General features: G+C 41.7%; 2 protein-coding genes across 4 annotated transcripts; both read right to left on the bottom strand.

The window, feature by feature from the left end:
• Positions 1 to 29,194: 29,194 nt before the first annotated feature.
• On the bottom strand, positions 29,195 to 69,683 carry TRUB1 (TruB pseudouridine synthase family member 1). Of its 2 annotated transcripts, XR_010025734.1 has the most exons (9): positions 69,415 to 69,683; positions 67,310 to 67,405; positions 62,080 to 62,135; positions 46,302 to 46,383; positions 37,483 to 37,555; positions 35,166 to 35,305; positions 33,348 to 33,404; positions 29,685 to 31,297; positions 29,195 to 29,619 (listed from the first exon to the last, which is right to left on the bottom strand). XR_010025734.1 is itself a non-coding variant. In XM_063132701.1 (8 exons), the coding sequence occupies exons 1-8, from the start codon at positions 69,530 to 69,532 to the stop codon at positions 31,083 to 31,085; spliced, it is 837 nt and encodes a 278-aa protein (XP_062988771.1). In that variant the 5' UTR covers positions 69,533 to 69,683; the 3' UTR covers positions 29,195 to 31,082. The 2 variants fall into 2 exon arrangements, 1 of the variants encoding a protein (XP_062988771.1); XM_063132701.1 differs by having other exon boundaries at positions 29,195 to 31,297.
• A 20,571-nt stretch (positions 69,684 to 90,254) lies between these two features.
• On the bottom strand, positions 90,255 to 128,601 carry FHIP2A (FHF complex subunit HOOK interacting protein 2A). 2 transcript variants are annotated; one of them, XM_063132698.1, is made up of 18 exons: positions 128,363 to 128,601; positions 119,027 to 119,105; positions 117,625 to 117,794; positions 116,286 to 116,390; positions 115,964 to 116,086; positions 112,616 to 112,654; positions 109,794 to 110,081; positions 107,261 to 107,457; positions 106,870 to 106,984; positions 106,685 to 106,761; positions 106,387 to 106,579; positions 103,879 to 104,048; positions 102,811 to 102,954; positions 99,815 to 99,905; positions 96,731 to 96,874; positions 92,395 to 92,535; positions 91,690 to 91,793; positions 90,255 to 91,593 (listed from the first exon to the last, which is right to left on the bottom strand). In XM_063132698.1, the coding sequence occupies exons 1-18, from the start codon at positions 128,405 to 128,407 to the stop codon at positions 91,488 to 91,490; spliced, it is 2,331 nt and encodes a 776-aa protein (XP_062988768.1). In that variant the 5' UTR covers positions 128,408 to 128,601; the 3' UTR covers positions 90,255 to 91,487. The 2 variants fall into 2 exon arrangements, with proteins under 2 accessions (XP_062988768.1, XP_062988767.1); XM_063132697.1 differs by lacking the exon at positions 112,616 to 112,654 and having other exon boundaries at positions 128,363 to 128,493.
• Positions 128,602 to 144,179: the final 15,578 nt, after the last annotated feature.

The following is a 144,179-nucleotide window of genomic DNA, read 5'->3' as shown; positions in this document are numbered from 1 at the left end:
GTGCAATCCAGCCTCCTACCATAAGCCAGTTCTGCACTCTCTGCTGTAGCTCCTAAGATATGGGATACAGAAAGATTGTCTTCTTACCAAAGACCACATGAATTTTCCAGCTCCACTTCATCCCAGTAATGCATCTGCCTCCCGCTATGTTGCAGAGTATAGGTTCCAGAGAGAAGACTGGTGTCATTTCACCACCTGGGTTAGCAGAGATTGAGGAAATCTCTATAGAAGCAAGTGTCAGATTTTAAAACTGTCCAGTGATGACTTCAATTACTGGATGTCCTGTTGCAGAGCAGCAGTTGAGGATTTGGGCACTCACGCTCCACTGCCTCCCTTTTAAACTTTTTAATCTTTTACTTTTATCAGCATTTTAATGGTTTATTTTATCATTTGTTGTTCATTATGTTTTCATGTTTTATCAGTCTCTCTTGAATAAGGGGAAAGTGTATCCTGAAATCCATAGCCTCTGTCCTAGAAGGTCTAGTAGTATGGAATTTTTAATTTTTAAAAAAACTCACCCTCTGTCCTAAAGCCAAAATGAATTGGCATGGGCTGAAAAAGAATATGGGGATAGGCCATCGCTCAGTGGTAGAATACATGAGTTGCACACACAAAGTCTCAAGTTAAATCCCTGGCATTTCCAAGGGCCCATCTACACAAAGACAGATTCTGAGGCGATTCCATTTAAATCTGTTTTTTCATAAAATCAAGTTTCTCCTCCCATGGCAAACATAGCCAGTAAGCCACTTTCATGAGGCAAATGGCACTTGGTTGGCGGTGGGGTGGGCAGAATCTCGTGAGTAGAACTAAACATCAATGACTGCATATGTATGGGGCAGCAAATGAGGAGAGGCCTGCTTTATGCCCCCCCCCCACGTTTGGTGAAGTGCATTGGAGGAGTTACTTCAGAGTAGACATGCTTTGCATACCTTCTGAGTACCTTCTGTCTACTTTTTAGTAGACACGTTCTGCATACCTTTGCACTTCCATAAGAGCGAATTTTAGAATTGCTCCCCCATCCCATGCACTCAGTGTAGCGCAATGAAGGATGGGTTACTTCCCGGTCCTCACCTCCATGTCCACCCTTTCTCGATGGGAGTAAGGATCACTTTTAAAATCATTCCAGGGGTTGTAAAGAGCAGACAAAGAAATTCTCCTAATCCCGCTCTCTGTTCATACTCAGTAACGTGCAATTGAAAGCAATGAGCTCCTTCGCAGTAGACGTATTAGCCCACTCCACCCTTTCATGACAGAACGTTCTCTTCAACCAAACAGGCTTCTCCCCCCAGTCTTCACCGAAGGCAGTTGAAGTCACACAAACTTTGCTGCTCCCAAACTGCACTAAAGCTGCCACAGTGGAAAAATCCATCACAAAACAAGTTTGCAATAAAGTGGGTTTAAAAGCATGAAGAATTGTGCTTGCCATGGAGAGGGGCGTCCATCATGTGCCACAATTATCTTGGGGGTGCAACAGGACCGGAGTAAATGCCCCATGTAGATGGGCCCCAAGCAGGGCTGTAAAAATTCCTGCCTGAAACCCTGGGGAGCTGCTGCCACTCAGTATCTACTATACTGGGCTAGATGGACCGATGGACTGACTCAGTGCAAGGCACGTGCTAAATCCCCTATCCCTGTTCCCAACTCTGAAGAACCATCAAAGGGAAGTGCAGACATAGCTTAAGGATGAATTCATACAGTCAGATTAAATGATAGTGTGAACGTCAATTCACATTTATTTACAGCAATGTGGGAGTCACTTCTCCCCATTGTGTGGTCTCACAATGCTCAGAAAAGGCTTACGAAGGAACCACTGGGTGAGACCAATGACATGCTTCACTCCCAGGATTAGTGTGGCAAGGAAAAGGCTATGCTTTTCTCGAGCATATTATTTTTCTGTGTGCAGGAAGGTATGTTTTACATAGATATGGAAGCATTTAACTGAGGTCCTATATGTACCTACTTGGACCTATATGTGCCTACTTGGATCTATTGAGGCCCTTCCCTAGGTGCTCCTGCCAAATAGGTGTGACCGGTGGCTTCTGGAGAGAGGGGCTTTCTGCAGGATATCTGGAACTGCAGAAAACCTGATGTTTCCCGTGGTCCTGGGACCATCCCACAGACCATGGGGAGTGTGGCTGCCGCTCCTGCCTCTTTGTTTCCTCCCCATGAGTAGTGGGGCTCTGAAAAAGAGCACGGAGCTGTATGGGGAGGCTCTGTGCCCGTGGGGGGGGGGGAGCGGGTTCGAGTTTGTTTGTTTTAAAACTTACTTTTGCAGTGGAGCACAATTGTGCTCCGTCTCCCCTGTTAAAAAAAAAAAGGTGGTCGCGATGTTCCTCTTTCCTTCCGGGACATCGCACGGCCATCAAGATACTGGGGGGCGGACCGTGGAAGCAGGTAAGTCCACAATCCTCCCCCTCTGCCATTTGGGTGATAGATAAATCCAACAAAAGATTTCACTTTTTAATTATGAAATACAATCTCTCACTTTTATTGCATCTCTGTGTGTATGTTATTCTTGAAAGCAATACAGTATTTTATGTCTGATCCATGCAAGTAGAGAATTACATTCTGGCTTTATAATAAAAAGTTAATGAAGATGGCTCTTAGAATTGCAAACCATTATAAATTAAGGGGGGAAGTGCACATGTCATCAAATTCTCAAACATGCATGGATTTTGCAGGGATATTAGGACATCATTCCATTTTGTGCTCTCGTAACTCATTCATGTGTAAGTACAACTTTGCCACTGCTCTAGAGTTCTTTATACTTGTTAAAAGGTATGCAGAGCCAATCTTGGTTGCAGTAGCAGTGTTGAGTTTTTAGAAATCTCTGTGCTTCTTTTGTTTATTTTACAGTGGAAATTAATTTAACAAATGGTTTGGGTTACATGCATGGCATACAGAAACACCAAATAGCAGACATTAACAAGAAGATCTGTTTATGTAGAACTAGCACTGAGTTCCACAAATTCTAACAAGAGGATATTGAGATAATTAGAATGCATTGCAAATAATATGGGTTCAGCTGCGCTACTATATGGCAAAGCCTAACAAGAAAAATGCACATGCCAGCAAATGTTCAAACATCCTGATGCTTGGAGTCTGCAGGGTTATTAATAAGTAATTACATTTCTTGCCTTCAGTTCATTCATCTGAATGTATAACCTTGCTAGTCATAATTGCAATCAAAGCAATCATTGGTGCCAGCCAGAGTAGCTGGCTGGCCCTATTTCAACTGCTCTTTCTAGAGACAAAAAGCTGCCACATCAATCAACGACAGCTTGCTGAGATATTCTGATATATGTCTAACAGGTAGATGTTCATCATTTGTTTGTTCTTTCTTTTCTTCTGTCGCAGGGCATGTGTACACATGTCAATTTTTTGAGGATTGGGCAACGTGAATTGTACACCTAATCACTGGATTCTATTTTCACCTATAATTTCACACTAAGCTTGTACCCCAGCGTTGGCCATGACTGATGAAGGCACAGTCTGGGCTGTCTGCATGGCAGACTTCACAGTGTTGTTTTAGAGGTGTCCAGCAAAATAAAGTATATCTTTTCTAGCTACATGTCCCACTCTGGACTACAAGTGAGCAACAAGTGAGGAGGGCTTTCTCCGCTGTGGCACCCCGGTTGTGGAACGAGCTCCCCAGAGAGGTCCGCCTGGCGCCTACACTGTACTGCTTTCGTCACCAGCTGAAGACCTTTTTATTCACTCAGTATTTTAACACTTAATTTTAACTTAAATTTAAATTATACTGTTTTAACTCTGTATTTTAATCTTATAATCAACTTTGCTGTGTGGTTTTATCCTGGTTGTGCTTTTTATACTGTATTTCGTAATTGTGTTTTTAACCTGTTGGATGTTTTCTGTGGTTTTAATTTTTGTGAACCAGAGAGCTTCGGCTATTGGGCGGTATAAAAATGTAATAAATAAATAAATAAAATAAATAAACTGCCACATGGATGCTCCGTTATCAGACTTTCTTGTGTGTTTGTAATGGGCCTTGGCCATGGTTAACGTGGGGTGTGTGTGTGAGCCTTCTCAACTTGCAGTCCAATCCTATGCTCTGCTATCAAGGCAATACACTTCAGGCTCAGGAACTCTCAGAAGACCATTCCTTATTATTCCATACAAGAAGGAAGGAGCCACACATCGAAGTGCCATAGTACCAAGAGAGGGAAAGCAAGGCCTTTTCTTGCATAAGAACATAGGAACAGCCATGCTACCTTAGACTAAGGGTCCATCTAGTCCAGCATTCTGTTCACACAATGGCCAACCAGCTGCCCATGGGGGGAAAAACCCAGTAGGATATGGGTGCAACAGCACCTGTTTCCCAGCAACTGATGTACATAGGCATAATATTGGAGGGAGCATATAGCAATTAGGACTAATGGATGGAGATATAGATATAGATATAGATAGATAGATAGATAGATAGATAGATAGATAGATAGATAGATATAGATATAGATATAGATATATATATATATATCACAGTTTAATAATAATAGTAATAATTGTATTGAAATTGTATATATTTCTTTGTGCATCATCATTATGTTCTTCTATGCACAGGCTAGGGTTTTGATCTCTCTCTCTCTCTCTCTCCCTCTCCATTGAATAGAAGACTCATCATCTTTTTCTTCTCTTTTTTAAATTACAGCCCAATTTTGAATGTTTGGCATTCAAAATAAATTCAAGAAACAACTCTACTGGGCATGCAGACCTATATGTATAGTTCCTTGGATCTTGGTGGCAGACACAAGGGCAATATAGACCCAGCACAGTACTGTTATATGACATGATTTTACTGTCACTTGTAAGTCACATGAACACCACAAGTTACAGGGAAGATAGGCATAACTAAGTTGTTTTCGTTCAGTTGACTTTGCTACTTTTTTAGCCATCCCTGTAGAATTCTACATCTTCCTACTACAGCACTAAATAATGGCATCTTTGTCCTTTGGAGGGTAAAAAAGCCGCATTGTTACAGAATACAGTGTCCGCATTGTATTACTGCATAAGCAGCAGCAGGACACATGATTATGAAGAAGCAAATACAATAAAATGTACCAAGGATCATGGAAGAAAATTAGCTTCTACATGACCTAGAAAGGAACTGTGTCAGATTGGTTATTTTTAGGACATAATGGGCGCATGCACAAATGTGGATCAACTTTGGTTTTTAATGTTTTCATAGCATGTACCCAAATTCCTCTTTCACTCTGCTTCTTCTGTTGGGGTTCTGATAAATTTCTGAATTGTTAAGCAATGGCTACTAAAGCATTTGTATTTCACTAGAACATTGCCAGTCAGCAACATGGTGCTAAGCAGGAATATGGGATGCCCAATCTTCATTGTGGCTATAGTCACCCTAGACAGTATCATGTATGGGGCTGAGCCTGGATCCACCCAAGGGGAAATGCATGTGGATTACAATGGCAGGAACAGGCTGCACTGCAAATATTTTTACATTTTATTGAAGAAAATGAATGATGGAGTAAATCAATCTTCCAGTATTTACAGACCAGTTTGATTCATTCTACAAAATCACCCTTCATCACATAGATTTAAACATACCCTACAAGAGTTCCCTTTAAGGACTTCCTTGAGACCGCTAGCATGGCAAGGGGTTGGTTAGAGCGGCAACTTACCAGTGTTTCCTGGCATATGTACCCAAGTGTTTAGAGACCCTGCACCTGCTCTTCTACTTCCCATATTTTCCAGGAAAAGTTGCAACTGGTACACTAGCGGAAGTTGTGCAAAAGAGGCTTCTGGTCATAGCTGATACCTATGCATGGGCAAGCTGGATTCAGAACAACCCCCAGACAAAAACCTGCTCTTTCAATAGGAGTATTACTCCATGCAGAAAAGACTATGGGCAGTATTCCATTCATACGTTTATTGCTTTTAGCCATATGCTATTGCAAAACAAAGCACCAAAACATCCATCAGGACAGAAAGAAATACAAACAAGATGGGAGAAATTCCATATAAAAGCATTCACATTTAAGAATATACCTTAACACATAAATGTCTAAAATACACCTTAAATCTTAATAAATTCACTGAATCTGACATTGAAATCACTGCCAGTAGCTATATTCTAAATAATTCTTATTATTCTTAATAAGAATATACATTCAATTTTAAAATGCTCAAGTTTAAAAACCCTTTCAAATCATTGAATCCCCCCTTACAGACTATGGGCAGAATCAAACTGTGTCATTCCATTAATGCAAATGATGTCACACTCGCAGATACTAGGCTCTGAACTACGTGCAAGCAAAATGCAAGTGGTTGTGCATTATGCTTGTGCATCCTGTTGTGCAACTGGTTGCGTGTAACTCTGGTGCAACTGGTTGCACAATGGGTTGCACAAGCATAATGCAGAAGTGTGCGTGTGCAAACATAGTTGTTAGATAACTGGTTGCACAAGCGAAATGGGCAACCACTTGCACAACAGAGAGATTCAGCAGTGCTCTGCTAGTGGTATTTGAGTTTGCAGAATGAGACCATTGGATAATGTCCTATGTATCCAGTAGCATTTGGATAGAGGTCAAACTATATGAAGTACTTCACTTACAGCAGCCTTCCCAAACCTGGTGCCCTGAAGATGTGTTGGACTGTAACTTTCATCATCCACAGCCATGCTGGCTAGAGATGATGGGAGTTGGAATCTAACACATTCAAAAGCCACCAGATTGGGTGAGGATGACTTAAAGCTCCATCCGATGAGCATTTTATTGCACGCTCATTTGGGCACTCACTGAGTTTGCTCAGGTCCCTCACATGATATCGTCTGCCTTCCGCACCCCTTCTGCCCCTCCTTGCGCAACAAAAGAACACCTCATTAAGTCTGATGTATTTTTAAACACGGAATGGCTGATCTCCTGTGTGCAGGAGAAGCAGTGCCATTAGAACAGCGGACTCAATGGGCCTTGTAATAAATAAATAAATAAATAAATAAATAAATAAATAAATAATTGTGTGCTTCCTCTATTGAAAGAGGAAGCACACTGAGGAAGGAAAACTCAGGCGGAGAAGCAAGGTAGGAAGCATGTGTGATGGAGCTTTTAGAGTATACTATAATCCTTGCAAAAGCCTGTAAATTGCCCAGGTCTATTGTTCTTACGTTGCTGCAGTCCCAGGGCAACTGCCCCTTGGAGCTGAGTGTTCTTTCCAGCAGAGAGGGGGAAGCAAACTCCTGCATCTGCCTATGGGTGGGCCAGACTGGTCTCCCCCTTGGACTGATGTTATTCCTTCTGTTGGCCATAGGGCCCTCCTGGCTGATGGCAGGCAGAAGGTAGAGAGTGCTTCCCTTCAGCACACTTTTCCTTTCATGACAGAGTTAAGGTTTAAATTGGTGATTTACTGATTCACATTAACTAGTATGCAACACCAGCTCGCTTGCTCTTATTCTTTGCTTACTGAGCAATATAGATGATCATTCATACTCATACAAAAGCTTTGGATTAGGAAATGTGTTAAGCCACATTTTCATGGGATCCTAGTTAAATATCCCATTTGGCTCCCTTTTTAAAAAAATAAAATAACATGAATCAGTTCAACCACACTGGTTCCAGAACAAGCAACAATAACGTGCAAAACTAAGGAATTTCTCTCCACTGATTCCTTTAAAGAGACAGTTCAAAGTAAACAACAAAGAAGCACATGTAATTCTATTTTATCTCTCGCTGTCTTCTAATCTTCCCCCATTATTAATGGATTTTTGTCAGCAGCCTTTCTGTGATCGGAATTTCCTCTTTATTCACTTAAAGGAAATCAATACTGTTTTAGGAAGTCCGATTTTTAATTCTCTACATATACAGGAGGGAAAGTGGTCTTTTTCTCTTTTGTGTCAATGCAGATCATCAAGTCATATGTTAAAATGTATTTCACTGCAACATTATTGGTATTTCATCTGCACAGTATTGACAGGTTTGAGCCAGAACTTTTGCATTCTGAGGGATTTCTCAGAATAATAATAATTTTAAAAAGCCCTGAAATGGCAAATTGCAAACCAGAGTGATCAAATAGTGCATTAACCTTATTTAACCATCATGCTGTCCCACCATTTACAGGAACAGAGCTCACAGTTGTTGGAGGTATATGAAATTCTCATATTTTCTCACTGTTACTACTTGAGCAAAAAAAATAATCCAGACAGTCCTAGGAAATAACGAATTATTGATATTAAGCTTCATTAACATTCGCTTCACAATCGTGTCCCAGCAATGCAGACTCTTAATACACGTTTCTGCCCCTCGTATTTTTGATATAGCTAACACCAATAGTGCAAATTATATTTGTTGTATATAATAGCTAGAGATTGCACAATAGAATTGTAATTCTCTTCCCCAAAAGACACATCCCAAGTAATTCCAGAGAAAGTCACAGTTAGTCTTGATTGACTGTAATATATATATATATATATATATATATATATATATATATATATATATGTCAATCAAGACTAATTAATATAAAGGCACACCACTAATTTACCAGAAATAACTGGTCCTTGGACTGCCTTAGTGGATATGCTCAATGTGTACAAAATTCTGATGCATAGAATGAAAATCCAGAATCTATGGTTGCAGTCAGGCAGGAAAAAAATGAGTCCAAAACATCTTGGTTTAGGAAACTGAAAATCCAAATTAAGCCCCTCCACCACCATTACCACCTCACAGTAATAAAATAACAAATGGAAGACTTGACTTTTCATACCCTTTAATACAGGGTTATTTTTTTTTCTGTCAGGAGTTGTATGTCAGAAGTGCACAGGGCTGGGGCCTACAGTGGGCAGCGCCAGAGCCAAAGAGAGGGTAGTCACCACCTTTCTCTTTTTTGCCTCTGCCCTCTTTTCGCCATTCCCTCTTCCTTACTTCCAGGCGGTAGCCAGGTAAGGGACAGGCACCTCTTGCCAAAGTTCTGGACTGATCAAATGTGGAGGAGTTTTGAAATCAGGCTGCTGACAGCCCAACCCTGCTTTAATGGTACATCTGTCAGTGTGTGTGTGTGTGTGTGTGTGTGTGTGGATGGATGGGCATGGGTGGGTGAGGTTTACTTGCTCTGCCCAATAATATAGTAGACATTATGGGTGGGTATGTAGTGGTATCTACAGACACACACCATGCAGATGGCTCATATGCTCACCAGAACCTCTGGGAGCCCCCTCTCAGCCAAGAAGTTCACTTGAGAGTGACTTCGGGCCAGTAAGTGACTCTCAGCCTAACCTACCACACAAGGTTGTTGTGAGGATAATGTTCACTGCCTTGGGTTCCTTGAAAGGAATGCAGGATGTAAATTTAACAAAAAAAAATCAGTCTGCTGAGGGAAGGCAAGAACTAGATTTAGCCCATCCCGTTTTGTGCCCCTCATTTGGTGGTGAGCATTTGACCACCTCATTCGTTCAACAGATAAGGAGTTTCCTGCATTGCCAAGTCTGCCTGCTGCTTTGCCCAAGGACAGATTGCACCATGTGATGACAATCAAGACCAAAATGTGTTTTTCCACACATACTCATTAACAACGAGCAGCTAATTGAAATTTTGCTGAGGAGACTTTTTTGAATTTATTTTGCAGTTTGGAATGCTTCTGCTAACTAGGGAAGAAACAAACAGATGGTATGTTAAGACTGGGTTTTACACTCACTGCTACTACTACTACGAGAGCAGGTATCATTGCAGGATTTTCTGCAGATTCCTGTGAATTATGTCAAGTCTGCTTTCAGCCATAAAACAAACGAAGCGTGTCCACACAGGAGTTTGCATCTGTTTACCTAAACAGATCTCAACAGGGAGTACCACTGAGGGCCAACTCTGATTACTCAGAGTTCAACATTTATGTCAGGAAAAGTGCATAAAATCTACAGGAGGTTTTATTTCACACGCACCAGACACATGCCAGATAGTAGGACACTTGGTACATTTCTATATGGGATAGTTGGAGGGCCAGGTGTCTGGGTTTGGCAAATGTATCCATGTCTCATTTTTTTTATTTAGCCTAATAGTGAAGTCATTCTCTGAGTATCGATCTTTATGTAGACAAAGTGATAGCGTGCACATACACATGAGGGACGGGTCAGCAAACTCAGGGAAACCCCAATATTTGAAGTGCAGAAGTCTTTAAGGGGGGAAGAGCCTAATGGGGGTGGGGGGGAACCCCAAAGAGAAGACAGAGTATAGTCAGCAGGCACAGAAAGTTAGCTGACTGTTGAACAAGGATGAATGGAAAACTGGAGCAGAAACAGAATAGCGTATCCTGGAAAAAGGGCTGGCTGGCTGGGGCCCTGAACAGAACTCTGCACTGCAACATTTTTTTTCCTGCAATCCCACTTGTAACCCACCATTGACAATTTTAGAACATACTGATCCCGAAAATCCTTTATGAGAGAAATTGTTCCATTCTTCATTGTGCAGCTGTACTGGAACTGCTAAAACAAATGTATCCAATTAACTGCAAAAGGAAGTTCTATTGGTTCTCAGTAGCATATTTCTTGCATTTTATGTTTCTTCAGCAGGTGGGAGCAGAAACCAGATGCCCATGAGTTAATGCATAGCTTAGTGTGCACACTATAAATTTGGCCTTCTGCAATAAATTTGCTTAAAGAACGTCACTCTATAGCACTGCATTTGCTCAAGACAAGGTTACGTTATGGGTAGGGTTGCTTTTTATGCTTCAGAGCCAATTTATATTGTAGATCATTTGTACATAATTGCATGGACACATCTAATAAGCTGCAGACCTGAATGAGACTGCATTTTTATTTATTTTATTATAATGTATTTCTATCCCGCATAATAGCCAAAGCTCTCTGGGCAGTTCACAACAATTAAACATATGGCTCTTCTTTCCATACACTCATTTCGTGAAAACCCCAAGGACAACTTAATATACAGAATCCTTCCAAATACTCAACAAACAATGAAAAAACCTTTTCATACAAGAACTGAAAACCAAGACATCCTGGACACTTGGAGCCAGGTGGCTGGAGCAGCTACGTACAGACATGGAGAGCCCAATAAAACCCACCAAGACTTCATCACTATCGCCACTCCCACACCATAATAAGATTATGGACCTTCCGTAAGTATGCAGATATATCTGGCTCTACCACTTGTTTCCTGCTACACATCCCAGGGATGCTGTCATACTCATGAACCAGTTTCTGGAGACTGGGCACAGATGAGGATAAACAAGAAGAAACTTAAACCAGATAAGAACAGAGGTATTGTGGGTTGGGAAACCAACTACTCTGGATGGAGTTTTACAACTGGTCTTAGATGGGATTGCATAGTCGGGGAGTCCTCCTGGACTCTGCACTAACTGGGAAAGCCTAGGTGGCTGTGGTGTTTGGGAGAGCATTTTAGTAGCTTAGCTGGTAATCTGGTGAGAACGGACCTTGCCTCACTTATCCATGCACTAGTGCCGTTCAGGCTGAACTATTGTGTTACATGGGGCTGCCTTTGAAGATAGTCTCAAAACTTCAACTGCCTTAATGTTGGTGGGGGCGAGGCGATCCAATCATTGCATATAGGCAGGATTTAAATTGAATAAATAAATAAAATATTACACCTTTACTGAGCCAGCTGCACTGATTACCAATGTTTCCAAGCCCAATTTAAAGTGCTGTTTTTGATCTTTAAAGCCTTAAACAGTTTGGGACCAAATTACTTGAAGGGCCACCTTCACCAATATCAGCCTGCCGGCACAATTAGATTAGCAAGAGAGGACCTTCTCATTTGCCCACCTTTGAGGGTTGATAGTCAGGCAGCTATGTGAGAAGGGACCTTTTCCGCAGTGGCCCACACCTGTGCTATCCGGGTATGCCAGGTCCTGTTATTGCAGGCTTTTAGGAAGGACGTGGCAACCTACTATTTTACTCTGGCCTTCCCTTAACTATGTTTCAGTCAACCTGGTGGTAGCTTCAGTTGTATGTGGTAGGCTTTGTTTTTATGCTGGTGTTTGTGGTTTTGTAGGATGTTTTGCTGCTGCTTTTGTTGTTTTTACAATTTTTATTATCATATTGGCTTTTATTATGTGGGCTTTATTGTTGTATGCCACCTTGGGAGGGCTCTTGCTCTGAAAGGCAGCCAAGAAAGGTTTTAAATAAAACAAATAATAAAAAGCGAGGGAAGGGAGTGTCAGATGAAATCCCCAGCTGGTCCCTGGGACATTGGAGAGGGTTGGAGGAATCCCTCATGCACTCAAAGCATTTTTGAGGTTGCAGAGTTATGTTGGCTAGCCTTGCGGGCAGGGGGGGGCGCACAACACCCACCAGCCACACATTCATCAACATTCATCTCTAGAGCTCATCCTGATTGGCCCAAGTTACCACCCCCACATGCAAGGAGTCCTATGAGTGGACAGCCTCTTCACACAGACACCATATACATATTTGGCAGATAAATGTTGAATCTGGATTTACACTTAATGTCCATTTCTTCCACTGAAAAGGGAGAAATTATTATTTGTCTTATAGAAACAACATAAGGCCCAAGTGGACAAACCTCTTCAAAACAGTTAAACGGCGGGCGTTGGGGGGAGAAAGGGAAGGTTAAAGGAAAGGAACAGGATAAGACACCAAAACATTTTGCCATTTACTTGGAATTATTCCTACGTTCTTTCCCTGAACAAGGCCTCAGTGTTATTGTACAAATGTTAAATATTTCTTAAAGATAAATGTACCAGTGAACACCATTAGAACTCTTCATTCTTCCTGAAAAAGAAACCATTATCATATTCATTCCTCCAGGGCCAGGAAGGCATGGATACATCTGCAGCAATTTGACTTTTCAAATTACTATTTCAAATTCCTTTAATGAAGGAGTGGGCCACATTGGTGGCAGGCCTTACATTCCCTCCCACCCACTCCTCTGGGCCATTCACATGTTAGCCTTTAAGCTCTTGTTAGAATCTTCAGGCTCTTTCTTTTTCTTTTAAAAAAAGGCACAATTTTAAACTCTCATTGAGCTGCAAAGACTGCAAATTCCAATAGGCTGACAATTCCAAAAACTAGATAGCAGATCTACTCCCAAACAGACTATTTCCCAAGCTTCATATTTTAGAATCATAGAATCATAGAATAGCATTGTTGGAAGGGGCCTACAAGGCCATCGAGTCCAAGTCTTAAAAAAAAATTATGAGACTGGCTCATAGTTTTGATTTTAATATCTCGAGACAGCAAAACCCAAAGGTGATAAGGCTAATAACAGCAAGTCTACGGTGCTGTTTTCACACACACACACACACACACACACACACCCTCAACCTGTTGCTTCAGGTGCTTTACAGGGGTAGGGAATCTTTTGGGCCTGTGGGGACATTTGGAAATGTGAGGAACTGTCCTGGGCACAGCCATGAAATGGCTGCCATGAGCGAGCATGGCTTCTCACAAAGGACAAGGAATCTTCCCAGAGGCATTCAAGGGAAATGAAGATGGCACCAGCTAGATGCTCCCACTTCACTTGGAAGCAATCCCAGCTGCCACCAAGTAAATATAAAAAATATTTTTAAAATAAAAATTGGGAGGAGTAGAGTGTCTTCCTGGGCATTAAGGAATGTGTCCGGAGGCACATTGGTGCCTATGTACATCATGTTGCCTACCTCTGCTTTACATAGGGTGACCATATTTGGGAAACCAAAAAAGAGGACACCTAGTGTGTGTGTGGGGGGGGAAGCAGCTTTCTGAGTCCTGCAGAAAGTATGTTATTCCCCCGCCACCTTAAAGAACTCGATTGGAGTGGAGGAGGGGAAAGGATTTCATTCTGCACCACCACCATCCACTCCAGTTGGGGCCTTTTCTATAATGTCCACGAATGACCCACTTTCCCCTTTAAGACCTCAATTGGAGCTCGGGGTGGGGGAATGATGTGCCTCAAGAAAGCATGTCATTCCCTCCTGCCATGCTAACGGCAGCCTTAAAGAGGAAGGTGTGTCATTCCAGGACATTATTGAAAATTATAGAAAATCCCCCCTGACACCATGGAAAGAACAAAAACCAGGACAAATCCGGGGAAATCCTGACAGTTGGTCACCCTACTTTACATAGTACTATAACATCAATTTAAAGCAGTTTTTAAAGGGGGAGATCAGAGGGGGAAGGGGGGGAATCATTAGGAGTCCAAACCTATACCTGTCTACTCAGAAGTAAGCCCTATTAAGACCAATGGGACTTTTCCCCAGGTAAGTGTGTATAGAATTGAAGCTAAGGTATTTGCCAGTATTTTAAAAAAAAACACACAGAGATGGAAGACGTTTTCAGGTTCTTTGGAAATAAAAAAGAGTAAGATTCCAGATTTAGGACAGTTATTAACCCAAGATTCAGTTCCAGTCCAGTGCCTCTTTCTAGCATATAAGCAAGTTATGAACCAGATCTTTTAACATGTTAACGTATTTGAAAGTACAGTAGGTACTGCACAGAAGACCCAGTGATACAGCTGCCATTTGGATGACTTGCAGCTAAGTGATAGCAAAGGGAATAAATCATCCTCTCCCACAAGTATCCACTAAATTTCAGATTACTTTTGGAGCTGTTGAGGACCTCCCAATTGGATCTTTCTTCTCTTGACACCATATCCTCCTACCATTTTATACCCTAAATCTGAGCTAGTGACAATTCCTACCATCCTAAACAGAGGAGATAATCAATAAAATGTGGAGAAGGCAAAGGGGAGAGTTTGGAGGTAGCGGAAGTCACAAAGAAAGCTAATTCTTGGTGACCCAGAAAATGTTTTGCTGAGTGCAAATTTTAAGGGAGATTTCAGTAGAAGGTCAGAAAAAAAGAGTCAGGTTCAGGCATAGCCAACATGGCACAAACTTCAAAATTGGAAGAGACCATAAGGTGGTTGTTAGCAAGTGAGCTTGTATGAAGTAGTAGCCAGAGTAAGAAAGGGGGGGGAGAATCTCCACTATGCATAAAGTTCTATGGACATAAACTACATAATCTCTGTATGCAAAACACTGTCCGTTTAATTTATTAGTATTTAGGATGGCCATCTTGCCCATTTACGTATGCATCACTCAAGGCAGGTTACAACAACTAAAATTTCAATATAATATTGAAACCACAATATCAAGCAAATCATCCAACTTCATGGAGCAAGGTACTCTACGGTTTGGGTGCGACTACTGAGAAAGCCTAAACTTTTGTCAAAGTCAACTGTGCTTCCACGATTGGCAGAACACAGAGAAGAGCCTCTCCACCGGGTCTTAGGCAGTGAGCAAGTTGGCAGGGCAGGAGATGGCTCTTATGTCCATATTCCCCCCTCTTTGTGAAAAAAATTATTTATTTATTTATTTATTTATTGCATTTCTATATTGCCCAATAGCCGAAGCTCTCTGGGCAGTTCACGAAAAAACAAAGAGAAGGGTGAAATCCACAATTATTCAGCAAACTGTTTCAGCTAGACAATTTGTACCCTATAATCCAAAGTAACAGCACCTTCCCAAAGCCCTCATCTCACTGGAAGAAATATGTTGTGTTGATCGAACTAAGAGCAAAGCTGGGCTCCTCCTAAAATGGCAAGTCATATGAACATTTAAAGCCACAATTAAAAGATGCCAAATGCAATCTGGTACATTTCAAAATTCAAAGTTAGTTTTGCAAGCATATGCAATAGCAATTTATCAATGCTTTGGTCCCAGCTGGAGAATCCCCAGCTCAAGGAATACAAACAATAAACCCCTTAATGAGACAAGCACAACAAATAGAGCTGTGGTTTCAGATTCACCCTGAATGTCCACACTTACCCAATTAGCTGTTGGCAAAAGTCTAAGCTGCTTTGTCGACTTTGCTCATCAAAAGAAAATGAAACGTTTAGCACAGGACACACACACACCAGCTAGCATTCATTGTCCTAAATCCTATCTGAGACACATACTATATAATACATACCCTCCCCCAACACACAAATACATTGGCCGTCTCTTTTTCTCTTTTCAAGATTAAGCAGCAGATGTTCGAGCAAGAGCTCGTGTTAAAGCTCCCACCACTTTTACCAAATACAATGCTGTCTGTTTGGTGAGCTTGCTACAGCACTGCAAATAATCAGACCCAAACAACCACTATTCCATGGAGCAAAGTAGAGCCGAGTGCATTTAGAAATTATATTCTTGCCCAACATGGCTGGGGTGACCATATGAAAAGGAGGACAGGGCTCCTGTATCTTTAACAGTTGCATAGAAAAGGAAATTTCAGCAGGTGTCATTTGTAAATATGGGGAACCTGGTGAAATTCCCTCTTCATCACAACTGTTAAAGCTGCAGGTGCCCTGCCCTCTTTTAAATCTGGTCACTCTAGTATAGCTCCTGCAGCTTTAACTGTGGTGATGAAGAAAGAATTTCACCAGGTTCCCCATATATACAAATGACACCTGCTGAAATTCCCTTTTCTATGCAACTGTTAAAGATACAGTAGCCCTGTCCTCCTTTTCATATGGTCACCCTAAACATGGCTCACCTAACAAGATGCATGTTTACACCATTTGAATATTTTTTGGAGTTGAATAGAAGCTCTCACAAACACAAACACAAATTCAAACAGTCATCTTGGGTTCTATTTCTTGATTATGCCCTAAGAGTAGCTCTGTTCTCACCTTTTGTTCCATGTGTTGAGTGAATAAGGGGAGGGGAAATGGGGTCACCACCCCAAACTCAACAGCAACCTCTATGCATTTGCTCAAAAATAAGGAAGGACTATGTATATGCAACGTTGTCTGTGCAGGAAACTCTGATCAAGGATTCCTGATCATACATGGAGCCTTATTCTCAGTTTCTGCTCAATGTGAGGTCAAGGGCAGGGGGCATGTATTCACTCAACATGTGAAGAAGAAGGCAAGATGACATCCAATGATGGAATTCCTAAATGGGTTTACATGAATAGTAAAATATTGGCTGTTATGACTGATAGGGTGTGTTGAATCCCTGTTTATATAAACATAGGGCTCTGGAGCGGGTGGGGAATAAAATTACCTGCAGCCCTTCTCAACCTGATACCCATCAGATATTTTGGACTACACTGTCCATCAGTCCATCCAGCACGGTCAATGGCCAGGAATGCTGGGAACTGTGATCCAAAACATCTAAAGAGCACCAGGTTGAACAGGGCTGCTATAATGCATAAAAATGGAATGATTTCTCAGATCATTTCTGAACTTGTGATTATTAGAGAGTTCAATAGATGCTGAAATCCTTCAGGAATGCAGAAAAGTAGCACAGAATACAATCTTCTGTTCAGCTTCTTGAGAATTTCAGCTCTCCTTTCCAGCAAGTTTCTAGAGCTGCATGAAGATATACTTAAAAATATATGCATCTCAGAATCTAGAGGGATGTATGGATAATGTCAATATATAGTTTAGTCACTAGGTGGCACTCTATTTAGTTGTGCTTGGATGGAGTTAGGAGTTTCAAATTCTGTACTTAAGAGACCATAATGTCCTTGTCTAGCTTCCTGATTTGTGTGTCTTCTGAAACGTCCATTTCAAGGGGCTGAAAACTGAATACAATTTCCTGTGGCCTGCAAAACCCATTGCCCTTCCTCATGACTAAATCATACCAAATAAGTTATGCAAAACAGTTAACATTTCACAAATATAGAAAATAAATAGTTACATGGTTTATATCTGCTTGATGCAGAATTGCATTGGTGTGGGATTCTATTTTTATGTTTTATTTTTGCACAGCACACACACAATTCTGATTATTGCATTTTAAAATTGCCTTACTATACATTTCTTTCCCCTTTCAGAGATAACACACATTTATCATCATTTTGCAAGTTCTGGGCTTAAGCCCCGCAATTAAACACAGTTTCAAGGACTAAACCATGGGAAAATGTATAGTCTGAAAGACACATCAGTTGCTTCTTAGTGGGCCTCTGCAGAAGTATCAATGAAGCACTTGGTTGGAACTAGGGAATCCACAATAAGGGCTGCATGAAAATTTCTAAAACACAAACCACCATTTCCAAGCCCCAGATAGTATTTCGCCTGGTACTTACCTACAGGGAATTCCCACACACACACACCCAAAGGCTCAACAAAGAAAAATTGCTACTGTCATTTCTTTTCCCATCCAATTCACTCCTGTTCTTTCACGCTACTTTAGCACACTAGCAATAAAAGCAACACTTTAAAAAAACACATGAGTATAAGGCACACCACAGCCTTTAGTAAAACCAAATTTGAATTTCAGTGTTGGTATCTTGCAGGTAATTGCTCTATAGAAGTAGGGCAAGCTATTACTATTCCCAGCCCAAAAGAGATAATTCATAGAAAAGCTACCATCAGAAACCAACAACCTCACCATAGGATTCCTGGTTAAATACGAGCAACAATTGTCTAATGGCTACAGTTCAGTTTTGATCCAAATAATAGCCATGGATTCTTGACAAGCCCTAGATGTAGCTGCTTCTTTCCAACATTATAACACAAAAGTCTTTGAGCTCCTGCTAGCTGATGTAGAGGTTAAAAGAAATGTGCTAAGACTGAAGCCCCACCCCACCCCTACGCACACACCTTAAAGCAGGGATGAGGAAACTGTTGTGGAGATATAACTCTGTCATCCCTGACCAGTGGCCATACTGGCTGGAGCTGATGGGAGTTGGAATCCAACAACATCAGGAGGGACAGAGGTTTCCCATCCCCTGCCCGATATCATATCATAATCATCATTATAATTTTAATTTTATCTTGTCTTTCCAAATAGTTCTTTGGAAATAGCTGTTACACTATGGTTTGAAAACAACCCACAGTTCCATAGCAGACTATATGCTTTGTCTGTCAAAGAGTTAAATGCCAGACATTTCCAGTTTAAAGGACTCAGGATCAGGGGGTCGGCATGGGCAGGCGGGTAGGCAAACAGCTGCCGAGGCTCAAAAGGGCTCATCTTGTAGCCCTGTGCCTGTTCCACCACTGCCTGTCCTTCTCCCCAACCTGGGAAGTGCTATGGCTGTCCTATAGGCCCTACAGTGTTCCATTTTATAAGACATTTTTTAAAACTTACACTCTGAGAAGTGAACTGAATCAATCAGGCGCTGCCTTTAGGGGGACAAGGCCAATAAGGGCACAGGGCAGTCATTACATCATTCCTGTGCCCTCATTTGCTGAGGCACTCTCCCCAGGCAACCTCTGACTGGTTTAGATGCTGCCACTCAAAAGTTAAGTTTTAAAAAATGTTTTAAAATCCAAATCATACAAGGTACTGTTCCCCTCTATTCAGCCCTGGTTAGGCCTCATCTTGAGTATTGCGTCCAGTTCTGGGCACCACATTTCAAGGAGGATGTAGACAAGCTGGAGCGTGTTCAGAGGAGGGCAATGAGGATGATCGGGGGTCTGGAAACAAAGCTCTATGAGGAGAGACTGGAATAACTGGGCTTGTTTAGCCTTGAGAAGAGAAGATTGAGGGAAGACATGATAGCACTCTTCAAATACTTGAAAGGTTGTCACACAGAGGAGGGCGAGGATCTCTTCCTGATCATCCCAGAGTGCAGGACACAGAATAACGGGCTCAAATTACAAGAAGCCAGATTCTGGCTGGACATCAGGAAAAACCTGGCTGTAGAGCAGTACGACAATGGAACCAGTTACCTAGGGACGTCGTGGGCTCTCCCACACTAGAGGCATTCAAGAGGCAGCTGGACAGCCCTCTGTCAGGGATGCTTTAAGGTGGATTCCTGCATTGAGCAGGGGGTTGGACTCGATGATCTTATAGGCCCCTTCCAACTCTACGATTCTATGATTCTAAGATAAAACTGTACACAGGGCTTGGGCTTGGCTGACCGGGGCCAGCTAGGTAGGGGGCAGGAGCCATTGTCACTGTGGCACCACTGTGACAGGTAAAAAAAAATACTGGTGAAGAGGGAGGGGCCTTTGCTGGCTGCTGCAGGCCTTCAGCAGTGACAGGAGGCTTCAGTGGCAGCAGCAGCAGGAGGGGGCCAGTCAGCAGCACTATGTCAAGGGCACATTGGAATCTGGCACTAGCTGTGTTTAGTCCGACCTCCTATATATGTAAATACCATTTATGCATGTAGGCTACGAACCTCTACTGGGCACTGAATTGGTCATGCCCCCAATGGAGGAATGCTTCTCAGAGGAAGTTATGGTTCCCAGAAACTGAAGGCACCCCAGAACAGTCACTGTCACCAGACCAGGAGGAGCCTGGGCCCTCGGGGGAGATGGCTGCAGGTCTGTCCCTGTTAGGCGGAGGGACTCTGCCTCTGAGAGGCAGAGGTTGAGCAACCCCCTCAGCTCCAGGAGCGTTGGTACCTCAACTTACAAGCCAGTGGGGCTCCCATGAGAAGTGCTCGCTTGCAAGGAAGGACTCCTAAGGAGAAAGTGACTCCTCAGGAGTAGGCCTCTGGGTAGAGTTGTAAATAATACAGCTGAGCTCTGGGTGGGGCAGCAGGCTCTGGTGTTAAAAACCTTCAGTGTCTGCCTAGACAGTGTTGTATTGATGCTCATGCTGTTGGCCCTTGGACTCTGCTTCTGGACCTTGTAATATATCTGACTGCCTCTGTATTGACCTCTGACTGCTATCTTGATCGCTCTTGCTTTAGCCTGACCCCACTTATCTGACGGCCTTGCCTGCTTTCTTGACCACTTCTGCCCAGCCTGAACCCAAATGGATTTAAACCTGTGTGCTTGAACATTTCCTGGCTTCATTACCTTGCTTCTTGGTTAGCCCTGCAGTCAGACTCCACTACAATCAACACAGGAAAGTATTCCTTCAAGCAAAGGCACAATAATATCGACCACTCTTGAGTTGATATACAATGAATGAAACTTGAAGCATCTCTTACATTTCAGACCATTAGGACTAAGTCAATGAGTAATTGATTTTTTTAAAAAAAGAGTAAGAATAAATAAAGGAATCTGTTACATACCTTATACATCCAATCTTTTACTAGACCATAAACTTCTCCTTCAGCTGTTTTACTCTAGCTTTCTCATGCACGTTTCCATGACATATTAAGAATTGTAATGAGTGAGTTTCTTTACTTCCTGATTGGTGTGTGTATGTGTTGCTTCTATGTTTAACTTTTTCTCAAAATAAAATTGCATGGGGTGAAAAAGGAAGAGTGATTGAAACATTCACACAGAATTCTATTAGCCAATACACCTGAGTAGAAAAAGTCAAAGCATGAATGATGGTAGGAAAACACTCTCTTCACTGAGTTTTGAAGATCCCAAGAGGTTGCTTCAAGACCGCTGCACAATTCCTACTAATCACATTAATCTTTAGTAGCAGCAAAGTGTCTTGGATTTTGCTTTCCTTTTGCACATTTCTACCCAACAGATGCACACTTTCAAATAAACCCCTGAAACAGCTATAAAAAAAATCACAGGCACCATTGACTATTTAACAATTATCTGGATTTTATTTATAGCCAAACCTTAATTCCAAGCCACTGATCTCGTCTCACTTGCTTAGCATCTTCTTTTCCCTGGAGTTATCATGCCTTGAATATAGAAGTACAATATTTTCTACCTGTCAGAAGTAGTACAATATTTTCTTCTTGCCAGAAGAATCTTATCAGCACTTTATAGATATTTTCCCATGCCTACGATTAAAAAGTACACCGTTCCCTGACAAGTGAGTGTCGTTAGAACTGTCCTATCAGAACTTAACCTTTCAAACAATTTGACTTCAATCATCCACTCTACCAAAACAGCAGCAGAGAGGCCTGGCTTAAGCACCGCAACTCTACCTTCAGGAAAGGTCACAATTGAAGTCCACCAACAGGGGCCAATTACCTGTTACAAGGCATAGAAACAGCATAGTGCTAAACGGGTGCCCCCTGGTAACCACTGTATTTTTATAAAGTACAGGGTAAGTAAAAATAAATGGCTTTTATGTAAATCAGATGTAAAAAAAAGATGAAATCTCATACAAAGCTAGTCTATACCATGGATATTTATCAACCATTGTTGATAAACAAATGGTCAAAGAACACCTAATTTCCTTGAATGAGTTCAAATCTCCAGGGCCCGATGAACTGCATCCAAGAGTAATGAAGGAGCTAGCGGAAGAACTCTCAGAACCTTTGTCTATTATCTTTGCAAAATCATGGAAGACGGGTGAGGTGCCGGATGACTGGAGGAGGGCTAACGTTGTCCCTATCTTCAAAAAAGGGCAAAAAGGAGGAACCTGGGAACTACAGACCAGTCAGTCTGACATCCATCCCTGGGAAAATTCTGGAGCAGATTATAAAGAAGTCAATCTGTAAACACCTTGAAATCAATGCAGTGATTACTAGAAGCCAACATGGATTTGTCAGGAACAAATCCTGTCAGACTAATTTGATCTCATTTTTTGATAGGATAACCTCCCTTGTGGACTGTGGGAATGCTGTGGATGTCATATGTCTTGACTTCAGCAAAGCTTTTGACAAAGTACCACATGACATTCTGATTAACAAACTAGCTAAAAGTGGGCTAGATGGAACAACTATTAGGTGGATCCACAGTTGGCTACAGAATCAGACTCAAAGAGTACTTATCAATGGAACCTTCTCAAACTTGGGAGAGGCAACGAGTGGGGTGCCCAGTGCTCTTCAACATTTTTATTAATGATTTGGATGAGGAGGTGCAGGGAACGCTGATCAAATTTGCAGATGACACAAAATTGGGTGGGATAGCTAATACCCTGGAAGACAGAAACAAACTTCAAAGTGATCTTGATAGGCTGGAGTGCTGGGCTGAAAACAACAGAATGAAATTTAATAGGGATAAATGCTAAGTTCTACATTTAGGGAATAGAAACCAAATGCACAGTTACAAGATGGGGGACACTTGGCTCAGCAATACTACAAACAAGAAAGATCTTGGAATTGTTGTAGATCACAAGTTGAATATGAGCCAACAGTGCGATATGGCTGCAAGAAAGGCAAATGCTATTTGGGGCTGCATTAATAGAAGTATAGCTTCCAAATCACGTGAAGTACTGGTTCCTCTCTATTCAGCCCTGGTTAGGCCTCATCTAGAGTATTGCGTCCAGTTCTGGGCTCCACAATTCAAGAAGGACGCAGACAAGCTGGAGCGTGTTCAGAAGAGGGCAACCAGGATGATGAGAGGTCTAGAAACAAAGCCCTATGAAGAGAGACTGAAAGAACTGGGCATTTTTAGCCTGGAGAAGAGAAGATTGAGGGGAGACATGATAGCACTCTTCAAATACTTAAAAGGTTGTCACACAGAGGAGGGCCAAGATCTCTTCTCAATCCTCCCAGACTGCAGGACACAGAATAACGGGCTCAAGTTAAAGGAAGCCAGATTCCGGCAGGACATCAGGAAAAACTTCCTGACTTTTAGAGCAGTGCGATGGTGGAATCAGCTACCTAGGGAGGTTGTGGGCTCTCCCACACTAGAGGCATTCAAGAGGCAGGTGGACAACCATCTGTCAGGGATGCTTTAGGGTGGATTCCTGCATTGAGCAGGGGGTTGGACTCGATGGCCTTGTAGGCCCCTTCCAACTCTGCTATTCTATGATTCTATGAATTTATGATACTAACAGATTGAATTAAAGACTGCTTTTATCTGTTTTTTCCTTCTTCTTTTTTTAAAAAAGGACCACCGGGGGGGGGGATATCTGACTTCTGAGTTTAAGCAGTAAGCAGTATGTTTAGACAGAAAAAAACTTGTACTTTATTACTGCAGTCACTAGAAGTTTGAAACACCCAACGGAACTGATTGGCACTAGATTCAAGCAGAAGATTCAGGAATAACAAAAGGAACTTTTGTTCCAGGCCAAATTTAAAGTGCTGTTTCAAAGCCCTAAATGGGCTGGATCCAGATTATTTTGACCTGTATGACTCTGTCCATGTTTTAGGATCATCTTCAGAGCCTTATTCATTGGCTCACTATTAAGATAAGTAAGTTTGGCAGGCACCACAGATAGAGCCTTCTCAATAGTGGCTCTCGCCTTATGGAATTATCTCCAGAGAAATATATAGTGGGCTCCATCCAAGGTCACTATCCCCCACATAATGTCAGGCCATCTTTGCAGTGCATAGCAGTGATTTTGGATTTCACATGAAGTAGTAAACTATAATTTCTACTACCAAATAGTAAAGTATCATAAACTATCATGTGCTAAATACATTAGAAGCTACTTTGTTGTGACTCATCTGACTTGGCGTCATGACCCACTTCTGTGGTGTGATCCATGAGTTGAAGACCTCTGGTCTAAACCAGCCTGTAGTGATGGCCACTATTCATAGGCCCCTTCCAACTCTACTATTCTGATTCAATGATTCTACTTTAGATAGCTTTTAAAGTGGATTTTTAAAATTAGCAATAATAACTAACCAGATCCTTCAGATACAAAGGCAGTATGCCACTGCATACCAGTTGATGAAGGTGGAGTAGGGACAACAGCCGTTGCTTTCACGGCCTGCTTGTGGGCTTCCCAAGGGTGTCTGGTTGGCCACTGTGGGAAAGAAGAAGCTAGACTAAATGGACCGTTGGTCTGATCTAGCTTGGCTCTTATGTTCCTAACCAGTTTAAATGCATGTACATTTGGGGCATGAATTACATGTTTCCAGTATTTATATACCACCTTTCATGTTACCATTTCCAAGGTGGTGTACAAGAATAAGACTAAAAATGTATATACAAATTCTAATACGATATAAAACTATAATAAAATTACAGACTGTCCAACATACTTAGAATTTAAAACATTACAAGCCACCAAATTCCAAGGTAAACAAAAGAGTCTTCAGCATGTGGCAAAATTATAGGAGTGCTGGTGCATGCACGTCTTATATCTGGGGGGAAAGCTATTCCACAGTATGGGCACCACTACAGAGAATGCTCTCCTCCTGGTTGTTGCCGGATGGCTTTAAAAATAAGCTTAAGTTCTCCATTGTTCAAATCAGTCCTCCACAATAATAATGCCTAATGAGGGTGTTATTGGGTGGCAATGACAAGCTGAAGGTCAAGCTAGCTGTTGTCATTGCAATTTTTAAGTAAGCGATTGTCATTCCACAACATCTTCAATGGCGCTCGCTCAGCAAAAATCATATTAGCCTGAACCAGTTCTGGCATTTTTTTGCCCAATATAAAAAGCTTTTATTGCAGTGAATAGAGCAGTCAGGTCATTGGTCCATGTCATTTACTTTGCTAGCAGCAGCATTTCATGGCTTCCAGCAGAGGCCCTTTTCTGCAGCGCTATTTTAACTAGAGATGTCATAGATTGATGTTATGCATGCAAAGAACGTACTCTAGCACTGAGCTATCCACTCTGCCATAGCAGGGCAGGGGTGAACAGCCTTGCAGAGTATAAGATAGTGATCTAGCTGGCCTCAGCACAAACCACAGGTTCTGCCACATCATCCATGGCAGCTCTAAAGGTTCATGTGGTAGGTTATTCCAAGTGTTTATTGGGATTTTATATCTTGGTTGAAGCAGAGCCTTCAAATCAGAAAGACCCCAAGGCATAATATTTCAGAAGGGCTGGACTCTCTTGAACTGAGTATTTCAAATGAAGAGAGCATGATCTAGGTGCAATTTGTCGGGTTGAGCAGGCTCTGCAAGCCCCTCCCCTTCCAAGCCCCGCCTCCTACCTGGGGAGAAAGAGAAGTCCCCATGGTATTTCTGATCTCTGAGATGTCTCTTCCCCCCAACAACCCAGTGTTCCGCGTACAGATTTCATGAAAAAATAATGCAGTCAGAGCATTATTGTTTAGCTCCTTTCGTTTGCCGCTGGAGGGATCAGGTGACTGGGAGCCAGTGCGCTGACTCGCTCTCACTTATTCACAATTACCCAGGGCTTAAAAAATCCCTTGGTCACTGTGACATGTGCAGAGTTCACAAGTTTAAGCACCACCATCTTTTGGCTCAGTTAATTATCAAGGGAATATAGTTCTGCTTGTGCCTAGAAGCCCAACATTGGCATAACAATTCAGGATTTAGGTGGTTTATGTGGGCAGGTTTATCACAGTAAGATTTAAAACATGCAGAAGTTTTGTGTGACGATAAAGCTAACCAGTGAACCAAAGGAACAACTATTTGCATACCTATATATCTATGTAATGCACATTCACATTTACCCCTGAGTAGGAATTTCAGAGAATGGAATCAAATGAGTTCAGATTTCTATGAATCTGACCCGCAGATTCCACATCAGACTGGCTTTTCCCAGGTCGCATGGCTTCCAAGAATTTGTGGACTCTCTCTCTCTCTCTCTCTCTCTGTGTGTGTGTGTGTGTGTACTTTCTGGAATTCCATGCAAATTTAGTTGGAGAAAAATAAGTAAAATAACAAAACAAAAAACAGCCAACATTTTGCATTTCCTTCACAGGTTAAAGCAGGAAAATGCACATTTGGGTGGGTGGGGATTTGCACATTTCTGGGAAATTAGAAAAAAAAAAAACCCAATTCGTTCCATGAGTGGATGATGTAACAAAAGGTACCAGGCAATCCATAAAACACAAATGTAATGGAGTTCCATACATCCGTACCCTTGAGTGTATTTAAATAATTATGCAAGCGAGTTATTAGTTAAATAGTTATTCAAAATGATATCCCCAGTATTACAATACTTCTACTTAAAATATTTTTATGGCTTAAACACAAAATAGCATCATGCATCTTTTTCCTGAGCCTACTCAGTGGAATGTCCTCCCAAGGGAAACTTGGCAAGTACTGACACTTCACCCTTTAGATGTCTGGCCCAAACAGCTGGCTCAAAGCCTTTAGCCAATACATTTTCTGTATTCAGAGAATTTTATTTTTGTGTTGCTACACTCTTATTTTTTGTTATATTATTGTTTGTTTCGGTTTTGATACTTTTCTATTGGATGCATTTTACAAGTTGATTGCGTGATGTTTTTATTTTGTAAGCTGCTTTAAGTTTATTTTTTATAAAGAAAAGCAGGATACTAATTGTTAAAATAATAAAAAGAAAAACCTATCAGTTAATTTTAAGACAATCCAAGGACAGCCCATTACTATAAAGTATGCTACTTCTAGCAACAATGTAGCCACATATAGTTTCTCCAAAACATTGTGTTGTTAGTCTCCATAACCAGTTCAGACAACACGCTAAGACATCGTTAGACCACTAACCCTTTTGCAGCAAATGGTTAGTGCAGACGAACACAAAACGACCTATGAATAAGTCACTGTAAGTTCCCCGACTAGTTAGAATTAAAGCGTTGTGCTTCATTTTTTGCTTCAAAGCTTTAATTTTAACTAGTTGGGGAACTTACAGTGACTTACTCATAGGTCCTTTTCTGTTTATCTGCTTCAACCCATTTGTAAAGGCTCCTCTTTTTCTCAAATGGTTAGTGGGCATGTTTAAACATGGTTATGTAGCCACAATGGTTAGGAATGGTTCACATGATGCACTAAGCCGTAATGTTTTGCTTAAAGTGCTTAGCCACTGTGGCTTAGTGTGTCATGTGAACAGTTATAGACTTCTTTGAAATATACTCCTGGTTTGCTCAACAATAACTTTAAGGCGAAGCGTTCTTCTTCCCCAAGAAAAGAGTTCATCTCCCACCAGATAATTAGTATTCATATGATGTGCCCTGGATAATATTTCTTTGGAAAAATATACACTTACTCTTTCACTGCAGCACTCATTTTTATTCATATCTTCAATTAAAGGTAATCGCATGGAGGGAAAAGGTACTCAAGGCCATTTCACATGTTACAGCTGAAGCAGCTATATGTAAAAGGTATCCGCCCCCATCCCATAACAAGTGAGACAACTGTGTAAAGAAGTGCTTATTGGACATGATTGTGTTAATCTGAACATCTTTTCTCTTTCATCCTGTATGCACTGAGGAAACATGTGGAGAGGCTGTATATAATGCTTTAAAGTATTATTGCAAACCTACAGTTGATTCTGAAGAAGTGTCAACTGGATGGAAAATAGTTGCTAGCCCTGTTTCAAAAATGCTGGCCCAAGCGTTTGTATATTTTTATAACTGGTAGATGCTATAGTTCTTCTGCTTCCACCTAAGTAAGAAGTAAAAAGAAAAAAGCTCTAATGCCAGTGGATGGACATCTTTGGATTTCAGTTCATTTTTCTGGCACAATACCCTATAGCCCACCGTATGAAACACCCGGCCTTGAGAGGAAGATGCCTTTCTGCATGTGGAAGCGCAATTTTTGGAACCAACCCACAGTTACTTGAAATGTTTTCAGATGATATGCACAACTGGATTCCAATATAAACTTTTAGAGACAAGTAAGAATATAATGGCTTATTATAGAAATTTCCCTTAAGTATTTCCAGGGCAGTTCAAACACAGTTTTAAAACTAAAACAATAATATCAAACTAAAATCTCATGCAATAATAAGAATATAGCAGAAAAGTAGACTGCAGCAGATAAAACAACTCAGTAATTATTTAAAGGGTCTGGAAGAAGAAAAAGGGGTCTTTGCCTGGAACCAGAAAGACATCAAAGTAGGCTCCAGGGAGTGAGAGCATTCCATATATGAAAAGGTGCTCTCCACAGCTGCCACATATCTTACCTCAGAAAGAGGGAGCATCTGGAGGAGGGTTCCACACTTGATCTGAGGAAGGTAGAGTTGATTGTCCTTGATGGGATTATATTCCCTGGAGGATCAAGTATGAAGTTTAGGTATGCCCCACTACCAGCTTTGTTGTTGATTTTCAGGTATTGACTGCTGCCTAGAGTCCTTTTTAGTCACCTTAGTTTGATATGCCAACAGCATTTTCACCTGGAGGATACAGACTTTGCCAATGTTATCCATGTCAAGAATCTCTCAACTTGAGCAGCTTTACAGAAATCTGGAAACATTGATCCAGAGAAGATACACAATGCATTAATACCTATTTTTAGAAAAGACTAAAACACAGAGGACAGCTAATATATCTGGTAGGATTCTCTTGGGAGCATTTATGATAATTAGAGGCATGATGTGTTGAGAATTTGAAATGGATTTGGCCCAGGGAAGAAGGAAAGGTTCACTATAGAACTAGCAATGTACACGCCAATTCTTTGAAAAGGAAACACACTGTAAAGCACATCTATGGATCTTTATCAGATAAATAGAGGCACATCTGATTAGTACTAATGGGATACTTTTAGTGTCCTATTAGCTCTACGTAGCCATGGTCTTCTAGGCCATTGGTCTTCAACTGGTCTGTCAAGATGCACTACAGGGTTGCATGGTTGGGTTAAAGATAGGTCCTAGGTCTGAAATCTAGGCAAAAAGTGACCCAACAATTAAACACTAGCTCTAAATCTTATTGGCATTCTAAGGCTGTGGCTATGGAAGGATCAATACAGCCACTCTATCAAGATTGCTAACAGAAGCATGTCAAAATAAAAACACACATGAAATACCATATCTTTATATTCCACACAGGCTGCCACTTTTTAATGGGGAAACAACTGTTAATATTGCATTTGATTTTTCTTTTTATACATAAGTAGACTTCATAGTACATTGTGTTCCTTTTTTCTTACATATGTGGGTATAGATCTGTGTAAATTTTCTTTCTAAAAATGTATTTGTATGAACAGCTGCAATCAGTAATCTAAATGTGTGACATGGGATAATGGATTTCCAATATGTTACAGTAGGATATTCTTTGACTAAGACTGAAAGACATTAATACATACTTACCACCTTCCATTCATTGTTTATTTGTTGTTTCAACCGTCATGGTCATATCAACTTTACAAATTTATCACCTTCTTGAACCAGGCCATGGTCTGAAGGCACAGAATGCAGCAGATTTGGATTTGACCAGCACCTCGATAGGAGACCACCTGGGATCCTTATGTATGCCACCTTGAATTCCATATAAGGAAGGTGGGATATAAATCTAATAAAAGGGTATACATTTATTGATTGTAATTAATCCAACAAGGCTACCTCAACATTTTGGGGTACTCAATTCCTTATATTAACTGGACGTAGCATGAAGTTTGCTCTGAACCTTCTGCCAAAAAAGGGTGATGCTACTCATCCACTTTAAGACACACAGAAGTGATTGTTAAGAAAGGGTCAGAGTTTCACTTCCAAGTATTTTAAAGGGACCCTTGCTGTAAAAATATATACTAAATTAAGATCTTTGGCATTTATTCCATCGCATATACAGGAATATTTGTCAGACTCTAAACTAGGAGATTTGGGAAGTGATGGTGGTGGGGTTGAAAGGAAGAAAAAGTGAACCAGTATCTCAGGTAATTTTGTTATGTGTAGAAACATAATTCCATGCCCTCCTCTCAAATCAACTGGGATAGTTATAAATAAAAACTTACCATTTCTCAGTACATTAAGCAAGGCTCTTACATATCGTATCATAAACTGCAGTTCACAAAAGCTCATGCCATAATAATTGTGTTAGTCTTTAATGGGGCAAAGACTCTATAGGCTAATGTTACATTGGGCCTGTTCAGACAACACATTAAGCCATTTTTAGGCCGATAACACTTTTGCAGCAAATGGTTAGTGAGGGTGTTTAAACCATAGGAATGGTTCACATGACACACTAAGTCATGGTTCACACAACACGCTAAGCTATAATGTTTAGCTCAAAATGTTTAACCACCATGGCTTAGCATGTCATCTGAACAAGGTCATAGGCTGATAGACTGGAAACAGCATTATTGGATGCATATTTTCAAGTGGCTATTTTTATTGTATTGTTTGCTATATTAAATTGTTGTTTTAAATGATTTTTTATACCTGTATAATATTGTAAACTGCTTTGTAAAGTTTTTTTTTACTTTGATAACTGAGCAATGATTGCCTAAGTAACATAAAACTAACATGGAACTAAAATCAAATAATAACAATAGTAATTAAAAGAAGTGCTCTGCAAACTCCTTTCTAGGGTTTACCGATGAGTCTGCTCCCATGACAAATATATTTACAATGCAACATGGATATTATGAGAGGAAATAAACACTGGACATCTTGTGTGTCTCAGCATGAGCAGAAACGATAGAAAGGTAACATTTTCATTGCATTGCAATTTGTCATCCTCCACGCACAGGACTGTAAATTTACAGGTTAAGACAAGACAATCCCAGAGCAATCTTAAAACGTCTCAGTCATTCAGTCTTTTTCCTTGGCCTGACTTATCACTTATCTTCACAGCTCACGGCATGCTCTTCAGACAGCTCTGTCTTTAATTTTTTACGAGATGGCTCTGCCTGGAGAAGAGACATGCAACACTCCAGGGCCTGGGCAATTCCATCAATCGTCCATTTGTCTTCATAAAGAGCATGCTCTTCCAGTGTAAACAGTCCCTGTTTGGTTCGGGTGAGCTCCTGCACCGTGGCACAGGAAGAAAGCTCTATAGCATCAAAAGAGAGGAAACAAAAAAACCAAACTGAAAAAAGGCACACCAACATTTTATATTATTTAAATCAGGATCCCAGTGGGAAAAGATAGTTAAATGATACTATGTTCAGCGTAATCACTATGGCAGTGCATACTATTTTTAAAACACTTAAATGTACATTTCTGATAATGTATTCTTAAAATATCAAGCCGACAGCTTGTGTAGAATAGTGGCTAAAAGAATGAGCTATGAATCATAAGTCCCTGGTTTGAATCTTGCCTTTGCCATGAACTAGCTTGCTTTAGGCAAGCCTCTCTCTCTCTCTCTCTCTCTGTCTCTCTCTCTCTCTCTCTGTCTCTGTCTCAGCCTCCTCACCCTCTTCTGCAAGGAGGAGGATAATGATACTGATATACTTTACAACAGGGTTAGGGGTCTACAATTTCCATGGGTTCTCTTTCTGGGTTGTTGTTGATTAACAAACCATGCATTGTTTGCTTATCAGACACAGCGATAAACCACCCTCTGGCTTAACATGTGAACAAGGCCTTTATTTCCCTATATTGTGCAGACACGTTTTGTGATAAGATTTCTAATTTAACTACAAGTTATAAGTTGCATGTAACTTTCTCCTGATTTTATGTATATAATTCAAAGTCAAGGGTTAGTTGCTCATCCTTTCTTGACTTCTTTCCCGTTCACTGATTCTCATGAAACACACTTCATTGGAAAGCTCTTGGCATGCAGATTACACGAACAACAACAGTTTCCACTATAATTCAAAGATTATGTCCATATAGTTTTTTATTTTAAGAATTATGCAATCTTCTATAACAATGTACTGTAAAGTTTTTTCTATTAATATCAAAAAATGTCAAGTATAATTAAATGTAAATTGGAACAAAATCAAATTATGAACATAAAAAAGTCTCAGTGCATCTTTATAAACACAGGTGCAGGCCAAAGTGCAATGATATGCCAGTAACATACAGCCTGTAAACAAATCAGAGACAGGCCATGGACCAAGTTGGCATCTATCTGCCTACATCTGTCTTCTGCCATGGACAACTCTACGTCGCCATGAGTCGTGTGCGCTCATTGGCAAACCTCAAGATTCAAGTGGCTGATGGACCAGAACAAGGACGTTACAGTGGCTGCCCTGGAATTTACACAAAGAACATTGTATTTAAGGGAGTTCAGATAGAAGATACAACACTTTGACTGTTGCAATAAATACAGTCGGTTAAGTTAAACCTTTTTAGATTTGTTTTTTCTCCACAAACAGTGTTCATGGGTAACAAACTGGTTTCTTTAAAAATGAAATGCACACACAGGAGACTTCCCACCCTGCTCACATAGCTGCCACTAACAGAGCTACTGTTAATATTACATGGTTGCCCCTCCAAGCCTATTATAGGCAGATGAGTTGGGCAATAAACTTATTGAATTAGGTATCGCCCACAAGCAAGTATAGCATCAGCTATTCTAAGTGGACAGCTATTGGTATATGTTCTGTACATGCTGAACAGAAGCTAAAGTAGCTTAGATTTCTAAAAATGGTTGAACTTGGGCAACTTGCCTAATTATCAATGAACATGTTACTCTCTGGATGAAGTATAGCTACATAAAAATTCCTCAAACGGATCACACTTTAGGTCCGAGGCAAAGGTGATTAAGTGATCACAAAGATGGGAGGGAAATTCTAGACAAGATGGTTATCTCATGTTCTGGAGTAGTCTCTGCAAATTCTGGTTTCAAAGAATTACTATCACCTTTAGAGGTAAGAACTTCCTTCTGTTACCTTCCTAATCTATTTATCTTGCAGGAAAAAAAGAGATTTTATTCTCTGCCACTAATTTCATTGCCTTTTTACCATTTTATTTCTTCCCTCATCAGACTCCCTTATAGTCAAGTTCACTTAGTGTTAACAAAGTCAAAGCCACAGCAAACGGAGTAGCAGACCCCGCACATACATCTGGCAGCCAGAGATACCGCAAGCATAAATAGTCTGCTCTATTAACGGGAACATTTGCTCCCCAGGTGATTGCACTTTGTCTGTGCCTACCTTTCCCAATGTCGTTGACCAAGCTTCTGACATAAAAGCCACCGCCACATTCAACATCTGGAATGTTAACAGTGACATGGTAAATTGCCGGTGTAATACAAAAATCTACTTTACATAGAAATGTAAAAATGCACTAAGCAAACAAGAGAGTGATTAAAATATTTATGGGTTCTAATATAAATTATTCATCCTGTAACATATGTGTGGATGAGATTGTGAAGGCGGTGAAGAGAGAAAAGCAAACAGAAATAAAATGCACCAGTTCCATCATCATTCACCTTATAACCACTAGCTGCAAGATTTCAGTAAGGACTTCAGGCTCTTTGTTCGGGGGAAAAAGAAGGAAAAGATGCCACATGAGGTCATATTTACCTACAGGTGATGAAAAACAGTTATTTTAAAGCGCTAGCAAAAAACAACTACGAATGTTTTTAAAGCACTGGGAGAACTTTAAAAGTCTGGGCACAACACACACACGCAGCAAGACTAAAAACGTTTCAAAATTTCCCTCTCGTTCGCCACCCTGTCCACAGTAAACTGTTGCAAATCATCCAATCGATAAAAGCGGCCACTGAAATTATGCCGTACATTGAAACATGGCTTGTGCAAAAGGGGTGCAAGCCAAACACAACCTCAAAATGTTAGCCTTACTAACCAGCATAACATACTGCCTCCGTCTATACTACCCTTTCATCAGACTTGATATAAAAGAGAGCATAGTTGTTATTTCTGTCTAACTATCAGGAACAAGGCTCAGCAGTAATACCACTAATGCCCTTAATAGGCTCTTTATGGAACACAGGACCATTGAATCACAGGGTAAGGTCCAGAGAAATGTCTTCAGAGATTCTGAATTGGGACCCATTGATATTCTATTGCTACAGAATGGACGGCCATGCACATAGCCACCGTTTCTTCTACAGCCTCTACACATGGTCAACAGGACTCTTACAATTGCCTATGTTCCAGAGGTGAGCTTTAGCATTGAGGACTGCCTCTGGAAGTCTGTTCCATAACCAGGGTGCCTTATCTCATTTCATTTGGTCAGGAAATTTGAATCAGGGCTCCTGAAGAAGATCTCCACATGGAAGAAGGCAATCTGCTTCCAAACCGTTTATCAGTTTAAAGGTTAAGACCAGCACTTTTAACCCCATTAAGATAATAGCCATATCACTGATTCTAGTTCTTTAACTGAGAAAAGGTCATTTGTATTTTACTGATATTGGAGGTGACAGGACAGTTCTTTGATTTACCCTTGGCAATTTGCATTTTTAATTATTCTTTATACAGTGTTATAAATAGACATTGCACCTTACAGAGGTAGACGGGGGGAAATAGACAGGTCCCCGCTCCATCCCAGGAACTAACATCATGACAGGGAGTTCCACAAAGACATGGATAGAGGCGATAGAAAGAACTCAGATGTGAAAGAGAAAAGCCAAAGAGACAGAGATTGTAGTAGTGGGAAATGAGTAAAGCATGAACTAGAGATTTAGCTGAAAAGAGAGAAGGGTTGTTTTTTTGCAATTTGGAAGAGGGGAGAAGAGTCATTGGGTTCTATGCTTCTTTTAAAGCACAGATCTATATGGTAAGTTGTCTTCTTTTTTCTAAAGGGTCATTAATATATTACGATGTAGAAATAGAGGAGTGTGCTGTGCACATATGTAGATATGTATTGTGTGCTCACATATGTGTGTTTGTGTGTGTGCGTACATGTATATATGTATATATACTATATCTATATCTATATATGAATACATATGGACAGACAGACTGATCAAACAAGCAAGACTAACGTCCAGTGCTTTTGACTCTTACCAAGCGTGAACAAGGGTGGCTTGAAGTTTTTGAGAGCGAGACTGTAGACCATAACTGGCCTGGCAGGCTTTGCTTCCACAGCTTCTCCTTTCTTAACCCGATCTGACAACCTCTGTCCATCTTTCTTCAGGGCAGAATAGCTGATTGAAGAGCACATATAAGAGGATATGAATAATTACACAACAAAACAAACTTAAAAGATTGTAAAAGTAATGCATGTTCTTCAATTATTTTTTGCACGTTTTAATTTTGGAGTGGTTTCCAAATATTCTCACTAAAACATTGAAGGACCATTAAGAGCCCCTGTCCCTGTTCAGACATAACTTGGGGAAGGGTGGTTCCCATTACAGTGCATGGTGGTTAGCACTAACTATGTTGAGTGCTCCCTTCATACATGCACTACCCACCCTGCCTAGCCACCCTCCACCCTTCTTGAGCACATGTGGCTTCTGCTTGCACTGTTGCGGGGTGCAAGAGGAGCCACTCTTCTGTAACTACTTGGAGAACCATGGGAAGAGGTTTTCATGCCTCTTGGACATTAGCTCAGGGACGTTTTCGCAGGTGTTTGTGCTTGGCAGCAATAAGTGCACACAGTCGCTGTGCTGATAACAGCAGCATGGGATCAAAGACATCTTCACTCCCAGCTAGGGATATTGCGTACATCAGATACACGGGTAGAGTTCGACAGACTGTCCGCCGCTCGCCCTGGGGTCTGCAAATTTTGCCACTGCTCGCCACACCACGTGAGCTGCTAGATGGCTCAGTGAGCACCTGGGGATTGATGTGTGGCTGCCCGTTCCTTTTGTGAGCCACCATTATGCGTAAAAATGGTGGCTCATTATTCTGCGTAAAAGATACTTCAAGGAAATAGCAGCTCTATAGCCACCATTTACGCAAGATTATTCATGCTTCTAATGGCAGCTCTATGGCTGCGCTTAGTTAACCACAGCACATGGTTAGTGAGAGTGGTTAAACCGTGCTTATATAGCCACCATGGTTATGGAAAACACCCTACACATGACACGCTCAGCTATCATCATTAGCTCAAAACTCTTAACCATCATCGCTTAGCATGTTGTCTGTCTAACAGACCCACTGAAATCTGAATTGACCAAAGAAAAATCCTGATATAGCAGCTAGATAAGAATAATGATTATAGCCCAGTTTATAGTTTGTGAAGTTAGAAACTAACAGGGCATGTCAACTGGAACTTTCCATCAGTTAGGATATTCCATCCTTTTCCCCTTGATTTAGGAGAATTAGACAGTCACTCATATTGTAGGATTGGATTTAGGAGGCAATTCTGAATCTTACTATAACATCGGTACTTTGAGCTCAGCAACCAAAGTAGCACCACAGACCTAGAGTAGTATCTGAGTTGTACCTTTGGTAAGCACTGGCTTTCCCGTTAATTTAATCAAAATAAGAACCTTTTCCCCGAGATCAAACCAGCTGTCAGAATAATTGCTTATTTAGGGAACATATGTTACCCAGTGGTACAGTTTCAGCCTTCGGTACCATCCTTATTGGAAAATCTCTGCCATCTTCTTTTTCGAGCACAAAGGAAAGTAATCAAAGAATCTCATAATTTTCTCTTCATCAAATGGTAAGGGGAAGCAGAGACACCAAATAAGGCCTCAGGGTAATATGCCAGGCTAAAGAGAAAACATAAGCCCATCCCAATGGAAGACACCTACCATATTCCTTATCACCTTCTGGTTATACATACATCCTGACACAGGGTTCCATAATGGGATGGACGTCTACCAAGAAGGGTGAGTGATGTTTGCACATTTCATTTGATACGAACTCCTTGGTCTTTCATAGAAAGTGCAATTAGTGTGTAAGATGGCCTGACTTAAGCTTCCATCACAGGAACACTTCATTCAGAACACCCTTACTTTTATTTATATTTATTTATTTATTTATTTATTACATTTCTATACCGCCCAATAGCCGAAGCTCTCTGGGCGGTTCACAAGCTCTCCGGGCGGTTGTAGATACTTTTGGTATCTATAAAGCCTCATGAATAGCAACATTGCCCATTAAGCAATACCAACTAATTTTGTCTTAAAATAGTCAAGGCAAGAGAAACATTAGCCGAACGGCCGAAATTTAGGCCAAAAAAACAGCATCAAGGGGCTTTTTGCATGTGCTGTTCAAGTCAATGTCACTCTGGGCCACAATTCTGTCAAGTTAATTCATTCTTAACTTGCCAGTTTTCTGCTGTGCAGAGGTCACTTTCTACTACCAGCAAAATGAGCCTCTGCAGGCAGGTTTTCCAAGGATGCGGTCAACTTGTAATCAAAGCACTTACAGTGGGGGAACTTGCATGATGTTTCCAGTGAACTTCTGCAGGACATTCTCAAGATCCTCTTTTGTTATCCAGTCTGTCAAAACAATAAAACATATGCATGTATGCATGCACTTTAGCATTGGTTATTCATACAACTGGGTGTTTCACAAGAAAAAAAAGAAGACACTCTTTGGGGGTTTGAGGCCAAGGAAAACATCTCCAAGAGAGACACTAACCTGTGAGAGACACACAGATAGGAGAGTAAAAAAATACAGCAGAGAGAACGAGAACATAGGATATGGATGAGCTCATACACTGTCGCTTCTTATTGACCCAGATCTGCAGGTGCAGGCACTCTAGCATAATTTGCAGAAGGTAGAGGGCTACAAATGATCACCCTAAGCCAACCTGGAAAATTTCAGATGGGGTTAGGATCAGCCACCATCTCCAGTCCACTCCGGATAGACAATTGCTATTAGACAATTAGGTAATTGCTCAAGAAGTTAGGTAGGACTGAATAGCAGATGTGTGCAAATGTTTTCCCCTTTTGCTCAGTCCGTCCTGCAGGGCCAGGAACCCCTCTTACACCATATACTCAACATCACCTGTCCATACTTTGTTTTGTTTACCCCACCATGTAAGATGGTGGGGTAAACGCCACCATCTTACATTCAATCATTCATAGATTAATTCCTGACAACAATGAAAAGTATATGCGTGCATGTAATCTAGCCAACTAAATAGGGGTGGAAAACCTCAGGTCCTGGGGGGCCAAATCCCATTGTTCAGGATTGCCCAGATGCCCCCTTCCCCCTTCCTGTGGCCCTGCCCCTTTCCTGACTATTTGATGGTTTTGCGGCTTTGGTGTTTCCCCGCCTCCCATTCTAAAAGTTTGAAATGCCTCTCCTGAGATGTCGGTACTGGCAAAAAGTTCAAGCTTCAACATGCTGGCATTTTGGCCCCATCCCTTTTTCATTCAGCCCTGCTCACCACTGGAATCTAGCCACGAGAGCTTTTCTGAAATGGAATTTGGTCCGTAGGCTGAAAAAGGTTCCACAGCCCTCGTCCAAATCTTGATGGTAAATATGATTCTGACACAACAAGGACTGTAGGAGAGCCAGACATAAAATCTTGTGTCTTGTGTTTACTGCTTCTGTGCTTTCCTACTTTCCCATGAAGGACATGTGGAAGGGTCAAATGTGGAAACGGCTGGCATCTGAGCTGCCATTTCCTCCACCATCAATATTACTGCCACATTCAACACCAGACAACCAATGCAATGTAGTGGCTCAAAGACTGGACTTTTGGGCTGTAGAGACCCAGGTTCAAAACCTTACCAGCCATGAAGCTCATCTACTAAGTATCTAGTTGTGAGAATTATATATGCACTGCCTTTATCTCCTTGGAGGAAGAGTGTGACAAAAGTGCAGTAAATAAACAGAAACAGTTAAAAGGTTATTAGGGGTATCTAAACTGCATCAAATTACCTTGAGTGCATGCATATGCATGCCAAAGAAAAAAAGAAAGAAAAACCTTCAGAAACCTACTCTGATTTCAAATTTTCAACACATATTAGCCTTAATAATACCAGAGGCAGAGAAAGTAATATAACCCCATAAACACAAAACTCTCCTGCGTACCGGATTTGGCTGCTTCTTTGCTTCCACTCCAATTTGAATGCTATTTTTCTGATAAACTATGTAATGTTACGAAAATCTTCCTCTATCAAATTGTAACGTATGCTAATGCAAGTCTGCCTAAGCCTCCTCTGAATAACTAGGATGTGCAGCATGGAAAGGGCGAATGAAGCAGACGTATTATGAAATACTCAATGAACAAAACGTTTTCTTCCTGATGAGAGATTAAAGGGAAGCTTTCAACAGCACATTAGAATGCTCCAGCTGCCCAGTTTCATTGTGACTTATGGCACTCACTTTTCACATGCTTCATCCAATCCAGTAAACAAATCTTGCCTTTGTAACCCACCCTCCCTTGTCAACAGGCAGCTCAAAAGAATCAGGAACATACTGACCATAATTCCTATCATGCTGAAGAAAAAGAGTCTCCCAAGGACTGCTATCTGGCTGGTGTTTTGTGTTACATCTTATATTGAGTTTCAAAGAGAAGTCAACCTAGCAGCTTTATTGATAGAAGCCACACATATATGTCAAGCTAAATCAGAGATGGGGGATGTATTGGGCTGCAACCCCCATCATCCCTCACTACTGGCAACAATGACTAAGGCTGATGGGAACTGGAGTCCAACAGCAAGTGGAAGGCCACACATTCCCAATTCCTTTGCTAAATTATAGTTTAGCATGCCCTGAATAAGTAGGAATGAGATGCAGCAAAGCTCAAGCTCATGTGGTCCTTCCATCTCTATTTTGCCACAGCTGGGAGGAGAATTTTGAAAGCTTTTGCTTCCACTGATAAACCACAATTTGGTGTGTGATCTGACCCAGAACTGTGGTTAATCTTAATTATGGTTAATTTAAAAAAGCCAGCTTCAATAAGTTGAAGTTGGTTTGTCTGAAACTAACCTTAGTTCATGTTAGCCAGAGTTTGTCAGTCCACATGACTTGACAAACTGAACTGTTCCCAGCTATGCACAAGGAGGAGCGGGGAGGGTGCATGCCTGGGACTCGCTGTGGTTCATTCCTACTTGTTCAAGTCACCAAAGTTTAGCAGGGATGGCAGGGATCCCAACACAGTCCCTGCAGGCACCTCCAATGTGTCTGCAGAGTTCCCTGCGCCTTTCCAAAACAAAACAAAAAAACACGGAAAACGTTAGGGTGTGAAATTCTCCGTCCTGTTCCTGATCTTGCCACTGATCAGCTGTTCAGAGGGTAGGAAAAGGATGCAAGGCAAAGGGGTAGCGGGGAGACAAAGAGCAAGTCTAGAGGCTAGGAAGAGGGAGAAACAAGGTTGGAGACCCCCTGAATTATGACGTCCAAACCAAAACGTGGAATTCAGGAACATTTAAATTGGGATGGGGAACATGTGGGCCTTCAGATGTTGTTTGACTGCAATTCCCATTAGCCCTAGCTGTCATAGCCAATGGTGCTGAGAGTTGCAGTCCAACATCTGGACAGCCAAATACTCTCTATCCGTGATTTAAATAATGCGACAGAATTTTAGACATTTGGGCTCTGGCTATTGTTTCTTCAATAATTAATCTGAACGTTCCCTCTGTCCCTGCTCCCCACTCTCTGCGGTGAATCCCAGTGGATTCCTCCTGAAGAATAAACCACACAAATGGCTTTTCTTTTTCTTATGCTTTAATCTGCTCCTTACTTCTTCTCAACACTTGCAGCTCTCTTCCTGAACAGATGGCTCTCGCGATACAGATAAGAGGGTTATTCCCTGAAAAGAAAACATCTCATCTCTTATGCTGTATCGGAAGGAAACAACTTTAATACCTCACTTTATACAAACAGAACATTTGAAACCTGGACGGCAGATGCTGCCACTGTGCCCAGCAGCAGTCTAAACGAAGTGTCATTAATGATGATGCTTCAGCAGTTCATAAATCAGTCAGGGCTGCTGGAAGAGAATGCATACTGGAACCGGGAAAAGGAAAGACAGACTCCCAAGCACTGTATATTCCCAACTTTCTTTCTATGGTCAGGCTTCTCTTTCTTTCTCACAGTATTTATACTGGCCCCCCAACAACACAGTTCTCCTGGTGGCTCATGAAGATATGACACATGGAAAGTAGAACCACAAATGTTGCACTGCAACCAGAATATGCAAAGTGAGATTTGTGCCTCTTAACCACAGAGAGACTGAGGTAAATTTAAGCCCTATTCAGGCATTGTCAACCTGAATAGGGCAAGGGCATGAGAAGAAGAGTGCTCCACCCTGCCCCTCTTCCTTGTCACGTTTGTCACCTTCAACTCATGGAGGGCAACAGTCTGAAGAGGAAAGCCTCTTCTATCCGTGGAAGCTCTCCATGTGAGCCAGAATGCTGAAAAAGCTGCCCACATACCTCCTCTAGATGGGCTCAAAGGCCTGTCTAAAGAGGGGAAATTTGAAAGGAGGATGGAGAGATGAACATTGTCACTTTTCCCACCCTGCCAGCAGCAGCTTGGCAGAGCACAGGATACTTGGAAGCCTCCAAGATCAGAAGTTTCCATTTAGCAGGGGTCATCCCAGTAGGGTTGCATCCTTAGAGACCTTTATGGAACGAAAACTTTAGAAGTCACTTATGGTTCAAAATGAAAGAAGTTTGCTGAAAGTATGCTCTGGGGCCAGGAATATATTTGGGAAGATTTCCATCTTTTCCTACAGTGATTCAACCTTCTTAACATTTAGGGTCCCTTTAAAAAAAACTGATTTATTTGCATATTGTGTTTCAGAGGCTCCCAAGGCAGTTTTTAATCAGAGGGTAGTATCAAACTGTGTCCTAGCATTAAGACTAATGATGTTGCACTAGCATAAACCAATGCTTGCAGAACATAGCTAGTATTCGTTATCAGTTTTTTTTTCCCCCATTGCCCAAGCAAGTGCTAGTTACATTGCACAGGCATTCGTTGACACTAGCACAAGGTCATTAGCACCAGTGCTGGGGCACAGTTGGATACTACCCAGAGATATGTATTATTCTTTAATGAATGTTCAATGCCTTGTAGTTCTCGGTCTTTCTGGCCCAAAATCACACCGCTTCACCCATACAAATCTGTAAGCTCTGCATCAAGGCCCTTCTACAGGTACATCTTCCAGATGAAGTCAGGAATGGTGGGAACTGGGGAGAAGACCTTCTCAGTGGTTGCATCCGAACTGCAGAATGCTCTTGCCCAGCACATAAGAGGCAACTACTCCCCGATCACTATTTTCAGAGACATGTCAAAAATGAGAACACAGTGTATGCAAGGAAACAGGAAAGAAAAATCCATAGAAACACTCTTTATCACCACAAGGTAACAGAAGATAATTTATCACAGTTACCTGTTACTGGGTAATATAAATACAGAGGTCTAACATAGCTGGTCTCCTAGCAACTGCTATCTATAGCTTTCTTCTATTTAAGTTGTAAAGGAATCAATGGGAGTAGTTGAAAGTTTACTCCCCAATTAGTGGCATATTATTTTCTCAGAAGCACAGAGGAGATGCATCTTTGCATAGGACCAAAAGCAACTCAAGCAACAAAGCAGAAACCTAGCAACCATTTCAGTTATTGCAAGTGCTCTCAATTGCACACTCTCTCTTCCCCCTCCCCCTTGGATGAATGCATTTGTTTAGCTGTTTGTCTAAAACGTATAGGAGCATTCAGAGGCAACAGAAAGATCAGAGAAAAGGTTTACTTTGAGATAGCAGTAAGAATAGGGGGTGTTTCCTTTGTGTTATGAACCTCATAAGCAGCAAGCAGTATCATCTCCTAGTGGATGCAATGAAGGAAAACAGATTCTTAAATAAGTATGGTAAGCTATTAGGTCTGCTGCCTGTGCATGGTAGCAAAGCAACAAAAAACAAAAACATCCCTTATGAGTATCATTTCACAAACAGGCATCACAATCATTTAGTCAGCCACAGCAGGAGTTCTAAATGTGGATACTTAGGCTCCATTCAGAAGACACTTTAAACCATGGTTTTAACCACAGCGATTAAGCCAGAAAGCTGGGCTGTGTTCACAAGACTCCATAAACCATGGCTTTAACCACGGTGACTAAGTTTTATTGCCTTAGTTACCGTGGTTAAAGCCATGGTTTAAGGTGTCTTCTGAATGGGGGCCTAGTGAACATGCCTGCCTTACACTGCACATGCATCCCCACTCCTCTGCACCCACACGACCTACAAGCCTTACTGTGAACCAAATGGGGAAAAAAGATATTCCTATCTTGGTTTCATTCTAAGCACACAGAGTACTGCCTTGATAGTGGTACACAAGTTCAGAAGAATGTTACACCATACCAGTGCTCTGTGTTACTGAACCAAACTGACACATAACCAGGACATGCACAAGCTTTCTGATGAGACTTGGGTGCACTCAAGCGCATGCAGTCCTCACATGCTTCATGGAGCAGGGATCCTGCAAGTTTACATAAAGACAACATGGTGCCTTTGAAAAAAGGTATTTGTGCAGGGATTCAGACACAAAAGAGAAGAAGCCAGCTGCCTTATACCATTGGTCCATCTAGCTCAGTACCATCCCAAGACTGGGTAACCTTTTGCAGAGTTGAGTCAAGTGTTGCCTGTCGGTGGTGGGTATGGCTGCAGTGGGCATGGCCAGACCTGTTGTCCCCCTAGCTCTCCCTCGCACACACCCTTTTCCTGCAATCAGACAGGCAGATGCTCACTCTTTTTTCCCCACCTGAGCATGTGGAGATGGGGAGGTGTAAATTTCCATGCCCTGTGCACTGTGATCACATCACCCCTGCCCCACTGCCCAGCTGATTGGTGCTGGGAATAGCTGAGAAACAGGGAGGACGGCGCATGGGGAGAGTCATCCCACCCATTTAAATCATTCCCACAGTCTGCCAAACACACCCATTAGGTGGCTGCAGTAGCAAGGATCATGTGTGAGATGGGTGCTGTCCCAATCCCCCCCATCACAACTACGCTCCCCCCAGCCTTGCCATTCAGCAGAATGGCAAGCTTGTGAGGGAACATTTTGTAGCAGGGGAGGAATTTAGTGGGGATTTGGGCATGGGAATCACTATGAGCCACACTCAATCCACACTAACTGCTAGTGGCCCTCAGAGTTTCAGACCTGAGGCTGAGAGAAGAACCTGGGATGTTGCTCTACAACTAAGCTATGGCCCTTCCCACACGTGACCCAAAAGAGAAGCAATGTCAACCAGAATCCACTAGTGGTGTCCGGAAGGGACTCAAGCTGAAATGCAACATAAGCAACATTGGTGCAGTGTCCCTCCCATCAAGTGGTCTTTTAAGCTAGCCATGTTTATAGTAGATTTGTAAACATATGAAGATCTATTGTGGTGCGGGGGCTGGCAAGAGAGATTTGTACCTCATAAGACCTTGCAAATATGAGTTTAGTTCCAGAGGTCACAACTCTGAAACTTGCATAGAAATCCATTTCCAAGAAGGTTTTGCATACAGCTTAATTTCTCACCTAGATGGGTGGGCAGGCTTTCAGGCTTCCAGGGTCTTTTTCAAAGGGCCCGAGACCCAACAACTGAGGCCAGGTGCCAGAGATGTGCACTTAGGTTACAATACTGGGCCCAGGAATTTGCTTTGTGTACCAGAACTTAATGAAGTTCATAATCCTTCCATGCAAATATCACTTTCTGATTACCCAAACTGCCTTAATTTCCACAGTATCATGAGGGTTGGGGGTAGGGGCAGTGCTAGGTGCCCAGGGCAGAAGATGGGTCACAAGAGGCAGGGCCAAGGGGTGAGGAGAGGCAAAGGGCAGAGCCATAGGTCTGCACCAGAAAACACTCCTTTGAAACCACATTATCCAGCAACAAGCCACTGCATAGCATCCATAATCCACTTCTTGACATGAACATCCCTACAACTTTAAGATCATGAATGCAAAACGGTGGGGGAGGGGGGAATCCACACAGCCACACACAAAATTAGATGGTGATGATGATGATGTTCTCCGAGCCATACAAAAAAGCAGACTTTGGAACCCAGAAGCAACCCACTGCAAAAGGGGACACGAATATAATGAGGATGGGGATAATAATATCAATAATGTCTCCAGAGCCACACACACAAAAATTCCAGTGAGCATGGCCAGCAGTTTGAGCATCCAAATATACATCTCTTTACATGCAGAACCATCCCCATTCCAAGCCTCCTCAGAAACAACACCAAGAAGCAGCATGCACTGTATAAAAACACACACAAATCCATCTTATAAATGTTTACTCTGAATCCAGAAGGACTAGATTACTCAGAAGTAAGCATGGCCTCAAGTTTTGACTGCATCAAAAATCCATCCGCCTCACAAGCAACCACAAGCAGATTTTTTTAAAGGAAAAGATACTACCACTGACTCCACAAGCAGGTTTAAAAAGAGGGGTGGCACATGGTCTGGACTACAACTCCCATCAACCAGCACAAAAGGGCTGGTGGTGGGGAGGAAATGCCACCAACTAGTACAAAACGGAAAAAATAAAATGCCCCCCCACACACACAACAGCAGAAATGGTTTCAAATTATCTTTAACATAACGATAAAATAGCAAGACCTCCAATCCCAAATAAAAGCAAGGAAGACAATTCCCCCCCACTCCCCAAAAGCAAAGAAGGATGTGTATACACACATTCCTGGTAATCAGCCCTACTGAATTCAATGGGGCTTACTTCTGAGTAAAATTGCATAGGATTATACATTAAATTTAAGTTGCAGATGGTTATGTGGCTGCACCAGGTCCCAAATTGTGCTGTATTCCCCCCCTCCCCACCAGGAGAGTGTGCTGCTTCCAGTGAGTATTCTTGAAACTCCCACTGACTGCAACCCTGCCATGGTATTTGTTTAAAATCAATCCTTTTATTGCAGTAGAGAGGGAATAAGGCAGCAGCAGCTGGCAAGATATGTTGGTCCAAAGGGTCCAAAGCTAAGATCAGGACCTGGGCCATAATGGGCCTCCCCTTACCCCACCTCTGGTGGCGGCAGGGAAAAGAGTTATTTTGTTCTTGCGATTATTAGACAACTGGGGGCCAGAAATCTTTGCCAATCTTATACAAGTCACCGAGAGTTATACCAGTAGATCCAGACCTATCTTCCACCCAGTCTTAGGCTAGACAAACATTATTCCTTCAAAAATAAGCTAAGAACCTGAGCATGCCACCATCTTCACTGTGATCAAAACAAAGCACTGGAGTCAAGTAGATCAGTACAGATCATGTTAGGTTATTATTATTTACCGTAAGGTTTTTCTTCTGTTACTTTTCCTGTAGAATCAAACGTGTCCGTCGCCTTTCCCAATTCCCCAACAGCAGTATATTTCTATGAGGTGGAAAAAATAATTAGTTTAATTTATCTGTGGATGGGGTGGAGACCACAGAAGTTGAATGGAAAATATCAGCAATGTTTTGAGTTATACTGTGCCACCAGACCAGGCCAATTGGGAGAAAGGAAACATGGGTGTAGGACGGCCTTTCCCAACCTGGTGCCCTCCAGATATGTTGGGCTAACAGCTCTTATCAGTCACAGCCAGAAAACCCAGTGTCCATGCTGGCTGGGAATGATGGGAATTGTAGTTCAACACATCTGGAGGGTGACAGGTTAGAAATGAATATAATGTATTACAGCACATGCTCATCATCTTTCTGATTTAGAGTACTCATAAAAATCAAAATATACTAATTGGCCATTATAAAAAGTCACAGCCATGAAAAAAGACAATCGTTACAATATTTCAATGAAATAAAAAGAGCAAATTTAACATGGTAATGCACTCTGTCAATGTCAGTGAGTATGTCATCAAGAAGAATTGCACAAAGCTATAAAATCAGATTATAAAAAAGGAGAGAGAGAGAGAGAGAGAGAGAGAGAGAGAGAGAGAGAGAGATGACTTCAGCCCTCTCTGTAAGTGCTGTCACCTCTGGGGAAAGAAAAGAAATCTGTAAATGCAACAATACAGAATAATATTATCTCTAAAATGAAACGGAAGCACAGGGATTTCAATCAAACAGAGTGCTGCTTGCAACGTTGTTAAAAACAACAACAATCATCATACACATTTAGGGTCGTCGTTACAAAAAGATTTTACCTCATTATTTGAAAGAAAACATTTACCAGCCCTGAATGCATGGAGCTCAGCTACCGTGTTACCAGTGCCCATTCTCTCTCCAGCAGCCACAAGGAATGTGGGTCACACAGTCCATGCAGGGGCAGAACTCCACATGGCAAGGACTTCTAAGCAAGGCTACAGGAGTTATGGGAAGGCTGTTTTCAGTGGCATCCCACTAGTGACTGGAATGGGCCCTCTGGCCCTCAATTGTTCAACGTGCTTCATGGTAGTTGTAGCATCCACAGGAGCGATGAAAAGGAATAGTAATGAATAAATAATTGCACGGAACGGACCTCCTTTTTTAGTAAATTTCACAATGCCAGAAAATACTGGAGACCAAACTAGGCATACCACTTACCAGCATAAACAATGACAAAAAAACCCCATAGAAAATCATGCTTCTGCCTCTTGAATTGAAATAGATAACAATTTCAGTGGGAAGGAGGCCAAATCCCCAACCCCCTAAATTATCATCTATTTTAAAGCTTTTAAAAGCCACAAGACACAGAGAGAGAAATCATCAACCTTCGAGTTGCAGCTACATGCAGTGGGGCATAATGGCAACCACCTTGCAAACTCCACATGGGAAGTTGCTGGTACTTTATACTATGAAGCATGGTTGTCACATTGAACTAAGCCAGGGATGGAGAATGTGTGGCCCTCCAGACGTTTATTTTTCACCCCCTCGCACCTCCTCCCACTGTAATCCTCCTGCCAGCTGGGCAGGTATCCCAGCTTCCTTTGAGAATTTTCAAGCCTTTGCCAGGTCCCCTTCTCTGCCCGTGTACAGCAAAAGTGGGGATTTAGCCACACGTGAAACCATTTGGGAATTGGGAACCATGCCGGTTCAGGGACACTTATTTGGAGGTGGGAGACACAGCTAAATGTGGCAGAAAAACAAGTTTGCTCATAAATTGCTCAAAGTGGCGGCAGCATCTTTGGACACTCTTGGAGAATGGCTCTGTAGGTGATCTCTGTAACCCATGTTGGCATGACAGATGACACACACTAACCCACAATAAGTAAAATAACCCTTACTGCAGATCATGGGTTTCCAGGGGTGCTTATTGGTGGGGGGACCAAAAAAAAAAAAAAAAAGCTCACAGATGACATGCTAAACCATAATGGGCTAAATAAATCATTGTGGTTTATTTAAACCATCATGAGTTAATGTATTGTCAACAGTAAGACTGGATTTGGACAATACCAGGCTAGACAGGCAAATGGCATCTTTTTATGTTCCTACATCACAGCCTGATCACAGAAGAAACAGATCCAGCTGTAGTAACTTTAACTGAATCCCTCTTCCTCTGTGAACTTCCCACCCCCACTCCCTGCCAAAAGCTGCTCCAGAAGGTTAGGGGACGCTCTTGAACAGTTTGCAAGATGGCACTGGGGGTGCAGGGGGGAAGGAAATCAATTCAATTTGCCTCCTCCCATTCCTCCAGCAGAACGTCTCATAAGCAGAATTCTGCTCATGGGATTCTCTAGCACATCCATAATGTATAGTTCTCAGTCATAAGTGAGGCCAGATGTCATATTTACATTATCTCCATGCACACCTAGTAGACAACTGACTAAGAATAAAAACAAAATATATGAATTCAAAATGATTTATTTATCCAAAAAGCATATGCAAATGCCACTCAGGGGTTGTCATGTCATATGAACCTGGCAAGTATGTGAACGTTAAACAACCTTTGCATAGCCCATGATGTGTTTTAGGGTTAAACAACCTTCACATAACCTATGTTTGTTAGATTTGCATGACACAACAAGCTCCGAGTGGAGGTTGCAAATTCAAAATGGTGGTTGCATGAGCCGCAGCCTCACCATTGGTTAAATAATCCACGGTGAGCTTTCGTATCATGTGAAAAGCCTCACTCTCTTAACCAAGCGTCACAATTAGTAACGAAAATGTAAAAATATTATCTCAAAATAGAGGCTTCTCTCCTCATACGTAAGACAGGAAAAGGGAGAACGTAAGAATTATTCCATCTGAATTACAGTATCAAAGGATTTCAAAACTGAAGATCAGATTATAAAAACAGAGTTCAACAATTCAAAACCAAAGGGCAAAGTCTGGAGGCCTAGAGCAGGTTATATATGGAGAAAGCACATTTAAATTTAACAGCCAACGTGTCTTAATACAGAGCAACATTACATCTCTCTTCTAGAATAAATTTTCTCCAGAGAGAAAAAGCTGACTTTGTACTAATACTAAGCTATTTTTTATCCTTCTTTTTTTTACTGCAAGATGCTGTAATTGTTCTGTCACTGCTGAAAAACTATCACATCTTTACCTTCCAAGTAGCCAGACATTTTGACCCTGTACATCCACTTCTATTTTGGAACTGGACTAACTTACAGGGTGACCCAACACTGAGGAAAGAAGGTAAAAGACCATACCATTTAAAAAGAGTGCCTGCAAGGGATAATTACACTGGATCAAATACCCACGGGACACTGGAAAGCGTAGACACAGTGATTGTGGAAGGCTGCACAGAACTAGAACATCTTGTTAAGTAGTTCTGTTAAAAAGACTCACTCTTTCTAAATTTTAACACTATGTCAGCATGCTAAAATTGAAGCACTATTTTCACACTGGTCTTGGATCAGTCCTTGCTGTACTTATTATTTCTTGTTGTATTTATTATTCCTTGTCATATTTATTAATATAATATTTATTATTTTACAACTGACTGGGTTCAGACAACATGATAACCAGTGGTGGTTTAAATAATGGATGGCTGGTTATTTAACCCACCATGGGTTATCGTGTTGTGTGGAGGGCACCATTGGTTATTTCCTCGGCCACAGAGTTGCAATGCAAGAGCTGTCAAAGTGGTGGCTGCTGCTCTAGTCCACCTGGCAGGATAGATTTTGGACAGCAATATCTGATGGGATACTAGAGGGAGGACTAAGAGGGGAGAGAGGACAAGGGATGAGTGAATTATCTCAGCGTGGACTAATAGTCAACTCAATGCTGATCCTAATCCACACCACAATTGATTATTATGTTATGTGGGTAGTACCCCCTAGATAAACAACTGTCGAGCTGATTATTACCCCACCGTTGACTATCGTGTTGTCTGAATGCAGCCACTGAGTTTTAACTGAGTTTTCCATTATGTGCACAAGTAAAGGTGAATCTCAGGCTTATCTTCTCCCTCCTCCCGTTTTCCATGTGAGTAGAAGAGATCAGAAGCTTCTGCTGAGCAGCAAGCCATAGTTGTTATTGCATTCAAATGCAGCAAACAATGACATACCAATATACAAACCAGGATTTGACTTTAGTTTGGGATCCTGGTTTACAGGCAAACTACAGATCGTCGCATTTGTATACAATGGCAAATGATGGTTGCTGCTAACCTGAAGTGTAACTTCTAGTCCACTTCTTTCATGTGTACTGGAAGGGAGAAGTACATAAACATCAGAATGCAGGCTCTTTCTCAGCAATCAGAAGATTAATTTTCCACACCCTTCCAGTGAATGAAAATCTGTTCACTGATTTCCATATCATTACACATTATTGACTAGGTAATGATATATGAATTAGAACACAGAAAGTTGCCTTATACTGAGGGCCTTGCTAGACCTGCCGGATAAGCCGGCAGGGAGGAGGGGCGACGGCACGCTAGAGCTAGCTAGCGCACGCCGTCGCCAGCTTCTAGACGCACAATGTGATAGGGCAACAGGAAGCCCCGTAGCGTCGGCCGTGGTTTTTTTTAAAGGGACCATGTGCGCCGGAGAAGGTAAGTGCTTCTTTTTTAAACAATAAAGCCCCCCCCACTCCCCCTGCCCCTGATTCCCTCCCAATGCCCGATGACCCCCTCCCAATGCCCGATGACCCCCTCCCCCTCGCTCGCCCGTCCTCCCCCCATCCCCGATGCCCGGCTTCCCCCCCCCGTGCCATCCTTGATGCCCGGCATCCCCCCCCCCCCCGCATGCCATCCTCGATGCCCGGCTTTCCCCCCCCACGCCATCCCCGATGCCCGGCTTTCCCCCCCACACCATCCTCGATGCCCGGCTTTCCCCCCCCGTGCGCCATCCCCGATGCCTTGTCCCCAGCTCTCCTTCCCTCGCCCCCGTCCCCGATGTCCGGCCTTCCCCCCCTCTCCTTCCAGGTCCGGTCTTCCCCCCCGCCCCTCTCTCCCCCCCCCCGGCCCGATGGGCACAGTGCTCATATGAGCACTGTGCCCAGTCCATGGCTTTTCCTGGCTACTCGCGAGTAAGCGAGCAGCCACAAAAAGCCACGGACCCTGCTAGACATTCTGCAGCCCCCGGGCCATAAGCGAATTCGCTTATGCCGGCTTAAGGCAGGTTTCAGCGCGGCCTGACCCCGGAGTCCCCTGGATGCACAGGAGGGAAACCGGGCCTCACACCGGCTAACGCCTGGTCTAGCAAGGCCCTGAGTCTGACCATTGGTCCATCTAGCCCAGTTTTGTTGAAACTGACCTGCAGTGAGTCTCCAGGGTTTCAGGTAGGATTCTTTCCTAGCCCTACTTGGACATGCTGGAGGTTGAACCCGAGATCTCCTGCATTTTAGCAACACCTCTGTGGCAACCCAAATGTGTACTGCAGCTTTTTGAACTTTAGATTTATGGACGCCTTGGTACTGTAGAACAAGGTGAGCAGAAGACAGGTTGTAGTGCACCAATGGTAGTATAGGATGCTGGTCTAAGAACAAAAGAGCAGCTGTGGTGGATCAGACCAAAGGCCTCTTTAGTCCAGCAAACTGTTTCCCAGAGTGGCCAATTAGATACCTATGAGAACCCCAGAAGCAGGACATGGGCACAATAGCATCCTCCTGCTTGTGTTCCCTAGCAATAGGTACTCAGAAATATGCTGCCTCTGATACTGGAAGTATATATTGCCAAGGCAACTAGCAGTCTAGGCAGAATGTGACCTGATCCATAGGCCCATCTTATGTATTTAAGCAAGAGTGCATACACAGGATCATTTAATACAGATTAGTTGCTCCTTAAGTGTTTACACCTTGCTTTGTAAACATCATTGGTCCATGGGGGTGCTTCACAAGTATGGTCAGACTACATCTGCTATGGAAAATCTCAGGCAGCTCTGTTGTTAGTAGCAGTGATCACAGTTCTCTTTATCCCATCTACTTGGTACTGATAGAAGCTCACTGACAGCTCAATCCTACCCACGTTTACCCAGAATTTTCGCTGTTTTCAAGGAGGCCTTCCAAGAAAGTATGCATAAGACTACAGTGTGAGTACTTTTCTTTGCAAGTAAAGGCATCAATCTTTCTCCTTGAGAGTTGTAGATTCTATCAAATGGCAAACGACATTTGTTCACACATGCACGTTAATCACTTGATGACTGTAACATCTAGTGATGATTTGGCTGGGCAAATGAGCCATCACCAATCTAACACCACAGAGAAACAACTTTCAGACCAACTGATGTCATTTGCAAAAAGCTATTAGTAGGCAGCATGGCCACACATCTTACTCCTTACAGGAAGATTTATCCTCTCCATCAGATGAATAGACCTTAAAATAGAACACTGAGTATAATAGAAAAAATTCAGCTTTACAGACAACAAAGCAGCAAGTCACCCTAATAAAGTGGCCTTAAATCTTTATTTGCTCAGCAAAGCTAGTCTTCAGACTTAAATACATTCCCGAGAACTCGGATCCAATTTAAAATTGTTTATCATCATTTGCAATAATTACTCACACTCTGCAGGTGTTTAATAGGTTCCAGGAAGGACTGCTTTGCCCAAACATCAGTAAAACTGCCTATTGCTAAAAATTTACATCTTTGCCATCAATTAGCATTTCCATTAGAATGAATAGCTTATCATGCTAAGTATGCCTGGCCAAAGTGCATATTGCTGGATATGTAGCATCACAAGAATACAAAATGCTGGGGACATGTAAAAATCCCTTCTTCAAGAAGAGAAAGCCATCAAACACATTACTTACTGTTATTAGCTCCAGTTCAACATATGGCCATTTATTTATTTATGGCATTTCTATACTGCCCAATACCCAAATCTCTCTGGGCATTTCACAAGTAAAGATTAAAACCACAAAACACACAAATATAATAAAACATAATTTAAAATCTGAAAGAAATTAAGGCAGCCACAGAATAAAACCAAAATAAATCCAACAGCAAAGGATAACAAAGGCACAAAATATAAAAAGTATTAACACTTTTTTGAAAAACAAACCTAAAAGCCCAAGAGGATGAAAAGATCCCAATGTAGGCACCAGGTGAGCCTCTCTAGGGAGGGAACTCTATAACCAGGGTACAACCAATGAAAAAGAGAAGCACATTGGTGACAACAGAGAAGTGGATCCTTCCACAGTGAACCAGCTTAATAAAATAGGTCTAAATAGCTGTCAGTCTCCTGAAGTACTTGTAAGGGAGCTGCAGGCTTGTTGGAATCTCAGGAGTATCAAGCTTGCTTGCTTTTGAGTTTTGGGCTCTCATGGTTCTACATATAAAACCCAAGTGCAATGCAGTACACAACAAGGAGACAAGTAAAACACAACTGCCATTCATGATATGTTGCTCACCAGGAATCCCTGCTTCCAGACGGCATCCATTTCTCTTCCCCTCCTTATTGTTTTATTATGGTTTTATTAGAATGTAAGCCTATGCGGCAGGGTCTTGCTATTTACTGTTTTACAGCACCATGTACATTGATGGTGCTATATAAATAAATAAATAATAAATAATAATGTACATCACTAGTTTTAACACACTGCATGAAACGGCTCTTTGACCTTTAGACTGGTTTTAACTATATATAACAAAATATATGTGTACATTTACCAAGTGTGAAGGGTGCGCAAATCTAGAATTAGGTGCATGTCGCTTTAAAAACATGGAATCAGTGACTAGAGAAGGACGTCACAAAAATCCTGTAAGCTGGCAACAGTCTTACTCTAGAGGAAAGTAAGCCATTTCCCTCCAAGTGTTCCTTTGGCAACAAGTCTGTGTCAGAGTAGCAGACACAGAGTAGCAGAGTAGAGTCCCCTTTTAGACAACTAATTAAAATGGTTTCCATTGCCCATTTGGAGATCCTTGGGAATTTAGCTATAAAAAGTGCAAGTTGTTTAAGACCATGGAAGATAACATCTCCCTTGTTCCCTTCTTCTTTTTTCATCCCTAACCTCGGAGGCCATTGGGAGCCTGAATTTGATGTTATCCAAGTGACATTTCGATAAAAATCCTCTCTAGAGAGATGACAACCTTTGTGATCAAATGCTCAGTTCACCTCCTGTTTAAATGAGAAGTCACAATTAATGCAGGGAAGTCAATTCTAATCTTCTGCAAGTCAGTGAAGCTCCTGGGGTTCAGATAAAAACCAGTTAGCCTGTGACCATTTTCCAAACAGCAGATTTTCAACTAGCCTGTGCAATGGAGATCACAGTACAGATAAGACGACTCACACTGGGCCCTACATCTCCAGGGCAAACTGAAAACACTCGGGCCTCATCTATCTGAGGGAACTAGGGCTACCTTTGCATGGAAGAATCAAAACTAAATTATGTAGAACACAGTTAAATAAATCTGAATAGATGGTATCCAGTAGCAGAATTGTGCTTGGCTATTATCTAGGTATAATCAGTGCCAACAATTGCTACCTCTGGTGGAGATGAGATACAACTGATGTTGGATGATATTGGGCATCACCAGAAATAATTGAAACAGTTGCCGTGGGGCAGTACATTTGGGAGAGGAAGGCTTAGACTGTTTAACATTTTCAGCAGCCATTCAGGCTTCTTGTACATCCTCTCCAGAGCATATCGACTGCTAGCTTCATGGAAAGTGAAGCAGAACACCCTAATTAAAGAGGGGCAAAATAAACTTGACCCAGCACTGCACTGTACAAATACTGACTACCTTTTAAAGTTAATCCAGCTCTGCCTAGAACTTCACCTTGTGCTTGTTAGTCTATCATTCCCTACTTCTATTCCCCTATGAATTCTACAAACTATTCTTGCACAACAGGTGCCGATACTAGGCTGAGCTACTTTGTCATTTTGGCGGAATTTCCCTCCATCCAATAACGTCACATTAGATTTGTTTAATTGAAACAATTTTTAACTTTTATAAATGCAGTTGTGACAGTTTTAAAGACAAAACCTAATCCTTAAATGTGATGTGCTCAGATCTCGTGATTACACCATTAAGAGTGCAATTCCATTGAATTCAATGGGACTACTTTTGAGTAGGCATGTTTAGGATTACGCTGTAAGAGTTCAAGCTAAGTTGCTGTCTGATCCACATTCGAAGCTGTATTTACATAGCCAGAGATTAAAATGTTCCTGTCTTGTTTCTCAGGCATTGGGAAGACTAAACGCTCATTTAAGATTTACCGATGTGTACAAATTGAGATCTCAATTAACCAAAGTTAATTTCCAAAGCAACCAAGGAACTGCCACTACTAATCTCACACCAGAAATTTCATAAGCTGTATCAAAGAGGAAATGTAACATGTCCTCCAGCTGTGTCCAGCATATTCATGCATATTAGATTAATATGTTCCCACACTCCAAACACAACATGCACATTAACTGTACTTTCTCCATACCCAGCAAGTTTATGGCTACTACCAATAGTGTATATGAAACTGAAAAAACAACAAGACCAAAGCATGTACCACAGGCTATATATAAGGGGATAGGTAGAACTCCATTAGAATTCCACTCTAGCCTTCATTGGACCAGATCTTTTGGGAGGAGAATAGACGAGAATTCAAGATTAGGGTTCTTCATATCATGACTGCAATTAATTCAGCTGTACAAATGTATAAGTTAAGCGTCCAACACCCTGATGCCCCAGAAATTTCTAAGAAAAAGAGTGCACTCAGTAGGAAATGCATCCTACATATACTCCAGAAAGCATTTTCCCCCTTGAAAATCACCTTCATACTGGAAATGCCTTAGGTATGGCAGCTACAAGGTATTCTAACAGTAGCTACTCATAATCCTTATATTATGGGCAAGGGCCTGTACACAGTGCGAGCTAACTGCTAATCCTAGGGGCAATGCCTGAAATGTCCTGCCTGGAGCTCGGAAGGCAACTCAAATTGGAACAACTGACTGAATTCCAACTCTCTAGCAGCAATTCTATAGCAGTCAGGGATACTCAAAAGAGGTTAAGAATACCATGGCACTGCTGGCCAATAGAGCCAGTCCTTGTCCTTGAGGAGGGCCTCCATCCGATACATGCTCAGGCACAGCCGATTTACAACTCCCTGACTGTCACTTCTGTTCAAGCATGGCACCAAAGCAAACCGCCTTGCCTTCTATGATGAAAAAACAAACAGCTCACAAAAAGCTAGACGTTGTTGACTCTTAACATAGTCCTCTCTAAGACAAGTTGTATTTTAAACCTGCCTTTTAATACTTACAGCAGGAACTGGAGAACAAATGGAGCTTCCTCAATGCCCCACCCCTTAGTAAAAGAAATGGATGGAAACGGTAGCCTTTGAGACCCAGAAGTATTTCAATGTAGCACGATGCATATTGCAATTAACTTTTCAAATGTGACATTGTCTCACGAGTTTGTCGAGTATGGTCCACTGGCTATAAATGATGGAAACACTTGAGGTGGAAGAGTCATGTCACACAACTCTCCCCTCTCAATTTTTCAAATGGTAAATTAAGCTTGTGGTAGATCTTCCTCATTTGGTGAGATTATAAATTATGCATACTAAAAATCTCTGGAAAATATGTCTTTGTATGGGGGTGGGGAGTTGTATACATTATTTATAAAATAGTATATACAAAAATAAAATAGTAGGCATTGTATAAAAACACAATAGAAAACAGGATCTGCTCAATGGATTTACAGTCTAATTTAGACCAAGACAAAATACCAAAGATAAACTAAGGAAGCAATCCTATGGCCACTAGACACTGTCTAGAGGGCCACTGCATTCTTTAGTTTCTGGGAACCAAGTCCGGAACCAGGGCTCCGACCCCAGAAACAGATCTCCCTGCCACCTCTCGTTCCCCCTTGTAGCTGGTGTGGTTCTTGCCACACTCAGAAATGGATTGAGAAGAGGGGGAAAAGGGGGGTGATCCCATGGAGAAGAGGAGACCGCAGAAGCTGATTTATGCAGCTTCCTTTTGAGTCTCCAGCTCTCTTCCCTCTCCCTCCCTAAAGCCACTTCTAGACAGACTAAATTGCCCATCTAGGTAAAAATGCAGGACAATAGCAGCACAGAAGAGAGGATTTCAGAGGCTGGCAACTATCCGGACAGGAATGTGCTCTAATAAAAAAAGAGGCAAAAAGTAGATATATGCCAGCAGAAATCAATGGGTTGTGTCACAACTTAGTCCCACTGAAGTCAGTGAGACAAGTTAATGATTACTAACTTAAGCATGACTTAGTATAGACTGGGCCCAATCAGTTAACTCAATAAAAAAAAAAGGAAGAGGAGGAGAAAGGGGGAGAATAAATTGGAAATGTTTTGGCTAGTAAAAGAAATAAGGAGTGATAAGCAACAAACAACCAGAAGCCAACTAAACTCAAGGAAGAGAACATAAAGAAGTCAGAGATGAGAAATATTAAGAGGTAGATCAAGAATGCATTTGTAAATAATAAAATCTTAAATTGAATATGAAAGGAACATTCATTCTCCCAATTAAAAGAACTTAAAATCAGAAAAACATGAGATACTTGTGTACACAAAATATAAGACAGGCATCAGCACATAAAATAGAACCTAATGATTTGGAATGGGAACAGGAAGATCAGCTTGAAGAGCACTGCAATAATCCACTTGGGACAAAACCGAAGCACTAACCAAAGTATGAGATGAATCAACAGAAAAAGGAAGACATTTTAGTACCAGTTCACAACTGGAAATGAGAGGATTTATATAAATGATAAAACCGAAGAAGAAAGAAAAGGATCAAATATAATACTAAGAAAACCAGCATGAGGAAAAGGAGAAATGATATCATCAATAGGAATAGGAAAAGAGAAATCTTGGGGAAAAGGAAATTCTGCCTTTGAAAGATGTGACTTCAAAGGGTAAGCAGACAACAATGAGGAAATAGCAAGCCAAGATGAAAGATTAACAAACAAAGAGGAGGACAAATTGGGGACAGAAATGAGTAACGGAATACCAGTAGCATAGATATGATAGCAAAGAACTAAATAAGATAACCCAAAGGATGAATAAAAAACAAACACAGAGAGATTAATAAAAACAAGAGATGTATTAACTGAAACATCTAATTGTAGAGGAAAACCAAGACAGAAGAGAGCTGCAAAACCCAATATCACACAATAAAAACCAGTGAATCATCAACAGTACCAAAAGCAAATGATAGGTCAAGAAGAAGAAGAAAGAATAATTTAGTTGCAATCTGGACAGATTAAAACATATTTAAGTGAAGCAGTTTCAGCTGAATGGTTAGCATGGAAACCAGATTGATAGATGATTAGGTACAATGAGATAAAAATGCAAACACAGAGAAAAAATACATTAAATCACCAAAGAATGGAAAACTGGATAATAGCCAAAGAAGGATCAAGGACAATTTTTTAAAAAATTGATCAAGGATAGCTTTTTTAAAAAACTGGAAAAACGTAAGCATATTTAAAGTCCAAAGGAAGGGGCCATCTGTTTAAGAAAAAGCAAGGAATAGAACATGACAGCGGAGGTTCACAAAGAAGAGAAGTGGACAGGCGCCTGGAGCCTTCTCACATTCTGTCCACACACTGACTGAACATGTGGACAAGGAGCAAATCATGCCTCCTGGCACCATTCATTTAGGTTTTTAATCAATTTTATGTATTTATACTTATTGTTGTTTCCCGCCTTGATCCAAACGGAGAGCCGGGTAAGAATTATTATTATTATCATCATCATCCTCCTCCACACATTTAGCACAAAATAAGAATGGGAAACCTGCACATACAACTGTATGCACTATGGGGACCCCTAGTTACACCAGAGTTCCTGACTGTAAATACAGGATCACACAGCTGTACGTAGACACAGGCTATTCTCTCCTTCCCCTTAATACACTGAAGGTGGGGCCAGTGGGAGCAGTCTTCATCCCTTGCTACAATTTCAACCAACATGCGGACAAACATAAAAAGCGAGTCCAAAAACCTGAGAAAGGTACAGCTGAGCAAAACTATGAGTTGCGGAGGAAAGAAGGATAGACAAAGGAATTAACAGCCCACGAAAAAGATCCTGAGGGGAGAATGCTGCAAGAAAATGATTTTGAGACGTAATATAGTTTAGCAGAAGACAGACGAAATAAGAGCATAAACTCATGATTAAGAAAATCAGAGTGCTTCCAACATTCAGCATGCCTAGCAAATGAACAAAGGTAACAATAAGAAAGCAAATCAAGGCTGAGACCGAGATGGATGAAAACAGAGGAGCAAGACAGACAAATAATACAAAGAACACAAGCAGTGAAATGCAATGGTGCAGTGATACATTTTGAAGTGCAGGCACTCAGCATAACAGTCCTCATAGCCACACCCACAAGGACAGCCCAAAAATTCAGTAAGTTATGTTGATCCATATCAACAAACCAGTTCAAGAAGTTTTCATCTCCCCAGGAGCAGGACTTTGGTAAAGCTCAAGCCCAAGCCACCCCAAAATACTTTGCACTGTAACAGGGAACAATACATTGTTGCTGAGAAAATTTATCCCCCAACCCCCGCAAGGTCCTGCAAAGATTGCAGCTAAGCTCAGAGGGATCAGGAAGATCTGAAGCAGAACCCACCCACCCCCACGACAGATGACATCAGCATCCCTGCTAATAAAAGAAGTGCCAGCATTGTGTCTCTCTGTGAGCCCGGGCTCCACTACACCACTGGAGAAATAGCCTCATGTAGGGGATGCTACAAAGAGAAAGTAAAGATAATTGAGGAGGAGAAGAATTAGGAGTTGCTAAACTTAAATGACTTAGTAAGAGGATCAAAGTATAACTCAAAAAAAGATAAAGAGAGCAGGAAATGAAACAACAATGAGAAAGGAGAATGGGGGAGTGATCCCATGGCCTCTAAACAGCATCTGTGGGGCCACAGGCTATTTCAGATTCCTGGATCCGAGATCAGAGACAGCACTCCAACCTCAGAGCCAGGAATTCACATTCCCCGCTCGGCTCGCCAGCACTGCAGAAAGAACTGCGCAAGTGGCCTCTCCAAGATCACAAAAGTGATTTCAGAGAGGAGGTAAACAGGCCGTATCTGTGGGTTTCTGCAGTGCTCCAGCTAGATGGGCAAAAAAGCCCATCTAGCGAAAACACAGAGTAGGAGAAGCGCAGAGGCAAAGATCACCTATGGAACTCCTCCAAATCTGCATTGGATGCATGTAAGCTTCCAGGTTCAGAGGCCTACGAGCACTGGGATACGATTGCGCCCTAAAAGCACTGAAGTAATTATCAAATCTAGATTCAACTGCTATCTAAAGAATGTCAACCTTCTTTTGATAAAGCAAGAAAATGAGTAAGCTTGCAATGAAATTCTAAACTGCAGAAAGTCACATCCACAAAGTGAGATATTTTAATTTCTGAAACTAGGATGATACAGTGGCAATTTGAAAACATAAAGTAATAAAAAATTAACAGCACATTAAAAATCTGATAAAAAATCTTAAAGTCAAAGTTCAAGTCAAACATAGCTGCACTTTACAAATTATATATTTATTTTATTCCTCCTTTTGAAGGTCAATGCGATTGAGCAATCGTAACCAGAACTGAATTTAAACCCCTGAGGGACCATTCTTCCCAGGAGATGCCCCAATTATGAAATTATGCTTTTGACACAAGGCTTATGGAAAACCAAGGAAGTAGTTTACAAGAAAAGCAACAGAGTCAGACGCAGACACTTGCTCCTATTATCACAACTATAGTAGGAAATGTTTGGTGCTCATAAGTGTAGGTGGCTTGGTCTGTGTGATTAGAACAGAATCAATACTCTTACGAATCTTAGGTGTAACCTGGTTCCTGCAGGACCCAGCAAGGACTAATTCAATTAGTTTGGAATCTTCATTATGTTTTCCCCTATAGCCATCTTCTTCTGGCTTCAGAACCAAACTACATATCACAGTTGTTAGGGAACACTTGAAGTGGAAAATCCGCAGGTGGAAATGCAGCTAAGCACCCCCACCTTGGTTGCAAATTCTCCCTTGGGAATCTCCCTTCCCCTCTATTAGCATTACAGAGAAATAAGGTGTTACAACCCCATATCCCCACCCTCACCCCAACATGTGGTCCCATTCAGAATTTGAGTTGTCAAAGCACGTGAAAGTAAGCCGCAACTCAACTTACATTTCAACATTATCGATTCAAGGGAGGGGTGGTAACCGTTCCATTAAATGGGTGGCAAAAAGTGATGCAAGGGACATAGATGCCTTGATCCTAAGATCAGTTAAGTTAAGGAAGTCACAGAAGGAATGTTTTGTATGCCTTCGTTCCCCTTGCAAGCGCACTGTGCTTCTCAAGAGGATTGCCCACTCCTGCCCATAATATGAAAAGAGCTGTTGGGGAGAGGAAAAAGTGGGGAATTTTCTTTCTGTGAGTATCTTAGGATCTAAGCCAAAAGAATACAGCAGTTAGAACAGTTACCTAGAATGCGTATAACTAGGATTCAAATGTAGCCTAAGCCTCCTGGAGACCCCCTTTTAGTTGAGCTTATTTTGTCAAAGCTGTTTAAAAGTTAGAGTAAGGCAATTCAGAAGTTCACCTTCCGCTTCAAACAGAATTGTACATTGGACAGAGCACGGAGAACCCTGTTTCCCCCTCCCGCTCTGTGCATCTCGTTGCCCATCTCCACAATCCCCCAAGCTGAACCTCTACAGTGAGGAGGTTTTTCTACTTAGGTAGGCTGCCCACATGATTTGAAAGAGAGGATTGAGGAAAACATGATGAGTCCCATATGCTTACCTTAGAACCTGCCAACAGGCTACTCAACATTTTAGTTCCTTTTCCAATGCCAACCACTGTGAAGAAACAGAAACATGACTTCAAAAAAACTTCTCCTGCTACGTCTGTTTTCACTATAGCTGGCTTTTAATGCATCACACTAGTCAGAAGCACTATTTCACACACTTCTGGTACATTCCATTAAGAGAATCAACTGATCTAAATGGTGGTAATATTTTCTAGAAGAAAAGTTACTTCAGTTCAACTTAATCTTCGAATGAGCTGAAGAAGAAAAGCAATGCAGCTAACTTATTGCTAAAATGCCCGCAATTCTATAGTGTTGCCTTTTAAGCCACTTTAAAGAGTCTGCAGTCTTTGTCAGTGAACAAGAAGCATCCATTCCTCCAGCGTCAGTAGCCTGTAAAAGGAGGCATGCCAAGCAAAGGCAGAACAGAATTGGAACTTGTAACCATTTGCTGTTCCAGTGGTCCTGGTTAAAGGGTTCCAGTGGTCCTGCTTTTTCCTGACTGTAATCAAATCACTTCTCAAGCCAATCACACAGTGAGATAAACACAGGTTACTTAGGGTAAAATCCAACTTAAGTCCAACTTAGAGTACACCCAGAGAAAAATGGTACTTACTTTAGTCATGACTAACTTAAATTTCATTCATTTCAATTGGTCTACTCTAAGCAGGACTTATGTTGTATTTTATCCTTAAACTACAGTTGATGTCCCTTGGTAGACATCACACACACTTATATGGATTCTTGCACCTTCACAGAGCAATGTTTTGGAAGCCTACAGAGCAGAGGTGGGCAACATGCAGCCCGTGGGCTGTATGAAGCCCACCTGACCTTTTCTGCAGTCCCTGCTACCTCCCAAGTCGTCATCACCAAATCTCAGAGGCAAAGCAGCAAAAAAAAAAAAAAAGGTTTTTTTCACTTGAAAAGTTGCCTTTTCACTCTACAACTTGCAGGAACACAATTATGCATTATCACAATGTGCATGCTCCCCACAGGCCTTGTTTTAATATGAAAATGGGGCTTTTTTGTCACCACCCAATTTCAGCAATTCGTCACAACATTTTTGGCAGTGGGCGGGAGGGGTGGAGCACATGACAGGTTCTAGGGCTGGGAAATGGTCCCCGGAAGCCGCCCACCCCTGCTCTGGAGTTTTGGAGTATTTTTGCCCCCACCCTTGAATGGGGAAACCCTGTGCCTTTAGGCTGGTTTTTTTTCCAGAGGGGAAAAAATCAACTAAAAATGTCAAGTTGCTAGAAAACTCAACATTACAGGAAATTAGAGAGCACATACTGATACAAAATAACAATGCAAGGTTTATTCAGACAATGACATATGAATGTCCATGAAATACAAGTTCAAAAGTACAAATTCACTCAATCAAATCAGCAGCATAGCTTAAATAATTCAGTTAATCAATCAACTGAGAGTTTTTACACAGCAACATCAGCTCACAGCTAGCAGACAATTTGCGCTTCAGCCAAGTTTGAATATTTGATAATATCTATGAAGTTAAACCTCTCAATTTAAAGGAGAAGGCCTTCTCCTCTGTTATCCTGAGATAACAAGTCCAATTTCACTACCCACCTCTGAACTGTTTACACATTCAAGTGACACATCAGAGGTTACGATCACAATTCTATTCATGTATATTCAGAAGTAAGTTCTATTTAGATCAATGGGGCTTACTCCCAGGTAAGTTGGGGATAGGACTGCAGCCAAAGTGAAAGAGACAGCAACTCAAGGTAAGAACTGTTATCCTGGAATAGCAATCTTGTAACAAAAGCAGGGCTATTATCTTGAATTGGTGGAATTCACAGTTCCCTAGGCAGGCCCGGTGCTGCCATAGAGGCAACTCAGGCGGCGGCCTAGAGCGCCAAGCAAACGAGGGCACCGAACAGCGTACCCGGAAGTTGCTCTCCTAGAGCGGCTTCCGGGCGCACTGTTCCAAAGCAGCTGCCCCGGCCTCTGCCCAACCCCAGCGTCGGCTCCTTCGAAGCCAGGATGCTGGGGTTGGAGGCAGAGGCTTCAGTATGGCGCGCCAGGAAGCCACTTCCAGGTGTGCCGCTTCAAAGCCTCCGCCCTGCCCCCCAACCCCAGTATCCTGGCTTCAAAGCCGGGAGCGGGAGGGAGCAGGCGGTGAGCGGATGAACGAGGACAGAGCCGGAGCGGTGAGGGAGCGAGTGAGCGGGGGTGGCGGGCAAGCGAGGGGGAAGCCAGAGCGGCGAGCAGGCGGGGGCAGGGGGCAGTGAGCGGGGGGAGGGCGGTGAGCGAACGAGAGGGCAGGGGGGGAGCGGTGAGTGAGCGAGTGGGCAGGCGAGCGAAGGAGGCAGTGAGCGAGCGAGGGGGGAGCTGGAGCGGTGAGCGAGCGGGTGGGGGCGGCGAGCGGGCAAGCGAGGGGGGAGCCAGAGCGGCGAGCGAGCGGGCGGGGCAGCAAGTGGGCAAGCGAGGGGGGAGCCGGAGCAGTGAGCAAGCGGGCAGGGGCAGCGGGCGCGAGCAAGCGGGGGGGGTGACCGGTGAGCGAGCGAGCGGATGGGGGGAGCGGTGAGTGAGCAAGTGAGCAGGGGTGGTGGGCAAGCGAGGGGGGAGTCAGAGCAGCGAGCAGGTATGGGCAGCAGGCGGTGAGCGAATGAGTGGGGGGGCGGGGGACGGGCGGTGAGCGAGCGGGGCGGGCGGGGGAGCGGTGAGTGAGCGAGGGGGCGGATGAGTGAGGGGGCGGTGAGTGAGCGAGTGGGGGGGCGGGGCGGAGGCTTCAGAACGCACCTGCCTAGGGCGCAATATAGTCTGGCGCTGTCCCTGTCCCTAGGCAAGCACACACCAACCCATTAATGACTCCAAAGAGTAGGAAATAATCAAAGCCATGTGGCTGAAACACCATGCTATCCTTGTTTTAATGAGAAGATAAATGGCAGCCCAACAAAGCATTCTAGAATATTTAGGCCTCAGCTCACTGACAGCAATCATGCCAAACATTGGCGTGCGTAAAACAGGTTCAAAGGGTTCAGTTGAACACCCTAATCTGCCGCCGCTGCCATGTTGCAGTAGCAGGGCCGGTACTAGCTGTAGGAGAGAGCGACAAATTCAGCTGCTCCCCACCCCGCTCCTCCTCCGGAAGGCTTTTTTCACCAGTGCAGCTGCTGCCCACCCCCAGCTCACTTGCTCGCTCTTTCACTCACTCACTCAGCCGCTCCCTGCTCCCAGCTGCTCTGTCTGACCTCTCGCGACAGTTGCTGAACAAGGTGGGAGCATCAGCCACGCTGGTACTGTAATGTTTGGGAGAGAGAGAGAGAGAGAGGAAGCAGCACGTGGTGGAGCTGAGGTGGGGAGGCGGGCGGCAAAGCACCCAGCCAGCCAGGCTGGCCCACCAGGTGAGGAGCAGGGCTGTTTCTGTAAGTAGTAAGATTGCCCGGAGCTGCAGATTGGGGCCCTCCCCCCTTCAGAGCTGCTGCCCTCCTCTCGTCATCAGCCCTGCAGGTACTGTAATGTTTGGGAGAGAGAGAGAGAGAGAGAGAGAAGCTGTGCCTTCTCTCCTCATCGCTGCCCCACCACCCACCCCAGTCTGGACTCCAGCAAGAGAAAAGAAAGGGGAAAGGGGGAGAACTGCAATGCCCCCCAGGACCTCCTGGCTAAGGAGGGTTCATTCAACAGCACCTTTTTCAGAATGCTTGCTAAAACAATTCCTATCTGCCCTTGCTTATTTTAGGGTGTCCAACCCCCTTTTTTCAAGCCATTCTTTTGGTAAACATGGTATGTGTGTATCTTGTGTCACTTTAAAACAGAGCTGCAGCACAATCCTATGTACATCTACTCAGAAGTAAGCCCCACTGAGATTAATCAAACTTGCTCTGAGGGAAATGTGCATAGGATGCAGCCTGAAAACGGAGAGAGGATGAAAAATAGACAGGAGAAAAAGAATTGTAGAAATAGAATAGCAAGGTAACTGTGGGATATTTAAACATATTTAAAGACAATAAGTACAGTAAAATTAGTGCTCCTCTACTTCAGTCCCAATCAAATAATTACAACAGTGCAGTACAGATTATTTGTTAATTAAAAAAATACAGTTTACTTCAGTTTTCGTTTATTTCGTTTGTTTGATGAATGAAAAAAAGTCCTTTATTACTGTATATTCAATCAATGTTTACCTTAAAAAAATATCCCTGGCTGAACCACCTAATGAAATGTGCTGTGCACGCCTATGATGCCAAATTGCTTACAGGAAACAGAATATGATTTCCTGGCCAAAGGGAAACAGGAACCACAAATGGGTTGAGATTTCTATTTTCATGCCTGCTGTAACTGTGTTTTTTTAAAAAAGCACACACAGGGAAATAGAAGCTAAGTCCTGATATTAGCTTATACTTTCCCCCACAGAGTTGTTATTCAAATGTTATGACAAGCACACAAAAACAGGGAGCATAACTTACTTGTGCTTCCGGCAATCACTGTAACTAGTAACCCCTTCAAACTCTCTAAATTTGTCTTTAAAACTCTGAACCTCACCTAGGAAAGTAAGCAATGCTTAAGATTCCTGACTGTGTATGGCATATATGACTGACACATGAGACCTCTAAGCTGAAAAGCCTCAAGGTGCAATTCTATGGAAAAGTTCTACAACTTCTGGCTGGCTGGGGAATCCTGGGAGTTGTAGGGCTTTTTTTGTCTAAACATGCATAGGATTGATTACACCTTAGTTCTGCAAGCCTCAGTTGCTAAGAAGACTATTGAGATTCCTAGAACCTATGACTTAAAAACCAGGTTTGAGGTTCTTTGTGTCCAGTGTGGCATAGTGGCTAAAGTGTTGGACTGGGAGTCGGGAGATCCGAATTCTAGTCCTCACTCAGCCATGGAAGCCCACTAAGTGACTTTGGGCCAGTCACAGACTCTCAACACAGCCTACTTCACAAGTTTGTTGTTGTGAGGATAAAATGGAGAGGAGGATTATGTACACCGCCTTGGGTTCCTTGGAGGAAAAAAGGTGGGATATAAATGTAATAAATAAATAAATAAAAATACTCCATGGCACTGCATACATGTCCTTAATATATCCTACAAGTTGAAGAGGACTAGGAATAAATATTGAAATCTGAATGTTGCTAGGATTTGGAGCAAGGGAAAGTATAGATTCCTGGAAAACATGTACAGCACTTGACTAAATTACATCACTTGACTAAATTACATCACAGTTAAATAAATGACAAACACTATGCAAATCAATATGCAAGTTACCAAGTACTCCTGCGGCATCGCTATCTAGAATTCCACCATGTCCAAACTTTAAAACATGTTTCCTCTTCCTCCGAGTAGGCGTCAGTATACCAGCTTCTGAAAAAATAAGATCCCAAAAGACAAGGAACTTCAGATACATTTGTAGCAATAATAAACAAGATACATAAATCTGTCATTCATATTGGAAGGCACCAAAGTGGCACAACTAATTCAATGCAAACTGTTTAATGCCAATGAAAGAGGAAAATTGTGAATTAGGATCCTAGGAATTGCTGAATCGTAAAACAAATAGCTCACCTAAGAGCAATTTCTCATCTCTAGCATTGGTTGCTATCAGATAATTAATTATCTTAGTATGTAGCAAGTGGGGGGCATTATTCTCCACATCAATGTACAAGGAACGCCACATTTACTTATTCGTTACAGCAATAAAAAACATAACTGGCAACCATCACAGGGTTTTGCCAATATTGTCAACAGCACACCACAGCGTCTCAATATGCTTCCCACATTTAATTACTTACAATGGCTGGGTTCCAACAGACTACAAGCACAACCAAGTCCCTTGCTGGTTAATGGAAAGAAGAGATACGAGATTGCAAGCTATTCTATAGGTAACATTGAGAAAGGCCTACCTGTACTTGCGTAGCCAGCCATTGGATCATGGGGTCAAACTGGGGGAGGTAGCAACTATAGCAACTTTCCCCAAACTGGTGCCTTCCAGGTGGTTTTGGACTTCAATCTCATTTCTAGAACTTGCTAAAATGTTTTGGTACCTTGTTCCTGGTGGGACGAGTAACCTGAGCCTTCCAGCAAGGCAATTATAAAGCTAGTAGCATGCTTATGGGCCAATGTACCTATAAAAACTGGATTCTCATTCAAGAAAACATTATTCATGATTTTACATCTTCCTCTACTTCGGTATTATCTAACGTCTCATTTTTCCTTAACAGAAACACCCAGATACAAATACCATTAAACAAATTGCCCCAAGATCTAGGTTCAGCTATTTGCTCCTGAAGAGCAAAGTCAGACATGTTGACAAGAAGATAAAAGATAGAGCTGCACAATACAGCCAGAAAAGAGTATTCAGGATATTCACAGCCTCCCCTGATCTGGTGCCCTCCAGATGTGTTGGGACTATAAATCCCATCATTCCCAGCAGGCATGGGTGGTTGGGGGAGACTGTTCTAAAGACATGCTGGAGAGAAGCAAACCATTTATACATATAGTTTTGTTTAGGTGATCAGCAGTAGGGCCCCACCCCCCTCAGCAGACCCTTTAACTATCCCCAGCATCTTCAGGTAGAGCTAGGAAAGATTCCCGTTTGAAATCCTGGAGAGCAGATGCCAGTCACTGTCAACAATACTGAGCTAGATGGACCAATAATCTGACTCAGTACAAGGTATGTTCCTATATTTTTAATTAGACATCAACTGGAAAATGCAATCCGTCATGTCAGCATCCATGGATTATGTTGGGAAATCAAACAAAGTGTGCAGACATGTTCTTTGAACTGTTTGTATAGGAAACAATGAAGGGGTGTGTGTGTGTGTAGTGTTCTGCAGGCACATAACTCTCCTCAGAATCACCCAAATCCTGCTTGATTCACACGTTATTTACCAGTTGCCTAGACTTCTATATATACTGTACCTGCCCACATCATTCTCAGAGGCCTCAATCTAGATGCCCCTGATGAACAAGGTGAGGGAAGGCAAGGGCTTTTTCAGTGATGGCACCGCAGTTGCAGGAGGATCTCCCAAACAGACTAACCTTTTTATTTTCCCAGCCTCTTTAGCCCTTTGGTTTTAAAAATTGTGTTAATGAATCTTTAGATCTTTGCACAGCTGCTGGCTTCTATCTTGGTTACTACTTCAGTTTCATTCTGTTTTGAACTTAAGGCTTGATATTACGTTTTACTACATTTATTGTATTTTATGGTTTTAAACTTTGTCTTGTAAACCGCTCAGAGAGCTTCGGCTATCGGGCGGTACGGAAAGGCAATAAATACATATAAAAATAATAATTAAAAATTAGACTCGTCCCGCCCTACCCCCTTCCTATTACCGGGCCTTTTATTCTCCCCATCTCCTCTCAAGCAGTACCTGCCAACAGCTTCGCTCTAAGACGGTTTAGCACAGCTGCTGAAGTGGGCCCTTTGGGTTTATACACAGCGAACAGTCCATTAAAAGACCGGAGCTTAGCTGCTATTGTTTTATTCATGACTGCATCCAACAGCGCTCCTTGCACGGTCCCGGCCACGAAAGCTCATCCGCTCTGCCTCGCCGACCTGCTACGCTTTCTACCCGCGTGGTTACACGGGCGGAGCTGTTCAGTGCAGCACCGCAGCAGAAGAACACCATAGAACCGAGGAAGAAAGAGATGCTTCCCGGCCCACGAAATATAAGGCGGAAGAGCATTGTGGGAATTGCAGTCTTCTGATTTGCCTTTGACAAGGGACCCGGATGCAAGGGCTTGTGGGAGTTGAAGTTTACTACTTTTTGCTTCCCCCCCCCCCCCCCCCCACTCCTCCTCCATACTGTTTGTTGTCAGAATGTTTGTTCTCAGCCGGCTTTACCAACTGTGCAGAGTGATGTAAGAGAGAAATGTGTCGACATGAAGCTGTGCTTCAAACGTTAAGGACTTTTCATTAGAAGATAACTAATACAAAGTGTAGATAGAAATGAATTTAACCACCAGCCACAACACAACAACAACATGGGCCTTGGAAACAAGTGTGACAGAAGAGGTGCAAACCTTCTCAAGCCAGATTTCATATTAACTGGAATGGGAAAAGGAGGAGCTAAAAGCGCTGGCTGCACCAGCCTGGGCTTTGGGGAAAAACCACTGCTACACATTTACCGATACAGACTTCAGTTACATGCAGAACAGGAGCCTGTCGCCCTGCTAGTGTGTTGCAGCAAAGCAAGAAGAGTCCCACAGCGGCGGCACCTTAAAGGGTAGTTAATTTATTATCGCTTAAGCGTTGGTGGATTAGAGCCCGCTCCATTAGATGCAGCATCTGATGAACGGGATTCATGTCCACCAGAGCTTTAGGCCATAATTAATGCATAATGGTGTACAGGTGGCGGCTTTGTAGTTATTTGCAGATAAAACCCAAATGCAGTGAATGGGGAAAATCTCACTGATATCCACCTTACATTTAATGCACAACCAGAAAGAAGCAGGTTGTTCTTCCTTTAATATATAAAATTCTATCACTAGGGGGGCAGGGAGGATGGGGGACAAGAAGATAGCTTATACTTGAGATTAGAGTTCTGAGTAATTTGGCACCTTATTTTCTGGAATATCACATTTGTGTGCAATATTTACACATACATTACGCGTCCCAGTCATCTTAGACATGCACAGGGTTCACACTCTATCACCTGGCAGAAAAAGAAGAATTTTTAGAGGCAATAGATCACTCTGAGCAAAGAGGTGCCACTGCTTTCTGAGAAATTGGCTTCGAAAACTGCTGCTGCTCCCTTCCTCTTACCCATCACTTTGATAGTCATTGCACCTTCACTGTATGACTTAAAAGAATTATATGACACTGACCAGTTGTTCAGTCTATTAATCTTAGGTGCTTGTGTAGAGTCCTATAAAGAATTCCTAGAGCAGGCTTCCCCTCATCCTGGTTTTAGTCATTCATTTCCTTCAAGTACTGTGCAAAATGCATCACTCAAGGTCCTAGGGTACTTTCATGTGTCAGATATACCCCATAGATTTGATAATTTGGTAATCATGATGGAGTAAATGTGATATCTGTACAGTGTGACATCTGCTACAAATGATATTGTCATTATCTAAGACTTGGATCTCAAGAATATCCTGCTTTATATTAGCTCAGGATCTTTCTTAGGAGCTGGGAGACAGCAGCTGCATTCTCAATGAATTGCTATAGCAAGCTACCATTCAAGGCAAAGGTTCTAGTTTCTTCTTATGGGTGCAAAATACATAGGGAAATCCTGAAATAATGAGCGGGGGGTGGGGGAGTACAGTGGCAGGGAAGAGACTGTAAATTGTCATAAACTTCGGCGAGAACAGAATCTAGCTGAAAATGTGGGATGATACAGAGGACTGCACAGCAAGACAAATCATTAAATAAAACAGTTGTTTGATAATATGAAAAAATAACTAGGCAGCCAGTGTACTGTAATGGCCAGAATGTTGGACTAGGCCTACCTAGAAAGAGCCCAATCAAAAGCTGAGCTCAGTTTATTTTTTTTGGCCCTTGGGAACCAAACTTGTGGAATCAGTGCTGTAATGGAGTGGATGTTTGCCAATAAACTGAGCCTCAAGCCAGATAAAATGGAGGTACTGTTAGTGGGTAGTTCTTCTGCATGCATGAGTGATATTCATTGGGACCAGGATGCTTTCTACCAACCTGTCTGGTCACTGAGGTCATCAGAGGGCATGCACCTGGTGGTTTCACATGGACCTATGGCCCCATTGGAGTCCACCAGGAGAAGAGCCTTTCGTGTGGTAGCCCCTTCTCTTTGGAACTCCCTGCCTCTGGAGGTCAGGCAGGTGCCTCTGGCACCTCCTGAAAGCACTCTTTTCCTGGAAGCATTCCTCAACTGAGCAGCCAGCATTTTTATTAGTATTCTGTTTTAAATTTAACAATTTTAATATGCTTTTAATCTTTTTATTGTTTCATTCCTTTGTTCACTGCTCCGGAACCTAAATAGAGTGGTACATGAATATCATAAATAAATAAATATTCAACCTGTTATGGAGGAGTTGCCCTCACTGTAAAGGATCAGATTCATAGTTTGGGGAATGCTATTGGATCCAACACTGTCACTGACACTGAAGGCACAGTTGGCCTTGGTAACACGGAGCACATTTTATCAGCTTAGGCTGATAAATCAACTACATCCTTATCTGGACAGAGATAGCCTAGCTACAGTTATCCATGCTCTGGTAAGTTCTCATCTAGATTACTCCAATACATTATTTGTGGGGCTGCCTTTGAAAACGGTCCAGAATTTTCAGCTGTTCCAAAGTAGGACAGCAAGACTATTAAAGGAGGCAAGCTGATATGATCATATTATGCCAGGGCTTTATGAACTGCCACTGTGGAAGGAACTCCCCAGAGATGCTCACTTACCACCTAGGTTGTGATGCTTTTGATGCCAGGTAACTTTCCCAGCCTTTTTAGCCCTTTTTCTCAATGTTAAGCTGTCCCTTGTTCTCTTAGGACAGCCTTCCCTAACCTGGTGCCCTCCTGAAGTTTTAGAATACATCTCTCAGGATTGCTGCCCATTGGCAATGCTGGCTGGAGCTGATGGGAGTTGAACTCCTGCTTGTAGGTCCTTGGTCGACAGTTGGTCGGCCATTGTGTGAACAGAGTGCTGGACCAGATGGACCCTTTGTCTGACCCAGCATGGCACTTATGTCCAAAACATTTGGAGTGTATCAGATTGGGGAAGGCTGTCTTAGGATATTTTACAAGGTTTTATTAAGTTCAGTGTACTCTGGGCTTTTGAAAGTAAATCTAAAACTCCTTACTATTTTTGTATTTCTACAGCTAGGCTTAAGGGAGAGGATGTTTTCCCTCCAATCCATCACAGAAGCCCACAGGCAGGGCATGAAGGCAATGCCCCCTCTCCTGCTGCTGTTCCTATGCAACAGGCATTTGGAGACATACAGGAGGTTACATACACCCATCATGGTAGACCTATCCTTATTGGTTGCCCTGACTGGTAAGTACTGCACAGGGACAGATGGAAAAGCACCATGGTGGTTATACAGCAGACGTGTGTTAGGGCATGAGTCTCTAAATGTTTTGGGCCCGCGGGCACATTTGGCATTTTAAGAAAAGTGCCCGGGGCACTACCACAAATTAGCTCCTGTAGGGGGGTAGAGGGCGAATCACAAAAATGTTCAGGGCATCTCCCCCTTAACTGTGTTTTTATGTGTGCGTGAATGTGCACCCTGTGTGTGTGCTACTCATTCTGGCTTCTCTCACTCTCTGCCCTGTCTGTCTGTCTGTCTGTCTTTCCTTCCTTCTGTCCATCCATCTCTCTGGTTCCTGTCTTTCTTTCCCTTCCTTCCTTCTCTCTTTCTGGCATTTTCCTTCCTTCCATCTCTCTGTATCCTTGCTCCCTGCCCCCCTCTATGGCTTATCTTGCTTTGTTTCTTTCCATCTCTCTGCTCTTTCTCTTTCCTTCCATCTTTCTTTCTTTCTCTTCCCCCACTGCCCCATTCAAGTGAATAGAGGAATCACTCATTCACTTGAAGAGGGGGGAAATAGCTTGGTGGGCACCTCAGCCTGGTCTTGTGGGTGCAGTGATGACCATGGGTATTCCATGGGAGACCCGTGTGTTAGGGAAACCTGCCATTCCACCACTCTTTGCAAGTCTGCACTATGAATTTCTGTTCATTGAAATATAACTGGTAAAATAACCTGATAGCATTGTTCAATATTTTACCATACTACAGACTTTTCTTCTACACAGCAGGAAACTTCATTACATATTAAATAAGCTGGCATTATTTATAGTCCACCATTCTACTGAGGATGCCTGCAGCACTGAGTAGAGAATGTTATTTCTTTTTACAGGTCTATCTCTGTTTGCTCTCCATGGTTGGAATTTGTTCTTCTCTAAAGTGTTGCTAATGGGCCACAGCTGCAAAGGGAAATTATTCTGAATTGCAGTTTATTTACTGAAGACAAGTTAATGGAAATCTGTGAGTGCGCATTAATGTTAAGTGATTCATTTGTATGGCTTCAGCTGTATTTTCCATTCCATATGGAATGAATAATTGCAGGGAGAAAAGTTATATCCCTAGGGCAACTCTCAGTATATTTGATACTGATAGAGATATTATTATTATTATTATTATTATTATTATTATTATTATTATTATTATTATTTCCCTTTTACAGATTGGACAAAGAGGTTGAGATATGGTGATTTCTTCCTTCATGCTCACTGGGTCTGTGGCTTTCCCTACTCCCACATACTTTTGACTTGAACTTATGACCTCTGCTACCAAAGAGGAGCTCACTATAACAGCAACTAAACAGTCAACCTAATAGTCTTCCAGAATTTAAGAAAGCCATAAAGTCTGATCTCTCCCGGCAGGCCTACCCAGTTGAATTTTAAGATGCCTTTTTAATGTGCTGCTTTTAATAATGTATTAATTTTAAATGTTTTAATTAGTTATATGCATTTTATGGTGTTTGCATTTGTGTTGTACCCCGCCTTGATCCAGAGGGAGAGGCGGGTAACAAATTATTATTATTATTATTATTATTATTATTATTATTATTATTAGGGGGTTCTTATGTCAATGAGACTTGATCAGTCTTAGAGATAGCACAGAGACGTTCCGGCATTGCTGCACTTGCAATTCTCCATAGCTATATTTTAGCTGGATAAATACAATATAATACACAAACAGCAAAGGGCACCAGAGGTAGCAGCAATGGCATTCTGTTGGCCTTTCATTGCCCTGGGAACCAGGAACAGGGATGATGAAATCCTGTGTGCAGCTCATGCCATCATAATAAGGGCTTTTAAAAAAATGTTTGGTGTGATTGATCAAGATGTGGATGTGTGTGCTTGATTTCTGCTGGATTGACCAAAATCTCTCCATCTTGTAAAAAATTGTCAAAAGGCTATCAGACTGAACCATTTTCTCTCTCCATTCATATGTGTTCAGCTCTGCTAACATATCCATGGTCTTTTGCTTTTAGACTAGGCAACTCCACCAGGGTTAATTAGTTACACTGCTTCTTCATGATCACACAACTCCGTAAAGAGTACTAGTATCTCTATTTTGATTCCTAGAGCTTTATCACACACACCAACGTTATACTGTGCAATCACTGTGAATTGTGTGCAAAGGACTCCGAAGTTTTCCAGCTTATAATCTGCTTTTATTGTGAAGTACTCTGAAGTTTTCGAGTTTATAATCTGCTTTGACTGTGAAGTACTCCCATGCATCCTGCTTTAATTGTGCTTGAAAGGCCTCTTTTGGTACTACTTTTGGAGAGAATCGTTTGTTGTTTTCCAAGCGGCCAGTGGGGGTGCAGGAGCAGGATTTGATATGTTTAAAGAAAAATTAAACAAATGCTTACATCTGTGTAAGTTTTAAAGACAGAGACATCAAAATTGGCACAGTAATAGATATTAAGGAGAGCTTTAAGCATACCAAATTTGAATAGGATTGGGTCATCTGTTGATTTTTAAATGAGTTTTTCCATTTCCCCCCTTAAACCCATTTCCTAGTATGTAAAGGATCTTAGGAGTGCTGCTGCCCGGGGTGTGATTTAGCTAGCAACAACGACAGCTAAATGCTGTAGGGGATAATTTGAGGGAAACAGGTACATGGGATGAAGTTCCTAATCAGGTGATTGGGAGTGTTGGAACAGGCAGCATTGATGCTATAGTGATGCTATACACGCTTGCCTGGATGCTGGAGGTATTGTTCTAGCCTCATAGGTTTTGCTTAGTGCATTGCAAAGAACTGATTTGAGATTATACCACCGTTGATATATAAAGAAGAAAAGATTTAATTAATTCTGAGCTGTATGTGTGTGTTTTTCCATATCAGAATATCTGTATGATACCTACACCTGTACATGTGACCAAGCACAGCTTCATAACAGAACAATTAAGGGATGGAAGAAGTAAACAAATATATATTTTGCAGTCTTTGAATGTATTCGTAACAGAGTCGTATAAGCTTTTTTCCAATCCAAAATGTTTTCTAATTACAGTTATTTGGGAGCAAAATTAATTATCAGTGTAAGCCTAACATGTCTACTGAGAAGTAAGGCACAGGACTTCTACTAGGATTTACTCCCAGGTAAGTGTGTATAGGATTGGAGTCTCAGGCTTCAATCCTATACCCATATGCCTGGGAGTAAATCATATTGAGATTTACTTCTGAGTATATATGAATAGGACTGAGCTTGAATGTATTGCATTAACAAATGGGAAAGAGGCAATAGAGAAAATGACAGACTAAAATATTTATGACTTATTTATTGGTAACATTTCTAGACTACATTTTTCTCCCAAACCAGCTGCCCAAACTAGCTTACAGATAAAAAAAATATCTTGAATTGGATCCAGGATTTTCCTTATTTCCTTCCTTTCTTCTTGTTTTTGTAATCATTTTATAGTTGGGACTGGGGCTGGCTGAGAATGTACATGGTTACAGAAGCTCATGTTACTATTTTTTACTTTATAATATATACAACCATTTCTAAAACAAAATGGTGCTGATCCCCAAGTATGTGTATTTAGCATCATTGCAGCAGAAGCAAATTCCATTTTATTCCTGCAGTCATTAAGTTGCTCTCTTCTGAAGTACATCTATTATTTCTAAATCTAATGCAGCATGTTTTATCTCTCTCAAGGCTTCTTAGGGAAACATTAGTGCAAAGCCTCATGCACAGCCATACAATTTGTCTGATTAGGTCATTCATGTTTAATATGCTTGCTGCTTACAGTTCTGCCCAACACCAGGTATTAGATAGAGCTGTTTGTCATAGTCAGAATATCCTTGCATTTAGATCTAAACAAGTAATTGCTATGGCTGATGGCAGCTTTGGGGCTAGATTCATCTGAAAATAATTTGCACGTATTTGTTATTTCAATTTAGAAACAGTAGAAAAACTAAACTTAAAGGTACTCTACCCATTTTGCTTAATAACAAAAACATGTGGCTTTGTCCTTTTAGTGAAAAAGGAAGTGACCTCACAGAAGTGGCCACAGATGTGGCACCAAAACAGTGTCGACACTATATTTGCATTCAGTTATCAGCTCAGGCAAGAGATGCAAGAACAGCATATAAAAGAGTCCACATCTATTGCAGTAGCTAAAAGTAACCAAGCAAAGAAATAACCAATTCCAGTGGTTTCATAGGAATTGATGGTCAATTTAATTCTGTCCTTGTGTGGAATCCTTATATCCCCAAAGCCTAGTAGGTTTCATTTGAAATATATCCTGTTCATTCAATGGGTCTTACATCCAAGTAGCAATGCTTGGAATTGCAGCCAGGTTGTATGCATGCTTGGAATGCAGTAGCTGAGGTCAAATAGCTAGCAACTGCACCAGGTTTGGGGGAGTCTGAACCCCTGTTCACTGTACCCAACAATGGCTAGCGCTACTTTTTTCTTTTTAAAAAATTGGGCTCTATACACTCAGCCCTGACAGCTGAGTGACAGAATACACAATTCCTCATCTAATTAGGGATATACATAAGGACGTTTGCTGGAAATGGACACTTGAGTTCAATAGAGTATCGGGCCATCTTGCAGCAACATGGAAGCAAGGTTTCTCTGTGGTAGCACTAAGCACCCACCATATAGAATGACCTCACTCCTGGTATTTAGGAAGCATCAACTGTAGTATGCTTTAGGCACCAATTAAAGTCCCATCTCTTCACCCAGGCCTTCCCTGAGTGAGTATGCTTCCCATTTTGTTCCTGTCTTGGTTTTTATGTTTTCTATAAATGTTTTAGCAATTATTATAAATTTTAATAGTATTTTGATGTATGTTACAATGTATTTTAATGTATTTAAATTATTATTATTATTATTGCTAAAACAACATCCTTACTAGTAGTGTCAAGTGGAGGCAAAGCCATACACATCCACCCTATATTGTCTTCTCAGTTTGTCCCATAGTATTAGTTCATACCACCACAGGGTTGAATCAATGTTTCTATGTTGGGAATGGGTTAGACATGGACATGGGGCACATGCACCACCCCCACCCCCGCCATGATGCAGGCCCTGTCACACCAACAAAATTCATGGTGCTGGAAGCAAAAATAAAATCATTGATTTTGCACTGATTTTTGGTGTCAAAAAGTTATGGGAAACCACAATGACCAAATTTAGCTTGATATGGCATCTATATATGACATCTGTAAGCATTCAGCAGCAACTAGATGATTTTTTTAAAAAAATTTTTTTTTGCTGCCACTGATTTCTGTGGCACTCACCCGGACCTGCAGGTGTGTCCAAGTGAAGGGAAAATGCCCCCCTGTATCTCCCAAGGCTTCCCACCCCTGCTCTATGTCCTTTGGGGTCAAAAAGACTCTCAGGATGTCACCTGGGTGGATTTTGTTCCCATCCCATCTCTCTCATTAATGTCAATATGCCACCTTTGGAACTGGAGAACCAACCTCCTCTTTCCTTTTACTTTCGTTTGAACAAATTAATTCTCAAAGTAATCAACTAATTTCTTCTGGAATGCACTGTCCAGACCCAGAAAAGAAACAACAACACAAGCTAGACTGGAAGCAAAAGTGAACCTGTTTAAAATAAGTAACATATTGTGAGATGAGCTCATGGAAGTACTTGCTTACATGTTTTGGCCTCCTTCTTGCAGAATTTGGATTGTGTCTGTGCAGATGACACAGAAGTGTAGTAAATATAGAGGCTAGAGGAGATAGCTTTAGGCTGAAGCCTGGGCTTAAGTTACTTTGGGGAAACTCCTACATCATCTGATTGCCCACCTATACACTAAGAATAACATTATTGCTCTGTCTTTTGTAGAGATTATAAATTGCTAAATAATTGTAGCATTATTATAATGGCCAGAATACAAACCAACGATGATGGGGGTGTCTATTAAATATAAAAACTTGCATCTTCATAATGTTTTGACCCCACTGACGTTTTGGCAGCAGCTTTGCTACTAATGTTCATTGAATTATCTCAAACTTTTATAGGGTTTTCCGTTCCTCTTGACCTTCAAGTGGTTCATATGCAAATACATGATCAGAAATGCATTTATTATGAAACCAGCTAGCACAGCTAACAGCCTGAAGTACAACCTCTATGTACTGTCCCTGGAATGGTTGTAAGGACAGCTTGAACCCTGCAAAAGTAATCCAGATAAAGGAACACTTTGGTAAAAGGCCACCAAATCTAAATCACCTAGACTGGAGCCAGCTAACAGATGGTGGGAACGAAATGTCCCCGAAAAAGCCCTTCATGGACATGGTTGCTAGCGCATCAGGTTGATATCTTGCCAAATACAGGGCCAAGATGAACTAACTGCAAGAATCCTGGTATAAAAGGAATAGATATTATGAGAAAGGTGCAATAAAGTCCCAAAATGATCAACAAATAGCATAACCTTGCTCATTCTCACACTGACAATTTGGAAAATCTTCAATGGATTTCATAATTAGATTTGACTTTCATTATTATGGATTGAATAGGATGACTTGGCTAGTTGCCAGCTTAGAAATTGTTTTAAAGTTGTTGTTGTTGTTGTTTTAAAAGCTTTTAAATGGTTTTAATTGTAAGTTGCGCTTAGGCCGAAGGATGACCCATAAATGTGTGTGTGTATGTTTAACAAAAATAAAATAAATAAATTCAGGGTAGGTAGCATCATGCAGCAAACAAGATCAATGCACTATGTCAGATCTCAGTTTTGGGAAGACACCAGTTTTAAATGATGTATTGATCCTACATGTCAATCCCTTTGTTTTGTTTTGTTTTGTTTTATGGAAACAACGAATCTGTTTATCTGTTGGCAAAAATTATTTATAGATTGCAACTTTTTCTTTCTTTCAAAGTGTCCTACTTGAAAATAGGGGGTCGGGGATGTCCTATTTGACACACAGCGCACACCAAGAGAGCCAGTCTCATGAGGCTAGCAAATTGATAACAGATGAAAAAGAAATGGCAGAAATGCTCAATTCCTACTTTGGCTCAGTCTTCTCCCAAAAGCAGATCTATGACCACCCTGGTAAAAGTGAAGTACAAGCTGAAGAGGCAGGATTGCAGCTTGAGATTGATAAACAAATGGTCAAGGAATACATAATTACTTTAAATGAGTTCAAAACTACAACAATTCCAAGACCCTTCCTGCCTGTAGTATTGCTGAGCCAAGTATCCACCATCGTTCTTGAAGTATGGTTCCCAGAACTGGATGCAGTATTCAAGATGAGGCTTAACCAGTCCTGAATAGAAGGGAACCAACACCTTGCATGATTTGGAAGCTATATTTCTATTAATGCAGACAAGCTGGAGGGAGTTCAGAGGAGGGCAACGAGGATGATCAGTGGTCTGGAAACAAAGCTCTAGGAGGAGAGACTGAAAGAACTGGGCATGTTTAGTCTGGATAAGAGAAGATTGAGGGGAGATATAGCACTCTTCAAGTCCTGGCTGTTAGAGCAGTTTGACAATGGAACCAATTACCTAGGGAGATCATGGGCTCCCACACTAGAAGCATTCAAGATGCAGCTGGACAGCCACCTGTCAGGCATGCTTTAAGGTGGATTCTTGCATAGAGCAGGGGGTTGGACTCGATGGCCTTATAGCCCCTTCCAACTCTACTATTCTATGATTTGGTGGTCAGAGTGGTTGGATTTGGTTAGAACGATAAAAATCTTTTATCCTTGACAGGGAATGCCTTCCTAGAGTTGTTAAAAGTTCAGATTGGCTTCCACATTATAATTCTGTAAGACATCAACATAATAACTCAAGACTTTCCTGGCAGTTTGCCTGTCATTCATGGTAATGCCAGAATAGATGGGCACATAAAATTACTATAGGCCAGTTTAATGGTTTTGTTCCATTTTGTCTTTGCAACAAATTATAGCACATATTGAACAGATAATAGTGTGGCCATGATGATGGTCTATTGGGACTGCAAATATCTAACACAAGACAGAAGAATATTTATTTAACTGACAAGTCTGCATTACAAAGGAGAATAACATTTATACCAAGTGTATGCAACATGGTGCTCACAGACACCAATGTGCTCCCGGACACCTTTCTTAGCACCCATCAAAGTGCCCTAGACCTCCCACATTTTTTTAATGAACACATTTTCTTACTGGCAGTTGGAATTGCTATGAAATTCCTATGCTAAAAACTGGGTTCAAAGGAGTTATTTAGCATGTTGGGTCTCAGACCCCACCTCTGCCTTGCAGTCAGCTTCCTTGTCCTCTGTAATGTGTCTCATGGAAGCCATTTTGTGGTGGCACTCAGGACAGTTTCTCAGATTGCCAAATATGTCTACGGCCCAAATACATTGCTTATTTCTACCTATATAATCAATTATCAGGGCCAGTCCTAACATAAGGCAGAGGCGGCTGCCTCAGGCAGCAAATTTGGGGTTCATGAAAGGGCAGCAAATGGTTAGTTGTTTAATTTGTTGCTATTGTATTTTAACTGCCAGGGATGGGAAAAGGTGCTTGCGGGGTTTTCTGCCTCATGTGCCAGAATAACTCACCCAGTCTTGGGTACAATGCACCTTGACTTAGGGGAGGGAAGGGCACCATATGTTGCTCCATCTCAGGCAGCAAAATATCTTAGGCTGGCCCTACCAACTATTTCCCATCATGTAAAGCAGGGCTCATCCATTTGCAGATCTCCAGATGTCATTGGACTACAACTCCCATCATCCATCACCAGTGGCTAGGCTGCTAGGGCTGATGGGAGTTGCAGTCTGACATCTGGAGGGTCACAAATTGCCCATCCCTGATATAAAGGCTCGCCTGTATGCTGACCACCATATAATATTATAATGAATTTACACACTCTGAAGTGTAGAAATGACTTAAAATTTACAGTGATGAGCCTCATTATGATAATGTGAGACTGTGTAGGTAAACGAATAGCTTCCCATGCCTCTGTTTGGAGGCATGGGAAGCAGTGCAGTGTTGTGGTTATAGTGCAGACTAGGGCTAGGAAGACCTAGGTGGCCCTGGGCCATTCATTATCTTTCACGCTAACCTACTTAAGAGGACTGCAGTGAAGTTAAAATGGAGGAGGAAGAAGAATCACATTAGCCACCTTGAGCTCTGTAAAACAGCACATATCCCTTCCAAGGTAGATGCAATCTGGTAGCACTAAGGTAGAAGGTTGACTTGGCTTTGCCATCCATCTACCCATCTGGTTCTGTTGCTAAATGCAGCCTTAGATAAGTGAGACTATTTCATGCATACATCTGTAAGGCACGCTGAATGCAGTAGGACTTACTCTTTCAAGGAAAACATACACAGGGCTGACATGCATGGAGCATTGCCTCAAATGCCATTACCTTTGCACCCAGGTCTCTTCCAGTTTGTGCTGTGTGCAGCTTGTGTGGCAGGACATGGATGGACCCTTTGCTTGTACACGCTTAGATTCCCAGAAATGAACTTACTATAACTGGCGATACTAATTCGGGACAAAGCATATTACAGTGAACAGTAGCCACAAGATAAAATCATCCAGGTATATTTTGTGTGTGCAACCTTACTAGACAGAAGAAGCAAAAGACATGTCCTGCAGTGCTTGATAAGACTCCCCCACCACCACCATGCACTTTTTAAATCTAATCTTAGGGGGAAAGTTCAAATCTCCCTACATCACAGCTTTGAAAACATAAATTGCTTGGTCCTTGAATCTTTGAAGCAAAGATTTGAATTCATCCTACAGAGAACATTAGCGGCAATGCGCCTGGAGGTACATGCACATGCACGAGCACACACACAGACAGAGAGAACGAGAGAAAGCTGGAGCTTTATAATCTCTTCTGGGTGCTCAGAACTTATTGCACAGATTTAATGATTTCTTTCCCTTGAAAGAACTCCTTGAAGCTATACGTTTTCAATCAGATAAGGATGCATACCATTCCTTGGCTAGGTGCCCTGGCTGCTGTCTCAGTATATCTAGTTTTAAGCAGGTTTGTTTAAAACAGGTTTGGGGAACATGTGGCTCTCCAGGTGTTGCTGAACTGCTTCTATCAGCCCTAGGCAGCACAGCCAATGATGGAGGATGATAGGACTTGTCATCTAACATCATCTGGATGGCCATGCATTCCCCATCCCTAGTTTAAAGGAAAACAAGGCCAAGCTAGGAACAAACCATCATGCAGGAAAGACAGGGACATAAGGTACTGGAAATGGCAATGTTTCCCTCCTTCCAGTTTTGAAGACCTTTACCGTATAATAGACTGCATGCTGCGAACTGTTCCAGTGCTAGTAGAGGGGCCCTCCTGAGAACAATAGGATTTAGGCCCAGGAAAAATACCACAAGCAATGAAAATATGGACTTAATTCTGTAATCGCTGTGGATATTTGTCTGTCTATGAGCAGTCAGTGGGTGCTTGGTGGGAAAAGAACCCACACAGTGATTCTTCTTTGGAGTTAGCAGCGCTTGTTGCTTCCATCAATTCTTTCTCTACCTGAAGATTCCAGTAGAGTTCCTGTTATAGTACTTATAATTGTGGGGTTTTCATACTGAAGAAAACAGGAAATCAATTCCTAAAGCAGAATTGGAAAGTCAACATAATTGGCAATCTAGATATTTTTTCACACAATTAAATGCGAAAAGATAATCCTTCCATTCATTATAACCATTTATTAAGCACTCATTGAAAGGCTATCGTCAATACCACCAAATAGGCTATGTAATAGCATGTGTCACTGAAACTGCTTTGACAGATTTCATTACATGATGGTCAATGATTAGACATTAATTGGTGTTGACCATCTCACCCTGAAAAAAAGAAATCAAGGCAAAGTGCAATCATCTCAAATTGATCTCCTGCCCCCACTATCTACTGATCTTAGCAATCAAAACTAGCAATAATTGGTTGGTGTGGAACCTATTTCACAAGGACCAGGAATCGTTTTCAGCTATCAGCTTTCAAATGGAAGCTGATGCTTGAAGTTTGGCTAAAATAATATAATTGTACTTTGCAATTCAGTGCAGAGAGCTACTGAAGGGGGAGAACCCAACCCTCAAATGCATGACTATTATGTCCTGAATGTATTTAAAAGGGCTTGTCTACTATTTCCCCCTTCCCCAATCTGATTTTGTACACCACATCTCATTTCATCTGCCTATAGAATTGCCTCACTCGAGTAGTTCACATTTTTTAAAGCAAGCGGTAACCTCCAGATAATTTCCATGACAGAGAACTGATTTGTAAAGACCTGCCCATACTTTCCTGGGTGTAAGCCTCATTGACTATAGTGGGACTTATTTCTGAATAAACACATCCAAGACTGTGTTCTAAAGTTGGCTGGGGAATGCTGGGAATTGTAGGGTTTCCCCCCCTCCTGTCTAAACGTGCATAGGACTGTGCCCTAAAATCACTAACTCCAGTTTGCTCACGGACTTCAGGGTCATAATCACAGTGTATGCAGCCTATTTGGAGGTTACATAATGCTTATCACAGAATAGGATTTGGTATTATCTGGTTCATTACTCTAACTGTTCACTTCCAATTTGTTTAGCATCTAGATCTCCCTTTAGGAAGCTTGAAGCAGCTTCCAAGTGGTTTATGTTCTATATTTATATGCCAACCCATGACAAAGTTTTTGAGGCAGTTTATGACGAGGGCTTCTTTTTTTCTAAGTCACAAATTAACATTCAATGACTATAAAACACATAATGAAAGTGTAACACTGCATAAAAGACCAAACAGCGTAGAATTCCATGACTCAGACAAGCACTTCTATCCTCAAATCGCTCTCAGCTAAGTGATTGAAGATACAAGGCTATGCATGTTTAGACTGAAAAAAGTCCCGCATGCTAAGAGTTGTAGGACTTTTTTCTGCCTAAACATGCATAGGATTGCACCCTAAATGTTATACATTTTGTGCTATGTACTCATTACATGGGTTTTCCCCATGTTTGTCATGCTGACAAACTATAATTTTTCCACAATTACTTTACACCGGGTTTTTAATCAATAAAAAAGTAAATTGCAAGGAAAAAACCCTACTGGCATGGAAAACTCAAACTGTAGAAGATAGATTTAAATCACAGTACTGTGAAGCCCTTGTGTTATTTAGAAAAGGCAGATCACAGCCCTCCTTCCCTCCCAAGAGGCATGGTTTAACTGTAACCCCTCTAAAACCTTCACAGAGTAAACAATATTTGAAAAATGAAGATAAACACCATTTCCCAAAGCTGTGATTTAAGAGAAAAACCCACCTATTAGCAGCCTCTGCCTTATCTTATCCCCATTTTTTTAAAAAGCTGTCTTCCACAAAACACTTTAATAGCATGCTCAATTATCAATGTGCAATGGTGGGCTGGCAGACCCGGAAATAAAATTGCTTTAAATAACCTCTTCATTGTGGAATTTTTAAATGTTCTGGTAATACATACCACTTGATTGACTTTGTATTGCCTTCCCTAGAGAGATACTCTGTATAACTGGATCCACAGTGGAGGATTTAACAGTTGACCAGGTGAGATAATCATTCCTTTCTGCCGCTGAGTGGTTTTACTAAGTTCACTGAGGCAAGAGGCTGGCATTCGGTGTTAACCTAAGCTGAGGAAATGCTAGTGAATCAATGAAATTGAGGTTGAGGGCATCTTGTCTGATTGATAGTGGCTGCAGCAGGAGTTTTACCTTTGGTGAGCTAGTAAAAGATGCCTCCCCCCTCCTTGAAGTCATTCCTTTAAACATGTTATTTTATCGATGAATGGAATATTTGCAGACAAATTAATCTTTCTCAAGTCTAGCCAATTACTATGTAATTGGGTCTTTAAAAAAAAGTTCTGCACATTGAAGTTCTCATGGGAATTTGTCCCCCAAAACAATTTAAAATAACAATGAAGGAAAACGAAGGCTAAACAAATGCCCTAACAATGCAATTCTATACATGCAATTCATACTGGTGGGGGTCCTCACATTTTTTTAAAGCTCCTCCAAATTAAAAGCGCGCGCACACACACAAACACCTCTGTACAAATAATCTCAGGAAGTGAAGAGCACTGATCAACAGAGCAGCACAGGGTAGGGGGAGGGAAATCACTGGAGGAGGATTTAATCCTGATTAAGGTACGTCTCCCCCACTACCATGCTGTCATTAAACTTAGGAAAAGTTTAACAGTAAGGGGGGGAGACAAAGAGAGTCTTCATCTGGATTGCGAGGGGGTGAAGAGTTAAATCTTAATGTGTGTAGTGGGGTAGGGCATAGAATGGTGTGTGTGGGGGTATAGAACAGAAAGGGTTGTGGGTGAGAGGACTCTGACCCCATCCGCCTTAGTCCTTCCTATGTATCCCTGGGCTTTAGCTAGACCGAAGGTTTATCTCGGAATCGTCCTGGGGTCGTCCCTGCCTGCTCCCGGGATCCTCTGTGTGTCATTTACATGAACAGGGATGACCCTGGGATGATCCCGCAATAAACCGTAGGTCTAGCTAAGGCCCTGGATACTTTCTCCCAAGGAATGAGGCTTTCAGGGGTTAAAAGGTTGCCGTTCCTTGCTACACGGAATACAATTCTGCAGTGAAGGGCTCTGATACTTCAGATGCCCATCTAAATTGAACTGGTCCACGTTGAGTCCTGGCTCATTGGAATACAATACTATTCTGCTTTGCAAGAGAAATGTCTGAACCTGTAAAGAAGAGGATCAGTGCAATCTTTAGAAAGAGGTAATGCAGTAGAAGAGATATACGTGATGAAATGCTAGTTACTGTCATAAAATACAACGTGCTGGCAAAATGTGCTGGCTGATTTAATGACCGCAAAAATCTTGGTAGGGGATTTGTTTTTGGGGTGGCATGTCTTATTAGGTTTAAGCATCTGTTCTCCAACACTCATTTTACACCATGTCTAGTTGCACCATGTCCAGCTTGTGGGCCTCTAGATTACAGCTGGTTGGCCACTGTGTGAACAGAGTGTTGGACTAGATGGACTCTTGGTCTTATCCAGCATGGCACTTTTTAGGTACTTATGAGAAGAGAGCAGTGGCTGGCTGATTCCATGTGTGCCTGTGTAGGTACCAGAGATGCGAGAGCAAGGAGCATGCTCAACTGCACTTTACATGGATTTGTTTTCCCTCAACACTTTATTGTGCTCTCTTTAAACACCCTATTGTATTCGTTCCCAAAATAGTTTGAAATCCAAATTTCCCAGCCAACTTGATTATTTCCATAAGAAGGTAGGTAAAGGTATCTGAAACATATAAATAAAATGCTGGCTGCAGAGTTCTGGGAGTTGTAGTCCAATACATCTGATGGAGAACTGTTTGAGGAAGACTGTCCTAAGACCAAAAAGAGAGGGAAGAAAAATGGGTTGTATCCAATTTTAGTCTTAAAACCCATTCATTTTAATGGGTTTACTCTAAGTAAGGCTAATATTGGCTATCACTCTAAGCTAGTGAGGATTGCCACCAATATCGGGGAAAGATCACCATGTAATGCTAGCCCTGAGGGCCTCTTGGCTGGGAGCGTAAGGAGACAAAATTTCAGCATAAATGTAAAATCTTGTCATTTTGGCCATTTCCTCTGAATCCAAACTTCATAATGCACAGGCATCTGCAAAGATAAGCAGTCACGTGTTTGTTTAAATTATATTAATTTATTTTTAAGAATATCCCTTTTCATCCTTCATGCATGCTTTTTGACCACAAAAACGTCTGAATTGAATTTGCTGACACAAGTTATCACTCTGTGTTCTGAAATGTGACTATTCCATCCATTCCTCATGGGTCTATTACGCCTTGGCAAATGTTGTCAGCAAACGAACTACACAAAGCTCAATAGGAAAGGTTTGCTGAACAACTTCTGTTTAATGTAAACAAGACAGGAAGAGGGGAAACCCAAAGTGTATAGAGACAGAAAGACCTTGTAGCGCTAGATTACAGGGCACAGGGGTGATCAATCTTGGTTACGCAGATGTGTTTAAGAAATGCTAATGTTAATTTCTCATATAATGGAGAATAACAATGAATTTGTAACTTTTGCTCTGGACTTCAGACATTCTCCTGCCCAGTTAAATGACAGCAAGCTTTGCTGCATTCTACAGCAATTGAAGAGCAAATACCATGCATTTGTAAAGCTGTACCATGATTACTGTGCCCTGTATAACCTAGTGTTATGATCTTTGCCCTGACAATACTGCAAGCAAGTTCTGGGTTTCAGTCCATTAGTATACAAATATACACACGTAAACAGGTGATGTACAACCAGGCTGAAGCTGTGCTTTGTATCACAGCTTTGATATTGCACTGATGAATACATTATATTATCAGAATGCTACAGAGAGAAGATCAGAATACTAGATAAGACAAGTACAGTTATAACCAAAATATAGATTAAGGAGAAATGGCTATTCTATTGTAAGTCTTATGTTATTAAAAAATTTCCAACATCAGAAACTAATAGATACAGTAGATGATGGAAAGGTGAAAAGGTGCCTTTATTTACAAAAATGTGTATTAGGGTAAAAATTAAAACTGGGTCTGTCTCCTAGAACCGAACAATTCCAGCTTTCCTCATCCACTCACATATATAAACACTGTTGGTTGCATCTGTAATGGTACCAAGTACCCAAAAGTTACCACTAACATCTTTACAAGTGGTGGTTGTTCAGTAATTCTGGAGAGTCTGTATGTTCTCCTGCGATTACTGGAGGGTAATAAATAACCATCCATCCATCTATGCATACACACACAGAGACACGCACACAGAATAGGGTTGGTTCTGACATGCATAGATTCAACCAAGGACCCAACTAGCCTTTAAAATAAAAGTGCATGAAAAACAAAAAGATACAAAATTAAACAAGTTCCATTTTGGAAGAAAATTGATTTTTACAAAAATAAAAGGCTGCTGCTATAATTTATGGGTTCATAAAAACATCACTCATGCCAAGAAAAAAAGTTTAAAGCTTTTCCTAATTTTGTGACACATATTATGACAAAGCATCCACATCTTATGTCATAAAAGGACATGGAACAAAACTGGGGTCTTGAAATGACATCACAGGTTTACTGGCAAACTAAACAAACCTTGAACACAAGAATATTTGGAGAACTTCCTTAACACGTACGGCATATACAGTTGGATTTGAATCTTGGATGTTTTAAAAGCAAACTGAACTTCAATGTTAGATATCCTGCTTGAAATAACAGATATATTCGTTACAACCTCCCTTCCTAAATGTTAGACTTTAATCCAACATACGTTGGAATAACTTTATAGTTGTATTGAATTAGAAGGCTCTAATAAAATAGAGATTGTTTAAGAGATAATATCTCTCTCTATACTTTTGAATAGGAAAATGTAAGGCTGCCACGTATTTATTTTGGAGTACTGTTGGGAAAGTGTTATTCACTCCTGTGGGACTCAATTATAGTTTTTTGAGAATAATCTGGCTTTATACCCTGTAGCATGTGCCAAAGTCTCAAGAATTTTACCCAGGATTTAGGCATGTGGCTGATTTGCAGATACTTGCTCAAGCTCCGTTGTACTAGAAAACTAGATTAACACATGTGTGCATTAATCACAATTATACCTATCTGACTATGTAAGTCATGCTACCTGCACTTCTTAAAATGTAACAAAGCTTCTTAGATTGGCTTGTTTCCATAAAGATAGATAATTTACTTCTTTCTTCATGTCTGTCTGATGCTCAGGAAGAAGACGATAAGCCTTTCTTACATTTTTTTCTCCTGTTCATTTGTGAGCCAAAATCAGTAGCTTTAGTACACAAAGTCATTTAAAAAAATCCTGACTGTGCTACTTTCTGTTAGAGAGGAAGGTATTTTCATTATCCAATTTCAGATAAATCTACTGTTCCATGGCCATGTCTCTCCTGTAATAAACACAGCCCTATATTTTGTTCTACAACCTTTAACATGGTTTGAATTTTCCCCATGTAGGCCTATGTATGTAAGCTATCTTTGGTCAAATTGTCCTGCTTTGCCCTCATGTTTAGCAAATTTCCACAACACTCGAACACAGCAGGTGTGGAAATTGTACACATTGTCGGTACAAAATTCAATCAAATTTCCAGCATTCCAAATGAGATCTGAAGTAGGCAGCAAGTGTATAAAAAGTTATTCCAAAGAATGGATTGTAAAGTTACGCTAAATGCCCCAAGAATGAGATAAATATATTAAAAATATTTAGACGTTAAGTTCTGTTTTGTTGTTTCCATAGAATTCTTTCAATAACAGGAAATTAGTTCTTTAAAATAACTGCAAATTAGCTTTTTTTCCAGCTTAAGTGAACATTTGTAATCTTCTGCTTTCCTTGTGAGAGCAAAAAGCATATACAGAGAACATCTGTATCTCAAGGTAGACAGCATACTTGTTTGGAGTTTTCAGTACATGAGGAACTGGAAGGGACGAGTAAGAGGAAAGAAAGAGAGGGATAGTTGGTCCCTCATCTTACATCTACCCTAGATTGTCTGGCAGACCAATCTACTTGACGTCTGACAAAAGCAAAATAAAAGAATCTTTTTTTTTCTTGGCTTATAATGGATTCCTGTTGCAAACAATAAGACTATAAGTTTGCAACCCAAGGCATGCAACAGCCTGCAAGGAATTTGAATCCATATAGACTATTAAAAAGTGGCATCAGCCAAAAGGTGTATTAGCTATCCCAGGCTACAGTCATTCAAACGAGCTAAGCAATAAAGTATTTTAAAAGCACAAAACATTGATACTGCTAATCATCAAGGCACAAGATACTCTTCAGCCAATTGATCATAGAAGAATCTTAAAAACCCTCTAATATTCTTATAAATGGACATTTGGATAAATAATACAGGGCTCCAATTCAAAACAGAAGGCCAATAAAATTATGCAACCTAACAAGGGAGAATAAGGAAGTATTCAAAGAAAACCAGCACTTGGGTATACATTGTCACCACTTGTTCTAGTGCAACAGACACATCAGCGATACTCTGGAACCCAAAATGGATAAAGGACTCAAACAACATGAAATATATACAAAGAAAAATGATCTCATTTTAAGCTGTGGATGCATTTGCAGCTTCTTCTTTCTTTTCTACGTTGTGTGAAATACTTTAGAATGCTTTAATCACTGGCTGTTTTTCATTTAAAGGGATAAAACACACCTCAGCTGAGACAAAAACTATTTTTTTTAAAAGCCTATGAACCCTAAAGGATATAAAAATTCCTCCCTCCTAGAAGGTCATTAAAATAAGGGAACTTTTTAAACTAAAGTCCTGATGTGCATAGCTCTTTGAGCTTGTTCTGTTCTGCTGATATCCCTTTGATTATGTTGTGAGTAAAAAACCCATTTTCCATTTCCATATGGTGACTGTCAATGAATACGAAACCAGCACTACAATTTGAATTTGTCCCATAGGAGTCCTCCAAATATATGCCAATGCTTTTTCCTTCCTTGCCTAGGAACTGTTATCAGTCTTTCTGATTGAAACACGAGACAAATCTTGTAGTTTGGACACTCAAAGTATCTGCTTATGGTGTGGACGAGGCATGGTATTTCACAAATGCGATTGCAGCCAGCTCTTTACAAAACTCTTCTAATACAATCACACCTTCTAGTAATGTCATGTGGTCAACTCTGTGAAAAGAAAATGAGGAATTAATTAAAGGCTACACATGATGCCTCTTGGAAACCATCTGTAATGCATTGGTGATGGATTGGTAATATACTTACATAGGCCCTTCAGGTTCCAAGCCAAGGAGACGCTTCCTGACCAGTAGAAGTTTAGGCGTGAAATCGGGTATGCGTTGGATCCTCACCATGAGATCTCCAACGACCTGCACATTATACATAACAGCATTGACTGAAATGAAACGGAACAGTATCTACTACTGCTAGCGCACTGTTCAGCTGTCTACATATTATTAGACAGGGAGGGGCAGTGTGCAAGCAAGGGAGGAGGCTAGGCTTGTTCTTGTTGTGCTAAACCGTGGTTTAGTGTGACATCCAAACACAGTGTGACATCCAAACACAGCCAATCTATCAACTCACTGCAGTTAACATGGATGTGTTACCCTACAAATACTCCAGTACATTTGCCGTTTTCTACATCAAGGTTCATAAATGCTATTTTTTTTCTAGAGGGAGATTATAACTATGCAGGGAAAAGGTTGCATAACAAATAGGCTGCTATTTTGTACCACTTACAGGTGAGTATGCTTCACTGATCTCAATGGGTCTTACTTTTGAGTAGACATGTATAGGATTGCACTGTTACCTATAGCCTCAAAGTTACTGCACACTGGGTGCCAGACTGGATCTGTCATAACTAGTAGATGAGGAGATGGCTCTTCAGAAAGAAAAAGTGAGTGGCTTGGTATTTGTTATTTGTTAAGCAGCAACAGTGTGCAGTTTTATATTTTCTGGCACTTTACTCACCCTGACAATGACTGAAAAAAGAGAGCGGCAGCCAGAAGCCAGATTTACATAGGGATCCAAGAGGTATTCATGGGTATGTGGATGTGGAAACAAGGAAAGCTTGGACAATACAGATGTCACTTGTAGATTGACATCATATGGCTGTAGGGAAAAAAGCAAAAACAAATGTTTCCCAAATCTTCACATTCATTATAATACATACGTGCAACATTAATAGCTTTGGGTTTTCTCACATGCAAAATTGACAATATGTGATAGCCATCAGATGCAGAGGCACATTGTTCTGAATACCCTGACACACTAACCACGGTAGAAGGATATTGCACAAATATGAAAACCCATTACATAACACAAGGAAAGTTAATTGCTGCATTTTCAATTTCATTTGTTTTGGACAATTATTTATCCAAAGCAATCAGTGTGAAAAAATACCGCTCCAACTGCAAACATACACAGGAAGCAAGTGTGCAATGGATGAGCTGTGGTTACTGTTTAAGCTGCTTCCAAGTGGGAGGCTATTTGTATGGCACCTGCAAACCATACTGGGATTGAGACAATCTCCACGGTGGTTCTGGCCATTCAAATGGCAGGCAGGGTTCAGCACAGAGAGAGTGATAAGTCTTTCTATCTCACAGCCCCTGTTCTATCACTATATATAACCCAGAAGTGGGGGAAAGATGCCCTCAGGATGAGCCCTTAGAAATCTTGGCGGCTGAACTGAATCCATTTTCCAAATATACAACTGGTTTCACAAACTGGCCTTGAATTTAAAGCTGGCCTTAAAAAGTTCACAAGCTGAACTTGACTTTAAAGTTCTCCCTTACTTTCATCTGCTTGCTGGTTCTTCAAACTCTTTAGCAATCTTTTTTTCTTTTGGACTACCAACAAGAAGCCCATTTTACCCTTTGCTTTGCAATGTCTTCCATTAGCAAGAAAAATTGGATGCCAGAAATGCAGCCACCAAGAACATGGATGCAAGAATTCCCCAGTTTGGGTGGTAGCAGAATGATTCACAGCCCACCGAACCATATCCGTAACATAGTGAACTGACACAAGGTGGCTGACAAACAGCCATTGATATTAGCCATACTGGGATAAGAAGACAAGAGGAGGAGGATGTGAGCTGCCCAGCAGCCAAGGGGAAAACTAAGAGAGCAACGGTAAGTGTTGAAGTTGCAATTAGAGATAGCTTTGGCTCAGTCAATCAAGAATAGGACTTGACTTGAAACACCATCCTCCGGGTACAGCTTTACTGAGGATAAAGGCACCACTAGCCCTGGTTTGTTAAATAGTGGGAAGCATTAGGGCTCTCACCCAATTAAATATATTTTTGTTGATTAATCATATGACTTTCAATGGATGACTGATCAATTAAATGTACACACATTTGCATGTGGATAAAATAACAATTCTATAGAAAAAAGAATCATTTAACTGCATGTATATTCCAATGGTAGCCCAAGGCACTGCAATATGAGCTGTGATCTCAAATGTTTTCTGTGGTAATAGTATTTTTGTTTACTGCTTTCTGGTAACCACTTGCTTATTAACTGCAGGGACATCCAGAGTTAGATGGAACAATTCCTAGCCTATCCACATGGAATGATTTTCAGGGGAAGACAAAATCAGAGAAATCCAAAAGGCTTCATGGAGTCTAGAACTAAATTACATCCATGTTTTATTTGTTTTAGCATAATAGTGAATACCTGTGACTGGATTTCTGGAAACTTAGAAACTTAATGGCCATTCATTCAATTTGCGTAATTGTAAAATTGAGGGGGGGGGTTACGTTCAGAATTCCAAAGCCTCTCTCTCTATAATGGAATAGGAGAAGGAGAAGCTGAATTTGTACAAATCAAAAACATGCCATGTAGCATTAATAAAGTCTACACAAAAATTAAAAGTCTTTGACAGCAAAATTGTATTCAATCATAACAAAGTTTTTATGTGGTATAATAGTTAAGCTAACTAACAACTACTGCATCAACGTTGTCATTTTAATCTGATCTGATTGGACCAAGTTTTCCATTTCTGGCTTACATTAACATTTTAGAATGATTTTCTCCTTAAGGAGGAACAATCATTTCGGCTCAGAATTAACAGATTTGGGGTGGGGGAGGTAGGAAAGAGGTTTAGTTATTTTCCCATCCTACTGCGTATTTTAATTCTCTGTACATCAAGTATTGCCCTTGACACAGGAGGGAGAATAGCAGCATGCTTGACTGATCCAGAAATTTTGTCATTCTGACAGGTACTATATCAAATTGACACTATGCCACAATAACCCAAAGCTGTTTTTTTTTTTGCGCAACACTATTAGATACTTTTTCCACTGACAATCTTTAAGTAAGGAGTTCTTCTTCTTCTTTTTTAAATGATTTGAGTCTCATCACTGGGATCAGATTTTCATATGTATGAAGATTAATTTTCTTAAAGCTGTTGAGACTCAGATTTAAGTCTCAAATCCAATATTCATTTAAAATGAGACATGGGTAGAATGTGTGCTTAACAGAGGCCACTTCAATGTTATCTTTTTTCCTGCTAAACATTTAGAAGAAGATGAAGGGAACAGGACAGAAAAAGGCTTCCGGTTCTAGTCTTTATAACATGAGAACATTCAGATGAAAGTCTAAGAGTCAGACCACATGTGCCAGAGTAGATCCAATTCTTTGCACACAGGACTAAACTGGTACATTTCTTAAGTGAGGCCAGACTTATATTTATTCTGACAGACAGCGGCTCTCTGAGGTCTCAGGACTTTCCCATCTCCTGCTGCGTGAACCTTTCTACTGAAAAGACTGGGGGGTTGTGCCTCGATTCTTCTGCTCTACTGTGGCGTTTTGGTCCCTTCTTACTTGGTCATTTTAAAGAGCAAGTAATTGGAAATGGCTTAGCTCTAGGGAACGTTGCCAATACAGACCTTTTCCATGCAAAGCATTTGCTTTACTACTAAGCTTTGGCCTGGTTAAGTGTTTAAAATTTGTTTTAAATGTTAACTGTTTTTTATGTTTTTAAATTCTGTATATTGGTTTTTAATGTTCAGTCTTTTAATCCAATCTTTTTAATCTTTGTAAACTGCCCAGAGAGCTTCGGCTATGGGGTGGTATATAAACGTAATAAATTATCATCATCATCATCATCATCATCATCATCATCATCATCATCAATGGAACTGTAGCAAACCTGTGTAAAGCAGCAAGAAGGACACATGGAATACAAAAGGGGTACTCAGGCAGAGGATGGTGGTGCTGACTATCCCTCAGTACAACCCCCAGTGTCACTTTCCCCACAGAAAGGCTCCCGTAGTGGGAGAGGGGAAGGAACTGGGTGAAGGAGACAGGATTGGTGTTACATTTAGCATCCACGGCCTCCATGCCTCTTTTGCAGCTGGCATTGTACCCTTCACTTTACACATGACTGAGACAGCTATACTAGAGTGGCCAGATATAAAAGAGGGCAGGGCTTCTGCAGCTTTAACTGTCTTGATGAAGAGGGAATTTCACCAGGTGCTGCATGTATACAAATGGCACCTGCTGAAATTCCCTTTTCTAGACAACTGTTAAAGATACAGGAGCCCTGTCCTCCTTTTCATATGGTCACCCTGCTTTATCCTGAAAACAAAATGGTTGGAGTGGCCCCCCAAAAAGTGTTACCTTTTAAAATGTGATTTTAATTTCTATATTTTAGTGTTTTTGTTTAAAAACAGGTGGGATTGTTAGTAAAATAAATGAATAAACAAACTCCTCATCTTTAAAGTGGGTGGCTTGCACATACACACCCTTCACAGCTAAAATAGCCCTTTAGGAAGGCTAATTTGAGTTGGAGGAAGCACTTTTCTCTCAGTTCTTAAGTCCCTACCAGTATCTTTTAAGCTGCAGCAGCAGATTTCCGTAACAACTTAAGGGATTGGGGGTGGGGTGGGGAGAATTTGGACTGGAAAGGTACCTGCGATGTTCTGCACACCCCGCAACCTCAATTGCCCTCCCATACGAGTGGAGGCTGAAGAGAATTAAGAGCCAGGCGACTTGATTCCCTTCACTCTAATGGCCATCTAACACACTGAGCATTAGTGTCTGCTCTCTGCTTTCATTCTGACAGGTTCCAGGGCATGTGCAACTTTTAGCCTTCCTATTTGGAGTCGTGGGTTCCCTTGAAAATGTTTTTATGTATGCCCACAATGTCCTCCAGGAATGCAGAAACTGCTTCTTTTTCTCTGGATGGTTCTGTAGCACTGGTTAGGATGTGGCTACCAACTTGACTTCCAGAAGAAATGATATGATCATGTGAAGAGAAAGCACCACGTCAGAAGAGAAAGCATCAAAAGCTGCAAACCTACCTGATCAAGTATTCTGCCCATTCTATCAAACAGTACTTTCAGGAAATATCCTTCAAAGAACGGAGCTTCTAAATTGCACTTTTCCAAAGCTTTAGGAGAGCCGGGCCATTCCCATCGTAAGCATATGGCGCAATAATCCCGGAACTAGAGGAAGCAGAAAACCAAAAGCTTACTCGTTTATGAACTAGAAAAGTATCCTTTGAATGGCTGTTATTACTATCAAGCAGGGGGTATTGAATCTCAGGCCTGTAAGTCAAGTTTGGTGCTCCAGGGTTCCCCAGGCTTCACACATGGAGGAGGAATGCAGATAGCCATTATATCTAGGTCAACCTGTCTTTTGACCTAGAAGCTCGGTTCGGCATCTACAGAAATTGTGTTTGTGTATTTATTAGAAACGCTATTTGACTTGTATGTTTTTTTTATATATATTTAACTTTTTTAAACCGCTTTGTTAAATAGAGTTTATTTTAAAAATAAAAAACCCTGTCTTTAAAGGACCTTCGAGTTCACATGCTTTTTCTCCCCTCACTTGCTGCAATCCCCTCTGCCCCTGCTTTTGTCAAACTATAGCCTGCTAATTTGTCCAGCAGGAAATAATTCCATTTTAAAAAACAAAACACTAACAGTATGATCCTAATTTTCTGGGCGAACTCCAATCCTAAATTGCCAGTTCAGATGAAACAGCAAACTATACCTTGACATGAAACAGAGAAGGAGGGAGAACATTGTGACACATAAGGGGAGGAGCGTTCGAGAGAAATTACAGGCTAATTTATGCAGCATCAACCCATGGTTTGGTGTTATGTCTGAACCAGCCCACTAACCTTACAAATTTGTACCCACTGGCTGTTTGGCTGTATTGTATCTGGCTTCTACTTCCACAATTGAAAGCCTTGTAGAGTTCTGTTTGGACTAAATGGACAAGGACAGAGCTTTGGGTCACTGTAATCTTTTGCAGTCTTTGGGAGACTTCTTTAAACAAAAATAGCCATGCCCTTTAGTTTGGGCAGGTGTGAATGGGGGTGAACCAGCAGCATGTCACCATAATTCAACTCTGAAGGCATCATGCTCTTTCCTTCATTCAAGGCACACACACTCCACCAACACAGCTGAACACACTTTTCTGCATTCAGGTTTAGAGTACTATGGCACTGCTTCATGGTCTTCCATCTACCCGTATAACCCTTGTATTTTGTAACAGCTTTAGGGAATTTGAAAAGACAATAATGCAAAACTCAGAACAGAAGGGAAATCTTTTCTACTTGGCTGGATACATATTGCATTTCTTTCTGGGAATACAACATTCTAAAAATTATCACTCTGCATATCTATGTAGCTCTTATTCAGTTCCCTTGCCCATCTTTCACTCCATTGCACATACTTAAAGCTCTTTGACTATTACCAACAAATTATTTACAAGGATGCAATCAAGTTCAAATTGTCCTCCAATTAAGGAGAGCTGTAGTTTTCGAAAGAGAAATATGTTTGAAGTTTCAAAACAGGAACATGAAATTTCTCTTTTTTCAACACTATTATTCACATCAAAACTACATGTCTAAAACTGCACATTACTTGCGCTAAGCCCTGATTTTTTTAAAAAGCCATGGCTATGTTAACTTGTGTAGCTTTTCCACAATGACTTGCCTCTGTCAAACATCTTGCCACAGACAAGAATGCGGATAAATATAAAGGCAAACTAAACCCAGTATACACAATGACCTGGTTCCATGCATTGTTGGAAATACAGCAGAAGTGAGTCTGCATGCTTCTTCTGCATGAATGCCTGTTTTTGCTGCGATTAACAACCCAGGGACAACCCGTCCCTGGGTGTTTACTTGATGTCCAAACCTGGAACTCTGGTTTTCTGGGAGATGAACATGGTTCAAACTTTGAGTTGTTTATCTCCAACAACCCAAAGTTCCAGGTTCAGATGCCACATAAACGAACCAGGGCATCCCTGGGTTGTTTATCGTAACGGAAGTGGGTGGAACCAGCGTACCCACCCCTGCTGCATTTCCAACAACCCGCGGTTTGTTAATCATGGGTAGTTGGTGATGTGTGAACCAGGTCATTGCTTACGGTTATCCTAATTGCATTAAAACTTTATATAAGGTTTATATATCCTAAACCTTGTATAATCCATTTAGAACACTGTAAATAGCTCACAACTTTTATTTCCTGTGAAAAGAATATTTCCCCTCTTTCTCACTCACTCACACATACATACACCACCACACCACCACCACCAATAAATTTGAATACACTGTCAATATGACTCATTTCAATAAAGTATCAATTTAAAATACAATGGTCTCCAAAATAATAATAATACACAACACATCACTGGGGAAACAAAATTAGGCTCTTATATGCGAAGCACAATTTAGGGTTGTTGCTGGGACCCAGACAGAATTAACCTAAACTATCCCCTTTTATTGTTCAGCACATATCTGCTTAAGTATGAACCGCCCAGAGAGCTCCGGCTATTGGGCGGTATAGAAATGTAATAAATAAATAAATAAATAAATAGCAGTGTTATAGAGAAAAATGCAGGTTTAGAACATTGTACTAGCGAATAAAATATGATATGTATTTGTTTTCTCTCTCTCTGTGGGTTTGTAAATCAATGAACTCTCACACAAACTGGAAAACTGAAGAACAGAGCTGGGACTTTAGGATAGGGCTAGGCAACTTGGTGCCCTCCAGATGTTTTGGATGACAAGTGCTATAATTCCTGACTAATTCTCATGCTGGCTGGGCTTTATGGGAGTGTAGTCCAAAACATCTGGAGGGTGCCAAGTTGCCTACTTCTGTCTCAGAACATAATGGAGTGAAAACATTAGAAATAGTACAGTCTGTTTGTAAACAACTGCATACGAAAGAGAAAAGGTGTGTTAAATTTATGTTCACTTATATGAGGGGGCTTCAGTGAGAATACTATTTCGGCATAAAACATGTTAGTTTAAACAAATATATGTTATCTAACTATTAACAAAATAATGATGCTTTATCTGCATCTCGCTCTCTCTCACTTTTGAGTCCACTGCATCAGCCACTAGATAGCATTTTTCTTTTATCACTTACTTGTCGATGGGCATCTCTGAGGTAGGTATCATAACCTGTGCCCTCAACATGGTAGGAAGATTTGGCTTCATCTGGTACAAGACAGAGAAAACTGAAAAGAGAAACAAGTCAATATAACCTGGGTGTATACCATTATAGCAATGGTAATGCCAAGCTCCGTTAAGCCCTTGTTTGACATAAGCGGTTACGGATACTGCCGTGTAATTAAGTCAGATAAAGAAATCAGCTGAGGCATTTCTGTCAATGTAGGTACTGAGAGTTTGCAGTGAAAGGGAAAGCTGCCTTATTATTGACTCCCGGGTGCTTCAGGTGGCACATTAGCATCGCAGTAACAGCACACACATATCCAGATTTCATTACAATTTTGCATGTTGATATTCATCCAGACAGATTACATTTTAATTTTTATAAACTGCCCAGAGAGATTCGGCTACTGAGCAGTATAGAAATATAATAAATAAATAAGTCTTCTCCCTGCCCCATTTTCATAGAATCACAGAAACATAGAATTATGCAGTTGGATGGGACCACAAGGATCATCTAGTCCAAACCTCTGTAATGTGCAGGAAAACCAATTAAACCATCCATGAGAGGTGGCTGTCCAGCCTCTTCTTAAAAAGCCTCTTCTTTTTCTTAAAAAGAAAAGTTACATAACATACTAAAATGTGTATATGTGTATCTGCTTTTATTCAGTTTTATGGCTACTACATCCCTCCTCCTAATCTCTTTTGACCTACCCCAGCATGTGGTACTGTTGTAGTATGTCCCATAACAGAGCACTACTTAAGTGTGCCGTGGAAAATAAAGAACTAGTTTTTTCTCAGCCAAGAGTGCAGCTCCCACTTTTTTATTCGGTATAATTTTATTTTTTCCTGAGGGGGTAAATGGGTGGTTGAGTGGTGTAAGAAGGAAAGCTAATCAGCTAATCTGCTAGTTTACTGTTGCCATCTATGGTTCCCCTTCTTGTCCCCCAAAGTGGAAATGTGTGGGAACAAAATAAAATCACAGAATCATAGAATAGCAGAGTTGGGAGGGGCCTATAAGGCCATTGAGTCCAACCCTCAGCTCAATGCAGGAATCCACCTTAAAGCATACCTGAGAGTAAATACAGGCATAGATCTCATTTGTTAAATTTATTCTGACAACAGAATATGGAGGGTGGACAGAAAATGCACACAGCCCTGATGCTGAGTCCTGCAAACTTGTCAGCTCTAAAGATCATCGCAAAGACCAGCTAGGTTCCTCTCTTTTAAACTTTAGGTGAGCACTCAATACCTTTTTATTTAGCCTAGGTTTTGGTCCGGTTTGAAATTTCTGTCTCCCCTGTTGATTATGCCTTGATTGTTTTATTCTGCTCTTGGTTTCTTATATTTAAATTGTTCTCTTTTTTTCTTTTTACTGTAAGCCATGTTGTGTCCCTTTAAGGGCCCAAAAGTGTCATATATATAAAAATAAACAAACCTTTCTTTGCCCTGCGTGACTGTATCCCATTCCATATTAGTTTGCTCACCCACTCACCTATATACAGCCAAAATACCCTTCCTTTCCCTCCCACTACTACACATCTGTAAAGAAATCAAATTTTGTCTGCTTTTCCCTTTGTTTGAAAATCTCATTTTTATTTTGCTTTACATGGATTGATTACAGAGGTATTTCGAATTCCTGTGTTAAGATGTAATTTATGTCTCCTATCTGAAAATGCTGCAAAATAATTAATTACTCTTCCAATATTTATTAATATTTACTAATGAATACTTTACTTGAATAAATAAAATATGAATTGACCTGCCTGGGGGAGAATGTGCATGTCAGGGGAGGGAAACCAGCGACTGTCTCAATCCAACCTTCTGATTGAGGGCCTCTGCTGGTTTTGACTTTGCACAAAATATGCGAGTATGATCTTGCAACAAATTCTTTTCTCTCACGCGCTTTTTGTGCAAAACCAACCAAACAAAAGCTCTTTGTGTAACACTCAAAAGAAATTTGAACTGATTTTTCCTATTAGCCACCTGCTATAGGAAAAGCAGCAGCACCTAGTGGCAAGTTTCTCTTCTCTCAGATGTTTCTCTTTAAGCTTTCTGTTTTTCAGTTTCTCATGGCACAACTCTGAGGTTCAGTTCTACACCCTAAGCACACACTTTTTCAGTTTTCATAACAGTGTTTGACAGTTATTTCATAATTAAACCCAATATAATGTGAATGAAGAAATACATTTGAATATATGAAAACAGGCTTGTAGCACTAGGACAAAGATTTTAGGTGGAATTTACATTGGGAATGATGCATCAAGAGCTGTTCTGACAGATAAATTACATTCCTTGCAGACTGTTCATTTTGTATTTGCTCCCCCTCTCCCGTGCGCACACTTCCCTCCCTTGCTCCCTCTCTCCCCACCCCCAAAAGAGAGGCAATGGTCTCTCCCACACGACAAGTGTCAGGTATAGGTACAAGGTCAGCCTTGTACCTAGTGGGTAGATTCCCTGGCTATGGGGGCGGTATATAAGTGAAATAAATAAATAAATAAATAAATAAATAAGGAAATGGTCTGAGAATGTCAGATGTCTCTACAAGCTTATCTCTGTAAGAAGTTCCCATGGGAGTGAACAAGCTACTCCCATGGGAACTTCTTAGAAATAAGCTTGCAGAGATATCTAACATTCTCTAACCATTTCCTAATAAATCTACCCACTAGGCACAAGGCCGGCCTTGTACCTATACCTGACATTAAGGTGCTGTTCACAATCTTCGTCAGGGAATGAAAGTGACCCACTAATCTGCTCTCCATGCGATCTCCTAGTTCCAAAAATGCAATACATACATGTCTATTATTAAAGACTAGAGTAATACTATCAACCTTACAATCCTGCTTGCTAATGGACTGTATGTGCGTGTGTGCGCACAGTTCAACCAGTGCAAGGAAAAATTAAGAGAATTTGTTATTATATTATAGTTTTTTTAATTATTATTTTTTTAAAAAATTGTTAGGCTCAACTTACCTATTTACAATTTTATGAACTTCAGTCTTCCCATCATTTTTGGGATGATCTGGGCTGGCAGGTGGAGAAGCACTAAGCCACTCTTGGTTTGACAACATGGTATCAGGAGAAAGGTCTGTAAATAACGGATCCTCTTCCAGATCTCTGTGAATTTGCACCAGACAAGGACAGAAGAAATTTTGTTGTTGTTTTTTGAAAAGCACTGAACACTGGACACTTTCTCTTGCAAGACATTTAATCTAGAGCCAAATGTCACTAAGACAAAACAAGGAGAAAATGGCTTGCAGGCTGTATTCTTGCATCATCATCATCATCATCACTGCATTTATATGCCTCCTATTTTCCTCCAAGGAACCCAAGGTGGAGGACATAATCCTCCTCCTCTACATTTTATGCTCACAACAACAACCCTGTGAGGTAGGTTGGGCTGAGAGTCTGTGACTGGCCCAAAGTCGCCCAGTGGGTTTCCATGGCCGAGTGGGGACTAGAACCCGGATCTCCTGGCTCACAATCTGACACTTTAGCCAGTACACCACACTGACTCTTTAATCAAGGCCAAGTAGATCAATTGAAAAGGGAGGGGGCAGGTTCACATAGGCCTAATGTGTGTTTATGAGGGAAAGACGCCTGTCTGAAACTCTGAAAAGCTGGTGCTGTTGGTATAGACAATACTAAGTTCGATGGACCAATGATTTGGCTTGGTATAAAACATCTTTGAATGCAGAGAAACAATTTAAAGTGGTTTATAATACTATCAAATATATTTTAAAAACACACAGCTCTTCAGTTCTAAACAACAACCCAATAATTCATTTAGAATTTGCTTCCAGTTTTCTCTTACTCACAAACTGTTAAAATGCTGGATTATGTAAGAGTTCATTATGCAACCTAAAACAGTAATTTTATATCTTGATTCAACATTACTTAATCACATTAAAACAAAAGCCTTTTTAATCTAAAAGGCAATCTCTGTGTTGAAAATGACAGCAGAAAGGTACACTAGGTATTGCAGAACTCTTCAATGACAAGAGGAAAGGAAAAATGACACTGAAAAGAAAGAGAACATACACGGCTCCTGCTATCTGGCCATTCTCTACCACATCTTTATCTTCTTGGCAGGGTGGTTTATATTCTGTATAGTTCCTTTCCTCTAAATTTCTAAGAACCAAGTTATAAAGAATGTGTTCATCAGGCTTTTGCAAAAGGTGCTCAAACATTCTTAGTGTCATTATGCTGATCTGCAGAATTTAAAAGAAGAGAAAGAGATATTAGACACTGAAACAGAGATCCCCCTCCCCAAAGCCCCACCCCTCCAAGAAGGGTGCTCCAATCCGGCAATGAAAGAAGAGGCAGGCACCTAATCTACACCAAGCAGGATATTCCACTATGAGAGCAGTATGAAAACAGTATATAAAAGGCAGGAGCCACACTACTGCTTTATAGAGGTATTGAAGTGCACTGACAACTGTTGGGGCCCACTGACACATACCATATACCGTTGTCATACCGCTTTCATAGTGCTATATCCTGCTTGGTGTAGTTTAGGCCTGGGTTTCTTCCTCTATGGCCAGATCACTCTGTTTTCTTTCCATGTACAGAGAGATTGCTGGCATGCCCCTATGTGTGTGGAGAAAAGAGGAGCAATCCGGCTATGAAGGAAGAAACCAAAAGTAAAGATTCTGTGCACATCTTTACAGTGCTGCACCTATTCTGTAATGTTTAATATTTGGCCTTTTCTCAGGTATCTTCTTTGTGCTATTAACTGCAGGTCACTGACAGAGTAGCAGGCAAAAGATTCAACCCCAAGCTATACGTATATATACTTTACACTTAGTGCAATCAATATTTGGAAAGAGAAGCTTTGCTTTGTCAAACAACCATTACCTAAGCTTGGAGCAAAATCTAATCTATAACCGAGGTTTTATATAAGGAGAAGCAAACTTTTTAATTATTAGAAAAGATAATAAAACAGTACCCTGGAGTCCTACACCCACGCAGACCTCACTGCAGTCCGTACAGTTTAACTAATAGTTCCCAAAATAATAATCTATCACTTTCTGCAGTGCTTTACAATATTCTATGTTCATCCTCACAACAACTGCATAAGGCCAAAGAACAGTAACTTACTGCAAGAAATTGTAAGTCTGGAGTCTATCTGAATTCATAGCTGATCTTTGGAGTCTGGGAAGAAGGCTCCATGAAAACAGAGTGATTGATCGTAGTCTTGCCTGACTCCAGTCTCTTGGCCTGCCCAGCACTTTGGGGCTCTCATTACTCTGCCTACTCCTAGACTCAACCTTCTAGAAGTGCTGCTAGTCCTTTCTTTCAGATATTCCACCGTACCCACCCACCCCACCACTATCACCAGCTCTCTGAATCAACTGTCAGTTTTTTACAGTTTCAAACCCTGACAGATAGAACAAGGATCACAAGTTAGTGTGGTGGGTCACCCTGCTGAGGACAAAAAGTATGAAAAGCACCTGGTCTCAAGGTGTCCTGAGATGTTTCCATGGCCTTAGCTTTGGGTCTATATGTTGCCAACAAAATTCAAGCAAGTACAATACTAGTCCTGCATTCCCTACCAGCACAAACCACCCCATCTTTCCCCGTGAGTTAAGGTTGGATTCGATGGCCTTATAGGCCCCTTCCAACTCTACTATTCTATGATTATATGAAAATAGGAACATATGAAAAGCCATGATCTAACAGACCAAGGCTCTATTTAGTCTAGCACTCTGTTCACACAATGGCCAACTAGCTGCCGAAGGGAAACCTAATAGTAGACCATGAATGAAATAGCACCAACCTGTGTCTGTTCTCCAACAACTGGTATACAGAGGCATAGTGACTCTGATACTGGAGGTAGCATATAGCCATCAGGACTAGTAGCCAATAATAGCTTTATCCTCCATGAATTTGTCTAATCCCCCTTTAAAGCCATACAAATTGGTGCCCATCACTACATCATGTGGTAGCAAATTCCACAGTTTAACTATGCACTGTGTGAAGAAGTATTTCCTTATATTTGTCCTGAATCTCCCACAATCAGCTTCATGAGATGACCCAGAATTCTAGTATTATTAAGGGAGAAAACCCCTATCCACTTTCTCCACATCATGCATAATTCTGTACACCTCTATCATATCTCCAGAAACTCTCCTTTTTCCCAAGCTAAACTGTCCCAGACATTGTAACTTTTCCCCATTGGGGAGTTGTTCCCTTTTACACTGAACCCAGGACCTCCAGATATTTGTAATCCAGCGCCATATTCAGTGGATTACTCTCCCTCAAAACGGATGCTCCCCTAGGAATAGAAAACCAGTTGAAACCGTAGCAATTTGACTGCGATGTTGCTCAGCAGTTTCAATGCATTTTTTTTTTGGATATTGGATGTCTGAGGATGAACTGCTTGAGCAAAGCCAGGGTTTTTTTTTTGTGTGTGTGTGTGTGTTGTTGAATATTTGAAGGATCTAGTCATTAATAATGATCTAAACTCAGTTGTTTACAAGTGTAATCATACCAATCTTGACATTTGGGCAGACACTGTTGTGTACATGGTATATTATAATTTCTTACCTCATCTGAAATGTGATCACAGTGCTCAATTAAGCAATGTCGCAAGGGGTGTCTGTTGATGTCCGTAGGTTTTTCTGGCTCCCTCTGCTCTCCAAGGATAAAACAAACCATTTCATGCACCAAGGCATCGGAAGAAACTTGACGAACGATACGATGTAACAGGGCAGTTGATGTGAGAATCCCAATCTCTGAGCTGATCACAAGAAAGTTTCTTTTAGCAAGGGACATGAGTTCTTCCTTTAAAAAAAAAGGGGGGGAATAGCCAACCTCATTTTTAAATGGAAAAAACCCTACTTACGTTTGCATTAGCTGGGGTTCCATTACGCCAATGAAAAAACGTTCTCTCACTGAGCTTGCCATGGCAACAGCAGTTGTCTGAAAAACAGGGGGCACAGAGAGGTTGCCTTCCTGATTTAGAAAATATAATCTTCTAAACTTGCTTTGCATTGTACACAGATAATGGTTAACGCACATATCACAAACCTTGTGAGCTTCCTTAATAAGTTGATCACAGTAATCAAACCAGGACAGAAATGAAATCAAGGCTCTTTTCCCCGGAAAAGCAGATGCATCTTCTTTGTGGCTGTAGGAATCCAAGCTGAAGTTTGGGGGGGGGGGGGGGAGAACAGATATGTTTAGTATTTGTTCACATCACAGTATAACTAGAAGTAACATTTCTAACTAAGCACTTCGATAATGCCTGCATTTTATGGATGCTTGGAAGTTTTTATTTTTTTGAGAGTCACCTTAAACATAATCCACTTCAAGCATGAGGTGGGAAATGAACATTTACCGAGGTGTAGTTTAGAAATGCCTCACCTAACATGCACGAGGCATAAAACGTCATTCAAATAAGCTAGGGCAATATTCTTACCCCCAGTTAACTCCTTCCACTGTTTCAATATCCAAAGGGTCCATCGACTGAGGGAGGGCTTTGTAGAGAGAGGCCAGCCTGTCTGTCAGCAGTTCACACAAGCACGTACTCTGTGTCAAACATTTGGCAGCAGCTGGTTCGGGCAGACTCACTAGAAGCATGAGGCCTTCACAAGCTTTCACTGCTATTCGGCCATCCTGTCACACAAGAGAAAAGGCAGAAATAAAATACACTGCAATAAGTTGACACAGTCATTCTATCACTGCAGCTTCTATGTCCCGTTGTGGGGAAGTAATGCAACTTGTGGGAGACGTTCAAACCAATCCGCCACATATTTGCTGAGAAGGAAGTCCAATGAGTTTGTTACTTATTTAAAACATTTCTATACCAACCTTCAATCCAATTGCCGGTGTAGTTTATAATAACTAATAAACAATACAACAAAAATACGCACATAGAAAGGCAAGGGTTAAAACATAATTACAGTAAGGTGGTGGTAGGGAATGTATCAGGTTAAAAGCCTGGAAAAATTATAAAAAAGATCTTTGCCCGATGCCTTAAAGACATCAGGGTAAGCATCAGGTGAGACTTTCTGGAGAGGGAGTTCCACAAGCAAGGTGCTACAGCCTGATATCTGCCTTCTGTCTCACTTTAGATGGCAGGTGCCCCTGGAGAAGGTGCCTTGAAGATCTTAATGTAGAGGCAGGTTGATGTGGGAGAAGATATTCCCTCAAGTATTCTGTTTCTAAGACTTGTGGAGCTTTACAAGTGAGTCCCAGCCCTTTGAATTGTGCTCAGAAATGGACTGGACATCAGCAGAGCTCTTTACACAGTGGCGCAATGTGTTCCCGACGTCTGGTTCCAGTTAGCACCGGCTGTGTTTGGACTAAGTCATGCTTTCTTCCCACATACATTGTAGTAGTCTAGTCTGGAGATTCCCAGAGCATGGATACCAAAGCTCACTGCAGCTCACTTCTGCGCAACCTGTTCTGGATGGGGATGCACTCTTTCTGAAAGAGCAGGTTCGTGGCTATCTGGACAGGCATAACTTAGCTTCAGTTGTCTATGCTCTGGTAACCTCCAAGTTAGATTACTACAATGCGCTCTACATGGAGCTGCCTCTGAAGACAGATTGGAAGCTATTGGCTGTGAAATATGCGGAGGCCAGATTGAGAGCAGGGACCTGAAGGTCCAAATATATAACACCAATTCTGGTCTGCTTGCACTGGCTGCCTGTGCATTTCCAGGCCCAATTCAAGGTGCTGGTTTTCATCTATAATTCCTTACACAGCTTGGCACCACAATACTTGATATGGAGCACCTCCCATCTATACACTACAATTGTCATCTGAGGTCCTTCTCCAAGTGTCTCCCCTAAAGGAGGTTCAGAGGATGGAAATAAGGGAGAGGCCTTCTCAGCAAGGCCCGCCTGGTGCCAACATTGTCATCTTTTCGGCACCAGGTTAAGACCTTCCTTTACTCCTAGGCATTTGACAGCACATGACAGGGTTTTTAATGGATCCTGGGATTTTTTTTATTGTTGATTGTTGAAATTGTTTTTATATACATTTGTACGTAAATGGATTTTACATTATGTTACAATATTATATTTTTAAGGTTTTAATCTTTGCATACTGCCCAGAGAGCTTTGGCTATTAGGCTGTATAGAAATATAATAAATGAAAAATTGAAATGAATGCTCATGCACTTTAGCCTGACATGCAAACACAGCCAATATGTGTCCTTTATTTTAGTAGTTACTCTTTAGAGCAAGAGTAAGCAACTTACACCATGTCCCTGAGAAAATTGTAAGCTGCCTGTGGGCTTTGGTTACAAATTAATTTGCAGCCGTCATACAGTAAAGAGGATAAATGACAACCGTTTACCAAAATTAACCAAGCTTTCACACATCAGCTTCTCTGAAATGTCAGCTCACAATTTCAATCAGATTAAAATGTTTCTGTACACCTGGAATCAGCAATGCTTTGACCTGGTTCGCACGATCAAAAAAAGCCACCTACAACAAGCCATGCCTCCTGGGTTAAGACAACATGACAAGCAACCAGATGTTAATTATGGAAATCGTATCCCATGCACTGGGATTTAAATAAGCCCCAGTGGCTTATTTTGATGGTGAAAACCAGCCCAATGTTCTCAACAACCTACCTGAATGGAATATTTAACTGAACTTGGGAGGGCAGGAGACATTCAATGTGAGGAAGACATTCCAGGTGAGGAAGTGTTTTCCCAAAACAGAATATTTTCACACAAAGCAACAGTGATGATATATGTGTTAAAAGCGAAGAAAAACACAACCACCACATTTATACCAATGTTATCCAAAATACGCTTATAATGTGTTTATAGCTTATTATGTGTTTAGAGGCCTCTAGTGCCCACCCCAATGAATGCTTTTTCCCATTATTACTGAGCAATCAATAAAAAACCCTTCAGATCTCCTCCCCTGCTCTATGTAATGACATATTTTAAAAAACAAAACATTAATTTTGCCACATTTGACAGAGTCACTCACTGGACTTTTGGTGAGATTGAGCAGAGAGTTCACCAAATTATAGTCCCCATGTGGACGAACAGCCAACGCCTCAGGAGGTGAAGGGATGCTTAATTCATCTAGACTTCTGGACAGGTCATCTGCCTGCTGAGGAAGGTCGTTCGCTCTCTCTGCTTGCTCTGCTCCGCTTGATGTTTCTCCAGGCTGAACAGACTGTCCTGTATCTGTCGCCAGAGAATCTTGGCCTTTTAGCACGTCTTCTGCAATTAGGCTTGCCGCACCTTTTGAAGCCAGCCCTTTTAGCTTGTTCTGAAAAGCGTTCGATCCAGACAGAGAATTACAAAGATAAAAATGGTATTTGCTCTCAATCAGAAATATAGCAAAATGAATGCTTCCTAACTAAAACAGGCAGAAACGCAAAGCCTATTCAGAATGAACCAAGAAACAGAAACAGTCAACTGGTGTGTTGAAGAAGCTGATTGCAGACTCTCTCAACTTTTCAAACACTGAAATGTATACATTTCAATATGAGAAGACTGTCCCATGAGGAAGCTCTTTGTTATGGCTCTGAGGGTTTGAAAACTTTTAATCACAGAATGTATCTTTGAATCAGTAAGAAATTGTATCTGAGAAGTAATTCACTTCAGCCAGCATTGAGAAGCTCAAAGTTTTTATTGTCCTTCTATGTTTTTTATAGACACCAAAAGTCTACATCCAACAAGCAGTCATCCATATATTTTGTGCTGGATCTCTTCAATTATTATCTTGTGATTATTTGAAATGTGTACATTATATAGTTGTATTATTAAAACTCATTATAAAATGTGTTAACCCTAGTAGTTTACTTCTTCTGTTCCTTGCTTTCCAACTAAAACACTTCTCATCAATAAAGTTAGATGCAGCTGCCCCATAAGGTTAGAAGGAGTTGCCATGTTAAAAAGTTGAACAGGCATGTGAATACTTTGTACTGCACAAATCTTCCACGAGTTTTAAAATCAGGTGTGGCAACTATACACATACTATTCTTCCATGTGAAAGCAAGCATACAAGTGCAATGGAGCCAAGACTAGATCACATAATTCTACATAAGCGTTTAGCTTTGGCTGTTCCTGATCTGATAAGCAAAGGGAAAGTTGAAGTACCTCATGTGGACAGAATTAACAGCAATTACAGTCTGTACAGAAAAGATAATAAATAACCCACAGGCTGAAGCCCTTCTTCAACTTCTGTCTTTTAAACCAGTCTTTGTATCAGTCAGTTCAATAGGTGTGCAAAGAAACAGCCTTTCCTTATTCTATTGAGCCACCAAACTAAATGGATATCATTTGATTTGTTCAATCTTCAGTAGACCTGTCACATTTACTCTATGCAGGCAACCTTTCGACACCAACACATTCAACAGAAAATGTGATTTTAAGGTCAAGACCCCAATCCACCTTATCTCTCTGGTTCTGGAAATACAGCTTCAGATTCCAATCTAATCATATTTCTAAGCTACAAACCTCTAAGAAAAACAAAAGATATTCTGAGAACCAGGAGTTACTTTCAGGAAATCTGTGCCTGTGACTATAACAAGATCATGAAACCTTTACCAGAGGCTGCGAGTTTCTCGTTTCACCTTTTTCAAGTATACTCCTGCATATAAATCTGCTTCAGATTTGTAGGAAGGCCTTCACGTTTGCCAACAAGCACAGCTTCAAAAACATTGATATTCATCATAGTAGAAAAAACTATGTCATTATAAAGTTAATGGCTCTCATGCCATACCCTTTTTATAATCAGTAGGAAAACACTCCTCTGTTAAAAACAGCTTGCATAAACACCAAATGTGCACCTTTCTATTGGGATGCTTTAAACGGGATTCCTGTCCTGAGCAGAGGGTTGGACTCAATGGCCCCCTCCAAGTGTACAATCCTATCCTTGAACAATATTTTATAGTCAGACTTAGCTTTTCTTCCTGGCAGATGCTAGAAGAACATGCAACACTCTCCATGCGTCACAGACAATGAACTCATAGCTATTATATAAAAATAAAATACCGTATTTCTTCGATTGTAAGACGCCATCGATTGTAAGACGCACACTAATTTCAGTACCACCAACAGAAAAAAAAACCCTAAGACACACCTGCAATTCTAAGACACATCCCATTTTTAGAGATGTTTATATGGGAAAAAAGTGCATCTTAGAATCGAAGAAATAGGGTATATCTAATATAGGGTGATTCCCAATCGGGGAAGGGAAAGATGAGATAAGTAATAGTGTGTAGAAGAATCCCTGCAACTACAAAAATACCTGATGAGTTTCCAAATGGATTAGATTTAGTTCCTTCCTGGGCTGGGTATTAGAGCCAATTTAAAAGTGAAACTGACTATGTAAAAGCAATGTATCGCTGTGGCGTAATACGCAGCTGGCATAAGGTTTAAATTGTGCCAGCTCCGATGCGTACAGCATTAGTGTGCCAATATGCACTTGGGTCATGGATTCCTGGTGTACGAATAAAACAAAGGTACAGCTGAGGACCCAATTTAAACATGACACTGTTGCATGCAATCGTACCAGGAAGTTTTTAGAAGGCCAGTGTCTCTTTTAAAGTGGGCCTTAAAACTGCAGAGTGGAGGTAGCAGTAGTGGATGCACTGAAGTTTGCCCAGTTCCAAGCTGTCTGTTTTCCCCTGAGTTAGTGAAGAATATAGATCACACCAGTACAGTGGCTGACTGGAATCTGCTCCCCATATTACAGGGTTAGTGGGTTGCAACAACAAGACCATTTATGCATCAAACTCAAGAAGACAAGTAAGGTTCACTTTTCTGCTCATGCAGTTCTGAAGCCCACCTGCTCACCTGCCTCCTGGAAGTGTGTAGGACAGGGTCTTGAATCACCTAATAGGAAAGTTTAATGAAATAGGTTCTATGTTTTCTGATCACCACCACCAAAGGACTTCACTACCAGACCACTGAGGAGAGCAAGATCAAGCAACAGTTTTGCTGAACTTAACAGAAAGAAAAGAAACCCAATTCAGGTCAGCGGCAAGTGATACGTGGAAAGCATCGCTTTGGGTTCAGATAAAAAATAAATTTTAAAAAATCAAACCTTTCACTGGAATAAATTTTTATAAAATCCAAGCAAAGCTAACCCTATGACCTTTTGGGGGATGCATGGATTGTATATTTTCACTTCAAACTGTATTCAAGACAACAACACATAAAATAAGCAGCATAAAGATCTTGCCCTGAGGGAATGGGAGAGGAAGCCAACACAGCTAGCTCCCAGGGGTAGCTCCTCCTTCCCCCAACTGCCACCAAAAGGGTGTCTGAGGTCATACCTTGATCTGAGAGGATGGGATAAGAAACAAGATTGGGCTTGAACTCAAAAGAAGAGAAACTGCAGAAGAGAAGAAAGAAAAGAGCAACAGACCAGCCCAGACCAAAAGGACAACAGATACAGTGCAAACCCTGCGTTCAACTGATGTGTTCCCATCCATCTGGGCAACTGGAACATGGATCACTCTCATCCTTCCTCCCCAACTTCCTCCCAATTCCTTTCCTTGGGTCTCCTGTCTTTTTAGATTGTGAGCCCAAGGGTCTAATAGCTGGTTCTTGTAAGCTGCTCTGGGGGTCTTTTAACTCAAGAGTGAGATGGAAATGCTTTGAATGATTGAATGAATACGTTTACTTAGTTTATAAGAGAAAATAATAAGAGAAATACAGCAGTGTTGCCTATATTCCATGCTTCTGTAGTATCATCACAAAAGCAAAGAATCTGCTGAGATATATGTGAGCATCCAATAACTGCAACTGCCTTTTAAAAAAAAGTTTCTAGCCCTGGTTATGGAGACAGAACTTGAAATTATACAAGGAATCTTTGGCAAAGGCTCAGAAGCTACCAGGAGGCTGGAAGCTGTTTCCAGACATCAAAAGGCAATAATAAAACATCTCAGAAGTATGCCCCATTGAGTTCAATGGGACTTACTTCTAGGTATGTGTGCATAGGACTATAACTTTATAAGCCTTCACCCATGTCTACTATTCCTTGCTTCTCTGATCCTGACAGATTCTGTGGGCTTTCCATTGGAAGCAATTTAGCCACTGTGGGAATGCTGGACAAGACAGGCCTTTGGTCTGATCCAACAGTGCTCTTACATTCTTACACCTAGTCAAGTTTTATGCTATCCTTTCCTTGCTTCAAAGTTAAAAAATCAAGTTTTTTAGACTTTAATCTTGGTAAAAGAATATGTGCAAACACAAATGTATGCAAACACACGTAATTTGTTTAACTTAATGTAATTGAAGAATTGGGGTTGACTGGTAAAGACTTCCTTACACAGATTATAACAATCACTATAGAAAAGTTTCTATAGAAAACTCATTCAAAGTACCATTCAGGTGAGGACTCTAATACGGCAGCAAATGCCATTCACCCTGTATAATTCTTTTCCAAAGGCCTGCTTCCAATACAATGTTTCAAATCGATGAAAAATGTGAAGACGCTACTTGCCATGACTTTTATTGACTGATTGTGTGTGCAAAATTGGAATGTTTTACTGAAAGTGCCTCACTGAGTTCTGGTTGTGTTCTTCAGATCCTTCTGAAGAGTGAGAAAAACAAAAACAAAAACATTCTCACGCAGGCAAAAGGAGGATAAAATTTTGCTCTGAAGGGGAACTGGGAAGCTGCCTGGAGGCTGTGCAATGGCACCGCTAAAGCTGCCATGAGAGGCCCACCCTCTCCCTACTGCAGCATGTAAACTAATTGTATATGCCAGTGATCAGTCTATGAGCAGGAGACCTCTGTAGAATAGCTTTATATAAGCCAGGACTTCATATACTTCCTTCCAACATATTGTTTTTCCACTCCTACGCTCAGCTGTAATTTCTGTGGTCTCCAAGATGACAAGGACTGACAGAAACTTGGCTTTCTCTCAAAAAGATACTGTATATTGCTAGACAGGACTGTGAACGATACAGCTCCATATTTAAACTATATATCCCAGGAAGATGCAGAATGTTAAGTGCAGCATCTGGCCACTGACATTTTGGTGGCAAACAAATCCTCAGAGCCTGGATTCCTATGTCACTGCAAACATTTTCTACTCCTCACTGTTACTTTCACTGAAAATTATTTAGAAAGAAAGTAAAACTGAAAAGAAAAAGCTCTGTGCAGAATGTTATGGGGGAATTGTAAAAAGAGCACAGGACAATGACCCAGAATTCTGTTCCCTTTCCAGTTACTGACGACGTATACCAGACACTCATGCTGACTATCACAGAGGTTGACTGGGGTTTTGCAGTGAAGCTCCAGAAAGCCAATCTCAAATGACATACGCTTAGTTTGATACATTCCGTCTAACGAATATGGGGTATCTAGTTTTCTAGGCACCAACATGGCCAGCACTGGTGTTTCAGACATATTTTCAAGGGGCTCTCGTGGTAAACAAGCATAGAGAGTGGTTACAGCCAGGGGTTGCTTGAAACTCAGGAGATCTTCTGACTTCTCTCTATTATTGCTGGACAGGGGAGCTTCAAAAGGTTCTCCAGGGCTATGGCCCATGATGACCCACCCACCAATCACGTACGCTAATGATGTAGCTAGCACTTCTAGATGGTGGAATTGGTACCCTGGCTGTTAACAACCTCCAAGGCCTCCATCAACATCCACTGCAATGACATGGGTGGAGGTACGCTGCTCTTCTCCCTACTGATATACATGCCCTCCAGTAATGTTATAATGAGGAAAAGCAACCCTAAAATTGCAGAGAGAGAGGCTTGGATCTTATAATTACTATTTTGCATTTATTTAATATGAACAGTGTGTTGGATTGTGTACAGAACACTGTTCATGTTTCTATGTGGAGGGTGTACAATCTAAGGTACATATTATAAAAGTGAAAAAAATGGTTCTGTGATTAATTGGCCCTTAAAGCAGTTCAACTCCCCTTTGGTTCTCACTGGGGGGAAAAAGAGTTAAATCAAAAGGAAATCAAAAATACAAACACTATCCTTGAGCTATTTTGTTCAGGAGCAGTACACAAACAGCGTTAAGATCTATTGTGGTGTTCTGATGTACCTAGAAAAAGTACCTGCATACCTTGGGGTGAAATGAAGTTTATAAAAGAACAAAATTTGCTATATCCTTCTTAGGATGCCTTTTCAGTAATAAAAATCCAATTACCAAGTTATAATATCTACCCACCTCAAGGAAGAAGTTAACCAAGTATGGATCTTGTTTCAGCTTTGCACACACTGTGCAGAGAAACTGGATTTCTTCGTTTTCTGTGGGCGTTGCCAAGACTTCACCACAAAGTCTGATTAATTTCTGTCAAAGGAATCATCATCATCATCATCATCATCATCATCATCATCAAGCAGCTATAGAAAATAAAACCCCAATAGAAATCCTGGTGATATTCTAGAATTTTGCTGTCAAAGTTCTAAAATCAGCAAAACCAAAAACATTATACCCAATATTAAAAAAGAATCAATAAAAACGTATCCCTTGAAAACAAATTCAGTACCTGTACAGGCCTGTGTACATTTATGTGTGGGAGAAGAGGCTGTTGTATTCTTCCCAGAAGTTTTGTATAAAATGATAAAACCTGCTGTTTCATGCCAGGAGGACACTAGAAAACAGAGATACAACATACATGAAGTAAAAACAATGTGGAGACTAATAAACAAAAGCACAAGGAAGCATTGAAACATTAGTCAGTTACAATAACTGGTTACTTCTATAACAAAGAGATTTGGTACAAAGCTGCCATATAGATCCAAATCAATTCAGAGGAGTTCTTTGCAATGTACATGATATAGGTCAGAGGTGCAGAACCTCAGCCTGGGGGTCCCAATGCAGCCCCCCAGAAGACCATGACCCTTTCCCCCAACCACTGATCGTTTGGTAATTTCCCAGATTTTGTGCACTTTTTTCCTCCATTCTAAAAGCTTGGAATGCCCCTCGTAGGTACCGGCAGCAAGAGCTTTAAACTATAATATGCTGGTATTTCGGCATCACCCGTTTTGCCTTTGGCTCCCTCCCACCAATGGAATGTGCCCCCCCCCAGCTTCTCTGAAATGGAATATGGGCCCTGTGCTGAAAGAGATTCTGCACCTCCAGTATAGGACATATCAGCATTTCAAATGACATGGACTGAGATCCAGAGAGGTCCCCGCTTCTGCATATATTGTTTTATAGGGCTGCCTTAGTACTGAGATTTGTACTGATATTGTTTATGTATTTATTTATTTATTAAATTTATATACTGCCCCATAGCCAAAGCTCTCTGGGTGGTTTACAATATTGGCTTATTGACATTTGTAATTATTCAAAGCATATCAAGTTTTATTCGTATGATATGCTGGCATGATATTGTGGAAGTAGAAAAAAAGGTAAAACATATATTAATTAATTAATTAATAACAAAGAGCTATCACATGGACATTCATAGACAAATTTTACTCCTGGCATCAGCCTCCCACATCTCTTCAAGTGGTGTTGTGGGCAGGGTGCGGTGTACCAAGATGGGGAAGCACAAAAGGTCCTGTGTGCAAGTTGTATAAGGTTCTTTCAATCCTTAGTACACTTTCAACTAAATTTCAGGCTCATGTCTGTTGGATCCTATTGGATTTATTGATTCTTCCAAGAGAGTTGTAGAAGAGTGTGATGTCTTTGGAAAATGTTCAGCAATTCTTCATCAATATTTAACAATACCAACACAACAATATTTCATTATCAGTAGGATTAGAAAAATATGAGAACTCAAAACTCCAGATACTGAAAGAGAATACCCAAATTAAGCATGTACCTTTATATCCAATCACAGAATCTGAGCTTTCTGTAGCACAACTTGAAATACTTACATCAGCTTTGCCCAGGGTGTACAAAGTCTCCAAGATCTTGTGATGTAGCAAATATTCCATGCAAGGCCCTGTTTCCCCAGATTCCCTCTCATTCTCTTCCTGAACTAAAATATCCAACATCTGCTCCAGGTGGGATGGAATATTGGTATCGGTCACTGGAGCTTTGTCATCTACAGAAAGAGTTGCCAACAAAAATACAGTCTCTTGTCTCAGTTAAAAGTATCCTTGCCATTACACTCAAAGCCATTGAATTTGTTTTTGTTTTAAAGCATATTTTTCATGTAAAAGGAGAAACAGAAAAATATAAAACTGTATTTGTTACTTCTGCTATCAAATACGTGTGCCTGTGTGGAGCTGCCCTTCATATCAAAATGAGTAGGGATGACTTTGATGGTGTGGAGTGTCTACGATATATTTTAAATAACTATCTAGGACCATAACTTTCCAAAAGGGATAGAAACAAGGTGACTGAGCTTTTTTAATTACATTGCTGGCACCACATGTTCAACAATAATCTCAGCTGCACACCAGGGCCAATGTCAAAGTGGGCATGGTTGGGCAGGGCCCACACCCCAGCAGGGCCCCACTGATGAGACCCCTGGCCTTTCTCCTCTTTACCATTGCAAACTGCTTGTTCACCTGTCTCTCACTCTGACCCAGACAATGGCAGTGGTGAGAAAGAGAAGCCACTTCACACCTGCTCCCTGTCTCAGAGCCTGTGAAACAAGCAACGGCAGGAAAGAGGTGGAGGAGCATTAGCAGCTGGTGACAATGGCGGTGAGAACGTAGATTCGCCGAGGGAGGGGGCCCATGGAGGAGGCTTTGGCCAAGGGCACTCAAAAACCTGGAGCCAGCACTGCTGCTTACACACTCTCTACATGTTATTTACATTTTGTACAAGCATTTTCCTCTGTTAAATCTCACTAGAAAACATATTTAATTTATGGGGGGAAATAAATAAATTTTTGATCTTATATTGGTGTAAATTCATATAACAAGTTTATATAGTATTTATTAGTTCCAGGACCCTGAAAGCAAAGGTGATGTAATTTTATATGATAAATCTAGAAACAATTTTTACTGCCATGTTGCAAGCATATAAATAATCCAAGGGGCAGGTTTGCTATTCCCTCTTATGCAACTGTCTACAAATAACTGTCATTGGAACACAAAGAGGAACAAGGTCATAGGATCAAATTGCAACATCTAAAGACATCAGATCTCTGTGTTAGCATAACTGAATGTGTTTTGAAAATAATTGTGAAGTGTAACAAGCGAGGCCTACCAACTATATCCCCCTTAATTTTATTATGTCCTTGTCCCACATCATCACTTTTAAGTGACAACGAAGTATTCTCTTCTCCATACTTCAATGACGAAGATGCAAAGAACTTTCTCTTACCTGACGTCTCTATGTAGTAATGGGTAATTGCCTTCCAGTGGTAAACAAAGTCTTCTTGCAATGGAAGGGATGGCGCAAGCTAAGGAAAAGAAATAAGGAACAGTCTCAAGATATTTTGCAATTTTTTGCCTGTAGGAAAACCTACAAGTTAATTCACTTAATGCTTCCAAACATAGGTGTGCCACAGAACAAAAAATATATCCTACAATGGAGCCTTTGCCCCTGATCTTGGGAAGCAGGCACACGTGTGTAGGGGGAACTTCCCAGCTGCAGTCAATGGAAGACCAAAGTGAATGTCAGTGGCGCTTTTTCTGTTATAGCCAGCAACAGCAGCTCTATGCCTACTGAGGGCTCTAAGCACAGCCTCTAGACTGGGCCTTTTTCAAGTTCATTCAACAGAATAAAATGAAGCAGTCAAATCAAGCAGCCCTAGCCAATCTGTATTTTATGACTCCTGGGGCATAGATATATTTTAGACTCCCCTTAAGCTAACTCTACAGTTTGCTTCAGATGCTCTCACAAGTGTACTTGAAGGGATATCTGTCTCAATAAGACATTGATATGGAAGACATTGATATGGAATCCTAAAAAAAAAATATCGGCGTACTTATATGACCTCATTTTCTATTACTTAAATGGCCTTGTAACGTACAATATATTACAATTGTTCTTTGCAGGAGCGGGGCGGAAAGAGGGTTACATCCTGTCTATCCACACGTGTGCAGAATTATAGAAACTTGGCAGCAGAGGGGTAGGGGTGTGGGTGTGGATACAGCTATACCAAAATACTTGGACTGGCTTGCAGAACAGTTCTCCCTGACCATGCCAAGTCTCCATACCAGCAGCTTCCAGAAGTACATTGCTTCAGAATGTAGGCTTTCCACTCAATGAAGGCTATCCATGTGGACAACTATTTTCAAGCACAGCTGCTCAAATGTGGAACCCTGACATGTGGAAATGGGATCAATGGATTCTAACCAACTGGTGCTGCCCTGCTGACGGAATGCTCTCTGATCCAGCAGAGGCTTCTTTCAATGGAATGGGGAGGGAGGTGATAGTCAGCAATTTCCATGTCCCCCTGCAATGCCCTGCACTGCCTCTCATGCTGTTCTGTGGAGCCTCCCAGCCCCCAGGAGCAGATCTGAGGGGTGCAGGTGGGTGCAGCAGGGTGTCAAAAACCACGTCCCTCCCTGTTCTACTGACAGCAGCCTTCAATGGATCAAAAAGGATTCTGTCAGTGTAGTGACATCAATTAGATACAACCCAGTAGTATTCTGATCTTCCCTTAAGTGGCTCAGCTACTCTAGGGTAAAAAGTCACCCAAAAATACAGTTAAAATAAGCTTTTAACTGCACGTTTCCCTTGATCTTTAAGTAACACGGAAGAAATTAAAGCCAAAGGATACCATTTTGTGAGCCAGATTTCTTTAGTTTTGCTGCTGGATTACTATTGTTACTGTTAAAATAAACCACCTTATGACTACATCAAAGTAGACACACACACACACACACACACACACACACACACACACAGCTTCCTAGAAAGGAAGACAGCTGTAGGGGATGAAGAGCTTGTTCTGCATTTTTTTACAGACTGCACATTTTAAAAGATGGCGCACCAAATAGGTGATATTAGAAACTGACCCTTGACGGATACATTTCTGCTCTTGGCTTTTATTTCGTTCTCATAACCTTTCAAGGTGAATCCAGGACTCATAAAAGGTATCAGGATGCAGCTTGCATTTCTAATGCAAGCAATCATTCATCTGAAGAACTGCAGCAGCGTTGCAGGCTTCCTTGACCCTGACCTTCTCTCACAACATCACCTTCAAAAGACTGTCAGCTCTTTAGGACTCTTCCTCCCACCCACCCACCCCCATCATCTTCCCTAAACTAGTTTCCAAGCCTTTACCAACAGCATGGTAGGCGAAGTTCAACAGCTGTAGGTATTTCAATCACTGGATCTCCAAGCCCGGTAAAGTTATATCTATTGAATACCTGCCCATCACACAGCTATTAAAAAAATACAAAGCTTTTATCAAGGGCAAAAAGTGGCTGCCCTTCTGTTCTTATTGGTCGGGGGGGGGAATTCTGGGCCATAACTTGAGTGACAAAAAACAGGACACTGATTTACCGCTCTGTCAGAATATAAGTTGCGGAATCAATGCATATAAAATAAAAAAAATCTGAAAGAAAGATAGAGGAGAGTAGTAAAGAGCTAACCCTTATAGCCAACTGTCCATCCCCCCACAACGTCCAAATGTTTTGGAAAAGGGGTCTCTAATCTGTTCTCTGCATGGGCAACCCAACTCAGTGTTTCACTAAAAGGGATGGGGCCTCCAACACACATAATAAGCACCCTTGTCAATAAAGGGATCCCTACTTAGGGAGGAAAGCAATGTTTCTGAGACACAGATGTCCACCCCATAGCACAGCTCATGCCAATACATCCCACCAGATAGCAGATCAACAAGGGTCATCAATACCAACAGTAGTAATCATGCTTAAAAATTACGTCTGTCCCCAGTTATAGATATTTTATTTAACTGTAGGGCACAATCATATGTAGGTTTAGTCAGAAAAGGCCTACAACTCCTAGTATTCCCCAGCCAGGATGCATAGCATTGTCCCCTTAGCTGATCAATTGATTAAATCTGCATGGTTTGCACATGCATAAAACAATACTACTGAAAAGAATGTACTTGTTTTAGTTGATGCACACACATGATATCTTGGAGGTAGGTATCTTGGAGGTAGGTATGGGGTATCTTGGAGGTAGGTATGGGGGAGAGAATGCCTCTTCTAAGATGCTGCCTGCTACCCACAGTTTTTGTTCATCCTTGTACTGGAAAAATTGATTTTTAAAAAACAAACAAATTGCTGCTTATATTTAAGGCTGCAATCCTGGGAGTAAGCACTATTGGCACATATGGAACTTTCTTCTGAGTAAACATCCTGTTATTCAAGTAGAAGGTTTTTAATAGAATAATTTAAGTGTTCAGTTCACTAAACACTGCAGTCCTACATCTTAATGGTCAGGTTCTTTCCTTATTTTTAATACTACAAGCAATGGCACACCTATTTTTGATTATTTTTTTCACAATATTTTTTAAAAATAAAAAGAATGACAGCAGGATTTATAGTTTGATAGTACAGCAGACAAGCTGCCATTTCTAATAAATTTGACATATGCCTGATTTGATGTCATAGGCCAACATCTGGCATTACCAAGAATGGAATTAAATTATAATGCCAGATCTTAGCTGCATTCTTAGGAGTGACTTGCAAAATGAACTGAGATCTCAATAGCATAGCCTGCTGGATTTTATATTTATATACATACACATAAAAATTATATAATTAAAGTATTGGAGTTGCAATATCATTCTCGAAAAGGAAGCCCAAATGCACTACATGCAAATTCCAAAAGCATCTAAATTCATTTCTTACTGGATGGTGGGAGGCAAAGAGCTCCACTGCCACTTCTCCTTCAGCTCAAGAGAACATAGGAAGCTCGGAAGCCTCTGAGTTTGGGGCTTCCAAGCAGCAAAGGCGCAGTCTATAGGATTGCACCTTTAGTGCCACAAATTCTGTATGCTGATATCTTCTTCCTAGGAGTGAAGAAGTGTTGCTGGTGTCTAACGGTGTTCAGTAGAAGTAATCTATTTTAGATGTCATGTTCCCAGAAATTGAATATGTTTAAAAGCACTCTTTGCCTAATATATTGCATTCTGTATACATTACATTGCCTGATACATTGCATATTGTGTTTATTGATTCCAAAGGTGATGAACGCTGAGGATCGTCTCATCTCTAGCTATGTTAGTTCAAAGAGTCAGAAAATGAAAATAGGGAAAAGACAGAAAAAGGAAGCAGCCAATTTTATGCACTGAAGTCAGTGGGTTTAGTGCCTAACTCAGTGGTTCAGTTCAGAATTTCTTAGTTAATTAACCATAGATTTCTGTTACATTTCAACTGGGAAACTACAGAAAGCCTATATACACCAGTTGCTTTTATTTATTTATTTATTTATTTATTTTATTACATTTATATACCGCCCCCCAGCCGAAGCTCTCTGGGCGGTTTACAACAATTAAAAATAGTAATCATTAAAAGTATACAAAATTTTTAAAAAACATAAAAACAGTATAAAAACAACAACAGTATCCATTTAAAACAACAATTCTGGGGTCCATTAAAACAAACTTAACGTTATTAAATGCTGTTAAAATGCCTGGGAGAAGAGAAAGGTCTTGACCTGGCGCCGAAAAGATAACAACGTTAGCGCCAGGCGAGCCTTATCGGGAAGATCATTCCACAGTCGGGGGGCAACCACTGAGAAGGCCCTCTCCCTTGTTGCCATCCTCCGAGCTTCCCTCGGAGTAGGCACTCGGAGGAGGACCTTAGATGTTGACCACAGTGTACGGGTAGGTTCATGTCGGGAGAGGCGTTCCATCAGGTATTGTGGTCCCAAGCCATGTAGGGCTTTATAGGTTAAAACCAGCACCTTGAATTGGGCTCGGAAACATATAGGCAGCCAATGCAAGTGGGCCAGAATCGGTGTTATATGCTCAAATCTTCCTGTTCCAGCTATCAATCTGGCCGCCGCATTTTGCACAAGCTGCAGTTTCCGGACCATCTTCAAAGGCTGCCCCATGTAGAGGGCGTTGCAGTAATCTAATTTGGAAGTTACCAAAGTATGGACAACTGAAGCTAGGTTATCCCTGTCCAGATAGGGGCGTAGCTGGGCCACCAACCGAAGTTGGGAGAAGGCACTCTGTGCCACCGAGGCCACCTGTGCCTCAAGTGACAAAGATGGTTCTAGGAGAACCCCCAAGCTACGAACCTGCTCCTTCAGGGGGAGTGCAACCCCATCCAGAACCGGTTGAACACCCCCCATCCGATCAGAGGAACCACCCACCAGCAGCATCTCAGTCTTGTCTGGACTGAGCTTCAGTTTATTAGCCCTCATCCAGTCCATTGTCGCAGCCAAGCACCGGTTCAGCACATCCACAGCCACACCTGATGAAGTTGAAAAGGAGCAGTAGAGCTGCGTGTCGTCAGCGTACTGATGACAGCGCACTCCAAAACTCCAGATGACCGCACCCAACGGTTTCATGTACATGTTAAACAGCATGGGGGACAAGACCGACCCCTGTGGAACCCCATACCGAAGAGTCCACGGGGCCGAGCAATGTCCCCCAAGCACCACCTTCTGGAGCCGTCCTGCTAAGTAGGAGTGGAACCACTGCAATGCAGTGCCCCCACTCCCAGCTCAGCCGTTCCAGAAGGATACCATGGTCGATGGTATCGAAAGCCACTGAGAGATCAAGGAGAATCAACAGAGTCACACTCCCCCTGTCTTTCTCCCGACATAGGTCATCATACAGGGCGACCAAGGCTGTTTCCGTGCCAAAGCCAGGCCTGAAACCCAACTGAAATGGATCCAGATAATCAGTCTCATCCAAAAGTGTCTGGAGCTGTCCCGCCACCACCCGCTCAAGGACCTTGCCCAGGAATGGAACATTTGCTACCGGCCTGTAATTACTAAGATTTTCCGGGTCCAAGGAAGTTTTCTTCAGGAGTGGTCTCACTACCGCCTCTTTCAGACGGTCTGGGACCACTCCCTCTCGTAGAGAGGCATTAATCACCTCCTTGGCCCAGCCGGCTGTTCCATCCCTACTAGCTTTTATTAGCCAAGAGGGGCAAGGATCCAGAGCAGAGGTGGTTGCAGTTTTGAGTTTTATTGACATTTTAGCATGGACTGTCTCTAGAATTATATATGGAATCTGAAGTACAAATAAACAGAGAGTATTAGATTATAATATATAGTTACTGTACTTCATGTGATCTGTACTACATCATTTTTAACTTTTACTTAATTTAAATGTATTAACTGAGATAAATGTATTTACTCAGAACAAAATCCAATTCTACGCTCAAAACAGAGCTGCAACCAATCTTGGCATCCTGACAAGTATATTTGCATGATATGCATGTTTGCCATCTTTACGTTTTCAAATGTACCTGAAAACATCATTACGTGCACCTAAAAATACAGTATGTGAATCTAAATTAGGAGAACAAAGATCTCTGAGGTTAAGGGATTAACATGACAAGAGGCTATACAAACTAGGATTGTATAACTTTTTATTAAATAAAAAGGTTTTCTCTATAAAGATATTGTTGACCTAGCACGGGACTATGCTGCATTGTGAGGCAGTCAAATTTGTCAAAGATGAAAGAAAGCTCTAGAGGCTTCACTTTCAAGTCATCTCGTAATGCTTGCACAAGGAGATGCTAAAGCCAATTAAAGGGCAATGCAACTGTTCAGAGGCAAGTCCTACTTCGAACAAGGTATAATCAACCTTTGGAATTCTTTGCCACGGGTCATAGAATCACCTGGAATTACCTGGCTACTTTATGGAAGGTAAAACCATAATTGTAATGAACTTTTGCCCCAAGAGAAGAAATGTGCTGGTATATGAAGCAACTCAAAAGGCCTGTTTCATTACTTAGGACCAAATAACATACATGTTTTAAAAGACTGCTCGCTGACAGGTTTAGATAGGCCTCAGACATATCTAACTCACTGCCCAATTCGCACGATTATCATAATCACCACTGACAGACAAAGTATCAACTCAGCCTTGAAGCATCAAATATTAGGGATGGCAGATGACAATTAATTTTAAGAGAAAACTGGTAATGGAAGGAAGTTTGGATTACAAACTCCCACAGTTCAAATGCCTCACCACAATACTAAGAAAACTGGTAATGGAAGGGAGTTTGGATTACAAACTCCCACAGTTCAAATGCCTCACCACAATACTAAGAAAACTCAACCACTTCCCAATTTGGGCTGGGTTCAAATTGGTGTTCCTCCTTCAACTCATCATTGCCAGTCAGTTCTCTCTTGCTCCACCTCTTCTCCCAAACATACCTGGCAGGTATGGGTGGAAGCAAGTTTTCTTTCCTCAGCTCTCTAGTGCTTGGAATGCAGCAACAGCAGCAGCATCCCAGGTAGGAGGAGTCCTGGAAAACATGCTTCTCCAGGACCCCTGAATCTCAAACTTTACAGAACAACATTTCCCAAGATTCCTTGCATCTGAAACATTGCTATTGCAAAAGTCTATGGCTGAGTTCGAATGACACACTAATCAATGGTTGTTTCCCATTCTGTTCCTTCCCACCCCCCAGGTGATTCATGTGATGTCTGAACTCAGCCTATGTATCAAAGAGAGAGAGAGAGAGAGACAGACAGACACACAGAGAGAGGCATAGCAGATGCCAGGGAGAAATAAAGATGTGGCAGGGAAGAGGGGTCACTGGGTATGTGGACACATTACAGAGTGGGGTTAGGGGAATTCCTTAATTTATTCACTTTTGGTGATCCCTTGTGAGCACGCTAAGGAATGGGAGGGTGTGGAGTGGACTAAGCACTTCCAAGGAAAGAACACAAAAAAGCAAAAGAAAACTGAGGCAAGTAACCTTGCCCCTCTTCTAAAACTTTACTGAGCCACAAATTTCATAGAACAAAAAGCATGTACCTTACTTCATATACTAGGGGAGGTTCACACAACACACACACCCAATCCCATGAACATTGCAAGAATCTAAGAGAGGGTCTGCATTGGCTAGCCCTGCCTCCACCATGTGCCAAAGCCACACACATAGCCATGTCCTGCAATAGAAACACTTCCTTGTCATCCACACATTTGGCCAGTGTGGCAAACAGCTCTGCATGTGTTTAGACCACATGAGGGTGGCCATGACCCAATCAAGGTCCCTGCATCCATGGAGGAACTCTATGTATATGACGTATACATAGTGTGATGTATATACATCAGTGTGATTGTACAGACCTTTCCCAGCCTGGCCAGAAAAGTCTTGAGGAAGTGTGTTTACCATGAGCAAAGGTGGGGAGACATGTTTGTGGCATGCATCAACAGTAGCATGCATGATGCTCTCCCATATTTTTTCAATGTATGGAAGAGTTTTTGTAAATCTCCCTTATGTCAAGTCCTTACATGTTCATCGAACACACATCACAATGCTCCCGTGGTTACTGTTCTTGAAACTGTCACTTGCCCACATGAATTTTTACCCTTCATGTGTATATGATGCATGTTTACTCAGAAGTAGTCCTACTGAGTTTGGGGGAACGTACTCTCACTTACACAGACATATGATCGCGGTACAAGTCAGCCTTGTAAAATAGTTCCTAAAAGTTACCAGTCTGCAACAAGTTTTACCTGCCTGCTTTTTAGTCATAAGAGGGGCTAGCAGGGGCTGGCCAGCAGCACCCTGTCCCACCCTATCAGTAAAATGCAGGCTAGTAAAACATTTCCTGCATCCCCACCAGCCTGCTTGGCTCCTATGCTGAAAGTGCAAGAAAAGGCTCTGCCTTTTGTGCATCCAGCATAGAATTTAGCACCGCAGACTTCTGTGGCAGACGGACTGGCTGAGGGATGCACTGACCTGTGCCTCAGCTGCCAGCCCGTTTGATTTCTATGCCTGATGCGCAGGAAGGGCTTTGCTTAGCTGAGCCCAGTTTCCATCGCCACCATCCTGGTGCGCTTCCATGCTGGTGGGCTGTGGGCCACCCCGATCCGCACCTTCAAAGCTCCTCCTACTCAGATAGGAGGCTGCCCTACTCTGCGCAGCGTCTCACCTGAGGAGGGATGCCTTTTAAAAGTGCAGACCAGGACAGCAGAGGAGGCTTCCTCCCAGACAAGGAACAGTCTCCCTCCCAGAAAAGAAAGGGCTTTGAAAATTCACACACCACACAAGCAATTCACACACAGGCCCCAATTGTTATTGTCTGTTTGCAGCTTCTATGGAGCCGCAAAGCTTTACCCAGTGCCTAAATTTACTGTCGTTTTGGTCCCAGGCAAATGCCTTTTCATTTTCCTGAGCTCCTTCGAGGCGATTTTAATCCTGCTGACCGTTCTACGGAGCGTTTTACGGTGTTGTGGCTTTTCGCTTAATGACTGAAGAGCAATATATATAATAAAATACTTATAACATTATAAGTAAAATAGAGCCACGTAACCCAGGCCAACCGGAGACTGGAAGGAAAGAAGCACATAAAGACGGTTTGCGGGACTCGTCACGCTCCTAGCAATCAAGAGACCCTCATCAGGGTCCGTCCCCCCGTCCCCCCCACCCGCCAAGCAGAAATAAAGATGCGGGTATCGGGGGACATGGCAGTCAGAGGGACGGAGTCGCGAGAGGGAGAGGAAAACATCGAGCGAGGGCCTCGAAAAGTGCTTCATTCAGCGTAGGCCCAATAGGATCCCCGGACTTGCGTGGCCGGCGCTGCCGGTGTCCTTACCGCCTCCACGGCGTGCTGCAGGATGGAGGTGAACTTGGAAAACATCCTGTCCCTGGACTGGAGCAGCCGCTGCCGGGAGGATCTTGAGAGCTCCTCGATCCGCCGCCTCCGCTCCAGGGTGAGGGCTGCATGCGGGGGACCTGGTAGCGGGGATCGGGTCGGACCAGATCGGCTTCCGAAGTAGGTTGGGCTGGCAAGATCCCTCACTCCGCCGGCGATCCCTCTCCCTGCAGCAGGAGACGCCGTGGCACTGACGGAGTCCGACACTCACCCGGGCCGGGCCGCGGCGCCCGGAAGCCAAGCGCCTTCCCCCGGCGCCGCTGTTCCCTCCCCTCCTGGTCGGCCTACAGGGGCCGCGCTGCCTCTGAAGCTGCCGCCCCAGGATCCCGCAGCCACGTCCAGACTGGCCGAATAATGTGGCCTTAAGCGAGGAGGAAACCCCGAGGGCCAGAGAAGCGCCTCTTTCCACACGCCGACATCACAGCTCGCATTTTCTTACCCGGGAGGAATCAAGATGCTGTCACTGAAACTAAAAAAGATCTTCCTTCGTTCAGATCCACGTGGGATAGAATCTGTTTATACATGCTCGCCTCCTTTTGTAGGTTACTTCTGCCCAAGAGGCCTATAATTGACAAGATGGTTATATATCCCTGCTTTTCATAGAAGTTGTTCTTGGTTCTGCCTCTGCCACATGTAATCATTAGGGCGGATTGTTTAAGCATTTACAGCGCGATCCTATGCATCGCTACTCAGAAGTAAGTCTCAAGTAGTACTCCCAGATAAATGCGTATCAGATTGCAGCTTTAGGGGGGCATCCAGTGTTAATCCTTCTTAGAGTAGACTCATTAAAATCAATGGGACGTAAGGTTTGTTGTTGTTTATTCGTTCAGTCGTTTCCGACTCTTCGTGACTTCATGGACCAGCCCACGCCAGAGCTTTCTGTCGGTTGTGGTAGTCATGACTAATTTAAGGCCTGGTCATTTCAATGGGTCTACTCTAAGGGCTAACATTGGCTAATATATAGGGTAATTATATAGGGTGACCATATTAAAAGGAGGACAGGGCTCATGTATCTTTAACAGTTGTCTAGAAAAGGGAATTTCAGCAGGTGTCATTTGTATATATGGAGAACCTGGTGAAATTCCCTCTTCATCACAACAGTTAAAACTGCAGGAGCTAGAGTGACCAGATTCAACTCTATGTCTCTCCCTTGCCCATCCCAGCCATTCTCAGTTCTTCTAGTACACATGTCCTTGTGAAGCTCACTTCTCATACTCATCCTTTCTCTATTGAGTTTTTGGGGACGGTGTAAAAGCCGGAATGGAACAGAACAGGCCGGAACAGCCCCATTATATTAAAAAACCATACCAAAAACAGTGGCATGTGTTAGCAACACTTGAGAACAATATTTTAGGACTAAAACCATACCAATATTATATCACTATTAACCCCAGAACTCCCAAAACGATGTCCGGAACAGAATGGGATGGCCGGAACGGACACTAGGGAACGAGCGATATCAACCAAACTCACCAGACATGCATAACTAAATGGCAGGGATGCAATAAGCCCCAAAAGTTGCCCCGAAACCACGTTCAGACACCCGTTCCGGGCAAAAATGCGTATTGCGCAAAAAGGGCCGTAACGGCAGCTTCCCAACGAGGTAAGTGAACCAAACTCACCAGATGCACATGACAAGGTGGGACAAATATAGAAAGCTCCAAAAGTTGCCCCCAAACCACGTTCAGACACCCGTTCCGGGCAAAAACACGTATTGTGCAAAAAGGGCCGTAACGGCAGCTTCCCAATGAGGAAAGTAAACCAAACTCACCAGATGCACATAACTAGGTGGGACAAATATAGAAAACTCCAAAAGTTGCCCCCAAACCACGTTCAGATACCTGTTCCGGGCAAAAACGCGTATTGCGCAAAAGGGCCGTAACGGCAGCTTCCCAATGAGGTAAGTGAACCAAACTCACCAGATGCACATGACAAGGTGGGACAAATATAGAAAGCTCCAAAAGTTGCCCCGAAACCACGTTCAGATACCTGTTCCGGGCAAAAATGCGTATTGCGCAAAACGGGCCGTAACGGCAGCTTCCCAATGAGGTAAGCGAACCAAACGCACCAGATGCACATGACAAGGTGGGACAAATATAGAAAGCTCCAAAAGTTGCCCCCAAACCACGTTCAGATAACCGTTCCGGGCAAAACGCGTATTGCGCAAAACGGGCTGTAACGGCAGCTTCCCAATGAGGTAAGTGAACCAAACTCACCAGATGCACATGACAAGGTGGGACAAATATAGAAAGCTCCAAAAGTTGCCCCCAAACCACGTTCAGATACCCGTTCCGGGCAAAAACGCGTATTGCGCAAAAGGGGCCGTAACGGCAGCTTCCCAATGAGATAAGTGAACCAAACCCACCAGATGCACATGACAAGGTGGGACAAATATAGAAAGCTCCAAAAGTTGCCCCGAAACCACGTTCAGATACCCGTTCCGGGCAAAAACGCGTATTGCGCAAAACGGGCCATAACGGCAGCTTCCCAATGAGATAAGTGAACCAAACTCACCAGATGCATATGACAAGGTGGGACAAATATAGAAAGCTCCAAAAGTTGCCCCGAAACCACGTTCAGATACCCGTTCCGGGCAAAAAGCTCCAAAAATTGCAGTGTTTTTGCCTGGAACGGGTATCTGATACGTGGTTTCGGGGCAACTTTTGGAGCTTATTACATCAGGCTCACCTAGTAATGTGTGTCTGGTGAGTTTGGTTGACTCACCTCATTGGAAAGTTGCCGTTACGGCCCTTTTGCGCAATATATGTTTTTGCTCGGAACGGGTTCCTGAACGTGGTTTCGGGGCAACTTTTGGAGCTTTCTATTTGTCCCACCTTGTCATGTGCATCTGGTGAGTTTGGTTCACTTATCTCATTGGGAAGCTGCTGTTAAGGCCCATTTTGCACAATACACGTTTCTGCCCGGAATGGGTATCTGAACGTGGTTTGGGGGCAATTTTTGGAGCTTATTACATCAGGCTCACCTAGTAATGTGTGTCTGGTGAGTTTGGAGTTATGCATGACTGGTGAGTTTGGTTGATATCACTTGTTCAGTAGTGGCCGTTCCGGCCATCCCATTCTGTTCCGGACGTTATTTTGGGAGTTCTGGGGTTAATAGTGATATAATATTGGCATGGTTTTAGTCCTAAAATATTGTTCCCAAGTGTTGCTAACACATGCCACTGTTTTTGGTATGGTTTTTTAATATAATGGGGTTGTTCTGGCCTGTTCCGTTCCGTTCCGGCTTTTGTGTTTTTCGTAATTTTCTGTATTTCGTAATTGTGTTTTTAACCTGTTGGATGTTTTTTGTGGTTTTAATTTTTGTGAACCGCCCAGAGAGCTTCGGCTATTGGGCGGTATAAAAATGTAATAAATAAATAAATAAATAAATAAATTACACCGTCCCTTATTATTGAATCAAGCTTTGCAGAGACTTGCTGTGACAGCAAAAAAAAAAAAGTAAAAGAAAAAAAGAAAAAAAAAAGTTCTGAAATGTTATTCCAGTCTGTTTATTTCCCCCCTAAAATTCTAGTGATACATATGAGCATAATTTACTGCTTATATGTCAAGAAAATACTACTTCAGGTTATTTACATCACTGCTACATGAAGCAGGCAATGGTAAATATGGCTTTTAGCGTGAGAACAGCACCCTGATCCTAAATAGGATACATGCTTCTGCATACCATTTGCTGGGGAGCAACAGCAGAAGAGGACTATTGTATTATCATGCCCTGTTTGGGGTCTTCCTGAAGTCACTTGGTAAGGTTGGCCTCTGTGAGGAGCAAGATGCTGGGGCTCAGCAAATAGCTTAAGGAGCAGCCATGAGACTAGCTCTGTGTCACTTCTCCCACAAAAACGACTTCCCCATCCGCATGACATTAAAGCTGAGATGACATTTGTCCCATTAGAACCAGCCTTTGCTCCTTGTCCAATGTTTTTAAATGCCAGAACCAGCTAAATGGAGGAGTGCCTTTTATGTGCCTTCCTCAGATGCTGGAATGCAGTTTCCTTTCATGTTGATGGGCTTGCTTGACTGAGGGAAAATGTGCCCTGGGGACATACTAAAATGAAGGACATTGAGTGGTCATTGAAACACTTTGGTTCATTCCAAATGGTCTTAGGAAATCCTTTTAGGGACCATCTTCAAATCAACAGGCTCATAGCCCAAAGTAGGAATACATTGAAATCATGGTATATGAAATTATAGCACGTAGCTATGACAGAAAAAAAAAATGCCATAAAATTAGCCAAAGTCAAAATACCTGACTTTTATAAAACATGACAGGATTTTATTTTATATACTGAGCAGGATCATGCACAGTAGTATATGCCAAACCCTTTCCTCAGATTATGGAAAAGAGACTAAATATTAGTTTGATATAGAGAAGAATGATAAAAGGAAACTTCTAAGCAGCCCATGAACTCCTCATATAGTTTGGTCTGTAATGCTAAGTGAAAAATATGAATAGAGGTTAAATTTATTTATTTATTTATTTATTTATTTATTACATTTTTATACTGCCCATCAGCTGAAGCTCTCTGAGCAATGCACAATTAAAAAAACATAAACTATAACAAGTATAAATTTAAATCATTAAGAAGTTAAAAAAGGCAGTATAAAACTAGCTACATTAAAAAAACAGGGAAAGCCTGTGTAAAAAAGGCATGTCTTCAGGAGGCGTTTAAAAGATGTTAGGTACTACCCTCTGTGGATAATTTTATTTAAATTCAATATATTCCCCTTTTTTATTTACTTCTTTTCTTTTTCATACTTCTGGTTGACTTTCTTTTGGAAAATTATATATATATATATATATATATATATATATTCTGTCAAAAGCCTGTTATAGTAATTATTTATTGATGTTCTGAAGTGGGGGAAGAGAGAAACAAATAATTTGAATATTTCTGGGTGGGGCTTGGATCAGGTAAATTCAGTTCTGATTGGCTGGGCGTTCCCATGAGGTGGGAAAGAGCGGGAAAAGACATTTGGTGTCAGTCAGTCTGAGATTAGACAGCGAGAGGGAAGGGGTATTCTTTGGTAGGTGAAGTTTCAGAAAGAAAACTGAGGAGAAACTCAACAGCTGAGGCTTGAATATGAAACTAAGGGTTCTGTTGAATATTCCCCTCGAATATTAAGCTATTCCTGTGGGATAACCATGGGTAGTTAGTGAAGGTCAGGTGTAGGGTGGCTGTATTATGCCAGAAAGCTGCCCTAAAAGAAGCTTATACAAGCAGGCAGAGGCAAACACCCAGATAAATGGCTCAAGCAGCCAGAAATACAATAGGAGAAGCTTTGGGATTCAGAAGAATCTTGTTATGGAGTGTATTTGGCTAAAGGTTTAGGGGGTGGTTTTTTCCTGTGGTGAAAGAAGGTTATACAAGCAGGCAGCAGCAAACGCCCATATAAATGGCATGAGCAGCCAGAAATACAATAGGAGAAGCTTTGGGATTCAGAAGAAGACTGTTATGGGGTGTATTTGGTTAAAGGTTTAGGGGTGTTTTTTCCTGAGGTAAAAGGTTATACACGCAGGCAGCAGCAAACACCCAGATAAATGGTCCAAGCCGCCAGAAATACAATATGAGAAGTTTTGAGATTCAGAAGAAGACTACTACGGGTATATTGGGCTAGAGTAAAGGTTTAGGGATTTTTTTCCTGAGGTAAACATAGTCTTTAAGAGGCTTATAATAGGGACAGTGTCCTTAAGAATTATCACTGGGAGTTTTATGACTTTTTTCTTCTTCTTTTTGGCTAAACATGCATAGGATTGTTTAATAGTTCGTCATGGCTCTAGTTTTGGAGACTCTCTTATGCCAAAGCCTCTTATAACAGGAAATTCTAAAGAGATTTGGTGGCGGGGGGTGGGGGAAGGGTCCACTTGTAGAACTTGGAGTTACAGTGGCAGAGAGTTCCTTAGGCCCTGAGATCTTGCCAGAAGAGGGTTAAACAAGCAGGCAGCAAAACCTCAAATAAATTGTCCAAGCAGCCAGAAATACAACAGGAGGTGCTTTGGGAGTCAAAAGAAGACTATCCAAGAGCTAGAGCTAGATGTGGGTGTATATCTAAGGTTAAGGTTTGGGAATAAGTCCTGAGGTAAAATGAGTCATTAAGGCTTATACTTAGTAGCAACAGTGTCTCTATTCCTTAAGAATTAATACCGTCTTTTGAAAACCCCAAAGTAAATAGTAGTAGTATTCTCTGATGCACTAAAAATCCCTTTAATCAGGAAGAAACAAAGGCTGGTAGCTGAAATTCTATATAAGATAGGAAAGTTATAACAATATAGGAAGAGGGGATATGGGTTTTTCTTATCTTGTATTCTATTATCAAGCTGTCAAATTAGCCTTACTAAATTATTGATAAATTGTTGGAAGCAAAGAAAAATAACTTAAGAGATTTTTTTAAAAGTTTAATATAGTATTAGAAAAAGCATGAGAATATATATGATTATAACTCTTTCCGCTTTAGATATGTGATATAAGATTTAAACTTTTGTTGTTGCTCTGGGTTATTACCATGAAGTTTTAAAATGAAGAATTAACGTTTTTCTAGTTTAACAAGTTATGTATTATTATTAAGACAATATAATGAGCACATATTGGTATATTGTCAAGATATTTTAACTGGTGGTTGAGCTATGAGGTATAAAACCTCCAATGTCTGAAAATGGAGCTGAATGTTTTGACACTGCTGTATTGAATTATGTGTTTACATACGTATATATGCTTTTTTCTTCTTGCAGGGAAAACAAGGTGGCTTGCATCATTGTCATTCTCCTCTTCATCTTATCTACATGGATTGAATGGAAAATCAATGCAGCTCCCAAAGAAGGGCTGCCTGGAAGTTTTGATATAACAATGTGAGAGGAAAGCACTGCCTTCAAAGGGAGGGGACCCCTTATTTCCCGTGTTCGCAGTTACTGGCCAGACTCCCTTTTAAGGGGAGAGCAAAACTTATTGCTGGCCTTAACACTTATTTCCAGCCAGACTCCCCTTTAAGGAGAGAGAAGTGCTTATTCCTGGACTTCACACTTTACTGGATCCAACTCTCTAAGCAATATATTACACTGGCTTTGATTGCACTTGTTTTTGTGTTCTGTTTCCTTCTCATTTGTTGATTAATGGTTTTTAATGCTTTATGTGTGTATGTTCTGTGTTTTAGAATTCTAAATTTTGTATACTCGTTTTTATCTTAATTTTAGAATTTGTGTAAACCGACCAGAAAGCCCTGGCTATGGGAGCGGTATAGAAGTGCAATAAATAAAAAAAAAAATTGTAGATTTTCACTTCTCTATCCCAGGATGATAGTACTGCACCTCTGAAATCAAGGACCAAGACTTCCCTGGCCATTTCTCTGCAGTCCACTTGCTGAATGGATTGAGTAGAAAGTGAATGCAGGTGCCGAAGAAAAGATGCCTGGAAGTTTTGCTGTAAAGACATAAGAGGAAAGCGCTGCCTTCAGAGGGAGGGGGCCACTTATTGCGACCATTCACACTTTAGTAGCCAGTCCTCCCTTCAAAGGGAGAGAATTGCTTATTGCAGGCCACCACACTTTGCCAGCCAGTTTTCCCTCCAAGGGGAGAGAAGTGCTTATTGCAGGACACCACACTTTACCAGCCAGTCTTCCCTTCAAGGGTAGAGAAGTGCAAATCGCAGTCCACCACATTTTACTAGCCAGACTTCCTTTCATGGGGAGAGAAGTGCTTATTGCAGTACACCACACTTTACCAGCCAGGCTTCCCTTCAAGGGGAGAGAAGTGCTTATTTTAGGCCACCACACTTTACTGGCCAGCGTCCCCCCCCTCACTCCCCTTTATGGGGTGGGCTTTGCTTTTTAACGCTTCTAAGGAAAGAGAGGCATCTTACATCATCGTCTTCCTCTCCAGTTGATCCTCAAAAAAAATCCTTTAAGGTAAGTCAGTCCAACACTCTAAGCAATATATTACACTGGCTTTGATTGCACTTGTTTTTGTGCTTTTTCCCTTTCATTTCTTGATTTACAGTTTTTAATTCTTTATGTGGGTATGTTCTGTGTTTTAGAATTTAAATTTTGTATACTCGTTTTTACCTTAATTTTAGAATTTCTGTAAACCGCCCAGAGAGCCCTTGCTATGGGAGCAGTATATAAGTGCAATAAATTAAAAAATAAAATGTAGATTTTCACTCCTATGTCCCAGGAAGATGGTGTGCTGCACCTCTGCAATCAAGGACCAAGACTTCCCTGGCCATTTCTCTGCAGTCCACTTGCTGAATGGATTGAATAGAAAGTGAATGCAGGTGTCGAAGAAGGGATGCCTGGAAGTTCTGCTGTAAAGACGAAAGAGGAAAGCACTGCCTTCAGAGGGAGGGGACCTATTATTGCCAGCCTTCACAATTTACTGGCCAGTCTTCCCTTCAAGGGAAGAGAATTGCTTAAATCAGGACACCAAACTTTACCAGCCAGTCTTCCCTTCAAGGGGAGAGAATTGCTTAGTTCAGGCCACCAAACTTTACTGTCCAGTCTTCCCTTCAAGGGAAAAGAAGTACTTATTGCAGGACTCCACACTTTTCTGGACAGACTTCCCTTCAAGGGAAGAGAAGTACTTATTGCAGGACTCCACACTTTACTAGCCAGTCTTCCCTTCAAGGGGAGAGAAGTGCTTATTGCAGGACACCACACTTTACTAGCCAGTCTTCCCTTCAAGGGGAGAGAAATGCTTACTGCAGGACACCACACGTTACTAGCCAGTCTTCCCTTCAAGGGGAGAGAAATGCTTATTGCAGGACACCACACTTTACTAGCCAGTCTTCCCTTCAAGGGGAGAGAAATGCTTATTGCAGGACACCACACTTTACTAGCCAGTCTTCCCTTTATGGGGAGAGAAATGCTTATTGCAGGACACCACACTTTACTAGCCAGTCTTCCCTTCAAGAGGAGAGAAATGCTTATTGCAGGACACAACACGTTACTAGCCAGTCTTCCCTTCAAGGGGAGAGAAATGCTTATTGAAGGACACCACACTTTACAGCCAGTCTTCCCTTCAAGGGGAGAGAAATGCTTATTGCAGGACACCACACTTTACTAGCCAGTCTTCCCTTCAAGGGGAGAGAAAAGCTTACTGCAGCACACCACACTTGACTAGCCAGTCTTCCCTTCAAGGGGAGAGAAATGCTTATTGCAGGACACCACACTTTACTAGCCAGTCTTCCCTTCAAGGGGAGAGAAATGTTTATTGCAAGACAGCACACTTTACTAGCCAGTCTTCCCTTCAAGGGGAGAGAAATGCTTATTGCAGGACACAACACTTTACTAGCCAGTCTTCCCTTTATGGGGAGAGAAATGCTTATTGCAGGACACCACACTTTACCAGCCAGGCTTCCCTTCAAGGGGAGAGAAATGCTTATTGCAGGACTCCACGCTTTTCTGGACAGACTTCCCTTCAAGGGGAGAGAATTGCTTAGATCAGGCCACCAAACATTACCAGCCAGTCTTCCCTTCAAGGGGAGAGAAGTGCTTATTGCAGGACACCACACTTTTCTGGACAGACTTCCCTTCAACGGAAGAGAAGTGCTTATTTTAGGCCACCACACTTTACTGGCCAGCGTCCCCCCCTCACTCCCCTTTATGGGGTGGGCTTTGCTTTTTAACGCTTCCAAGGAAAGAGAGGCATCTTACATCGTCGTCTTCCTCTCCAGTTGATCCTCAAAAAAAATCCTTTAAGGTAAGTCAGTCCAACACTCCAAGCAATATATTACACTGGCTTTGATTGCACTTGTTTTTGTGCTTTTTCCCTTTCATTTGTTGATTTACAGTTTTTAATTCTTTATGTGGGTATGTTCTGTGTTTTAGAATTTAAATTTTGTATACTCGTTTTTACCTTAATTTTAGAATTTCTGTAAACCGCCCAGAGAGCCCTTGCTATGGGAGCAGTATATAAGTGCAATAAATAAAAAAATAAAATGTAGATTTTCACTCCTATGTCCCAGGATGATGGTGTGCTGCACCTCTGAAATCAAGGACCAAGACTTCCCTGGCCATTTCTCTGCAGTCCACTTGCTGAATGGATTGAATAGAAAGTGAATGCAGGTGTCGAAGAAGGGATGCCTGGAAGTTCTGCTGTAAAGACGAAAGAGGAAAGCACTGCCTTCAGAGGGAGGGGACCTATTATTGCCAGCCTTCACAATTTACTGGCCAGTCTTCCCTTCAAGGGAAGAGAATTGCTTAGATCAGGCCACCAAACTTTACCAGCCAGTCTTCCCTTCAAGGGGAGAGAATTGCTTGGTTCAGGCCACCAAACTTTACTGTCCAGTCTTCCCTTCAAGGGAAAAGAAGTACTTATTGCAGGACTCCACACTTTTCTGGACAGACTTCCCTTCAAGGGAAGAGAAGTACTTATTGCAGGACTCCACACTTTACTAGCCAGTCTTCCCTTCGAGGGGAGAGAAATGCTTACTGCAGGACACCACACTTTACCAGCCAGTCTTCCCTTCAAGGGGAGAGAAATGCTTATTGCAGGACACCACACTTTACTAGCCAGTCTTCCCTTCGAGGGGAGAGAAATGCTTACTGCAGGACACCACACTTTACAAGCCAGTCTTCCCTTCAAGGGGAGAGAAGTGCTTATTGCAGGACACCACACTTTACTAGCCAGTCTTCCCTTCAAGGGGAGAGAAACGCTTATTGCAGGACACCACACTTTACTAGCCAGTCTTCCCTTCAAGGGGAGAGAAATGCTTACTGCAGGACACCACACTTTACTAGCCAGTCTTCCCTTCAAGGGGAGAGAAATACTTACTGCAGAACACCACACGTTACTAGCCAGTCTTCCCTTCAAGGGGAGAGAAATGCTTATTGCAGGACACCACACTTTACTAGCCAGTCTTCCCTTTATGGGGAGAGAAATGCTTATTGCAGGACACCACACTTTACTAGCCAGTCTTCCCTTCAAGAGGAGAGAAATGCTTATTGCAGGACACCACACTTTACTAGCCAGTCTTCCCTTCGAGGGGAGAGAAATGCTTACTGCAGGACACAACACGTTACTAGCCAGTCTTCCCTTCAAGGGGAGAGAAATGCTTATTGAAGGACACCACACTTTACAGCCAGTCTTCCCTTCAAGGGGAGAGAAATGCTTATTGCAGGACACCACACTTTAATAGCCAGTCTTCCCTTTGAGGGGAGAGAAATGCTTACTGCAGGACACCACACTTTACAAGCCAGTCTTCCCTTCAAGGGGAGAGAAGTGCTTAGATCAGGCCACCAAACATTACCAGCCAGTCTTCCCTTCAAGGGGAGAGAAGTGCTTATTGCAGGACACCACACTTTTCTGGACAGACTTCCCTTCAACGGAAGAGAAGTGCTTATTTTAGGCCACCACACTTTACTGGCCAGCGTCCCCCCTCACTCCCCTTAATGGGGTGGGCTTTGCTTTTTAACGCTTCCAAGGAAAGAGAGGCATCTTACATCGTCGTCTTCCTCTCCAGTTGATCCTCAAAAAAAATCCTTTAAGGTAAGTCAGTCCAACACTCTAAGCAATATATTACACTGGCTTTGATTGCACTTGTTTTTGTGCTTTTTCCCTTTCATTTCTTGATTTACAGTTTTTAATTCTTTATGTGGGTATGTTCTGTGTTTTAGAATTTAAATTTTGTATACTCGTTTTTACCTTAATTTTAGAATTTCTGTAAACCGCCCAGAGAGCCCTTGCTATGGGAGCAGTATATAAGTGCAATAAATAAAAAAATAAAATGTAGATTTTCACTCCTATGTCCCAGGATGATGGTGTGCTGCACCTCTGAAATCAAGGACCAAGACTTCCCTGGCCATTTCTCTGCAGTCCACTTGCTGAATGGATTGAATAGAAAGTGAATGCAGGTGTCGAAGAAGGGATGCCTGGAAGTTCTGCTGTAAAGACGAAAGAGGAAAGCACTGCCTTCAGAGGGAGGGGACCTATTATTGCCAGCCTTCACAATTTACTGGCCAGTCTTCCCTTCAAGGGAAGAGAATTGCTTAGATCAGGCCACCAAACTTTACCAGCCAGTCTTCCCTTCAAGGGGAGAGAATTGCTTGGTTCAGGCCACCAAACTTTACTGTCCAGTCTTCCCTTCAAGGGAAAAGAAGTACTTATTGCAGGACTCCACACTTTTCTGGACAGACTTCCCTTCAAGGGAAGAGAAGTACTTATTGCAGGACTCCACACTTTACTAGCCAGTCTTCCCTTCGAGGGGAGAGAAATGCTTACTGCAGGACACCACACTTTACCAGCCAGTCTTCCCTTCAAGGGGAGAGAAATGCTTATTGCAGGACACCACACTTTACTAGCCAGTCTTCCCTTCGAGGGGAGAGAAATGCTTACTGCAGGACACCACACTTTACAAGCCAGTCTTCCCTTCAAGGGGAGAGAAGTGCTTATTGCAGGACACCACACTTTACTAGCCAGTCTTCCCTTCAAGGGGAGAGAAACGCTTATTGCAGGACACCACACTTTACTAGCCAGTCTTCCCTTCAAGGGGAGAGAAATGCTTACTGCAGGACACCACACTTTACTAGCCAGTCTTCCCTTCAAGGGGAGAGAAATACTTACTGCAGAACACCACACGTTACTAGCCAGTCTTCCCTTCAAGGGGAGAGAAATGCTTATTGCAGGACACCACACTTTACTAGCCAGTCTTCCCTTTATGGGGAGAGAAATGCTTATTGCAGGACACCACACTTTACTAGCCAGTCTTCCCTTCAAGAGGAGAGAAATGCTTATTGCAGGACACCACACTTTACTAGCCAGTCTTCCCTTCGAGGGGAGAGAAATGCTTACTGCAGGACACAACACGTTACTAGCCAGTCTTCCCTTCAAGGGGAGAGAAATGCTTATTGAAGGACACCACACTTTACAGCCAGTCTTCCCTTCAAGGGGAGAGAAATGCTTATTGCAGGACACCACACTTTAATAGCCAGTCTTCCCTTTGAGGGGAGAGAAATGCTTACTGCAGGACACCACACTTTACAAGCCAGTCTTCCCTTCAAGGGGAGAGAAGTGCTTAGATCAGGCCACCAAACATTACCAGCCAGTCTTCCCTTCAAGGGGAGAGAAGTGCTTATTGCAGGACACCACACTTTTCTGGACAGACTTCCCTTCAACGGAAGAGAAGTGCTTATTTTAGGCCACCACACTTTACTGGCCAGCGTCCCCCCTCACTCCCCTTAATGGGGTGGGCTTTGCTTTTTAACGCTTCCAAGGAAAGAGAGGCATCTTACATCGTCGTCTTCCTCTCCAGTTGATCCTCAAAAAAAATCCTTTAAGGTAAGTCAGTCCAACACTCTAAGCAATATATTACACTGGCTTTGATTGCACTTGTTTTTGTGCTTTTTCCCTTTCATTTCTTGATTTACAGTTTTTAATTCTTTATGTGGGTATGTTCTGTGTTTTAGAATTTAAATTTTGTATACTCGTTTTTACCTTAATTTTAGAATTTCTGTAAACCGCCCAGAGAGCCCTTGCTATGGGAGCAGTATATAAGTGCAATAAATAAAAAAATAAAATGTAGATTTTCACTCCTATGTCCCAGGATGATGGTGTGCTGCACCTCTGAAATCAAGGACCAAGACTTCCCTGGCCATTTCTCTGCAGTCCACTTGCTGAATGGATTGAATAGAAAGTGAATGCAGGTGTCGAAGAAGGGATGCCTGGAAGTTCTGCTGTAAAGACGAAAGAGGAAAGCACTGCCTTCAGAGGGAGGGGACCTATTATTGCCAGCCTTCACAATTTACTGGCCAGTCTTCCCTTCAAGGGAAGAGAATTGCTTAGATCAGGCCACCAAACTTTACCAGCCAGTCTTCCCTTCAAGGGGAGAGAATTGCTTGGTTCAGGCCACCAAACTTTACTGTCCAGTCTTCCCTTCAAGGGAAAAGAAGTACTTATTGCAGGACTCCACACTTTTCTGGACAGACTTCCCTTCAAGGGAAGAGAAGTACTTATTGCAGGACTCCACACTTTACTAGCCAGTCTTCCCTTCAAGGGGAGAGAAATGCTTATTGCAGGACACCACACTTTACTATCCAGTCTTCGCTTCAAGGGGAGAGAAGTGGTTATTGCAGGACAACACACTTTACCAGCCAGTCTTCCCTTCAAGGGGAGACAAATGCTTATTGCTGGACACCACACTTTACCAGCCAGTCTTCCCTTCAAGGGGAGAGAAATGCTTATTGCAGGACATCACACTTTACCAGCCAGTCTTCCCTTCAAGGGGAGAGAAGTGGTTATTGCAGGACAACACACTTTACTAGCCAGTCTTCCCTTCAAGGGGAGAGAAATGCTTACTGCAGGACACCACATTTTACTAGCCAGTCTTCCCTTCAAGGGGAGAGAAATGCTTACTGCAGGACACCACATTTTACTAGCCAGTCTTCCCTTCAGGGGGAGAGAAATGCTTATTGCAGAAACACTACACTTTACTAGCCAGTCTTCCCTTCGAAGGGAGAGAAATGCTTATTGCAGGACACCACACTTTACCAGCCAGTCTTCCCTTCAAGGGGAGAGAAGTGCTTATTGGAGGACACCACACTTTACTAGCCAGTCTTCCCTTCAAGGGGAGAGAAATGCTTATTGCAGGACACCACACTTTACCAGCCAGTCTTCCCTTCAAGGAGAGAGAAATGCTTATTGCAGGACACCACACTTTACCAGCCAGTCTTCCCTTCAAGGGGAGAGAAATGCTTATTGCAGAAACACCACACTTTACTAGTCAGTCTTCCCTTCAAGGGGAGAGAAATGCTTATTGCAGGACACCACACTTTACTAGTCAGTCTTCCCTTCAAGGGGAGAGAAATGCTTATTGCAGGACACCACACTTTACTAGCCAGTCTTCCCTTCAAGGGGAGAGAAATGCTTACTGCAGGACACCACACCTTACTAGCCAGTCTTCCCTTCAAGGGGAGAGAAATGCTTACTGCAGGACACCAAACTTTACTATCCAGTCTTCCCTTCAAGGGGAGAGAAATGCTTATTGCAGGAAACCACACTTTACTAGCCAGTCTTCCCTTCAAGGGGAGAGAAATGCTTACTGCAGGACACCACACTTTACTAGCCAGTCTTCCCTTCAAGGGGAGAGAAATGCTTATTGCTGGACACCACACTTTACTACCCAGTCTTCCCTTCAAGGGGAGAGAAATGCTTACTGCAGGACACCACACTTTACTACCCAGTCTTCCATTCAAGGGGAGAGAAATGCTTACTGCAGGACACCACACTTTACTAGCCAGTCTTCCCTTTAAGGGGAGAGCAATGCTTACTGCAGGACACCACACTTTACTAGCCAGTCTTCTCTTCAAGGGGAGAGAAATGCTTATTGCAGGACACCAAACTTTACCAGCCAGTCTTCCCTTCAAGGGGAGAGAAATGCTTATTGCAGGACACCACACTTTACCAGCCAGTCTTCCCTTCAAGGGGAGAGAAGTGCTTATTGAAGAACACCACACTTTACTAGCCAGTATTCCCTTCAAGGGGAGAGAAATGCTTATTGCAGGACACCACACTTTTCTAGCCAGTCTTCCCTTCAAGGGGAGAGAAATGCTTATTGCAGGACTCCACACTTTAATAGCCATTCTTCCCTTCAATTGGAGTTAAATGCTTACTGCAGGACACCAAATTTTACTAGCCAGTTTTCCCTTCAAGGGGAGAGAAATGCTTATTGCAGGACACCACACTTTACTAGCCAGTCTTCCATTCAAGGGGAGAGAAATGGTTATTGCAGGACACCACACTTTACTAGTCAGTCTTCCCT

Source organism: Elgaria multicarinata, chromosome 8, assembly GCF_023053635.1.
Source record: "Elgaria multicarinata webbii isolate HBS135686 ecotype San Diego chromosome 8, rElgMul1.1.pri, whole genome shotgun sequence".
NCBI lineage: Eukaryota > Metazoa > Chordata > Lepidosauria > Squamata > Anguidae > Elgaria > Elgaria multicarinata.
The sequence above is the reverse complement of the archived record's forward strand: the minus strand, read 5'-3'. Positions and strand labels throughout refer to the sequence as shown.

What these genes read in the sequence shown, in the direction of transcription:
- TRUB1 (XM_063132701.1), bottom strand. Translation starts at nt 69,532, where the DNA reads ATGAATAAAACAATAGCAGCTAAGCTCCGGTCTTTTAATGGACTGTTC. An exon ending in TAGAGCGAAGCTGTTGGCAG is followed by an intron (nt 67,406 to 69,414) that starts GTACTGCTTGAG and finishes TTATTTTTTCAG; the next exon opens with AAGCTGGTATACTGACGCCT. An exon ending in CGATGCCGCAGGAGTACTTG is followed by an intron (nt 62,136 to 67,309) that starts GTAACTTGCATA and finishes GTTTCTTCACAG; the next exon opens with TGGTTGGCATTGGAAAAGGA.
- FHIP2A (XM_063132698.1), bottom strand. Translation starts at nt 128,407, where the DNA reads ATGTTTTCCAAGTTCACCTCCATCCTGCAGCACGCCGTGGAGGCG. An exon ending in ACACCCTGGGCAAAGCTGAT is followed by an intron (nt 116,391 to 117,624) that starts GTAAGTATTTCA and finishes TCTGTTTTCTAG; the next exon opens with TGTCCTCCTGGCATGAAACA. An exon ending in GTTCATAAAATTGTAAATAG is followed by an intron (nt 99,906 to 102,810) that starts GTAAGTTGAGCC and finishes TTCTCTTTTCAG; the next exon opens with TTTTCTCTGTCTTGTACCAG.